The sequence below is a fragment of the Ictidomys tridecemlineatus genome, chromosome 10 (assembly GCF_052094955.1).
Source record: "Ictidomys tridecemlineatus isolate mIctTri1 chromosome 10, mIctTri1.hap1, whole genome shotgun sequence".
In the NCBI taxonomy this organism is placed as follows: domain Eukaryota; kingdom Metazoa; phylum Chordata; class Mammalia; order Rodentia; family Sciuridae; genus Ictidomys; species Ictidomys tridecemlineatus.
Genome location: NC_135486.1, coordinates 64695979 through 64840157, shown reverse-complemented (window position 1 = coordinate 64840157; position 144179 = coordinate 64695979). Strand labels below are relative to the sequence as shown.

The following is a 144179-nucleotide window of genomic DNA, read 5'->3' as shown; positions in this document are numbered from 1 at the left end:
ATACATGATAAACAAGAATGACAGGGATGGCAAAGAAATTCATAATCAGTATTTATAGCTGAAGATTGCAACTGCTCTCTCTTTGGATGGCTATTTTATTCTATTTTTATAGAATAAAAAGAAATTTAAGGGCTGGGGATGTGGCTCAAGCAGTAGCGCGCTCGCCTGGCATGCGTGAGGCCCGGGTTTGATCCTCAGCACCACATACAAAACAAAGATGTTGTGTCCGCCGATAACTAAAAAATATATATATATATATAAATTCTCTCTCTTTCTCTCACTCTCTCTCACTCTCTCTTTAAAAAAAAAAGAAATTTAATATGAATATTACTTAAACAACATTGTCAACCAACATGACCTAATTGATGTTTTTGAAATACTGTAGATACTATTTTTAAGAACATAGAAAACATTTACCAATATAAGGCATATTTTAGACGATCAAGTTTTGTAAATGCAAAAGGATTCAAGTCTTACAAAATGCATGCAGTGACAAATAAATTAAATGATGAATTAATGACAAGAAAATAACAGAAATTTAAAACATTTGTATGCAAAATCACATGAATTTAAGTAGTATCTGACTTACAAGGAAATTGAAAGGGGAAAAGTGCTTTAATATGAAATAAAACAAAAATATATGAAAATTTGTGGGATGCAAGCACTACTGTTAAGAAGCATTTAGCAATGAATATGTGTATTTTCAAAGAAAAGTATCAAATCTATGATCTCACAGATCTGACCTTTTATCTATGACACAAGAAAACACAAATGAAACTTTAAAGTTGAGAATAGGAAATAATAAGAATCAGAGTAGAAATCAGTTATAACGAAGCAGAAAAATAAAATAGAAAAAAATTACAAAAACAAAATTGGTTCTTTGAGGAAATCAGTAAATTAATAAATTTCTAATCTGATTTATCAGGAGAAAAAGGAAACAGAAATAACCAATATCAGGAAGCAGAGACTTTATATCACTATATAACTACTGTGTTTTAAAGGATAATAATAGAGTGTTCTGTTCATACAGATATTTTAAGAATAATAATAAAGCACCATGATTAAATTTATGTCATGAAACTTAAAAATATGGCTTACATGGAAAAATCCCTTGCAGGACACAACTTGCAAGACCTGTATTAAAGAAGAAATAGATGCCATGAATAGCCAGGTATTTATTTAAGAATTTGAGTCTTTAGGTTAACAATGTCCAGAAAGGAAAAATGTAGGGCCGAGGTGAGTTCTCTCCAAAACTTCAAGAAGAAATAATAAAACTTGAACACAAATTCCTCCAGAAAATAAAAGGAAGGGAAAGTAATTAATCTTTCTATGATGCTAACATCATCCTGATGCAAAAACTTGACAAAGACATTAAAACACTTGGAAACTACTGGTGGACACTCTTCATGAGCATACATGGAGGGATCTACATAGGAGTTGAGCAAGTGGAACCATCACTATGTGATGATACTAATGATAGAACACAGCCAGGTTCATTTGTGGGGACATAATTTCTGAGCACTTTCTTTCACACTGTGGCAGAGTTGAATAGTTTAACAAAGAAATACGCAGCTTGCAAAGTACATTTCTACACAATCTTTTTTTTTAATTTAAATATTTTATTTGTTAGTTGTAGTTGGACACAATACCTTTATTTTATTTATTTGTTTTTATGTGATGCTAAGGATCAAACCCAGGGTCTCGAATGTGCTAGGCAAGCGCTCTACTGCTGAGCCACAACCCCAGCCCATGATCTTATTTTTTAAAATTCTATGGGAAAAAATCTGAAAATCTTTGAATGAGCCAGATATAATAAATGAGTTTATGTTGATACTGTATGCAATTTTGATGTGAAAAGTAATGATATTTTATGTATTAGAAGTAGAAAATTAGGAATTGAAAATTTAAACATAGTATGGAAATATGAAAAAGGAATAACTTCAGGGATTTTTTTCTATTAATAAAAAGAACATTTTATCCAAAAAAAAGGAATAACTGATAAAAAGGTGGGAAAGACCTGTTGACTCAACAAATCACTGCTGTGACATATTATGAAGACCTGAATGAATAGAGAGAGCATATTCATGCTTGGGAGCACCCAGTGGTATTAAGACGCCAACCCTCTCTAAATTGATACAGAGCATTGAATTGCTCACTGCATTGCATTTGCATTGAATGTAAACTCAATGAAGTTCCAGCAGGTGTGTTTTTTTGTCAAAATTCCAAAATTAACTGTAAAACTATTGTGCATATGAAGAGAAACTTTAAAAGTCAAAGCATCTTTGAAAAAGAAGGACAAAGTTGTAGAAAATGATAGTTCAACTGTCTTTGGTTTGTTGTGAAGATTAAATTAATGACTACATTCGGAGGACATTGGCTGCAACGTGGTACACTGTTAGTACCACTGGCATCTACTACAGCCGTAGGCAACAGAAACAAAACCAGAGCCAAGTCTGCAGGGCCTTCAAAGTGCACCAGGGAAATCCCAGCTGCAAATGGTGGAGACAGGCAAAGCAATTGGCTATCTTCTTGGATGAAGTCAGCAGAGCGGGCTAAGAGGAAGACTAGGGTTGAACACCCTAATGTGAGGGAAATACGTTAAATTGTGGGATCCTCTCTGAAATCCTTTATAAAAATGAGAAAAAATAAAATTTATATGTCATTTTAGTATTATCTTCAAACTACCTTATCCCTCTGTGGCCAATACTTGTGGATGAGGAAGGAGGGGTCATTGAGAGTGTCCACGACTGACCATAACAGAAACAGTTTTCAGGGAAAAATGGACAATTAAACAATTGTCTAAAGTTCACTGGTTTAGGGAGAAGTCTTGAAATAAATATTTAGAATTTTATACAAACTGAACACACAAAGGGGTGAAGAGTGGGGAAAATACCAAAAGAAACACTGAAGGTCAGCCAGTGTTCAAACTACAGGGAGTGACAGGCCATAGGCAAAGAGAAAGGAAAGGGAATACTTTTTTGTAATTTTATTTATAAGGAGAGAGTAAAGTTTCTAATTTTACCAGAAAGTCAATTTGGTCATATCCTACCATAGGATCTAATAGGGTAGGTCATATCCTATTACCACTTGGGCTATAAGACTAACACAATTTTTCAGCATTCTATTTTACATGAAAGGAACTATTTTTAGACACCTATGGATGCATATGATAAATTGCATAGAAAAAGAAGGTATGGAATGCTCAATGTTTTTTTCAGGGCATCTGTGGATGTTCTAGGGACTATGTTTTTTGAGACATGAACTTTACCCTTGAAATGCTTGGGGTTAGCAAGTTTGTCTCCAGAGATCATACTCCAGTCTTCTTAGCATATTGGCAAAGACAGCAGAAATTCAGTCAATAAAATATGCATGTTGTTTTGTGAGAGTTATGTCTACATTGTGAGCTGAGAAAATATGAAGGAGGTTGTGTAATATTGATATAAAGAGCAGCCTCAAATAGGTCTTGAAAGAGCAATTCTGTAAAATTAGAGCTGTCAGATTAAATGAATTTTCCAAGAAATGAAAAAAATGTTGCACATGAAACATGAACTAGCAAATCTCAGCAATATCTTTTACAGAGTAATAGAGCTATCAATTCACATTGGTGACATAGTGTCATGCAACGTAAGTAAAACAGACATGGCCATATATTTGATGCACAATCCAAGAGAGAAAATTCTCATTTCTATGTAATTCGTATATCTGGATATAGTATTCATCTTTTTATATTTATTTTCACATCACCAGAATATCTAGAACATTTTACTCATCTGGGATTTCAAATAGGTTATAACACATTTTGATTTGTGGATAGGTGTCCAGGTTTAGTATTTTTGTAACATAATCTCATTCTCTTTGACTTTGGAAAATATCTAGTCCTGTTTCAAGTATTTTTCAAAGCACATTATTTTTTCTAGAGTGGAAAAGGATAATAGTGAATCAACATCAATATGTCAGAGTAATGACCTAACAGTTTTAATATGCAAAATTTGATTAAAAATGCTAGTTCATTGGTTTCCAGGAAGACTCTAGGTCCAACCCCAGCGTGGCTTCTCATAATGCATCATGCTCCTCTTCCCCCTGAACAACCTAAACTTTGAGCATAAACATGTTATCAAATCTGGTTCTTGGAAACAATTTTCCATCAAGCACCCACTGATGCATATTTAACTCAAGTTGCTATCTCTTCCAAGGTACTTAGAGTTTTGCTCTTCATACAAAATTAAAACCCTGTAGGAAATAACCTTGAAGAATGAATGAAGACCTGGAGGACGATTATTTTATTGTGACTTTGTAAAGACAAATCTACTTGTTAGGATTTCCTAGTTTCCTTGGAGCATCTACCCGCTGGCCCTAGCTTCCCTGTTGGCACTGTATACTATTCAAGACAATTTTCAGTTATCCTGTCTATGACAGCAAAGAAAAAAATCCAAACCACTTGCAAGGATAAACAAGCTGAAATCTGTTATATAGAAAATTGGATAAAAGATGTTAAAATTGGATAAAAGATGTTAAAATTACAGGAAAGAGATATAACCAAACATCTAAACCTATCATATTGGCAAGGTTTTAATAATTCTTAAATCATAGTTAACATTTTTGCATTCCTTTTTCACTTTAAATTTATTTTTACTGGTTCTTCTGCTAGTTATACATAGCTTTAGGAGTCATTTTTACAAATAACAAAGAAATGCAGAAGCCAGATTTCAGGGTAAGGTGTGTTGGGGGGTAATTATTGTGCTTTCAATCTCCTTTCAACAGCCTGATCTGTAATTGTTCTTCCTTCATTTCTAGCTCATATTTTCTTGTCTATGATGCAGAACAAACACTAGGGGGAGAATATTTGTTTTGATTCTTGCTCCTTTTGTTGCAGTTATTCTTCACTGATTTGTGACTAATCCAAGATTGCTGCCCCATCTCAAAAAAGACCTTCCAGTTCTAGTTTTCTACATTTTTCTGGTCAGTAATAAACTTCTAAATTCCATTCTTCACAAAGACCTGAAGTTGTTGGTTAGGTTTTGTTCTGGTCTGCACTCAGTTAATAGACACCCACTGAGATTAACTTTGGAAATGAAATATCTAATTTCAGGAGAAGAAAAAATCAAAGGGAACCAAAACAGAGAAAGTTATTAACCAGGGAACCAAACCTGAGGCTTAATATCTGCTGTTACAGACTTTCAGCTTAACTTGAAAGTGAAAATAAAAATAAATAAATAAACTCTTACAAAAAGGAATTTAGAGTTTTTCCTGTTTATCTCCCTGACTGCCTGCAAATATGAGCTGTTCCACAGAGTGGGAATTAATCAGTCACCAGAGCATAAACTTAATCTCTTGGCAGCCAAATAGGAACAAGGGAATGCAATGATGTCTCTTCACATGAAAATTTCTTCAGCTGAGCAATGGACCAAAGGCATTCAAAGAAATGAATACAAATTTTCTTCCCATTATCAGGGGAGGCTGCTTCTCTACCACTCTTAAGCACTGAATCTAAATTGACTTTTCACAATTGCCCATATGACACATTGTCCAATTTCCTTGCCATTTGGCAATGTGTCTAAAGACCTATTTAGTAGCTTTATCCTTTTGGGTTCTATTCAGTTTCACACATTTATTAGGTATCTTGAAACATATCTTCCACAGACAAAGGGGTACTAGTACATTTGTAATATAAATGTTTTCATGAGGTAAATTCACTAAATACATGCAGACCTCACAAATTATTACATAAGCAATTCAACAAAGAACAAGAGCTAATATTATAGTTATTACATAATACATATTGTAATATTATTATCATAAATACTTAAAGTTAATAAGGATAAAAGATGTTAAAATTCTAGGAAAGAGATATAACAAAACATTTAAACCTATCAGATTGGCAAGGTTTTAATAATTCTTAAATCATAGTTAACATTTTTGCATTCCTTTTTAATTTATTTTTACTGATTCTTCTTCTAGTTATACATAGCTTTAGGAGTCATTTTGACATCATCATAAAAGCATGGAATACAATTTTCTATAATTCAGTCCCTAGTACTTCACCTGTCCCTCCCCTCCTCCTTCCCCCAGTTCCCTTCCCCTCTGCTTGAATGTTCTTTCTGTTGTTCACTTTTGGTTATTTGTTTTTAGTTAGCATCCTGGGGATATATGTGATGATAAGACTCACTGTGGTATATTCATATATGCCCACAGGAAAGTAGGAAAGTTAGGTCAGACTCATTCCACTGTTCCACTTAAAGGTTTATAGAAACAGCACTGTCACATAACATGGCAGAATGAAAATCAGTGCACAATTTCTAGTTTTAAATAGCAATCATAAGATGACTGTCAAAGGGTATTACTAACACAAATTTCAGCATATCCATCCAGTACATTAAGCAGCTCTTGAATCAGGATAGGACCTCAACCTGAAGCACAGGTGTGGGTGGGTGTTTTATAACAACACAATCAACATTTCTAGCCATGTAAGGACACTACTGAAAAGTTCTTTATATAGGTATTAAAACTAAGCACCATATAACGTCACAGATTCATCCCATCATGGAGTTCCATAACTCTGCTCCTCTTAGCTCAATTTCAAAAGTCTGCAGTGAGGATGACAATGCCTGTGTTGTTAAAGTTGTGATCTGTCACGAGGACTTTTTGGGTGCTGTAATTGTACCCTGCCTCCCCCATGAAGCACTGTGAGGACCCCTCCAGAGCTGAAAGTATTGCACCTGCACTCTCTGATGCATATATCCCTTCTGGCGGGGGGGGGGGGGCAACTGGTGAGTTTGCATCTAGCTGCTGGCTTCTGGAGCTTCATGAGCGCCTGTGTGTGTGTGTGTGTGTGTGTGTGTGTGTGTGTGTGTGTGCGCGCACGCCTATGTGCGCCCCTCTCCCCACATGCTGTTAGGGAGAACATGGCCCATCTTCATACTATTATTTTGCTTAGGTGCTTTTAGGACATTGCAAATTTAGGACACCTCTGAGGTATCCAGAAAAAGCATAAATAAAACCCCTCTATGTTGGCTTTAAAAGCAAACAGCCCTGTTTCTAAAATTAGAACCAAGGGTAGGAGAGTCTGAAGTCACATTTGACAGAACACTTTATACATGACATCTTCTCTCCATATAGCAGGTTACCCTTAAAATTCATCAAAGATGTGTGGTTTGCACATGGAATTGGTCAGTGTTATCTAGAGGCCTTTTAACAGCATGCTACACACAATGGGGAATCAAGCTGGACTTTGCATTTTAGGGACAACTTACTTTGGGACTTCTGTAGGATGACAGAAGTTCTAGCACAGGAACTTTGAGAAGATGTGACACCAATCCTTTTAAATTGTCATGAAGTCTATCAAAGAATAGAAGAAAACAATCAATTCTCTTAAATGACAGGTACCTGTCAAACTAGCTCATGTGACGAGAACACAAGTGCCATCACAGCTGTATCTGTCACACTGTATGATCAATTTTCCAAATAAATGATTAGTGAAAAACTTATCAATCCCAGGGATTGCAAAGTAACAGATTCACACCACTTGAGTCATGTGGGAAACTGGGGGAGCTAGAGCCAGTGTTTGAGCCAGGTGTCCTTGAAAGTAGGTTTTCATGCCATTTCAGTTGGTTTTAATATTATTCCTTAATCTGATAAACTAGAAATGATATTCTGAGCTCAGAGAAACAAGCAGGAGTGAAACTATAAAGTTTTCTTTGTAGGTCTTTGTGATTACTTCTTCTGAGTTCCTGAAAGAAGCATGAAGTGGGCTCAGGTTCCCTGAGGAGGTCACTCAGCCTCTCTGGCCTTACCTATCCCCTCTGTGAAGGGAAGGTATACACTGAGAGATGGGCAAGGTCCCTTCCAGCAGAGCCATCCTGTAATTATCAAAATGTGCACCTGTTACAGACACACAAGCAACCAACAGGCATGAGAATGTAACTCAAAAGAGAAAATGCTTTGGCCTGTTCAGAAGACTAATGAAAAGTTCTAAAAGCTTCTTTTTAAAGATGGGTTATGGTAAATCATGGAGGTTTTGATGCCAAAAACTATAGTTTCTTTGAATTTTAGCTGGAGGTACAGCCATAGTGTGGTATTCCCACAAATACCATAATATAGTCAAATGAGTATTTTTCCCAAGAAAATTACATATATTAAATGTAAGGAAATCCAACCAAGACAATATCAACCCTTCAATATGTACTCCCTTATACATCCATGAAAGAAAAAAATTATACTAAGTCATTGAGGCAAATGGACTCATATCTACAAATACATAGTGCCAAGAGTTAGAGTTCAGTGTGTAAGGCTGCACTCTAATGGCTTTGATTACACATTCCACCCAGTTCTCAACACAACCCTGGCAGACAGTGGGAGGATTTTAAGGATGACAAATTTTAAAAACTTCTTGTTTTAAACATCAAAGAATACTCAACTATTAAGCTTTGATCTGAATTCAGGCTTCCCTGGTTCTTCAGCCTAGTATACAACCCATATTCTCTACAGCCTCGCTTAATGTAAAAAGAAAAAAAGAAAAGGAAAGAAGAAGCAACTGATAATTTCTTCAATAATTATCTAATCTAAGAATTATCATGTATGAAAAAATGTGCAAATTAATTATTTTAATACATTAAACATGTAAAATGGGCTATAATACAAACAAAACATCTTTGTAGAATATTATAAAATTTTCAAATAAGAAAAAATGGAATCCCTCTAAGCTAATTAATTTCTATATCAGAAACACATAAAAATTAATAAATATATACACACATAACAGCAGATAAAAAGCTACAAACAGTACTGAAATGATAGAATGATTATCAAAGATTCTCTTACCCACTCCAAACCCTGAGATCTAATTTTTTTAACAATCATAGTGACAACAGAGAAAAATAGAATATTATCTAATATTTTTTATAAATCTGTCATTCATATTATAGAGTGAGACAGTAAACAAACAAAAACCAAAAAAAAAAAAACCCACAAAATCATAGACCAAGAGTATCAGAACACTGATCTTACAGGATAAAAAAAGATATCACACTATGGAAAAAAAGTATATATTCCAGACATGCTAAGGTCATTTAAAAATTATATTCAATTATATGCACATGAATAATACCAAGGAAATATTAGTCAGTGTTTTGATTAGCTAGCACTTCCTTTTCAAATACTGCATTAGGAAAAACAGGGTGATTAAGGATGACTTTTCTTTTTCTTTTTTTTTGGGGGGGGTTACCTTTTTTTTTTAATTGTTGGTTGTTCAAAACATTACATAGTTCTTGATATATCATATTTAACACTTTGATTCAAGTGGGTTATGAACTCCCATTTTTACCCTGTATACAGATTGCAGAATCACATCAGTTACACTTCCATTGATTTACATATTGCCATACTTATGTCTGTTGTATTCTGCTGCCTTTCCTATCCTCTACTATCCCCCCTCCCCTCCCCTTCCCTCCCTTCTTCTCTCTCTACCCCATCTACTGTAGTTCATTTCTCCCCCTTTTATTAATTTTCCTTTTCCCCTCACTTCCTCTTGTATGTAATTTTGTATAACCCTGAGGGTCTCCTTCCATTTCCATGCAATTTTCCTTCTCTCTCCCTTTCCCTCCCACCTCTCATCCCTGTTTAATGTTAATCTTCTTCTCATGCTCTTCATCCCTACTCTGTTCTTAGTTACTCTCCTTATATCAAAGAAGACATTTGGCATTTGATTTTTAGGGATTGGCTAGCTTCACTTAGCATAATCTGCTCTAATGCCATCCATTTCCCTCCAAATTCTATGATTTTGTCATTTTTTAATGCAGAGTAATACTCCATTGTGTAAAAATGCTACATATTTTTAATCCATTCCTCTGTTGAAGGGCATCTAGATTGCTTCCACAGTCTTGCTATTGTGAATTGTGCTGCTATCAACATCTATGTAGCAGTGTCCCTGTAACATGCTCTTTTTAGGTCTTTAGGAAATAGACCCAGAAGGGGAATAGCTGGGTCAAATGGTGATTCCATTCCCAGCTTTCCAAGAAATTTCCATACTGCTTTCCAAATTGGCTGCACCAATTTGCAGTCCCACCAACATTGTACAAGTGTACCCTTTTCCCCACATCCTCGCCAGCACTTGTTGTTGTTTGACTTCATAATGGCTGCCAATCTTACTGGAGTGAGATGGTATCTTAGGGTGATTTTGATTTGCATTTCTCTGACTGCTAGAGATGGTGAGCATTTTTTCATGTACTTGTTGATTGATTGTATGTCCTCTGAGAAGAGTCTGTTCAGGTCCTTGGCCCATTTGTTGATTGGGTTACTTGTTATCTTATTGTCTAATTTTTTGAGTTCCTTGTATACTCCGAATATTAGGGATCTATCTGAAGTGTGAGGAGTAAAGATTTGTTCCCAGGATGTAGGCTCCCTATTTACCTCTCTTGTTGTTTCTTTTGCTGAGAAAAAAAACTTTTTAGTTTGAGTAAGTCCCATTTGTTGATTCTAGTTATTAACTCTTGTGCTATGGGTGTCCTATTGAGGAATTTGGAGCCCTACCCCACAGTATGTAGATCAGAGCCAACTTTTTCTTCTATAAGACGCCGTGTCTTTGATTTGATATCAAGCTCCTTGATCCATTTTGAGTTAACTTTTGTGCATGGCCAGAGAAAGGGATTCAGTTTCATTTTGTTGCCTATGGATTTCCAGTTTTCTCAGCACCATTTGTTGAAGATGCTATCCTTCCTCCATTGCATGCTTTTAGCCCCTTTATCAAATATAAGATAGTTGTAGTTTTGTGGATTGGTTTCTGTGTCTTCTATTCTGTACCATTGGTCCACCCGCCTGTTTTGGTACCAGTACCATGCTGTTTTTGTTACTATTGCTCTGTAGTATACTTTGAAGTCTGGTATCGCTATACCACCTGATTCACACTTCCTGCTTAGCATTGTTTTTGCTATTCTGGGTCTTTTATTTTTTCATATGAATTTCATGATTGCTTTCTCTATTTCTACAAGAAATGCTATTGGGATTTTGATTGGCATTGCATTAAACCTATAGAGAACTTTTGGTAATATCACCATTTTGATGATGTTAGTTCTGCCTATCCATGAACAGGGTATATTTTTCCATCTTCTAAGATCTTCTTCTATTTCTCCCTTTAGGGTTCTGTAGTTTTCATTGTATATGTCTTTCACCTCTTTTGTTAGGTTGATTCCCAAGTATTTTATTTTATTTTTTTAGGATATTGTGAATGGAGTTGTTGTCCTCATTTCCATTTCAGAGGATTTGTCCCTGATATACAGGAATGCCTTTGATTTATGCATGTTGATTTTATATCCTGCCACTTTGCTGAATTCATTTATTAGCTCTAATAGTTTTTTTGTAGACCCTTTTGGGTCTGCTATGTATAGAATCATGTCATTTGCAAATAGTGATAATTTAAGTTCTTCTTTTTCTATTTTTATGCCTTTAATTTCTTTCGTCTGTCTAATTGCTCTGGCCAGTGTTTCGAGAACTATGTTGAACAGAAGTGGTGAGAGAGGGCATCCCTGTCTTGTTCCAGATTTTAGAGGGAATGCCTTCAATTTTTCTCCATTCATAATGATGCTAGCCTGAGGCTTAGCATAAATTGCTTTTACAATGTTGAGGTATGTTTCTGTTATCCCTAGTTTTTCTAGAGTTTTGAACATAAAGGGATGCTGTACTTTGTCGAATGCTTTTTCAGCATCTATCGAGATGATCATATGTTCTTATTTTTAAGTCTATTGATGTGGTGAATCACATTTATTGATTTCTGTATATTGAACCAGCCTTGCATCCCAGGGATGAATCCTACTTGATCATGGTGCACAATATTTTTGATATGTTTTTGAATCCGATTCGCCAAAATTTTATTGCGGATTTTTGCGTCTAGGTTCATTAGAGATATTGGTCTGTAGTTTTCTTTCTTTGAAGTGTCTTTGGTTTCGGAATCAGGGTGATGTTGACCTTGTAGAATGAATTTGGAAGTTATTCCTCTTTTTCTATTTCCTGAAATAGCTTGAAAAGTATTGGTATTAGTTCCTCTGCTATATACCCATCCGGTCCTGGGCTTTTCTTAGTTGGTAGTCTTTTGATGGTTTCTTCTATTGTCTCAATTGATATTGGTCTGTTTAGGTTGTCTATATCCTCCTGACTCAATCTGGGCAGATCATATGACTTAAGAAATTTTTCGATGCCTTCACTATCTTCTATTTTATTGGAGTATAAGGATTCAAAATAATTTCTGATTATCTTCTGTATTTCTGAAGTATCTGTTGTGATATTGCCTTTTTCATCCCATATGCTAGTAATTTGAGTTCTCTCTCTTCTTCTCTTCGTTAGCATGGCTAAGGGTCTGTCGATTTTATTTATTTTTTCAAAGAACCAAGTTTTAGTTTTGTCAATTTTTTCAATTGTTTCTTTTGTTTAATTTCATTAATTTCAGCTCTGATTTTAATTATTTCTTGCCTTCTACTTCTTTTGTTGTTGTTTTGCTCTTCTTTTTCTAGGATTTTGAGATGAAGTATGAGATCATTTATTTGTTGTTTTTTTTTTCTTTTTCTAAGGAATAAACTCCAAGCAATGAATTTTCCTCTTAGAACTGCTTTCAATGTGTCCCATAGATTCTGATATGTTGTGTCTGTGTTTTCATTTATCTCTAAGAATTTTTTAATTTCCTCCCTAATGTCTTATATAACCCATTGATCATTCAGTAACCTATTGTTAATCCTCCAAGTGATGCATGATTTTTCCTTCCTTCTTTTATCGTTGATTTTCAGTTTCATTCCATTATGATCAGATAAGATGCATGGTATTATCTCTACTCCTTTATATTGTCTAAGAGTTGCCCTGTGACATAATATATGATCTATTTTTGAGAAGGATCCATGTGCTGCTGAGAAAAAAGTGTAACTGCTTGATCTTGGGTGGTATATTTTATATATGTCAATTAAGTCTAGGTTATTAATTGTGTTATTGAGTTCTATAGTTTCCTTATTCAACTTTTGTTTGGAAGATCTGTCCAGTGGTGAGAGAGGTGTGTTGAAGTCTCGCATGATTATTGTATGGTGGTCTATTAGACTCTTGAACTTGAGAAGAGTTTGCTTGATGAACATAGCTGCACCATTGTTTGGGACATATATATTTATGATTGTTATGTCTTGTTGGTGTATGGTTCCCTTGAGCAGTATGTAGTGTCCCTCTTTATCCCTTTTGATTAACTTTGGCTTGAAATTTATTTTATTTGATATGAGTATGGACACTCCTGCTTGTTTTCAAAGTCCATATGAGTGATATGATTTTTCCCAACCTTTCACCTTCAGTCTATGTATGTCTTTTCCTATCAAATGCGTCTCCTGTAGGCAGCATATTGTTGGGTCTTGTTTTGTGATCCATTCTACTAGCCTATGTCTCTTAATTGGTGAGTTTAAGCCATTAACATTTAGGTTTATTATTGAGATATGGGTTGTTCTTCCAGCCATATTTGTTTATTTATGTTACTAACCATGGTTTGTTTTCCTCTTTGATTATTTTCCCCCCCTTTACTGTCCTACCTCCAACTGTTGGTTTTCATTGTTATTTTCCATTTCCTCTTCCTGTAATGTTTTGCTGAGGATGTTTTGAAGAGATGGTTTTCTAGCTGCAAATTCTTTTAACTTTCATTTATCATAGAAGGTTTTAATTTCATCTTCCATCCTGAAGCTTAATTTCGCTGGATACACGAATCTTGGTTGGAACCCATTTTCTTTCAGTGTTTGAAATATGTTATTCTAAGATCTTCTAGCTTTCAGAGTCTGTGTTGAAAGATCACCTGTTATCCTGATTGGTTTACTCCTAAATGTAATCTGCTTCCTTTCTCTTGTAGCTTTTAAAATTCTCTCCTTATTCTGTATGTTGGACATCTTCATTATAATGTGTCTAGGTGTGGATCTCTTATGATTTTGCACATTCGGCGTCCTGTAGGCTTCTAGGATTTGGGATTCTGTCTCATTCTTCAAGTCTGGGAAGTTTTCTCATATTATTTCATTGAAAAAATTGCTCATTCCTTTGGTTTGGACCTGGATACCTTCCTGTATTCCAATGACTCTTAAGTTTGGTCTCTTTATGTTATCCCATATTTCTTGGATGTTCTGCTTATGGTTTCTTAACAGTCTCGCTGAGCTGTCTATGTTCTTTTCAAGTTGAAATACTTTGTCTTCATTGTCTGATGTTCTATCTTCTAAGTGTTCTACTCTGCTGGTAGTATTCTCAATTGAGTTTTTAAGTTGGTTTATTGCTTCTTGCATTTCTAGGATTTCTGTTTGTTTGTTTTTTATAACCTCTATCTCCCTGTATAGTTGATCTTTTGCTTCTTGGATTTGTTTATATAATTCATTGTCGAAGTGATCTTTCATTGTCTGATTTTGCTGTCTAATGTCTTCCTTGAGACTCCAGATCATCTGAAGCATGTATATCCTGAATTCTTTATCTGACATTCCATCTGCTGCAGCTATTACCTCTTTTAAAGTTGAGTTGACCTGCATTGCTTGTGGTCCTTTCTTTCCTTGTCTTTTCATACTGCTTGAGTCTCTTTCTGCTTGGTGAAACTGTTGTGTTTTTGAAATTTTCCCCCTATATATTTATATTGCTCTTGTATAGTTGGCTCTGCTCTGCCCCTATTCCCAATGGGGTGACGTGTCTGCCGTGCCGGCAGGCCGCTGGGCCTGATCCGCCAGTCAGTCATAGGCCTGCCTACCTTGTGGGTGCAGGTGGCGGTTCTGCTCTGCCCCTACTCCAATTGGGGTGTTGTGACTACCACACCAGCAGGCCACTGGGCCTGATCCGCCAGTCGGTCATAGGCCTGCCTACCTTGTGGGCGCAGGTGGTGTTTCTGCTCTGCCCCTACTCCAATTGGGGTGTCGTGACTACCACGCCAGCAGGCCGCTGGGCCTGATCCGCCAGTTGGTCACAGGTCTGCCTACCTTGCATGCGTGGGTGGTGGCTCTGCTCTGCCCCTACTCCAATTGGGGTGACGTGACTACCTCGCCGTTGGGTTGCTGGGCCTGTTCTGTGACTTTTATTTTTCTATGGAAAATTTGTCTTCTAATAGAAGGCATTATGTGTCAGCTCAATTTCAGACTTTAAATTTTGAAAATATTTAGTCATCAATGTTCATTAATGATCTTGAAGGACTTGAGAGGCATTTAGAGTTACATGCCAAAGGCCAGTAACAGAATTAAAAATTACTCTGTTTGAGGGCTGGGGATGTGGCTCAAGCGGTAGTGTGCTTACCTGGCATGTGCGGGGCGCTGGGTTCAATCCTCAGCACCACATAAAAATAGAATAAAGATATTGTGTCCACCTCAAACTAAAAAATAAATATTAAAAAATTACTCTGTTTGAATCTCATACTTATATTTGGAAAGAAGGGGAGAGAACTGAAAGTATACTTGAAGATTTATTTTGTATAATTTAAATTGTGAACTCCTATCTCAGCATAATATTTAGCAAGACCTATATGAAGGCCTAGTACAATCACAAAGCTTACAAAGCCCATTTTTATAGTGGTTGCTTATCTTTAAAGAGCATTCAAAATCTATTCCAGGTCATTTAGAAATAAACATGAATTTGCTGAAGACATTTACCTCCAGAGTTATAATGGACACACAAGGATTTTGCATCAGAAGACTAGGACTCATTTGGGTTAATTAGTTCAGTCCTGTTTTTCTTTGTTTACATCAGTCTTCTTTCTTGCTTGAGGTGCAGACAGTCTTTCTCTGTCTATGTGTCTGTCCTCAACATTAGCCTTGAGTCTCAAATTTGAACTAACTTTAATCATCAGTTCCTGAGGACTATTACATTCATATTAGTCAGAGACTCCAAAGAAACAGAACCATAAGAGGTTACCAATATGACTACTTATTCCTGCAGAATTTGCGTTCGAGTCAGTAGATGGCATACCACCCAATGTGGGCAGCGCCAACCAATCCTGTGAGTGTCCAAGTGGAATACAGGTGGAAAATGATGAATTCATCTCCCATTAGATCTGAGACATCTATGTTCCCCTGCCCTGGACAACTGTGCTCCTAGATCCCAAGCCATAGGTTTCAGACCTAGACTTATACTAGCAGCTGCTTGGTCCTCAGGCTCTTGGCCTCACCAAATTATACCATTGGTGGTTCCCCATCCTGCAGACAGCAGATTGTGGGACTCTCAGCCTCCATGATGGTATGAGCCAATTTCCACTAACTCTCCTGAGACACGCCTATTGGTTCTGCTTCCTGTGGAAACCTGACCAGCACAGGTGTTAAACTGAAAGGGCTCATAGTAGGCAAACTCCATCTTTATAATTCTTTTTATTTGTTCTCCTATTCTTCACTAATATTTCTTTTCCTTTTCTCCCAGCTTTATTCCTTTTACTGTCAGAGATACAAGACACAGTAGAGGAAAATGAAGTAGAATTGCAGAACTCTGAGATAGAACAATGCCATATCAAAATCACCTTGAGCTCTATTTCTGAGTAATGAAAGATACTTTATTCCTGAGGAGATAAAGATAACTCACATACACTAAGAAAAAAAATCAGAAATAAACGTAACTTATAAGGATATGAGATCGTTATATAATATACTTTCTTTACTGTAGTATACTTTAGCAATTTTAAGATTACAAAATAAGTCAAATATTATTTTGACACAATCTAGAAACAGGTATATTTCTTTTCAATTCTCCTTTATAAATCAACTAATATAATACTGAAAACCATGGAGGTTATTACTATGTCCATTTCTTTTGCCTCTCAATATAGATTCTGAAATCCTCCAGGGGAAAATGGTAACATAATACCATTTCCTGAGAGAGAAATGAGAGAGAAAGTTGAACTTGGTGGAATTGTTTTTTTTTTTTCAGAAAAATAAATTTTGCTCTAAGGTTTGATGTTAAGACAAAATAAATATATTATAGTCGTGAACAATTCTTCCACTCTACCACTTTGCTTAGAGGATCAATGCACATAAATCAATCAGGATGGTTTGTCCCAATAGCTCTGTTGAGATTTTTTAATATCATAGTTAACAAAAGTTTTCACACATACCTAAGTAATCAAAAGTCAAAGGACAATAATTCTGGTGTCAGGAGATGAGATTTAGCTCCTCACAACTGCCCTATAACCTTGTCTCTGCTACATTATTTCCTTGGCCCATGGCTTCCCCTGTAAAACAGGTCCAATGTGGTATCAGTCACACAGATTTGTTGTAAATAGTAAATGAGATTATCTATGTAACATGCTCAATGTGATATTTGTTGCCTATTAGGTCAATCTTAGCTATTATTTCCTCTTCAGACAAATTACTTTTAATTCACCATTTCCTTCCTTCCTGAGAGTGTTTAATGTTTTAAATTTTTCTTGATGAATTATATTTATGCCTAATAGTGAGATTTGTTGTGACTTATTTACGTGTTCACATAACATGGTTTGGTCAATCTCATGACATTGCCATTATGACCCCACCACTTCTGCAAGTATCTATCGCATCCCTTCAGCACTCACCCCGCCCCTCTAATGTTTCCTGAGGCGTCAGCAGGGTAGGAGATGACAGAGGCTGTCTCTCTCCTGGAGCTTCCTTTGCGGCAGCCGAAGGGTGGAGAGTGAGAACTGAAGGTGGAGATGAAGCACAGAAGGGGAAGAGGGTGGGTGTGCAGGTGGGGTGAAGCGTTTGGTAAGGCAGACGTGTGAACACAGGATCCGTGTCTGGACAAAGCGTGGGAGGGACTCACAGATGCAGAAGAGTGCTAGGGAGGCTGGCAGCCAGGCAGGGCTGGAGCAGAGGTGGGGAGACTTTCAGGAAACCTGGCCACTCTAGGTTGGTAAGCAGGAGGCGGGCGTTGGCTTGGAGCAGAGTGCTGAGGGCCAGGATGGGACAGGTGCTCAGACTCTCCTGGCAGACAGAGACAATGCTCTCCCAGGAGTCAAGGTCTGCACAAGGACAGCAGATGAGAGGCGAAGGCTTTCATTGGGTTTCGGATGTTTCTGAAAGGCTTCACCGTGCCTGCACTGCTCCTCTGCATTAGTCACTCCCCTCTTCACAGAATCTTCAAAGAAGCATTAGTCCTGGCTTTTCCTGCTGCTTCCCACCCTCTTCTTGTCACACTCCCTGCGACAGAGGCTTTCTCTTCTCTTCTTCAGGCTTTTGCACCTTCAGAGGTGACCTTGGGCCAGCACCATGGTCTGTAAGTCAGTTCCCAAGCAGAGCACCTTCAGGCACCAGAAGAACACCAGCAGAAAGCAAGTACCCACCTCTGGGCACGGCCTCATGGCCTCCATGCCCCTGGGCATCACAGCTGGTTACAACACATGACCCCTCTTCTCCACCCTGCCCCATTACCTCAGAGGGAATTTTAGCACAACAGAAAGGAGAAGAGGTTTCAGGATGTTACATTTTAAGCTGTATCACCAAATATGTTTCAAAGTTATGTTTATCAAAGGATAAATATGAAAAGTCTAAGCCAAACAGAAGCACACATCACAGCCTTGAGAATGCATCTGCTGGCTTCCTTGAGCCTTTGGTCTTTGTACTTGCTGAATGAAGCCCTCTCAGAGGGAGTTTGTGCTCCATCAATGTGTTTTTGTAAATGAAAGTAGCTTTCTTAAGTGATATTTTAAATGGCTCATAAGCCATCATATCATGGAGCCCTGTCCTAAACTTGAATGTTTTGTTCTCTTAAATGCTGATATCTAATGTTTCCTAGAAGTGCTTCTTTAGTGACAGTGTTTAAAAGCTGCTTGAATGTTCTAGTTATAATTTATTAGACCGAAGAAACTTAGGCTGATGATGAAACCCATTGTTAGATCGTTGACAGTTTTAAAAATCCAATTACTTGAAAAAGCATAAATTATTAAAATCGATACACACCTGAGATTTTTATTTGATATGGGTTTCATTTAGCCTAGACTAGGTTCAGAGAGTGAGGCCTACCTCACATAGTTGATCCTGCCCTGGGGGTTGTGGAAGAGGAATTGCAGAGGCAGGAATGCCCCCCACCCACACTGGGTGTGTTGACCTGAAAGGGAGGACCCTGGTGGGCACAGGGCCCCATGGCTGCTGCCACCATTGCTCTGTCTCGCACAGTGGTTAAGGGAGCCCAGCAACTGTCAGCAAGAGCAGCAGGGGATGAGAAAGGCAGCGCTGGGGACAGATGGACAGAAAATGTCCTATGCTCACTATTTCATCTCTGACATAGCCAGGTCTCCAAAAGGTGCAATTGTGTTTCATGTTATAGAGAACTCTTCTTGACACAGGATAAAATCCTATTACTTCTTCTTTATAATTTCTTCTTGACCTTCCAACACCCCTCCCACTGCTAAAAGTAGAAAACCTGTACCCCCTCTAGCACACTGCACACAAAGGACCTATATAGCCCACCGAAGTGTATCACATCAGCAAAATCACAGTTTCTAGAGCACAGGTAAACAGTGGTTCCTCCATCCTTTAGACATCCCTGTATGCAAAACATGGAGCTCAGTCATTGGGCTGGTAGGAAATGCTAGGAAGCTGAAGAACACTTGGGTGCAGGAAAACCTTACCACATGTGGAAAACCCCAGAAGCCATGGGCTGGCTTCTTCCTACAGATGCCTAGGGCAGTGGCTGCAGATTACAGTCCCCTGGTATACAGCAATGTGATTTACTGGTGCAAGTTACTCAGGCACAATGTCTTGAGAAATATGTTGGCTTGGAGCTCTGTAAGTGAGCATCTCACTGGGACCAAATCGGGGTTTTGGCAGAACTGTGTTCTCTTCTGGAGACTCTAAGAGGAAATCCATTCCTGTGTCTTATCCAGCTCCTACAAATAATCTTTTTCCTTTGTTCCAAGCCCCAATCGTTCCTTATTTTATTTATCTGTTTAGTTTGGGGCTATAATGGGGATGGAAGGAACCCAGGGTCTCTCAAATGTCAAGAACGCTCCACCACCAACCTGTGTTCCCAGCCCTATTTATCCCTTTTCAAAACCAACAATGATGGGTGGGCAGAATCCTTCTCTCCAGACCATGCCCCTATCATCACGTCTCTCTCTGATGCAGCCGGGAAACATTTTCTGTTTTGGAGAACTCATGTGCTTATACTGATTCAAGAGAATCTCCCCCAATTCAAGACCATTAGTCACATTTTCCAAGTCATTTCTAACACTTTAAGGTAATATTCAAAGCTTCCAGGAAGTAGGTGTGAGGGAACATTCATCCATTCATCGACCTACCATGTCTGGGAGTTCTGAAAATGCACTTACCTGGATTATTCTCCACAGTTCCTAACTTATTTGATACAGTGTTAGAACCAGGAGTCAGATTTTATTCAAGTTTTCCATTTGGTTATAAACTGCAGAGTTTTAAGTCACTGTAGATTCTAATATCAGCTCTCACACTTCAATGTACCAAGCAAGAGTGGCCTAAACATCTTTTTAGAAATGAAGATTTTGATTCCATATTTTGGTATTTAAAATGTGGTCCTTGGACCAACGTCAGCTGAGAGCTTGTGAGAATTGAAGAAACCCAGGCCCCTCTTCAGATTCACTGGACCAGACTTTGCATTCTAACTCCTTCAGGTGGAGTGTAGGAAAACTGAAGTTTTAGAAGCAACACCTTAGATTTCAGGTACCACTTAGTATAAGAGACATCTGAATGTGAATGGAGCCAATTTAAATAATCTGGTTTTATGTTATCCTCACAATATTTATAAACAGTGTTATTTTTTAGGGTATACTAGAAGTTTGGCTACCGGATTCATCTTTTTCGGTTAGAAATGTGCCCTATCTTGATGGCAGAGTTACAAAATATTAAAATTTATTAATTGGGTAAATCTCTATCCAATCATAGAGACTTCTGACATAGACTAGATATGGAAGCAAACCCGATGGACAAGCCACAGATGCTCCTTTTCTTAGCTCTCTGGGTTTCCTCCCACTGCCGTGGACTCCATCTCTCATGACCATTCAATCTCCACACTCAATGATAGACACATCAGTGAAAATGCTCCTACCTGGTCTGGGAGACCTTGTAGTCATGAATGTCATTGTCTTCATCTCTCCTTCCCATCTGCTTGCATATAATTTTCTTAAAAGAACACTCCTGACATAAGGGTCTTTTAGGAAACAGTTTTAAAATTAGCAATTTCCATAAGGCTGATATCCTTCCTTCAGGAGAAAGGATTTGGAGTCACTTTGAAAGCAGAAGTTCTCCAGGGTTTGCAGGCATCAGAGAACCCTAGAGAGTTTGATAATGCGCAGACTTTTAGGAAGCAATTGCAGAGTTTCAGATTCAATTGGCAGGAATTTGTACTTTACAAAGAATTTTGTATCTTACTTCCATATATGGATTATTATCCAATCCTTCCCTAAAAGTACTTAATTAATGATTTCCTACCACAACAGTTTCACTAGCATAAAAGAAAAGGAAACCTAGATTTCAGCTAGATTTTAGCACGTTATGTATTATTAACTGTTAGATTTGTTTAAGCAACTACTAGCAGTACAATTAACTGAGTATTTTGCAATGGGGCAGATAAGGCAGGAATTGGTCAAATGGGCTAAAAATATTGATTCAATCAGGCCCTCAGTACAGTACATCTATATCCAAAACATTATCGTGTTAATACAAAGTCAGTGCAAAGTGATAAGTGGGATATTGGACACAACTCCACATACTAAATTTCTGAATGCATTTCATGGTTGAGGCATGACTCAGTTTGGACTAGCTACATTTCAAAGCCTCAGAAATAACACATGGATATTGGTACCATATTAGTGCATATCTGTAAGCAATTTTCATGTCTAACTTGTCATTAGTGATCTCTTTTGTAATTATGCTGATTAACATGTATTAACTGTGGATATTAATGAGATTCAATGTGATGTAGATTTCCATACATGCATATAGTGTGCATTGATCATGTCAATATTCTGTTACCCATTCTTCCTCTGCCTCACTGAGACATGTGTCTTTCCCAACCTCTAGAAATCATGAATCTGAATTGAGGTTGACTATTTTTAGCTTCCACATGTGAGAGAGAACATTTGATACTTCTCCTCTTTATGTCGGATTTATTTCACTTAACGTAATGTTCTTCATTTCCACCCATTTTGCTGCAAATGATGAGTATTTCATTTTTCTTCATGTCTGAATAATATTCCACTGGGTGTATTCACCATCTTTTCTTTACCCAGTAATCTATGGATGGGCACACAGGCTGATACCATGTTTTGTAGGAGGTTTAAACAGGGAGATCTTGAAACCCAGAATGTCCTCCTTTAGCTATTGATGAGAAGAAACATGTTCAAGTGCTCCTCTTGCTTCTCACTACAATTTCAAACTTATGCTTCCTTGTTTGTACTTCCAGTACTTTAATTAATCATCCTATACACTCCCTTGAATAACACCAAGTTGTAGTCAACAGAGCAATGATTCCTGCCCTGTTGCCTATCCCCCAAAATAGGGAATGGAAATTTTAGTAATGCATTATGAAAGAGCAATTAGAATCTTGTTATTAGTTAATTACAGTTTTACCTGCCAATGAAGCCTTATACATCATTAGTGAAGCCTCACTAATACATCATTAGCAAATTGATGTGCTATTTATATTTAGGACTGCACCTACAAAAATAAAGCATTCCAAGGGCTCTTGGGGCCTCTGTTCTCTAAAGATCTCCAGTAGCAACCAATATCACTTTTGAAGAGGAGGAGACTTGCTCTGCATTTCTGCACCGTCCAGCATGGTAGCCACTGGGTATGTGAGGCCTTTGAGCCCTAAAAATGTAGCCAGTTAGAATGAAGGGTGTTTTTTAAAAAACAATGTCATCCACTATAATTAAGGCTGTAAAATTAATACAAGTGTAGACTTAAACAGCCACATGTAGCTGTTAGCTAAATATTAACACAGCACTAGATGGGATAGTCAGACCTGGAGTACCTCTGCTGATCCAAAGTCTACAATCCCTGGTGGGTGGGTGGAAGGCCCAGGCGGAGCTGTAGAAGCCTACCTGTCACTCACTACACTTTTATTTAGTGGGGAAAGTAAACCCTGTCAATTAACAAAGTAAGACAGTTCTGAATACATTTGGGTTAATTTAAGAAAACTCCTTTGCAAAAATTATGCCTTTTTCCTTTGAAGGTGTTTGGGATTTGAACATCAACCCTACATAATTCATCTCTATTCCATCCTCAAATGTGAATAGCACTTTTTCCATCACCTTTTCTTATCATCAAACTCAGTACCTTACTACCCTGTATGTTCAACCTCATTAAGATTCATCTGCTCTCTCTAAATGGTTAATCTCATGCTGTGGTCACTTTCATTAAGTGACTGCTGAAGATTCATCTGTTCGACTTACCAATAGCCTTAGCACCACCCACTCTCAATATTTTTAGACTTCTGTTTTATAAATTTGGAAAAAGAGAGAGAGAGAGAGAGAGAGAGAGAGAGAGAGAGAGAGAGAGAGAGAGAGAGAGAGAGAGAGAGAAGTCCTGGATCACTCTGCTCCTGGGCTCCCCAACTTCACTGAATAATATGAAGAAAAGAGCATTCATTTTCCATTCACCCATTTGTTCACTCACCACTCATTCATTTAAAACTCATTCATTTATTCAGTTTTTTGCTAAATATTCACAAGGCCCAGGCACTGCTTCAGGGTGAAGGAAAGGAAATGTGAGTGGAGGAAACCAATTCTGACCATAACAGAGCCTACATTCTGGTGGCAAGGATGGAAATTCACACACACACACACACACACACACACACACACACACACACACACAGGCTTAATACATGTGTGCCTATTGAGAATAATGGAAAGAATAAGTGGAAGAAGAAGCAATGATGTTTCTTCCTTGCCAGGGATTAGACCTAGGACCTGACACACGCTAAACATCTGCTCTACCAGCAAGTTATACCCCAAGCTCAAGGTTTACCCAAGAGTTATACTACCAGGATTTCTATCTTTCAGAATTTTAAATTTTAGAGATTTTTTATTTCTTCTAGTTTTCACATTCAGGATTATGACATTCAGGATCATGTTTTTCAGGATTATGGTGTAAACCCACTTTGTGAGGTTTGAATGAGATCATGTAATTATGTTGCTTAGAATAGTACACAGCAAACTGCAAACTCCAAAAAATGTTAGCTGTTAAGTTGATTTTATTAGTAGTGATAGGAATAAATGCTCTCTTACCCAATCTACGGGATTCCAACTATCAGATCCTTCTTGTAATTCTCTAGGATGAGCATCTCTTTAGCTGTCGGCTCTTACTATGGTTGGAGCAGTTTCAGGCACTCTACAATCATCCTTTCTTTTCTATCCTCAAATAAGTAGCACCTACAATTCATTTTAAAAGCATCATCTCCACCCCTCCATTTCCAGGGACACAAGGAGATTGGGTAGATAGGTAGATCATGGTGGATAAGGAAGAGTCAGAGATGGCAATGAGGCAGCAGGAAGCCAGGACACTGTCAAATACAGAATTAGGCCCCTGGATAGGTTGGCATCAGGCTTGAAAATGAGTTCTGAATTGAGAAGGGATGAAAATCTAAATGTTACTTGATAATAAAGTGGGAAAACCATGTGTGTGTGTGACCATATGTGTGAACACACACATGCCAAGTAATTCTACAGCATCAAGATGTTTCTGTTTTGAGCTGAAAAGGAGGTATATTTTTTTTAAATCTCTGTATACACTAAAATAGCTATTTTATTGGTTATAGTTATAATACTGGTAGAAACAAAAGAAAACTCTAAATTTTAACTTTAAAAATGAATATCTTACACAACAAGAACTTTGCTCAATTTTAGGAATAAAAATACTAATTTTAGAGTTATATTTTAGTTGAAAACTATCATTCTGTGACTAATTAATGGCATCTTAATAAATATATTCAATAATACTTGCTATTTTACACATAAATATTCTCCCAACTTTTATTTTACTAGTTATAAGATTTTTGTCTTGATTCAAATACATAAATAGGGTATCTTTCATTTCGAATTCAAAATAGCCTTAGAATAGCATATTCTCTCTTAGTGTATGGTAATACTAGAGTGACTTGTAATTAACATAAATATCATCAGTATGCAAATATGCATTAACAACAGCTTTGTGTATAAAATGTCAATCAATATTGGGTCATTTCATTATCAGGATGTCAGGGAGATTGCTATTTCACTGAAGAAATACTTCATCTGATTTTATGCAGACACCCATGCAAATATTGCATTAAATACAATTATCTTCTCCCCAATAGGAGACAAACAAAAATCTATGTCTGACTAAAATTAATGGTGATGTATTGAAAAAAAAAGGTTACATATAACAACTCTGGTTTAACAGTGATTAAACTATCAGGTTCTTTTATGCCTCTTTCTTAAAAATAGTTACCGTAGGTTTTCTGCTATCCTCACTTAGCTCTCATTATGACAGCCATTTTTTAAAAATTCACCTAATTGTTATGTGTCTTTATTGTGATGAATAAAATTTAAATGAACTCTGATAATTTTGACCATAAAATATTACAGTATCTGTAATAGTTTCATCATCTTCTCATCTCAGGCTTGTACAATAACTATTTTGTAGGTTTATAAAATGAATTCATAAACTTTCTCACACAACTGTCTCCTCAAATAGAATAATATTAATGAGTTCTGAAGAATAGTGAAAGAGAGAAAGTATAAGGAAAAAAAAATCTCAAAACCTGTACTCTCCTTCAAACTTTGAATGAGTTTTACTTTGCATGAACAGATTATTTCTGGGAGAGTGACAATGGGGGTCTGCAATTTGAGGGAGTTATCATGATTCCAAGATGGGTATGCTTTTATTTGTGCATTGAGGATAGAAAAACACTGGAGTTTAATTATTACTGAATGGGGCTGGGGATGTGGCTCAAACAGTAGTGCGATCGCCTGGCATGCGTGCGGCCCAGGTTTGATCCTCAGCATCACATACAAAGATGTTGTGTCCACTGAAAACTAAAAAATAAATATTAAAAATTCTCTCTCTCTCTCTCTCTCTCTCTCTCTCTCTCTCTCTCTCTCTCTCTCTCTCTCTCTCAAAAAAATAATTATTACTGAATGACAAGCCGACATTTCATTTATTCACATTAAGAGTTGTAACTTCAAAGAGTAATAGAATACTCATGTCAGCTACTCAGCAGACTTTCTGCATATTAGAAAAATCTATTTGGGAAACCAAATTAATTTAAGTAAAATTCTTATTTAATACAGAGGAGGAATAATGGGACTTGACTTCAGTGTTCTTAAGGGATGGTCAATCTTTTCCATAAAGCTTTGTCAAACAGCAAAGTCCAAAAAAAAAAAAACTATGCTGAATATAAATACATCGCTGAATATTTTAACTTATTAGTAATCACCGCTCTTTTTGTCTTCTCAATGTTACTTCACATTGCACATGTTAAAATTAAATCGATCTTAACATTTTAAAATAATATTACTTTGTATCTATTATTCTCTGTACTAATCCTCTTAAATTTGATTGTTTTCAGCTACATTTATGACTCACCACTTTTAATTTGTTGTTTCATTGGAAGAAATCTGTTAAGAGTTATTTTCCATCCACACAACTCATCATTGACCCCAAATTGTTCAATTTCAGGACAAAGCACTTCAGGCCTGCCTCTGACCTCGGACTCACTGTCAAGGTCCCTGCCATTTCAAAAGTGAGACTTATCCTAATCCAAGAAGGTGCCCACCAAAAGACTCCAGGAAGACTTAACACATGCAGTGATGGGATGGGGGACAGCAAAATATTTCCTCAGAACTGAATCAAAAGTATATCCTGGATATGGGCCCTTCTTGTAATCTCAGAAAGAACAAACAATTTTATCTAAATTAACTCATTAAAAAGATATAGGAACATCAACTTGCTGAACATTCTTCAAAAATATTCATTTGATTTAGCCTATAAGTTTACTGCACTCAGTAATTACAACTCAGTCTAATAATTATAGCCATAATTTTAGAGCAGGTACTTTAGGTACCTGAATGGCAGAGGGCTGTACCATGTTGGACAAGGTCATGAAGCTGGTGACATAGGCCAGATTGTGGCCTGATTCTGAGACAACAGCATTGGCAGAGTGGATTTTTCCTGACTCCTCTTTGGTTATGTTTTTAATTCATCTTCTGACATAAGTCATAGCGTGAGTTATTGTTATGGTAAAATAAAACTCCAAATAACTTCACAAATTACTTTTCATGCTATAATTGAATTTCAGAAACATGCAAACAATTTTTCAGTGACACTGTAGCCAGCAATCTGGAGGAAAGAGCGGGTGGTTTGGCTTCCTATCCTGGGTCTCCATCCCTTTTCCCCACTTACTGGCTGTGTGTCATTGTACCAAAAAATGTACTGTCCTGGAAGCCCTGATTCCTGACTTGACCACAGGTGTCAGATGGCATACCTGTACGACTTGGGCTGGGCCGAACACATCATGGCTCCTACTTTTTAATAGTGTTTTCTTCTCCCCAGTAATATGGCTCATGACAAGAATGATGACCATGTGTGCCAGTATTTTACAATGACTAGTTATAAATACCTACCCACGTGAGGAGCAGCACTGGGAAACAGTCCACCTCTGAGAATTCTGGGATGAACACAATGGAAAAATTCCAAGACTTGGGAAGTTAATGAGGCCAAGAATAACTACATTTTAGATGTGTTAATATTAAATTGTATATTTTATTAACAAGATGACTGGTCCCTTTATGCCTTTGCTACTAGGATCAGAAAATCGGAAATTACAAGTTTTCTTTTCTACCTGGGTGGTGAAAAATCAAAGGTAGAAATATTAAAACTTCTCATATCATTATTTAATCCTTAGTACCAGGATAGTTAGGCCTAATACTTATACCTTAAGGGACACAAATCCTGTCTTCCAATGTAAGTTTCCAAACTACCTAAAATAGAAGTGAAGATGTTTAGATCTATATTAAGGTATCATACAACTATTTTACCAATATGGTTATCTTTTAAAATTCAAACACAAAAAAGCACAACTAATCAACTATAATTTATATATCTCTTCCTACTTACTAATTTCATTGCAATTTCCATCAATGCCACTTATTATCCTAAATTTTATTATTTCCCTAAGCCCTTTCTACACACTCATTCTCCCTTAGAGCTGAACAATTATGTGAAAAACCTCAAATGTGGAAACTTTCCTTACTTTATTGCAATAAATAAGTTGCCAAGGGAGTAATTTGGGTCTATTCAATGTAAAACACATTTCTATATTTTGGAAAATTGGTTTATGTGACTGAACTTAGAATGAAACAAGGCTCAGAGAAACCATGACCCATCATTCAAGATCCACCTCTCACATAAACCTATTAAAGAAGACACCATTTTTACTTCTATTCTAGTTACTAGGCTCCACTTAATAACCCAGTTTTTCCAGTGATCAAACCTGACAAAAATGAATGCTACTTATCAGTGGGTTATCCCATGGTTAACACCATAGTTTTCCCAATTAAATCTCCTCAACCCAAATTCCATACAATCATCAGCTGGAAAATATTTCACTGCTGTGAATGTGACTCATATCCTTCATTCAGTGCCTATTCCAAAAACTTCACAGTAAAAGCCTGGCTTTGCCCTCACATAGAAGGACACACCTTTACCTGCCACCTGTGTGGTTTCTCAACAACCTTGCCTTCACACCATCCTTAAAGGAAGGAGCTCAGTCATGCCCAGCTTTCTCCAGAATCACAAGGGTGTGACAGTACAATGACAATGTCCTTCCCTGAGAAGAGTCAGTTGACACTCAATTCACCCAAATATTCACAGAACAGTTCGTGAAAGAGGGATGCACCATTGTCATGCCCATAGTCCCCACTGTCTATGGTAACTTCCTGCACATCATTTAGTCAGTCAAGAACAGCTCCATCCTTGACAGCATCAAGATAAAACCTGGCCCTGTCAGAACCTGCAAAGTTAAGCCCAACACCTTCAGGTTGTTGTTTAGGTTTGGAACCAACATAGTCCTCATTTACGAATTTTAATTAAGTCCAGATCTGCTGTCACCTTCAAATTGGGTCACTTTAAATGGGACTCCGATAACAAAATATCTAGAATATTTCCAAATGCAGTAAGTCACTAAATCCCATTAGCACCCTTCAGACTCTCCTGCATTTTAGAGCCCTCAGCAGTTTTCTCTCATGCATCTTGGAATCTCTGGCATACACATGTTGGCCACGAGTCAGGACCAGCACAACAACTGGCACAGAAACATCATACGCTGTGGTTTGTTGACGTGTCCTCCAGCAGCCAGGTAGTGCGGTTGTTCTTCATCCTGTGGCACCAATGAGAGGAGTGGGGACCTTCAAAGGTGGGGGCCCTGAAGAGTTTTGCAGTCACATGAGAGCGTGCTCTTAAAAGGATATGGGCCCCTCCTCTTCCTCATCTTCCCTTCCTAGCTGTCCTGAGGTGAACAGATTGCTGTATCAAGAACTCCTGCTATGATGTGCTGCCTCACCAAAGGCCCACAGTAACAGGGCCCGCCAGTCATGCATTGAAACCTCCAAACCTGTTAGGTAGGAGATTGTGCAAGGGGAAGGGACCGCCCCTGGGGCTCTCAGGTTCACCCAGGGCCCTCACAATACTCTGTGTGAAGCCCCTTCCTATGAGGGGAAGCTGGATTGTGGTGTGGTTAAAATGAGAAAGTCAGATGACCACAAGAGGAATGCCAGACCACGAAGGGAAACCCCATTACTGTGAGCCTTAGGCCCAGTAGCCTATTGTGCCTTGGCATGCCAAGGCCGCACCCCACAGATCCAACAGCACTTTAGAAAGATGCTTGTTGAAATGAAGATTACACATACATGAAAGAGCCTCCGGTGTATCCCACCTACAGAAGAAAGTGACTTCCCATGTTTAATCCCTTACTAGATGCAATTGGGAAGGTCACCCCATTCCTGGACACATTGGCCAGGAGAGCCCCTGCGGATCAATTGAATGAACATAAAAGATTATTGAACTCAGAGTCGCCATTACATGTGACGGAATCACAAGGGGCTTACTGCTATCCATCCCTAACTAGGATGTCACCAACTGCTATAGCTTGGATCTTGAGTGCCCCCAGATACCCATGTCGCTGGGGAGGGGGATGCTGTTGGAGGAGGTAGAATCTTTAAGAGTTAGAGCCTCATGTGTTGTTTTAGGTCACTAGAAAAGAGCCCTTGAAGGGGATGGGACCCCAGCCCCTTCCTTGCTCTCTCTTTGCTGCTTGGACCATGAGGTGGTGGCTCCTCCATAGGCCCCCACACAATGTGCTGTGACTAGAAGCTCTAGAGCCTAGAGCTAAAATTAACCTGTACTCTATAAAGTGAGGGCAGAACATTAACACATAAAAGTAGGATCATTCTCCTGGATCAGCATAGACAGACACACTTCAAGCAGTCACCTTAACAGTAGAAAATGTCAGGGTTGATCTGGGGGTGTAATCAGTGGTAGAGCACCCCCTGCCCAGCCTGTGCAAGGCAGAGTTCAATCCCCAGTACTGAAAAACTAAAGCTCTGGTCCCATCTTCACCAGATGGGCCACCGCCAACTTTCTAGCTGACTACTCTGACCGATAGCAATAACTCTGTGCTCAAAGTCATCATCTTTGCCATGAAGAAGTCTGGGAACATCATCAGGGGGACTAAAAGCATAAACCAGACCCTTGTGTGTCTCTGCACATATGAAAGCTGCTAGACCTCTCCGGGTATTCTGTGTTCCTTTTAAGCTCCATACTTTAAGCTTACAGTGACCAAGGCACTCATTTCCATGGTGAAAATCCTCCAGGCACAGCCTGGGCTCCTGAGCCAGGCTTCCACAGACCTCTGATCTCCCACACGAGCTCTGACTATTGGCCTCCTAGAGCACCCGATGTTTTACATGAGTTCAAATACAACAAGTGAAGAACTGTGCACCTCAGCCTGCACTCAAACTCTGGGGGAACGTTAGCAGGATCAGTCCATCTTTGATGTTTGACTTCTGTAGGCCTCAGACTCCATCCACCCTTCTCCCTTCTTACCCTACGCCTGAGCTCCCTCTCTGCACTGGGGAGGCTGAAACTGTGAGGAAAAAAAATCTCCTGTGTTAGGTGGAACCACACCTCACCCTCAATGACAGTAAAAACTGTCATTCTACCCTCCCTTCACTGGGCCCTCTTTCCACCCCTGGGATGGCTGTCCTGCACTGCCCCCAATCCTGAGCACACGAGTAACCTGTACATACTCTTAGGCATATGCAGGGGTTGTCACCCCAACACTCAGGCTGATTTTGAATTCACAGGTATTAATCTTGCCTTCTGTGGGTCAATTGCAAGACAACTTATTATTTGGAAGATAATTACACTGTAAGTTCCAAAAGATTAGAGGCTTTGCTCATTTTTATTTGGTCCTGTATCTCTGGGACATGGAGCAATGCTGAAATATACTAAACATCAAACTCATTTGCTAAATGAATGTATGAATCTGCACCGAAGCCTCCCAATATTCCTTCTTCCATATCACAAAGCCATCTGTGATTGACACACCATCAGAAAAGATTAGACAAGAGACTCAGAAACTGAGCTGGAGGTAATTTTTTCATTTACATCAAGAAAATAAGTTTCTGTCTACCCATTTCTATCAATAGCTATAAAGGGGAATGTATTGAACTCATAGAAAAAGGAAGGAGAGAAGACAGGAGCAATAATGTCTAAGGATACCTCAGAAATATCTGCTATCTATAGTTATTGAAAATTATTCATTAACACAAAGCCACCTGATCTCACAAGCTGTTATGTTAATGTCTTAACACTGGCTAAATTATGAATACCGTCTGATTATTGCTGATTATATGTAGGATAATATAAGATGAAAACTAATTATAGGAGGGTATTTTAAGATGATTATTTTTTTGAAAGATAACATTGCCAGCACAGATACAGTTTACCATATCTATGCAAAACCGATTTGCACATTCAAATAACAAATTAAAATTGAAGCATGAAACAGAAAGCATTAAAATCTATGGTGTGAGTCCACTAAAGAGAAATATTTAAGTGAAAAGAAAGGGGGATCAAAAATAACTTTCTGTCTTACAGGTAAAGGAAAAGCCTCTTAACTGAGGTAATGCAAAGAGAGCTATATAGGATTCCTGCTTCACGGATTTTCAGATTAGCATGTGTTGCAACTCTTGCCTGATCCTGAGATGCCCCTAGCCCTTGTGGTCAGACTGCTACTCACACTGTGTTTTCTCCTTTCCAACACATGCACCTTTGATTTTTCCAATTATAAGCCGGGGAAAGAAAAAAAAGCTGCATAGCCAAGGCTACTCAATGAGAGTCCTGGATGTCAAGGGTGAAAATCACGTTGTGGAGGGTGGTCTGTTTTACTTATCTATTGGAGTGCAACCAGCCATGCCAAAATTTGCTGATGTTAGCAATTAGGGCTGGGCTTAGTGAGGCCATTCTTGGGCTCTTCTCACCTGCAATCCTACTGCTGCTGGGAGATGTTATTTCTGGCTAGTGAGGGGGTGCCTCTGTTTTCTTTGTGGTCTCTCATCTTGTAGCAAGGAACACCAATCATTGAGGAGCTGTGGTAGGTCAGTATTCTGAGAGGAGACCAGTGCACAGGCTTCATTTATTTATATATCATTATCCTTAGGGATACAGCCAAGCCTGAAGCCAACAAAGAAAAAATAACTACACACAGGCATAGAAAAGGAGAATTGGGATTTCCTGGAGGCCAGAGAGGAATAATCTACCACATGATCCTAGCTCTGCACAAACAGGGATAGAAGCAGAAACAAATGAACTCTTATAAGTAATCTAGGGGCTGGGTATCACTCAGAGATAAAGCACTTGCCTGGCATGCATGCAGTCCTGGGTGTGATCCCTAGAACTCTAAAAAATAAAAACTAAAAGATGAAGTGAGACAAAAGGAACTCACTTTGACTAAGAAATGCCTCTTAGAAACTCATAAAAATCCTCCCAAATTCAATCATGTGTCTTGCCTTAAGAAATAGACCCCAAATTAAAACACAGAAACAGTTTGTTTTTGAGGTAAGACTATTAAAAAATCCTACTCCTCATGAAGTCCATGAATATAATGCATATAACTCAGAGAGTAGACCAAAAGACAACCAAGGAACAAAAACATTTCTTACTTATGGGAACAAAACACACTTGGTGATGATAAGACACGTGTTCTTACATTCTAGTCAACCCTAAAATGAACTTTCTTTACCTGCATGTATTTCTTATTAAAATTTAAATGTCATGCAACACTAACTCTGTTTATGACTTTCTCACCTTTGAGACCTCTGTAAGTCGCAATATTTATCTTGATATCCACATACAAATTAAGACACTTTGTTCACCTCAAAACTCTCATTTTCCTCTGGTATTAAAGTTTTAATTTAGTACAGTGACTACTTTAATTCTATTGTACTTAACCTCACTAGAATTCATTAACCTCAAAAAAGCCAATGTGTAATTGTGATTTGCTATTTCTTGTTCCTTTTTTAAGTGGTTTTCTCTGTGAATTCTGGTCTGATGGGAGGCAACTAAGGATCTTACTAATTATTTGAGATCAAACAAAATTAAATGCATTTGTCTGTTTTTACATGCTCCCATTAATCATAAATTAACAGGTTTCCATACATCTAAATACTCTCCTACAGAGGCGTACTGCACCAGATAAGGGTCAGAGGACTGAAGCTGGCTGCTCTCATAATAGACAGTCACCCTCTGATACCTCAGTGAGGCTCAGATTTGGACTAAGAAAAATGCTCACTAGATCTTTACCAGAAGAATCGTATGACAAGTGATTCAGGGGTGGAATGGAATCTGTTTTCCTGGTGTGAAAGGCACTCACATTACCAGTAAGGACTAGAGTAATGTCCTTCTGGGTCAGGGAGAGAATTCACATATGTCTTTTGAGCCAGTGGGGTCTTATGAAAGAAGGCCCAAATTTGAGGGAGAGAAGTGTCTATTAATCCACAGCATTTGATATAATCCTTATTTCCCAAAGGCCTATACTGGGATGAAGAACAAGTGGAGAAGATGTTTCAGATTTGCTAGTTCTGCATTCCACACAACGGGCTCTCAGTGCCATGGGGTGACGAGTTGCCTGCTCTGCTGGCTGGCACTTGTGTGCTCACATGCATACACATATGAGCACATGGGTGCAGACCATAGAGACTTGGGTCTCAGGCTTCTCTATTCTAAGAGGGTTCACTCTCCACTCAACTCATGGGGTATAGAACTGTGAGTAACTACCAATTCTTCACCTGCAATTGACAGAGAAGGTTCTGGTAGGTTCTGGAATTCAAAGAAGTCAGGGTGGAAATAAGGGAGCTGATTTCAAGTCACATCAAATGAGGTATTAATTTTAGAAGCCTCATCCTATTGATTCTTCATACATATCTAGTGAAAATTTTCAATAACTTGATTTTAAGTTCTTTCAGGAATAAAATATGTTTTAGAAAGTTTATTTTCAATCATGCTAAATTTATTTCCTTAAGTAGTTATTCTCATTATGATGTAGATTTCAAATTATCAATTCCTAAAATGGAACACCTGGCAAAATTATTTTAGATGGGGATTTAGAAAAATAGTTATTTCTTACTAGGTTGTTTTTATTATCTTTCTGAACTGAAGGTTGGTGTTGTCTTTGCAAGAAACAAATAGATCTTGAAATTATTCTGATCTTTGTAGATTTGTTTCTTAAGAGAGATCTCAGTTATAAAGTCTTAAGTTTGAAATGGTATTTGTTTTAAATGGATGCTTTCCTGTCAATACATGACACTTTTAATTATAACTAGAAAGTATTAATTTTATCTTATTTGCTTATTTATTTTTGTGGTGCTGGGAATTGAACCTGGGCTTTATGTATGCTAGATAATTGCTCTACCACTGAATTACACCTCCAGCCCTGGAAATTATTAAAATGTCTGAAACACTAGATATTTGAAAGAATGTAGCAAGTTTTCTAGATATCTTATTGATAATTTTTAAAAAAGAAAACACTTAAACATTGATGTTACTGCAGAGTAGTACATCTTATGTGACAGCCAGGGAAATTAAAGTCGATTAAATTCCACAGTATGGACTTTGGAATTATCCTTCTCCACTATTGAATTCCACTGTGGTGAAACAGCCTTGAAAAATACTTGTATTGATTTATAGGGTTTTTTTGGTAAACATATTTGCCAACCTTCAGACACTTAGCTTTTAGTTCACCATTGATTTATTCGTACCCACTTCTCCTTCTTTATTGCCTCTGTTTGCAAAGAGACTCTGAATAGATGTAATAACAAATATCTTGGAAAAGATAGAAAGCAATGAACAGATGATAGAAGACTAACAGGTGGACAGACAGACCGACAGTTAGTCAAAGGCTCTTTACTGTCTCCCTTCTCTCTACCCTGTATGCACGCAGCATTTGGGATTTGCCGAAAGCTTATCTCAGACCAGTGTGGTAGCCAAAGTAAGTACAGGGTTGACCAGATTCCAAGATCTTTAGAACAATCATCTCGGGACTGCAAATACACCTGCAGGGGCATTTTCTCAGGCCATGAGACAACTCATGTTTATTATGCCTAGAATTATTCCAAGATCTAGAACACCATCAAAGGATGACCCTGTCTTAGGGTTAACTATTGAAGGACCAGAGCCTCTAGTCATACATGTAGCACTGAATTCATTATAGTGCAATGTTTTCCTCCTGATAAAACAAACTGCATCAAATGGCTGGCATTTTGGAACCTTCCAGCATATTAGAATATTGAACAATTCAAATTAGATTTCTTAGCCTGACATAAGGGTAATTAGGATTTGGGCAATTGGGAATATCAAAATTAAAAGCAATGCAGAAAAGATTATAAACACACCCATAACTCTTATATCTCAATGCAAATTTAACTTAGAGTCAACTGTTAGATTTTGCCTACACCTAATTGTGCTCAGAAACAATAGCCTATTCTTTTCCTTTAATTCTTTATTTAAACCTCCACTGTCTCACTTCCTAAGTAAGCAGTTTTAAGCAAACAGTATTTATCTTTGGAGGTCAAGGGATATACAACATGTTAATGACAGAAGTTAACTTTTCCCCGAAATAATTTTATAAAATCACACTTTAATTAATAAGGATGTGTTTTTCTTTAAATAGTATCCATGTGACATTTTAGACATTCTTAAAATATCTTTGTCAAGTTAAGTAATGCATTTCATAGTATTATTTTAATTTTTTGCATCTGAGGGTACAGCAAGATTAAACCATGTTTCATAGTCATATCAAAGGTTATTTCCATTTGTAACATATCTCTCTGTGTTTATGTGGAATTTGCTGCTGGGAGAGGTTTATTTTTCTGTTACTAATTTGAAAAGGAATTTATAATGTAAGTCTATTATTCCAGAAATTTTCATTGTTTATAAATCTCTATCCTTCACCTTACTTATATTTGAGATGTGCTGAGAAAATCCTCATCTACTAGAAATTAGGTTTTCTGCACAACAATCTATATGTTCTCTCATTAATTTCCATTGATACAATTTGGGTATACAGACACATTATTAATTCTGATTTAGGGTCTATTTCCCTGCTCCCGGGACCTTTTCCCTACGAACTTCTGTGATATAAACACTTGAGAGAAATTAAAGAACAGAGGAGCAGGCAGACATTGTCTTTTGGGGAAAATCAGAATGTACTTTTCTGTACACTATCATCCCTGAAACTGGACTTGGGCTTTGTGTGTGTGAGACAAGTGCGGAGAATGTATTTCTGGAGCTTCTGCAAATCCCATGTAATAGTGACTTTTAGGGTTTTTTGTTTTGCTTTGTTTTCTTCTCTAGGGCTCTTTCAGACACTATTTTAAACACACACACACACACACACACACACACACACACATAACAATAAAGACCAAGGTAGGGGGTTTCTGACCCTGCTTTGTGAGTATCTTGATGGTCTTAAGAGGCCTTAAAAATCCTTAGAGCCCTATGCCATGTATCTTAAAATTTAATGTGACTGAAGACTGTATATTACTATTAAAATAAAGTCTCAAATCCTAAACAATGAACTTCTATCAAGTTATGCAGTTAGTTGGGAAAATAGTAAACAATATGGAAGGCAACAGATCACCAGGAAGGTCCTATGGGCATGTCTGCCAGTCAATCCCTCAGCCCTGCTGTCTTCCTAAGGAGCTGATGCGTAGCATGAAAGGAGAATTTGTGACTGCATTAAGCCCTGTGAGCACAAGCCCAGAACTGCTGCAGCACTGTAACTACATGTCGGCTTCTTATAATATTCATAAATTGTACATTTATTCCCTGAGATAACTTCTCGCAGTCTCTCTGCACAGTCCCCGAAGTCCATTACTTCCCCACTGATTTTAAACATTTCACATCTACTGTATCAGACTGTGATCTGGAGTTGAGCTACTGTTGAACAGCATTAGGAATTCTTTCAGGGGTGTCCGGATCCCTTTCAAATATTTCCAGATGATGCAAAGGAAAAGACGTATGTGTGTGGCTTTTTTTATCGCCTGGGGTTTAGACCAGGCTGCAAGTAAGCTGTAGCCACATGGCTGCCCTAGCCAACAGCCCCTGCAGCAGTGCTGTCCCACATGACTGATTGCTCTATCTGCCCTGAGTCAACTGGAAGGGCCATCTCAGGGCTCTGCCCTGTGCCCACTGCCCTCCTGGGAGAAAGGTGAGGTGAGATGTCCTCTTCTTCACTGGTGCCACACACAGATGCCACATGGCTCCTCCTCGCTCAGCTCAAGACATTCCGGGGTGCAGTGAATTAATAAGATTATCCCGAATTGCCCTTCATTGGCTTCTGGTGCAATTCTCCTTCCTGTACAGGAAATTATAAATTATGGACTCACTTCCCACAAAAACATCCATCTGTACTGTATCTTGCAAAAGAATCTTGATAAAATTTCCCTCAATCACATTGTTACCCTAAAATACTGTTGCCGTTGTGAGTGTATACAAATAGCTTTATTTTTATATATAAATGAAATTTAGAGTTATTTTCTGATTTAGATTTTTTTTTTTTTGGTACAGGTGATTGAACTCAGGGGCACTCGACCACTGAGCCACATCCCCAGGCCTATTTTGTATTTTATTTAGAGACAAGGTCTCCATGAGTTGTTTATTGCCACTTTGCTTTTCCTGAGGCTGGTTTTGAACTCGCCATCCTTGTGCCTCAGCCTCTGGAGCCACTGGGATTACAGGCATGCGCCACCACACCTGGCTGATTTAGATAGTTAAGTATTTAAGAGATATTTGTTGTGGAATGACCTGTCCTCTTTGCTGTGCACGTGGTGAAACCCTAACCCCGAGTCCAACAGGATGTGACTGTACTTGGAGGGATTAAAATGATGTCATCAGCAAGACCCTAAACCACTGTGACTAGTGTCATCATCAGAAGAGGAAATCAAGATAGGGACACACACAGAAGAAAGGCCACAGTAAAGACGCCAGGGGAAGACTGATCTGTAGAGTGAGAGAGGCCTAGAAAGAACTTACACCTGCCCATGCCTCTGTCTCCCTCTTCCAGCTCTAGAATCCTGAGACAATGAATTCCTCTGCAACCCGCCCCACCTGCGGTGCTGTGTGCACTGTGCTTCAGGTTTTGCTCCTTTACCTATTTTTGCCATTTATTATTCCTTCTAAAAAGCGATTTTCCTTTATTCTCTCTTTCCAGAACAAGGGGACTCATCATCAGATCTGATGGCTGCCAACACTGCTATGGCATCTAGGTTCAGCCCCTGGGTAAGGGCTTTTGAGAGTCTCGAGAAATGGACTTCTCATCTCTAGTGGTGTTGTTCCTAATCATGCAGTGGGCATGGCCTCTAGGGAAAACCTACCATGCACAAGAATGCCAGTGAATGTTCAGCGTGTTCATAGCTTGCATCATGATCAAAAGCAAATATATGATTGCTAATTTAAAAATGGGGTCCCTGGAAACTCTAAACCGTGTTTAAAAATTGCACTCGCAGTTCCATAGCTAAGACGCAAGCTGTTTTGTGGCCATCTTCCACTTACCCACAAACCTCCACTGAGAGCATCTCCCTGGCTCTTCTAATACCAGTGCATAGATTTGATCCTCTCAGCCAATGTCCTTCCTGAAACCCTGAAGTCTCCAACGTGCTGTTACAGTGTGCTTCCTGTTTTTGGCTTTTCTACAATAATTCACTGTTGCAATTACAAAATGAAAGATGCTAACTGCCACAGACTTTCCATGCCAATCCTTCTACTATTGATCTGTGGCCTTAAGCTACCTTGAATTTCAGTACCCTTGAGTGGTGTGTAAAAGTGGCAATGTCTGACTTGGAAAGCAAAACTCTGTATTGTGCTTTCTTTTGGTGTTGGCACAGATACCATGTTGGTGACCAGAGAGGAGTCAGGGAGCAACAGAGAAGTGATTTCCAAGACTCTCAGGTCAGTTTTCTGTAGCAATGAAATGACAGGTGACAATAGAGCATGTGTCACCATTGTGTCCCAGCTGTGATTCTCATATTCAGCCTAAAGATTAATATTCCAACTCTTTGCAGCTTGACTGGATATTTCTCTTAGATTTTGACGATCACTGACAAAAAGCTCTGATCATAGGTTAATGTACTTTGAAAGTATTTTTTTCAAAGCTTCCCTTGACATTTAGTGGAAAACATGGCCTCACTGATTTATTTGTCCCCAAGTCTGTCCTAATGCCATGCACCCAGTAGAAACTCAATATTTGTTAAATAAATGAATTCAAAAGAGACTTGATTATGGACTACAAATGAAACAGCACTTTAAATAAGATACATTAATTTAAATTTTTTGAAAATCAATAGTGGCATTTTGCATTGGTATTAAAAGTTTAAAAATGAAGTATGAGGTCATACTGCTCTTACAATCACTGTGATTAATAGATCATCAAAACTGAAGACATAGTCACTTCCTGTTAGGATATACAATGACAGGACCTTGCATGATAGAAGAAAATTCTAGAAAGAAAAAATTATTTTTTTTAAAAAATATTTCCTCTGATAACCTATTCTTATTTTCTGGGTTTGTTAGAAACAATAGTACCCATCTATGTTCTTGGGGAACTGTGAAGCTGTTTTCTATTCCATGTCATGTTCTTCCTGATGAATGGCATTTGCATCTTCACAGGCTGATTCCTTGAAGGAACTTTAATATTATTGTTACCATGATTTTTAAACACAAGCAAATGGCATTCAATGTATTTCAAAGATCATATGTTGTCTTCTGCAACACTGAAGCTTTTAATTATAAATATAAAATTCCTACTCTACTTAAAAGAAAAATTATATTTAAAGACCTAATGAAACAATTACAATTAAAAAGACCTTAAAGATATTTCTTTTACATTTAAAGAAGGTTTGGTTGTGAGGTTTTTGATTATATTTATTCATCCAAAATCTTGATACTATTAAGTCCTCCTGCATTGAATTATACTGAATTATGCTAAAGAATTTATCATCACTTTTTTATCTAAAACCACTAATTACTCAGTATTGCATTTAGGAGAAATTAAAATAGAGCCATAGATATAGATAGGAGTAAAGAAAATATTTTGCAGGCTAAGAAATTATTGACTGTATAAAATCCTTCTAACGTTTTGTACATATTTAGGTCTCAGACATAGTCACATTAGAAAAATATGAAAATCATGCTTTAAGATACTCTAGTACTTCCATTGTGAAGGGCAGAATTATAATGATATAAATGATATTATGTGAAGATAATGCAATTCACAAGGAACTTCCCCAAGGTAATTTTTATAATCATTCAAGAAACTTTAAAAATAGCCATATTGAGAAAGAAAAAAAATGAGCTTTTTTAAATGAACATTGTCTCCAAATTTTTAAAGGTCAAGATGAAAACCATTTATAATACTAAAAAATACAAAATTTAAGTTTAATTTTAATAAAGGGTAGTGGAACAATAAATATATTTACTTTATATTCTTTTTGGTATAGATGCATCTTCTATACAAATTACAATCACATTTCTCTTCATCAAGTCCTCCAAATTCTTGTGGAGAAAGATTACTCTCAGTGAGATCAGTAATCAGATCAGAAATAACAGATAATAGTACTTTAAACCTATTCCATTTCAAAAAATGGAACACAAAAGGGTAAAGAAAGACACAAATCATCCCACAAATAAAAAAATACTTAGATGTAGGGTTTAAATTGACTTTTTTATTATACCAAATTCTCTATGTGATACATTTTCATGAAGATAAAACAAACAAAAATTCCTCTTTGATGGAGTCTTCTTTTTCTTTCCTTTATAATATTTCATCCATTTTTCACAGGCTTGTTAACTGTTCAACCACTGCCATTGTCTAGGGATCACTGGGGTGATCTGAACGCATGAAGACCACACAAGCCTAGATCTCTCTATCATTCTGCTTGGGACAAGCACTCCAGAGCAGTTTAGCTGTGTGTGCTTTCTCTCCTGATTCTGTTTCACTTTTTCCTTGTCCCTTCATTCCTTCTGGAATATCTCTCCAATTATGGAGATGTATCAAAACACTGTGGGGATGATCACGTTTCTCATCACCAAGTCCTCCAAATTCTTGTGGAGATAGATTGCTCTCAGTGAGATCGGTCACCTGCAGGCAAAGTTGGGGCATGTAGTTTGGCATCTCAGTAGGAAACAAATGACACATTTTAAAAGGCTTAATGAAAATGACTCGGTGAAAGTGCTGTGTGGAGTGGTGCAAGGGTCAAGGGAGGTATTCTGGGGTGGCAAAGTACCCAGGGAAAAACAATACAACTGTGCTGGCCCTCTGCCTGAAGGGACAGGGGCCCCTGTGAACGTGGGCTATAGGGGACTATCCAGCTAGAGCTGTAGCCCCAAACAGATGCAGGCACATCAAAATGCAATGAGGGAGGAAAGGAAGGGTGAGGACCTTACTCTGTGCTGACTTCCACTCTCCCATCTTCAGGTACTACCTCATATTGGTGGAACCCAACTGTTCCAGAGGACAGTTTCCAAGTCAGCCTCATAGGGCAAATTCCAGGGCAACAAAATGGCAAAACAATGAGTCTGAGAACAAAGACAGAAGAAACAACAGAATTGTGTCCACCAGCATCTCTTGTGACCCTGGGTTGATTTCAACTAGATGAAGTTGTGTACCTAATGTAGGAGAGGGTTTCATCGTTATCATTGGTAAGGGATGTCAACTCAAGTTTACTCACCCAGGAAAATAAATTTTCACTATCATCAAATTGTTCTTATCAAATAGATCAAGGAAAAGGAGATGAGAAATGAATTTGGAGAGTGGAGAGAGAATAACTAGCATGAAGTATGTTGAAAATACCAAGGAGGAAGCCATGGAATTGGAGAGGGGTAGCAAGTCTAAAAGGATTCAGATGGAAATCCTCAGGCAAAGCCAGGAAGAAAAATTGGAATGTCCAAAGATGAATGGAGAAAGATAATCCAAATCAACCAGGAGTGGGATGGAGGGGAGTTCGGGACTTCATCAGAACCTGAGAGTCGAGGATACAGAATACTCAGGGAAGCAGCCTCCATCTCTACTCCAGAGACACAGCTGTGGGGCAGGTTTTCTGTGCATGGCCTCCACGTCCTCCTCACTCTGCAGTTTCCAAGGGAATGGGATCCCACGTTCTCCTGGAAGCCCAGATCTGGTGTTGATCCTACAGAGAACCACTTTGCTCCCACCCAGCAGAACCATGTTTTATAAAACAAAACAAATAAACAAAACGGCATGCCTTTATCTACATATCACTACTTTCTCAAATGCTGTTAAGAACTCTCTTGTGTTGGCCAGAACCTTGAATCCTCTGGTGAGCTCTTGGTCTCATTCAGTGGATCCAATAGGCAGAGCTTGTTGGGCCACAGTTTGCTCTCTGGGGTTCATGGGCTGATTCAGATAGAAAAGTTGATTGGGAGGGTCTAAGACAAACTGGAAAACAAAACCGTGGCTCCAGTGAAACAGTCAGGACTTGCATGCAGTCACCTCAAATGCCTTCTTCTCAGCGGTCCTTCCCTCATCCTCCCTGGCTGGTGGTTTCCCTCACCATCCTCCTATGCAATCTGCTTAGGAGCTTCAGAGGTAATTTTCATTGTGGTTTTTTTTTTCATGGTTTTGTATGACATGAGATTGTGTCCTTTCATCTTAAGGTGAATGCTTGCGAGTCTGGAATTGTTTCTTGTATGAACTGTGTGTATCTGAGGGACAGGCACAGAGTGCTCTTCACGAGTATTCACAGAATGAATGGGTTTGGGCAAGAAGAACATGGCCCAGCTGATGAGGTAAACTTAACCATTTCTAATCCCAGAAGACAATCACTATAAATATGCAATGGAGTATCAGTGCCTAACGGCAAATAACTCAGACATGTCCTTGCCTGGAAACCAAAAATGAGTTAATGATGGGTTCTGGCTGCCAAGAACATCAAAACCAAATTGCAATAACAACTTGCAAGAGGAAAGAAAATGCATAAAAATCAGTTTTTGACCCTCCTAATGGAAGTAAGATGTCCAGACTAAATGAGAGAACAAAAACAACTTGTCTAAGGACAATAATGTTTTCAATGAGACTTGCTTTAAAAAGGAACCAAAAGAATTGAGGGGAGTACAAGTGACAGGCAGTGAAAGACGCACACAGCTGGGAAGACATGAGTGTGTTTGTAGGGCTGGAACTTGGAGGGACACGTTCCTAGTGAATTATGTGAAAGGCTGTTGTGTCAAATGTATCCTCAGTTCTTCTGTAACGCTTTAGAGTTTGGGACTTGATCTGTCAGCAGAGGCTACAGGGAGGCAGATTGGCACTAAACATAAAGAATAATTTTACAATGGTTTCAACTCCCCATGAATAGAAAAAAAAAATCCTTAGGAATGAACACGTTTCATACTGGGGTAGATCAAAAACATTCAGAGGGGAAGCGTTCCCAGAGGGAACAAGAACACATGGGCAATACCCTCATTCCAGGTAGGGTTTCTGGGTACTGCATAAGGCTGGCTGCTGGCTTTCTAGTTGGTACTGTTAACTCTCTAGTTCTATTTATTTATTTATTTTTGCCCTGGGGACAACCTCAAAGGATATAAACTCGTTCACATATTTTCTTCATATGAAATTGTTGAATTGTAAATACTTATGATGACAGGAGTAGTCATTTGGGACTATTTCCCCCATAAAGAATGACTTATAGCATCATCTCACTTCTCAAAGAAAAATGCCCAATATTTCAGTTCATCAACAGGCAGATTAGCATTACCCTGGGAACAGAATAATTCATTACTATGTCAGTGGGACCCTAGTTTTAAACAAATGAATACCATGTATTAGAATATAATGGCTATGAGATTGATTAAATGGAACATGTTTCCATAGAGCTTCAAATGTGTGAAACTTTAAGATCTATATTTCCATGTGTAAATGCAAAGATTTTCCAAATTCACTAGAAAATCACCTGGGAATGCTGTTAAAATCTACTTCTGTATTTTAGCCCCAGAAATTCTAATATGTGTCCTGTGGAACCTGAGACAGTGCCTGCAAACTGTACACTCTGGGAGAATCCCTCATGAGTCAGGACCCTGCTGCTCCTTGGAAACAATTATCCAGAAAGAACAGCCCCACACAGAAGAAAGAAGAGTAGGAAGTCCAGGGCAGGAACACAACACAAGTGGAAATTTTGCTACTGTAAATTTCTGAATTTCTCCTACTCATGAAAAAAAAAATGCTAACAAGGCCTAATGCTCATTATTTACCTATTCCACACAAGAAATTCAGAATTGAAAGTGTGTAGTGACTAAAAAGACATTTCTGAATAGAATCATTATTTAATGCATCACCTTATTTCTTGTCTCCTTCTTTTAAAAGCATTAGTTATTAAAATCAAACCAATGGTCCTCCCTACAAAGCCCGTTTCAAATATCCTTTGATGTTAAGAAAAAAAAAAAAACAGTTCAAGTTCTAGCTTATTTCCCCAAAGTAATTCTCATTTTAATTCAGATCTGTATAATGAAACAACAACAAAAAAAAACTTTCCAAAAATGTCATCTCTCTGATGCCTTATTTTATTTCCCTTGAAAATGTTTGTGTTGGTTTAGATAATTCTGGTCTTGCTTAAAAGAAAATTGAATTTGTGCATTAGATGAAAACTCTGATGAGATATAATACAGCAGGAATTAACTGAAGAAATAACAGCCACATGTTGGGAGCTGACATTATCACCTGGAATTGAAAACCAATCCTTTGAACAGTGCTAAAAAAGCCACTTTATCTTGACAATGCTTCAAACTTCTTCATGAAGAGTCAGAAAGAAACAAAATAATGAGGACATACTAAAAGAAGGCTGTGACAGCTCAGCACCTGTTTTGCTTAACACATTCAGAATGAAATGGAAACTATTTTTAATTAAAGAATTATCTGGATTCTAGAATTGACACATCTTACTTTGAAAGCTGTCCTGGCCATCAGTGTTTGTGTGCATGTATGCACATATAAGCATATGTAACAGGTCTAAAACCCTTCTTACCATGAGAGTTAATTCAGTAACCTACACTTCAGTTTGTTAAATATACGTGTGTGTGTGTGTGTGTGTGTGTGTATATATATATATATATATTAGTAATTTAGTGTGTAAATTATAAAGGTGTGAATTATATATGTTTAAATCCTATATGTAACATATAATATATATATAATATATATAGTATCTATAATATCTATAACATATAATTTACATTTGCAACAGGTGATAAGGTTTTTCTGGGAACTACGGTCCTTGGGTTGATGGTGCAGCCCTTCAGCCTGTAAATCACATATGTAAATATATAATTTATAAAGTATACATATAACATATGCATAAACAATTTAGAAACTAAATTTAGTTTTACAAATGTATAAATTACATATATATGTTATATAGAGAGATATACAGGAAAATATATACATATTTATATATATATAGGTATAGATATATCTGTGTGTGTGTGTGTGTTTGTGTGGAGAGACGAGAGAGAGAGAGAGAGAGAGAGAGAGAGAGAGAGAGAGAGAGAGAGAGAGAGAGAGAGATTTTTAATAAGTAGTGGTCAGCTTCCATCAAGTGGCAGGTGAAAGGAGGCAAGGAAGATTGCTTCAAGATCCCCCTTACTGAAGCATCAGCTTGCTCTTCTGAGAAACTGTCACTTGGGATTGCTTTTTTTTCTTGACAAGTGAACCTGCTGCCTTCTGGCTGGCTTCTCCCTCTTCTGAGCAGAGGCGGGCTTCTTGTCTGTGTGCAGGAATGCTCCTGTGAATACCCAGACAGCACTGTGCTACGTCATGCCCCAGGTCCTCTGTCCTCTTCAGTAGGCTCTGTCCCTGTCTCTGGCATCATGCCTTCTAACCTTTCCCTATCCTGAATAGAAGCAGCCCTATTGTAGCTCATGATCTTATTACTTGGGCAGAAATGAGCAGTCTAGAGATAAGTACTTGAAGGAAATGCTTTCTGACATTTAGAATTGGCCTGTGGAGCACTGGGTTGGTGTGTCTGCTCTCCTTTTGCAAAGCTCAGAGCTGCATGTGGAAACCTTTCCACCCTATGGGCCCAGGATCACAGAAAGCAGGTCTGCTCATCATTACCTAGAATGCACTGTACTCTCAGAGTTAGGGTTGGGGTAGGGAAGAAGGATAGGTAAGGGGCAGGAAAGTCCTGGACATCACCAAAGTCTGCTGAGATTGGTTCCTTAGGAAGTGGTGTGTGCTTAGTATGGACCATTTGTATGAGGCTTGTTCCTGGATTCATGGGGGCACTCAACAGGCATGGTTCCAGTGCAGGTCCTGCCTCTGGTCTCTGGTGCTTCCACACTTCCTACCTGTCCAGCTCCTCTGTTGAAGGCCTTCTGGACAAAAGTCACATTAAAAACACTAACACTGGCTTTGCTGCCCCAGCCTGTACGTTTGTTCTTGGAAGTCCTGTACAGGTGATGAGGTTTTCTGGGAACCATGGTCCTTGGGTTGATGTTGCAGCCTTCAGCCTGTTTCCACAGCCAGCTTCCAATGCTGCCACTCCTGGCTGCACACTGCTGTCACAGATAATTCCTCCACCAATTGGTATTTCCCTCAGCTGCGAGGAAATGAGTTCTACCCTTTGAACCCTTCCATACTAGTCTTGAGGTGAGGAAATGGGATTCAAAACACCTTCTAATGTGCAGCCAGCCTCTGTGAACATCCTTGACCTTCTATTAGGCTTCATACAAGTGCTGCTGAAGACAATCAAAACTCCTCTGATTCCTGCTGCTCTTCTCCCACATTACCTTCCAGAAGCCACCCATGCTCCCCTGCTCCCAGGCCACCTCCACTGTCAAAGCCAGCTATGGCTGGCTGTCTTCTTCACATTGCTATACTTGAACTTGCCTCTCCTTCTTGCTTCCATGAGTCTCTGGGATCACACAGGGTCCACATGGCTAATCCAGGATGATCTCCTGTCTGGATGTCATGAGTGGCCACCTCAGCTCCATCTGCAATCTCAGTTCCCTTTCACCATATGACAGGATGTGCTCAGGGTCCAGCAATCAGGACGGGGCACCTGGAAGGTGCTCATGCTCTGCCTGCGACAGCCTCTCACTTGTGAATCCTCATTCAAAACATCTGCTGCATTTTGGAACGTGAGAACTCAAAAGTTTGTACCAGGGCTGAGACTAAAACTGAGGCTATTGAATCCCACTTTATATCTTGTTAAACACAGGTGCCTACATGTGACTTATGAATATTAAAATATAGTTCCAATGTTTACACCATTTCCTCCTCCCAAAGAAATTGGAGGAATAATTTCTTATTAGAGGGCTAATCCTTTCTGCTACATTTCTTTGATCTTTGAGCAATTTTATTTCATCTGCTAATCCTTCTTTAATATCTGCCATCAATGTGTGTTTTTTACCATGATTTATGCTGAAATTAACTATGGATTAGTCTTGGTATCTCTCTGATTCAGTGTTAAAAGTTAAAAATTAACCTAAAATGCTCATTAACTAATTTTTGCACTTTCCTAATTCCTTATCTCTTATTTAGTCATTGACAGGATCATGCCAAAGACTGGTGGAACTTATGCCCCTCCCACAGTAAAATGCTGATAATGTTAAGAAAATCATTGTTTCCGTAACTATGGTGGAAATCTGAAGGGGGGAACACTTGACAGAGATCCACTTGGCCTGGACTTTGGGACCAAAGAGATAAGCTTATTGATATTTAAAAACCTTATTTTATTATTTGTTGAATTGTCTTGCAACCAAGTAATGTCCATTTTGATAGGTGAATCTATAAAAGCTGGTGAGACCTCAGTTGACATTACACTCTAGTGAGCAGTTCTGTGTAGCCCTGTTGGATTTCGTAGAGCAAACTGGAGAGGTCCTTTTCCAACAGTGGCCTCCTGACATGGCTTAGACACTGATAAGTCAGATAGAACGGTGATTGTAAATCCCAGACACCCTCACACCCACCTGTAAGCTCCACATCACCCCTATGAGCTACATTTTGGGCCACCTTTTCGAAAAGCAGAAGAAGGCCTACTGGGTTTAATAAAACTTTGCTTAGAGGATTTGTAACTTTTTCAATCTGAGATTTTTTTGCTACTTCATATTTAGTTTCACTCCTACTTTTGTAAAAGAAAAAAAAAGTTGGTATCTGTTGGCATTGACCGCTTTAAGTGGTGGTCAAGGTGCTGAAGGAATTTTAAAACCATGGAGACACCCTTATATCTTCATGGAGTTTAACCGGTAATGAGGGAGAGGAACGACTTCAACAGGAAATTAGAATGGAATAAACAGCAAGGAGATGTAAAGAAATCTTCACACATTTGGTAATGTATATTAAATAATCCAAATTAGCCATACTAATTTCTGTTTGGCCATTGAAATTCCTCGGCCACACAGAAGTTGTTGAGCTGCATAAGACATGAAATGTAGAACAGATGTATGATCAATACCCAGTCACTTCCAGATTTCTACCTTGGCAAATCATGCACACTTCATGAAGATACACATCCTAGCCCATCAGAGTACTCTGTTGAGAAATTTCAATAAAATGGGATGTCTTTGACACTCAAAATCCATCTTTTTTCTCAGGATCTCCTGGACAGATATTTCTGTGAGCAAACAGCCATGGACGGAGGAAGGGTCGGATATGTGCAGGAAGCACGGGAGGTGATGAGGCCTCAATCCACGAGGACATTTCTCCTGCACCTGCTTTCCACTCCCTGGTTCTGCAGGTATTACCCACTTTGTCTCTTCTCTCTTTGCTTTGGTCTGCTTGTGCACATTTTTAATTAATCATCCGTGTTAGAGTTTGAAAGACCACCTGTATGTCCTCACTATGCCTAAGTCATGCACAAGTCTGAATTTTTCTACAAATTAATTTTGGTTTCTTATAACCAGGTATTGTTTTAGATCAGTGAAAGATGTGCCATTCAACATTTAAACTGAACTAATAGTGGTTTTCATTTACTTTACAAAATATATAAGGCTAGGGTTTATTCTTTTTCCTATTTCACAGGAATCTGGAACACACATGGGAACTCTAAAATGCTATTCAAGAATAACGGTCCAGTGATATTCTAAACTATGGGTTAATTCACTAACATAGCCACTATCTTTTGCTCATCTTTCAAAGGCAAGTCCAGTTTTACTTTTGAGCCCCGTAGATGAGGTTGAAATAAGTTTGTCTAGGAATGATTGAATTTTTCTAATAATACTACCTTATATAAGATACAAACCTAGTCATCGTGCCATAAAATTCTGGCAAAGCAAGCCAAGGCTGATTTGTTCTTGGAGATTTCATAGGCACAAGGTCCCTGGGATCATGGCTGATCCCTATAAGCCCTGGACAAGGCCTTATCTCAGCCTGCACCATATACTGATTAAGTCACTATTGAACTACAAATTAAGCCAGAGAGGTGAAGAACATGATCCCTGCAGGGAGGAAGGGAAAAGGGTTTGTCCCTCTGAGAATCAACAAGCATTGAAATTTCAGACCAGGAAGAAATTCGTTCTAGATGGTGTAATGTAGGAAGATATCTCATGATAGGTTTTCTTGTTTGCCTCCATAGAGGGATGCATTTCATAGAAAACAGATTAGGTTTCTTCTTGCAGGAATATATAAGAAAAAATTAAAGATGATTCACTCAACAACAAGAAATCACAGATTAAACAAAGAGAATATATGTTCCTTGGAACCCATTGAAGACTTACAGTATAAAGAAGTTTATAGGAACTAAATTCCAGAACAATGAGAGTGTCCCAAGTGAGTCAGTGGCAAAGTGTCCTTCCATACCTGGGCTCAGTGCTAAAACTGGGGAGGAGAGGTCACAAAAGTTGGATGTGAGCCATTTCTTAGAAAGGGAGGGATAAGAGACAACTTTGAGAAACTCGTGGGCCAGCAAATCAAATATGAACCTGTAAGAGTCTCCATCACAAAATGATCCACTCTCCCAAATAATTTTGTTACATGGGGTTTGTACTGAGGAAGCAGAGGGCAGGTGTGGGGTTATAAAAGAGAGCCATGACCTCACAGCCTCATGGTACCATGTATCCCAATCTCAAGCCCTTTCAGTCTAGTGATGACAAATTCTCTGAGCCCTGAACTCTCACCATCTCAGAACCAATGTCTATGAGTCATCAAGAATTCTAAATTCAGAGTAAATAAGTCCAACCTGCATCCACAATTCAGGCTATTTTAAGTCCAGTTGCTATCAAGGATTTCAGCACAGGGGCAGCAGGGGTGCTTGGTGGCTGGTGTCAAAAAAGATACTGGTTGGCTCAGACTAGTGAATTCCACACTCCTTGTCTCCTGGAAGAGACAGAGGAGCTAGGTCTATGTCTCTCTCTCTTCTGATGATAATGATGATTGGTAGGTAGATAGATAGATGCACAGGGTTTCACATCAGGTCAGTGTTCTATGTTTTTAACACATTTTCCAGAACCAAATTTTAAAAATGAGGAATGCATTTTGTTTTTTAAAAATATGATTTTATTAAGAGAAAATTTGTGAATAGAAACCTAGAGATAACTTAGCTATTGAAAGATTCAGAAATGAACAATCTTCATGAATATGTTAAAGAATCTCAGAATAAAGATGAATATATTGCCTAATAAGATGAGAAATTAGAGATTTAGAAGGTACAAAAATAGCAGATTCTAGAACTAAAAACTGAAATATCAGAAATAAAACTAAAACCATCATTAGAATTTTTTTTTTGAGTGCTGATCCCCAGCCCTTATTAGATATTCTTAACAATAGATTGAACATAACAAAGAAAAGTTTTGGTTAATGTAAAGAGGAAATCAATAGTAATGATGGAAAATTAGAGAAAGTAAAAAGACTACAGAGAATTGAAGACTTGTGGGCAACAGGAAACAGACCCAGGGAGGGAAGAACAGAGGTGAAGAGAAACAGATGTCACAATCAAAACCAGCACCCATGATCCAGGTGACTCATTGAAATCTATGCAGGATAAATAAGCAAACAGGTGTGTCTGAGCCCATGCTTGAATACCAGCGGAAAAGTAAAACAGCCTTAAGAGTCAGACACAGGGAAAAGAAAGATTGATAAAAGGCAGAACTCACCAGAAGGAGTGGAGGATGGATGGCAGGGAAAATGTCTGTGCAGAATGGAAAATTGAAACAGGAGTTGCAAGCCTAGATTTCTGTATTTCTATGCAAGCACATGTGTGTGTGTGCACATGTGTATATGCACATGTGTGTGTGTCCATATACACATATGCACACACACACACATGTGTGTGTGTGATCTTCAAAAAATAAAAACATCTCTCCTGGAGCAAAGCTTAGTGGGATGTTTTCCAGGAGACTCATTCTACAAACACATGAACTCTTCAGGTGAGGGGAAGTGATATCAGTTCAGCCCAGGTGGGGGTAAAGATGGAATTCTATGTACCACATATTATCTAAATCTTTTTAAACATCTATTAGAGTTGCCCCTTGACATCCACAGGGGATTCGTTCTAAGTCTCCCAGGCATACCAAAATCTGCATGTGTTCAACTCTTGTGTGAAATTGCATGGTATGTTCATGTGACCTGTGCAAGAAGTTCTTCTATATACTTTAAATTACTTATAACACCTGTAAGTAATTATAGCGCCTTATAAGTAATTTCAAGTAGGTTGCTCTCCAGATTACTTGTAATCTCTACTACAAAGTGAATGCGATGTAAATAGTCTTCATATTGTTTAGGGAATAATGACAAGAAAGTCCGAATACATTCAGTTCGTACAATTTGTCCCAACTGCTTTAAGTTTGAGGTTGGTTGAAGGCATGGATGCAAAACCTCTGCTTATGGAGGGCCAGCTGTACTTAAAGAAAAATGCTGTGGCAATATATGGTAGCATATTATGTGGATGAATAACTTAACTCAGAACAAAAGCTCAATAGACAAGAGGAGAAATTAAAAATTGCATATCATTGTTTGTGAAGTAGCAAGGTAGTATTTGAAGGTAAATAGTAATATATCAAAAATGCATCTTCTTATCACCCTTTAAACAAACAATAATAAATAGCTCAAAGAAGTAGTATATTTAAAATATGAATAGTGGAGATAAAAATGTAATACTGAACTGAAAACAAACAGTGGGTGCTTGAAAGTGGGGCAGCTCTCTGGCTGTGCAGTCTGTGGACAATCAGAGCCAGGCAGACTCATGGAGATATGGAGACACTCGCCAAAGCTTGGAGAATATAAATGAGTGGTTTTCAGGAAGTAAACACAAGGGGTGGTGTTTGGAGAAAGAATCCCAGGAATTTGTGTTGGGTGCCCTTAATTTTTTGGTAGGCATAGGGCTCTGCATGTGTAATGCCAATTCCATGAGGCTGGGAAAATGGATTGGAAGATGGATTCTAGACAGCTCGCCATCCTCACCAAGTGCAGGGAAAATCAAATTGTACTCAGCCACTGGAGAGTCCTGTGTCCTCATGCAAACCATCAAATGGAGGACCCTGAAATAAAGGCTGCTCTAACCCCACACCAGCAAAACTTAAAAACATACCTGGAGCAGTGAGCCCTGGTGTATGCTTACAATCCCAACAACTCAGGAGGCTGAGGTAGGAGACTCACAACTTGGAGGACAGTCTCAGCAGTTTAGCAAGGCCCTAAGCTAAAACTTAGTCAGATCTTGTCTCAAAATAAAATTAAAAGGGCTAAGGATGTGCTCATGGTTATGTGTCCCTGGATTCAATTCCCAGTACCAAGTAGTAATAATAATATTAATAAAATAAAAACTGATCTCGAAAGGATCATGCTAGTCCATATGCACTTTACTTGTGTGCTAGAAAGATATCCACCAAGTCCTATTACACAGCTCTATCCAGACCCTCCACAGATTCGCATCAAGAGAACAGCATCCAACAAAATGTACTAAACTTGCCAAGGAAAAATAAGTAATTCAGAACCAGAAGAAAAGCCAATCACTAGAAAACAACCCATAAATTATAAGTACCATGAAACTAGCAGAAAAAAAAAATTAGCAAAGGTTTGTAGCTCAGTGGCAAAGAGCTTACATGCACACAACTATCACCAGTTTTGCAGAACAAACAAACAAAAACACATTTGGATAATAAAAAGAGACATGAAGGACATAATTGAATGGAATTTCTAGTTATAATCATTAACTATGTAAGATTAAATACAAATTAACATTGCAAAAGAAAAGTTCAGCAAAATTGAAGCCCTAATATTATGAATTATTTAAAGTGAAGCAAAGAGAAAAGACTAAATAATATTAACTAATTTATACTCAAGGTCTATGGGGAAAATATTAAATCATTTACCTTGTGTTAATTGAAGTTTTAAAAATAGAGGAGTTAGGAGGTTGAGGCAGGAGGACCATAAGTTCAAGACTGGCCTCCATAACTTAGCCAAGGTCTTCAGCAACTTAGAAAGACCTGGTCTCAAAATAAAAAAATAAAATAAAAATGGGCTGGGAATGCAACTCAATGGTAAAGTACCCCAGGGTTCAATCCCACTGCCAAATAAAACAAAACAGAAGTACTGAAGTGATAGAAAGAACAATAAAAAATGTTTTTGAATGAATAACGTCCAATATTCAATATTCAATTGGATGATAATTACATACCCAGAGATTCAAGATTTTTGACAACCAAGTAATTATAATACACACACACACACACACACACACACACACACACACACACACCACATGGCAACTCTTAATTGCTGAGAAAGTGGAATAAAGAGAAAAAAATTTAAAGATGGAAAAAGTATATGTGTATGTACATGTACACATACATATATTTATATATGTCCATATCATCATTTTATTTATTTATTTTTTTATTGGTTGTTCAAAACATTACAAAGCTCTTGACATATCATATTTCATACATTAGATTCAAGTGGGTTATGAACTCCCATTTTTACCCCAAATACAGAAAGCAGAATCACATCAGTTACACATCCACATTTTTACATAATGCCATATTAGTAACTGTTGTATTCTGCTACCTTTCCTATCCTCTACTATCCCCCCTCCCCTCCCCTTCCCTCCCATCTTCTGTCTCTACCCCATCTACTGTAATTAATTTCTCTCCTTGTTTTTTTTCCCATTCCCCTCACAACCTCTTATATGTAATTTTGTATAACAATGAGGGTCTCCTTCCATTTCCATGCAATTTCCCTTTTCTCTCCCTTTCCCTCCCACCTCATGTCTCTGTTTAATGTCAATCTTTCCTCCTGCTCTTCCTTCCTGCTCTGTTCTTAGTTTCTCTCATTATATCAAAGAAGACATTTGGCATTTGTTTTTTTTTTAGGGATTGGCTAGCTTCACTTAGCATAATCTGCTCCAATACCATCCATTTCCCTGCAAATTCCATGATTTTGTCATTTTTAGTGCTGCGTAATACTCCATTGTGTATAAATGCCACTTTTTTTTATCCATTCATCTATTGAAGGGCATCTAGGTTGGTTCCACAAGCAAGCATTAGCTGTACATGTTTGTACATATCATATCTTCTAAATTAAAAATTTAACTTTATATTTATCCATATTTTGTTTGTTTTCATGATGACTCCTCAGGAGGCAGAAGCAGCTAGTGTAGACCACTTGTTAGTGAGCATGCTTGGATTTACTTTATTCTTCTTTAAAGGAATTTTAAGACCTCAAAGCGTAAGGGTAATACATATGCTCTATTTTAATTATGTGTTATATATGGTTAGTACATCTATCAAAAGTGCTGTTCTGGTTAAGAATCAAATGGCAAAGAAAAGCAGGAAAAGACAGGAAAGTAGAAAAAGACTAAATATTCCCTAAAACTAATTTTTAGAAATTTACTCGATGGATAATTGAAGTTTTAGAGATTAAGGGAGAACATGGATGGAAAGGAGAGGCCACTATTCATGAGCCCTTTTTGGGGGGAAAATATGAAAGGTCATAACTATGTTTGTTGAAACATTTTGTGCTGTTTTTCTACCACAATTTTGGATTCTTTCCTTCTTGAAAAGTATATTTTTCCTTTGCTGATTTCATTTTTGTGAACATCCATTTGCTCAGCTGCGATCCTGGGACACTACTGAGAAGCAGAAATGGTAAGTGGAAGTGGTGAGCAGGAGGAGTTTTAAGATATTTCTATCCACAGGAGCACAATGTTTCCAGTAAAAATCAACAAGAAACTATAGCATTGCAGCACAAAGCTATTTTGATTTTGATTCCAGGACCAAAAAAAAAAAAAAAAAAACAAAAAAAACCTGAAAACAATGCTATGATTCTAGAGTAGGGTTTGAAGGCAGAGTGATGATATAAAATTCAGCTGAGCTGTTACATAGAATAGACACTGGCCAGCATACCAGGTGAAAATTTAGTCCATCCATGTGAGACAGCATTACTAATAGGCACGAGATCTGTCTCTATGAATCCCAAAGTCCATTTTGGTTGTGTTTTGCAAAAGCAAGTAGTAGGCGTCCTGTGGCCTGTGGGACTATTGGATTCATTTTCTTGGATTCCCCCTTGTTAACCATGTTTTTTTTTTCTATGAATAATGATGACACGTGGGCAACAATACAGTTGAACAATAAATTCCTGATGTGTGCCATTCAGAATTGTTCATAAGAAGATCACAGAATTCAGCTGGAAAGTGAACCAGGTTATCAGCCACTGCTTCCTTCTTTCCAGTGTTGGAGAGAGAGTTCACTTCATCGTCTCCTCGGGGCGTCCTAGAGAAGCAAAACCCCAACCGCCATCCTGCAAATACACAGCAAGGCTGTTGTGTATGTGCAAACTGTTATACATACAGGCCAAGGGGACCCTGTGACGAAAGTGTGACTCTTGAACCTAACTGCGGAAGAGCAAATAGAGCGTGGTTTGCAGCATGCTATTAAATACTAAGAGGCTCTGAACAGGCAGGACTACTTTGACATCAGTGGCCAGAAGAGGCTTAAGAACAGGAAAATGCTAAAATAAGGAAAAGACACGGTAGAGTCGCAGAACTAAATGGTTTCCTTAACTACACCATCCTAGAAATCCAGTGTGGAATATTTATTAGGTCTTACTAATTTTACATGTTTACTAGATTATTATTTGTTAACTACGCTTTGATAAATTGTCGTTTCCAATAGCAACTGTCATCCGCATTTTTACTGGAGTAGAGTCATTTTATTGCTTTTCACTTCTGGGAAGCATGGGCCATAATCAGGTTTCTTCACAGGTAAAGATGAGGAGACTTAAAGCACACAAATAGCTTGAGGCAAAATCTTAGAAGATAAAGCAGAGGCATTTTACAGAAGATGGGAATAATCAGGGCTGACTAGCCAGAGCGGGGTCACACTTTCATCACAGGGTCCCCTTGGCCTGGTGTATCTGCAACAGTTTGCATGATAAAAGCCACATATGGCTCTTGTTCTTGAGTACAGATGTCTCTCAATGTTTTTGCTTTATTTCCAGTTCTAGCTACAGACAATATGATACCGCCCATTACCAGTGAGGAGTTCTGCTTCCCCACATGTTGAAGTTTGAACGTTAGAGAAGCACGCCAAGGCAAGCATATAAAACAGGGTTTATTTAAAAAGGGGTAACATAGACTTCTCCTGGGAGGGAAAGGGGGCCATAGCTGGTATCCTGGTATTCCAAGAAGTAAGGTTTTCTGCCCTTTTTATATGTCCCAGGCTTCCTTTATTCTCCTACCTTTTCCCCATTATCTTTCTCTTTCCTGCTGTACAACACTTCCCTGCACCTGTGAATTCACTGCTTCGTCCACAGCTGGTTAGGAAGACTCCACCGGACCTTGCTTCCTATTGATACTTTTGTCCCTGGAACCCACATGTCTAACAGTGAAATCGTACCCTATACTGACCATTGAAACCTTCAAAAAACCACGAGCAGCACTGTTGTTCTCGATGCACAGAGGTCTCCCAAACCTTTACTGGGAAGGATACCCTGATAATATAAGGATAATGTAAGGATACCCTGATAATATAAGGATAATGTAAGGATACCCTGATAATATAAGGATAATGTAAGGATACTCTGATAATATAAGGATACCTGTAAATGAAGTCACTGGCTTCATTTACAAGGCTTCTGCATTGAGGCTGTGTTTATCTTATGGAGTTTACTTCTCACCAAGAGATTATTCACTGTTCAGATTTAGTTCTATTTAGCACAGTGGTGCACAACTGTAATCCCAGTGGCTCAGGAGGCTGAGGCAGGAGGATTAAGAGTTCAAATCCAGCCTCAGCAATTTAGCAAGGACCTAGGTAACATAACAAAACATTGACTCAAAATAAAATAAATAAAGTAAAATAAATAAAATAAAAAGGGTTGAGGATGTGGCTCAGTGATTAAGTGCCTCTGAGTTCAATTCCCAGTACCAAAAAATAATAAAATAACAAGATTTGGTCCTGATGTCCATCTTGTCTGTCAGCACAAAGCATGCTTACTGATCAGATCTTACTCTCGGGGTCCCCACAGGGAAAACTGGTTCAACAACAGGGGGGCTCTTCCAGCAAGGGGACCCTGTGATGAAAGTGTGACCCCGCTCTGGCTAGTCAGCTCTGGTTCTTCCCATCATCTGCAAAATGCCTCTGCTTTATCTCCTATGATTTTGCCACAAGCGCATTGTGTGCTTTAAGTCTCCTCATCTTTACCTATGAAGAAACCTTGATTATGGCCCATGCTTCCCAGAAGTGAAAAGCAATAAAATGACTCTACTCCAGTAGATGCTGATGACGGTTGCTATGGAAACAACAATTTATCAAAGCACTTTTATCACCTCTTTCCTCCGCCTTCCTGTTCTTTCCTTTCACTTGTGCCCATCTTCCTTCCCCTTGTCCTTCCTTCTAGATTTATTTTTACTGTTATCATTTTATAAATATGGAAAATAGCCCCAGAAAACCTTAGCAGTTTAAATAACTTGCAATCAAGGAAAATGATAGCTGGCAATATAGCTGTATTTTAACACCCACTTGATCTCACTACTATTAGTCAAAATCGCCTTATTTATATAATTTTACAAAGTGTTACACGATTATGATGAAAATACACTTTACAATATGATTAGGTATTTCATTGACCCGATCAAGTTTATTAAATACGCATAGCAAATAAACTTCTGATTTAACTTAAATAATTTACAATTTTGGATACCAAATAAATATCAGCTGCTCTTGCTATCAGTGTGGTCCTGAATAATCTCCCTTGGTGGCGTGACAGTCCAGACCATAAATATGCTTCTGCAAATTCTTTCTTTTTCTTTTTCCACAGCTGTTGGCTGAAAATGGAGCATTCTCTCTTAAGATTTTGACTAAATATGTAGAGCATGAAGAAGCAATATAGAAAAATTGTAGGAATTAAAAAGGCAGAAAGGGGAAAATAACTAGTATTCTCTCCTTAAAATGTAACACCTACCATCCCTTCAGGTAGCAGATAATGTGCTAGGAAGTCCCCCAAGTCAGAGCAGGAAAGAGGAAACTTTTTGAGGCACTTGTGATTTCCAAAGATTCAAGCATATCCTATTTTCCCCACCTGCAAAATCCAGGCAATAGAAAATCGTTTTTTGTGTAGCAAATGGTTGCAAAAACCTGTACTTTTAAATTTCAGTATAATTTAGTGCTTTTAGTGCTATTATAACTTCTAATAGAACAAGGTGACTGCTGGGTAAAGATGTGTGTGCACAGAGACACCAAGGACTGCACTTCCCTAGAGCTAACAAACATGCATTCTAGCTACGTAGCTCGCTAGATATAGATGTAGCCATAGGTGTGGAAGGATGAAAAGACAGCCAAGTTTATTTGTTTAAAATTATGATGAGTAGCAGGAAATAATTAAGAAATGGAAAAAGACTTATTTCAAAATAGTCAAAGGAAAAGACAATACGTGAGTCATTCTACACAGCTCTTCTTCTCACCCTAATTTTCAGAATCCCTATTGGAAAGAACACAATTCCAGGGAATCATGAATAATAACATAAAAATGGAGGAAAATAAATCAGGGGATTTTCTGACCCTATCTCAGTCTTAAAAATGAGTAAAATCAAAAGAGAATGGAATGAATCTGACATAATTTTCCCATGTGTATATGTGAAAATAACACAGTGAATCCACCATCATGATCATTCATGAGACTAGGACTCTATCTAGAGTAAGATATATTTCATGCTTGATAATTATATCAAAATGGATTCTGCCATCATATATAATTAAAGGAAGCAATAATTTTTTAAAAATGAGTAAAACTACATCAAACTCATCAAACTTGGGGTTTCATAAAGATTCATATATAATGATATATGAAATTGTTTAAGTCAAATCTACCAATGTACAAGAACGAGGACACTGAGACTCATTTAGTTTACTACTAGTTGACTTAATATTGGAACATAGATCAAAGAAGTTTGCTTTCCTAACATTTTTTAAAAAATTATTTCAACAGATACACACAAAAAACAATAAATTTAAAATTTATTCATATTATTGCACGGAAGAGGGAAGGAGACCCACATTGTTATACAAAAATATGTATAAGAGGATGTGAGTCGAAGGGGAGGAAACAAAATAAGAGAGAGTGAGAGAAATGAGTTATGGTAGATGGGGTAGAGGGAGGGGAGGGAAGGGGAGGGAAGGGGAGGGCAGGGGGGATAGGAAGGGGATAGAAAGGGCAACAGAATACAACAGACACTAGTTTGGCAGAATGTATAAACGTGGCTGTATAATCAATGTGACCCTGCAATCTGTACACATGGGAATAATAACAATTCATATCCCATTTGAAACCAATGTATGATATATGATATGTCAAGATCATTGTAATGTTTTGAGCAACTAATAAATTTCTGATGTTTAAAAAAAAACTCTTAAGAAAAAAAAGAATTTGATATATGAGAATTTATTATCTCTGATAACAAGCATCTTTAGAACCTAATAGGAAACATTTTTAGTAGGGAAATGTTGAAAGCATTCCTTTTCAATATCAGAAATAGGAAAAAGATATGCCCTATTATCTCATCTTTTCTGTATTTTAATATAGTACAGTGCTAAAGACAAAAGTATTAAAATGTATGATGATTGGAAACAGACAGTAGAGATGGTTACTGATAATATTATTGGGTACATAAAACATTTCAAATTGAATTTTAATATATCAGGAACTTTCTGTTACAAAATGCAATTATTAAAAAAAAAATCACTACTTGCAAATCTAAAAATCAACCCCAAATGACCTGGAAATAAACCCATTAAAATCAAGGGGAATGTTTATTGAAAAAAACGTTTTAAAGCTTTAATATATATTATGACTATGTTCTCTAAATGTTAATTCTCAACAAATAGGCTATAGATAATCAACAAATTTCAAGATAAGAAAACAAAATCGAAACTACCCATTTTATTACAAAGCTTGAACATCTGATTTTCAAACATGAAAAACAGGTTCAGTAGAACACACCAGTAATACTAGGGACTCAGGAGACTGAGGCAGGACAGTTCCAAGTACAAAGCCAGCCTCAGCAACTTGACAAGGCCCTAAATAACTTAGTGAGATCCTGTTTCAAAGTTAAAAAAAAAATTAAAAGGGCTGGGGATGTGGCTCAGTGGTTAAGTGCCCAATCCCTAGTACCAAAAACCAACCAACAAACATGAAAACACAGAGCTTAGGATAGTCCAGAAAGAGGTTTAAAAATGATAATAATGAAGGGATTTTCTTTATCAAATATCAAGTTTCATAAACCTGGGATATGTAAGGTATATGCTAATGTAACAAAATTGACACATGAACAAACTGAGATGTCAGAGTTATCATATTGTCATATACGTGTCCCTCCTTGGCCAGCTCTGACACTGCAGATGAATGACAGTCTACTTATGGATGTTTCTGGAAGAAGAGGCTGTTAGGAAAAAGTAATAACATGAGATGCCCACCTTGCAGTTAACACAAAGTAAATTCTCAGTGGTTTAGAAGTGTAAAACACAGAAGAAAAAACCATAACACAGTGTTGCAACATATACAAAGTCCTGCTTTCTTTACTGTCTTTCTCAGGCCCCTAAAGTCTCTCCCAAATCCTGCCTCCTGGGGGCACTGCAGGGGGAAATTCTTAGACCTGTTCCTATCTTCATTCGCTCCATTGGTTATTTCACCTGGTGTCAAGGACTTGAATGAAAACTCCCCAGTACATATTTTCAGTTCTGCATTCTCCCGAGAACTGGGGACTGCTATGAACATCTAATGGCTAGCTCAAACTTATAGGTCAACAGCAAGATTCTCGATCTCTACCCACTCCCCACCACAGTGCCCCCACCACAAGTTGCCATGTTGCCACTGGAGAGTGGAAACTCCATCTCTTCAGTTTCTCAGGACAGCTCTGTGGTCTCCTTGCCCTCCTCTACCTCTCACACAGCAGCCAATCACAAGGGCAGGGCACCACCACTTCAATATATTGTTCCCCTGGGCAGAACATTTATGTCCAACCTCAGTCAACAAATGGACATTCACAGGCTGGATAGTGCCTAGCCCAGTGGACCCTGTGTGTTCACTCTTGAACAGAGCCCACCACAAACCCTGCCACACCTTCAATAGACACATCCCTGAGACATAAGCCCCAGATAGCCAAGGTCCATCTCCAAATGAGCTTGTATAATTCATGCAGTCTGATGAAATACTTTTATCTATGTCTGAAATTTTGCTATTTACTGTACTACCATCAAATCAAATTTACTAGTATCAATAGCCTGTGTGTAGAAGTGCTATGTACAAAAGAAAGCAAAAATAAAATTCATTCGGTATAGTAAATAAATGCTAGCAAGTTCTTGGTACTGAAACACATACTAAATATGAATAGGTTAATTATAAAAATGCATAAAACATATAAACCAATCAAAACCCATAACCAGGAAGTAGGCTATCTATCTAACTCATTCACTAATGGAATTTTTACAATGTAATAACAGTATGAAAAATGCAAATCATGAATTGCTTTATGCCTATTTGACTTGTAAAGTTAAAAGAGCTACTTCCCACTATTTGTCTTAATTCAAATGAAAATACATTTGACGCTTTTTTGTGAAAGGTCATGCTTTGCATTTTCAATCCCATATATGTTTATTCCTGACTTCTTCTGTTTTGGCTGCAATTACAGTTATTTGTATGCTTAATATAAAAACAAGTGAGGTTAAATTTATTAGTTTAATTAGCTGAGCATAGCTGGAGAGGAAGCTGCAGGTCACAGGAGCAGGTCTGAGGGCTCATCAGAGTGCTCAGATGATGTTCCTCTGGATGCTGAGGTGGACAAGGTGAGGAGGTGGACCAGCACCCTTCCTCATCCTTTGTCTCAGCCCACCGACTCGTCTCCCAGACCTGGGGACACGTGGGTCATGTCTCCTTGCCTGCTCCTCACTCTGTTGCTGACATCTATTCCTTTCTTCCTTTTCCTTTTCTCTCTTAACCCTGAATTTACTCTTTTAAATTAGCAGCTATTTAAAGTAGACATTTTTGTACATAACTGATTACTGTTCACAGCAGCCTAAGTGATATTAGGGGTAAATCAGGAATTGGCAAATGGAGTTTATTCTATAAAAGGGCATCCTATTTTACAGAAATGGACACCAAAATAAAAAGTAACTACTGGGCATTTCCTACTGACCCATCCATTTGCTTACCATGTCTTTTTCCAGAAATAAGATGACTTTGTACATAGGAGAAATTAATCCTGTCTTCACCAAGTGGGACCCTTAATTCTGCCTCAAACCTGTACCTCAGAGAAATTCCCAGGTAGGGTCACATGTCTTAGTGAGCACATTTGTATATTTAGAAAATCCGATTTGAGATAAACTGTACACTGGTTAGCTTCTCAAACTATTATAATAAGGGGAGAAAACAGAAGAGTCTAATAAAAATAAATTTTTTATGTAAACTTACCAGAAAAAAAGGATTAGATCAACCAAGAGAAAAGTGTGTGTGTGTGTGTGTGTGTGTGTGTGTGTGTGTCTCGCACACACTTTATATCATCAGAAGACTAATATAGTCCTGATAGCAAAAGACTTCATATATGGTGTTTGTACATTCTCTCGTGGAAACTCAGATGTCCAAATTCAGTGGATTTCTCAGCAAAGCTGTCACCAAATCATAACATGAGTCACTACCCCTTGTGTGATCTGTCAGCTTGTTTCATTCTCAGACACTGTATTAGAAATGTATTCCCAAATCCAGAGGCTTCAGGAACTAGCTTTCACATTGTCTAAGAACAAGGGGCTAAATCTTGTGAGAGGCCCGAAGGAAGTGACACTGTCTTCATGTATGTGCCACACATAGCAAATGTCATCAGCAACCAAAAGAAGTTTTAGCAATGTTTTTTTTTGCATAAAATAATACCATAAACCTAAGGATAGCTCAGCAGTGACTTCTGGCATCTTCTCCCTGTGGTCATTTCCTATCGATTTTTGGTTGTTATCCATTTGGTTTCTAACTGGACAGGGGCAGGCTGTCTCTGAGGAGGCGGAATGTTGGGAACGCAACCAGGACGCCCTGCAGGGAGAGAAGATGATCGATCTGTGACTGGGCTGAGCCCTGTCCCTGCCTAGCACCCCACAGCCATATCTCCAGCAGCCTCTGATACCAGGTAAGAGGAGAGGAGCAGCAACCATTCTGAACATGGAGGAATGCTAAAGTGGAAAGTCAATGGCAGTTGTAAAGAAAGAGATTGAAGCTCTAAAACTAAACAGCATCTTGAAACTGTAAACACCTTTCCAAGAAGTCAGAGTCCAAAAGAAGCCTAAAATGTAATCATAAATCAAGAAGAATATTTTTAATAAAAAAGTAAAAAATGCATAAAAAGAAGCAAAATTAATCAGACAACAGAGTGAAAATGATCAATATCATTCAATTTACATAATTATGAAAATTCAGGGGAAATATATAGTTTTAAAATAGCAATGGAAAACATAAAGCTGGTAGTCTGATTAGGTAAAAAGCACTGCTTACACATAGGACAGGAGGGTGGTCAGTGAAAGATAGGCTTGACAAAAGCAAGGCCCTGGGTTCCACCCCTGCAGCAGAAAAACAAAGTAAAATCCACACAAAAATGGGGACATTGAATAAGCAGTGATGTGCGCCCTGGTGGAGACTCGCCAGGTGCAGAAAACAGGGCAAAATGATGGTGCTGCTTATCCACATCTGGTTACTTATGAAAAATCCCAGGGTGGCCACACTATCCAGGTGGCCTTGCCCATGCTAGCCACCAGCAGTCACACCTGGAATGTGTGCTTGTACACACACAGAAACAAGGAAACTGGTCCTCAATGCACTGACCTGGAGCAAGCCATAGCAGAACAATGAGTAGAGGCTGTTACCAAGGCTCCCATGTCTGGCCAGGCTTCTGCCCCTCACTCTGGTCTCTCACCACACTCAGTTATTTCCATTCTTGAGCATCCTTCTGCTACAGAGCCTTTCAGCAAGTGGATGCTGGTCCCTGTGCTTGAAGCATTCTCCTTCACCTCTCTCTTCACCCAGCAGTTTGTTTTCATATTTCGGAGTCTAGCACAGAACCAAGGGTCACCTTCTGCCAAATCCCTATACATGGTACACAGGCGTGCATGCGCGCGCACACACACACACACACACACACACACACACACACACACTCAGGATCATTCTGGAAGGCAGCTCTCAGGGGAGAGCCCAGCACCCAGAAGGAGGAATCCTTCCTGCCTCACCCTGCCTGGGTCCCAGTGAGACCCCCACCCCAGCGCTCTGCTTGCTGTAGTGGGAGAAGTAGGAGTTGTTTCCTGAGGCTTGTGCTCATGTGAAGGCTAAGTCTGTCCCTGTCCTCTCTGTGCTCTGGCTGAAGCAAGTAGAGGCAGAATCCAACCCTCCACATCTGAGGCCCATTCTGATCAGACACATGCATTGTGGGATTTTAGAGACTGGAGGTCTCAAAATATGACAAATTGCACACTCTTCAGGGTTCAAAAACTCTCAGATGACTAGATTTTGGAAAATTAAAACAAATGCATTGTTCACTGCATTGACAGGATGACAAAGGGAGAAAAATCCCTAAGTGTCTCCAAAAGGTCATGTTTGAAGGCATGTCCCCAGAGTGGTCCTAATGGGAGGTGGTAGAAATGTTGGGAGGTGAGGTCTTGGGGGAAGTCTCTAGGTCGATGGGAGTTTGCCCTTGAAGGGGAGTGAGAACCAGGCTCCTTCCACTTGGTCTCTTCTATTCCCCAGCGAGCAATGTGGCTCTTCCACTCTGTGCTCCTGCCATGAGGTACCACTGCCTCACTACAGACCCAAGCAGCAGGTCCAGTGATCCTGGAACTGCAGCCTCCCAAACCGTGAGCCAACATAAACCTTTTCTCTTTATAAGCTGATTATCTCAGGTGTTTGTTATAATTACAGAAAACTGATCTTTGGTCCCCTATACACATTCTCTCTCACGCACACACATCTCAAAGAAAAAAATGAAACATGGACGAGAAGTGAAATAAGGAGAGCTTGTCCTTGTCCTCTCTCTCCTTCTAACTCCACAAACAAATTTTCCATGGGCTTTTGGCTTTGTGGACTCTCTGCATTCTATCTCTGCCTTCTGTATCATTCATATGTGCTCTTACCTTTGGTCACTCCTTTGTTCTTCCTCATGAAGTTTAATGATATTCTTTTCATGTCACTTCTAGTTAGTCACTTGGCCATCAATCATCAAGCCCCTCATATGATGATCAATTAGACTGTTGTTTCAAAATGCTCGTGTTCACCCTGACCACACAGTGGTGAACAAAAGTGGTCTTCACCACTTGACCCTAGGTTCAGCTCTGTGCCTCACTTTGGAGGAAGGTGTGCTAGCAGATGAGGTACATCCAGAGCCCCCAGTGCCTGTGCTCAGAAGGACTTGCTCTCACCTACCCTCAACCTCTACAGGAGACACATTTCTCATGGCAACATAGATCTCGTCAGATCCCAAGACAAATGCTCACAAAGTGAGCTGACCCAGCTGACCACAGACTGGCAGCAGAAAATACGAGAGCCACCCCAGCTAACCTGCAGACCCATGCAAATGAGGGCATATTTTGTGCTACTGAGATTGATGGGATTTTGTTATAAACCAATGGTGATCCACACACTTGTTTTCCAAAGTTAGGGAATCAAGTCAGTAAGTTTCTTTGAATGGTTCTTTCAACAACAGTGAAGATGTTTGGGTATCTATGGTCTTGCAGAAACAGGGAATGCAGATCACTTTTAAAACCAAATTGGAGGTTGACCAAGTGTGCAGGGACAAGGGAAAACAGAACAATGAACAGCAGCAATCACTAAAGTTGCACCAAGTTTGGAAAACTCCCCATTATGTGAATGCACATTAGTCATTGCACAAACAAACACAGAATAAACACATGGCTAAAATGACTGTTCAGGCAGAGGCACTTCTACTTAATATAGGTTAAGAAAATATTTGGCTCTTATTGTTGCTTTTATCCCCAAATAATGGCCCCACAGAGCAATAAAATATCAATGGCACTGCACATCATTCTTAATGCATTCTACATGAAATGAAAAATCCCATTGCAGGTCACCTGCACAGTACAACCTTGTCCCCTGGTAAGGGTAGCCCTGGAGGAAGAGTGCCCCTCAGCCGCTCCTGCTAAGGACAGCGAGAGTCTCCTTTTTCAATTAAATAGCAAGAACCCGACCTCAAGAAAAATCTGCTTAATGGAAAGTTTGTTTACAAGGAAATTGCTTTTTGATTGACATAAGTAGAGTGTATATATCTTGAAAAAGTTGTGATGCAATTTATCTTCATGTTAAATGTGGTCATCTGGCTCAGGCTTTCTTTTTAAATTACCAACTAGAAGTGTGAATCCATTCATTTAATTATACCAAACAATTATATCATAGTGGAAAAATATTGAGCAGTAGAAAGTAACACTGATTGTAAATTCTTATTTCTGCTAGAGACTTGCTTTGTTTTAGGAAAAAATCATATATATATATATATATATATATATATATCATATATCATATATATTTCCCATGCTTTTGTCAACTTCAAAGTAAAATAAAGCATACTCAAGTCTCATGTCATAGAGCTTGTCAATATCCTATATAATTTTTTTTAAATAAGGTTAACCTAATAATTATTCTACGTATTCTTACTTGATAATATTTTTAGATGATGCTTTCCTTTTTAAAAACAAAAATATAAATGATATACTAAATTTCAGGTAAGTCTGTGTGCCACAATAAAATGAAAATGTGTATAAAGAAAAATCATAACTGCAGGCTTCATCATTATTAGGATAAAAGCTACCCAGAGCTGCTTGAGCAGCAGTTTTACATTTGATTAATTGTGTGGATTCTCTCAGTATTGTCATCTAATTATATTTCTTCATCATGGTTATACAAAATCAATCTCATTGGTGCCGATTCTCTGACTTCTACTGGGCAGCATGATGCTCTCCTTCCTGATGGAGAAAGACATTAAAGGACTTATCTGCTCCCACCACCTCTGCTCTCCTTCTCCCCTTTGAGGATTTTGCCTGTTGGGATAAAGAAAAACTCAGAGTCTGTGAAGATCTGTGTGTGTGCGGACCACCTTCAAGTCACTCCTGTGACTTTGAATGTGAGAACTGCTCTCAGGGTCACAAAAGGCCATCTCTGGTCAGTGCTGCATTGAGCCAGCATTTTGGACAGATTGGTGATGGTGTGAAGAGAGCAAAGCTGACCACAGCTTCAGGGCAGCTGCATCCTCACCAAGCACCAACTTAGATATGTGCTGTGACCACACACCAGCCATGTGCTCACTTCACCTGTGATTTCAATGATGACTCATCCGACTATAGCACTAAAAGTGAAATGAGGTAGGATTCAGTAGTTGGAAAACATCTACTTTAATTACCGATTTTAATTTAAGTAAATGCAACTTTGTACAGCATGGAACTTTTAAGTAAGATGCTTTAGTGCTTTGTCACAGTACAGAATCCCCTTGGCATGCACATGGTATGTGAGGCAAATTCTGAGTATGATTTCCAAATCCTCAGTCTACTCACTCTTATTATACTGTAATGTGTAGGTAATTGATAGAAAGAAAATAATTTGATGTTGTAGATTGACAAATATTATAAAATACATTCGTATGGGGTCTATATGTTCAAATAATGGCAAAACTGAAGTAGCGACCCCAGGTGCTGTCTGGTGCGTCTAACTAGGTTTTTGTCTAACGTTATCAGATAATGGTTGAAAATCGATGCCAAAAGCACCAAGTGGTGAGCGCCTTACACGCAATGCATCTTTTAAGAGGAAATTTCTCTGAAATTATTCTATTAAAGCTCACAGCTGCTTTCTGTTTCAGTTATAATAACGTGGCCCATCTGCCCAACTTGGCATTGGCCCCAATCTCTGTTATGCTCAGGGCAGCCTCTGAAACCTCAGCAACACCAACTGCCCACCCAGGGAAGTCTGCACCAGGAGAGCGAGCGGGACGTAGTGGTAGGTGGCCCTTGCTTATCTCTGACCAGCTGCCGGAAGCCATTTACGCACAGCAAAAGCTGAACTGAGATCTGGCAAAAAAAAAAAAAAAAGAAACCCAAATTTGTAGATGTAGAAATCATTTTGCAAGATGTTCATGAGCCCTGAATATTCACTTAAGTCATTTTATCGTCAATTTCTTATGGCTGACAGGCCACACCAAGATTTGATGTTCTCAGGGACAGAGACTTGCCCAAAGCAGCTTATTTTTTGTCCCGGGAAGTTTTCCACTCAGTCTCTTGCTTGTTTCACAAGACTTACACTTATTTATTTGAAATCCAATGACGCATGAGAATATCTCTGTCTCTCTCAAAAACACTTCACCGATAGTCCAAGATTCCTAAAGTATCAAATATTCTTTCACTTGAATCATAAGGAGAAATTATGCTTCTTGTTCATGTTCTGACAAGGCTTCCTGAATGCTGAATTTCCTTGGGACCATTGTTCCCAGCATACACTACTAAGGGAACTATACTAAAGACTACTTCATGGATAGTCTTTTTTGGGGGGTATTTTTTGGGGGACATATATTTGCTGATTAAATAAAATAATAAATGTAACATTTAGAGGTTAGAAGAATATCTGCACATAGGAAGAATATACTCTTGTTTCTAGTCAAGGTATGTGTACCTGCTAAACCATTATTATATACATTGTGCTTTTGATGCTTAATTATTTTCTAAATCATCTAAGTGTTTCTAACCCTTGTTCAGTTTGCTCATACTCCTTCCATTGCTTCATTCTAAATCACTCACTCATTTTGTATAATCCTACTCCAATCAGGTCCTCCTTGCTCTGTTCCTGAGATGAAATGAAATGCCGCACTCTCTGTGGCTGTAAACCACAGGATCCCTGCAGAAGACGCCTCGGGAGTGAATCCAGCTAGTAACATACCTGCAAGAGGTAGACAGGTGCAGAGGTTGATAGAGCCCCAGAGTAGTACTGCAAAGCAACCAAGGGGAGGCTTAGAGCTACATTCCAAGAGAGATGTGGAAATCAGAGAGCTGAGGGGTGAAGCATGGTGTGCAGAGAGAAGTCTGCATGGGCAGCAGCCATGCAGTGTCCCAGGTGTGTTGAGGCTCTCTGAACATCAGCAGCCTTCCCTATCCACATCCTACAGGGCCCAGGGTCCATCAGTGACACTCCTGCTTACTTCTCCCTGAGAAATGCAACCGCTGTGACATGGTTTTGCTTAATATTTTTAAACACATGATTTTGTGCACAAACACACATACTTCATTACTTGAGTTTCAAAAAACCTATTAGGGTTTAAAATTATCTAATTATTGAATTTTTTTCAAAATTGGAAGACAGATATAGAGCTATATACACAGAATATTTTACATACATATGTATATATTCTAAAGCACTAATTAGAAAGAAGCTTTTATACAGTGCGGATTGAGATTTATCCTCAGTTTCACTCCTTTTTTACCTGTCTACACACTATTCCAATTTGGGGAATAGCATAATTTAGTCTATATTAAACTAAAAATAAATGCCTGAGAAAACATTTGATTTTTTAATGGAATAGCTAACATACTGACTTTTAAAATCTCAAATAACTCATGCCCATGTATACCAACCATCACTATTTTGATTATGTAGGTTTTTGTACTTACTTTATGAAGTAGTTACATATGATATTCTGTGTTCCTGGGACAAAAATCCCTCTGATAATCAACTATGCTTTTAATTAAATGAAGTCTTTAAGAAGATACAGTAACTAAAATGCCACATTTTATACAGGAGGAAAAAATAGTTTTTTTTTTAAAAAAAAAAAAACAATTTTCACACCTTATAATCTGTCCTGAGAGCTCAACACTCTGACAATTCCTATCCAGGTCCTCAAATAAAGATTTAAATAAAGCTTCAAACCTGAGAACCCAATGCCCAGCTGCTTCTGAATAGGATGTCCCAATATGTGGGCTAACGGTGAGAGTACTGCGGTAGGTACGTCAATGGAGCTGATTGACATTGCATTATGTATGGGGTCAAATGTTTGTCTGCATTTTCTCGATGCCTTTTTACCAAGAGGGGAACATTCATAGTCTCTGTTTTGTAGATGAGGAGACAAATCAGGAGAAAGTCAAGCACTGAGCAGTGGAACTGGCTCCTGAGTGGACCAGGCACCAAGCGTGAGCATCTCCTTGGTGCGCCCACTACAAGAAAGGGAAAGCAGCAGGAGACAGGAGATGGCTTTGAGGCTGAGCGCGTGGTAAGCATCAGAGACCTCTGCACTGTCTTCTGTCTACCAGCCTCCTCCGTGGCCATGTGACTTAATACCTCCTCCCTTAGTGTAAACCGCCCCAGCAATTCAGATTTTACAGTTTCAGGTCAGACCTGAGACCTAGGCCTTGGGGATACTTTTGGGTTATAAGTAGGAACAGCCCCTACCTGCAGGATGTCCATGTGAACACAGCCTTCTCCACCTGGACGTGCACATGGAACATGCTCACTCATCTTTACAATACCAGCTGTCTTGCAAAGCCTGTGGTCAGTGCCCTAGCACTGTGAGAGGACCACCCAAGCTTGCTTCAGAAAGCACTCAAAAGTACCATCTACCTCTTGACTATTCCCTGCTGAAGACAAATCTATATACTAAGAATTCAAACACTGTTCTCAAATACCCCCGTTGGGCCAAAAATCACTGGGTTTTTCTTAATAGGTAAATTTCTCTGCTTTATCTATTCATGAACTCAGACATCTTGACTTCCTAGTGTTTGTTCATTATTGTGAAAGCAACACAGAATCAATTATGTAAACTCATCTGCTAATTCAATTGTTTTATTACTACATCAGACTGTCTTGATTTCACTTTGCTCCAGAGAAGAGCACAAATTAGTACATCATTATGTAATTACACATTTACCTCATAATAAAAGCATAGATGTAAAGGAGAAAAAAATTTAAATATCACCACATCACTTACATATTTTGAATGAGAAATGAACTAGTTGCTGGGGCACTGAATGTGCAAAACAGGAAATTGCTTTCATTTCAACATTAGTTTTTGTTTTAATTTGAATTTAGAATAGGCTCATTTGGAAAATATAATTACTATTATTCCCATAAAACTTGCTATTTTTAGCTAGTTGGATCACTCTTCAGGAGTTGTTACAAAGATGGGCTTACCCTAAATATTCTACAGTATGATATAATACATTTTTAGAAAAGGGTAAAGAAATATTTATATATATATATATATATATATATATATATATATATATAATTTTGCTGAAAATTTACCCATGTTACAAAAATATTTAAAGCAGATATTTTATTTCTTATTTTTTCAACAACACATGCAATTATAAAAATTACACACACACACACGCATGCACACACATACATGCATGCACACACTCACACACCTCTCATACTCCCAAAGTAGCTAGAAAGTGAGAAGTCTCAGGAACCAGAAATGTTGAGATGTCCCTGGGCAGTTGAGATCAAAAGAGATTAACTCAAGAAATGGAATCCAACCCAGTTTCCTTTAGGAACACCCTGCAGGACACCCTGCCTTGTTTTTCCAGAAGATAAAGGAAAACCATTTATTATGAGTTTAGTGTGCCTTTTACTTCATGGCTTCTTCTGTAATCTGCCTGAATTTTGTATATTTGAATACATGCATAAATACATAAGCAATATATTTGAATACTGGCAATTAATTTTCATGTAGTTTGGTATTATAGCAATTTTACTCAGAGGCAAATAACCTGAGTCATTTGGATTATTTTTCCCCAAACAATAGATCTTAGGCAATTTAATTTGTCCTTTCTAATGTAAAGGTGTCATTTATTTGTTATCACAGTGAAGGATGATCCCTAGTTCTACTTTGAAAGATACTCAGTTATGACCCGGCAGAATGAACTACACTGTGAACTAGAGAAGTAAATAAAAGGAGACTTCTGAGCACAACTCTAACCTGGCTATCAGATACTGGATTTGCTGATCCTCAGGCAGATGGATAAAGGCCTCTTATTGCAAATCACATTCCTGGCTTCATCAGTGCATCTAACAGGTCATGTACACCAACCAGTACAGGAGCGTGCTGCTGGGTCACTCAGAAATAATGCGTTGTCCATAACCCATCAATACTGATTTGACTTGAGTCCTGGAGCATTGTCTTACCATCTTGATCTTTTAACCAGAATTGGGGTCAGTGTTGGTGTACCAAAGTTACTACGCACATACACACACAACCAACCGCAACTTTTCCAATCAAGAGATATTGCTCTTTTGTTATTATAGAAACTTGTAAATTCCTCTCCAGAAATAAATCCAGGATTCAAAATAGAATAGATTCTTCCCAAGAAATCCTGTGCCAAGGATGTACAATCTCGGTTTCAATAATCTATGGCTATATTTGCTCACTCAATCCTCTTGGAAGAAAATAATGATCCAAAGGAGGCAGACACTCATTGGAGCTCTAAATTTGAAGAAGATGTGCATTTATCAGCTAAATCAAGGAAGAGGTGGCCTACTGCCTTCCAATAATTGAGAGTGTTGCAGGTTGGGCTGGCCCTTAGGTCCCATGCTTTGCTCCACTGTAGTGGCTCATATGTCTCCTTATGAGTCCTTCTGCATACTGTGTCTGATGGCAGCAGCAGTCAGCATGAGAGGCTTTCTTTGCAGAGCAAAACTGGCCTAGGGGAGGGAAGAGACAGAAGCAGAAAATAATTCTCTGCCCAGACCAATGACTGGGTTCCCTATAGAGACCACGACACAGTTGTCTTAGCTCATGCACTAGGGAAAATTTAACAAAATTTAAAATTCTGCACCGTAATGAGCAATTCATGCCATCTTACATCCCTTAAGGGGATTTTCTGTTTGCCTACACTGGGAAGTTGAAGTGCTTGTCTTTCCTTACTTACATCCTCTTAATAATCAAATTCTATTATTCTGCCTCCTGAATATTTATTACCAATCAATTCACCAGTATGTTATACCAGGCATCGTATAAAACCCTGGAACCCAAAGCAACTGGATAAAGCCATTGTCCTCTGCCTTCAAGAAGATCGCTAGAGAACTTACTGTCTAGGCTAGCATCCTCTTCTTCCAAGAGGGGTCTTGTGGGCCAAGGGGGCAATAGTGTTGGACTGTTTGCACAAACTATGACCCTGCTCCTTAGGGCCAAGAAGAGGGTTAAAGGCTGGACTCCTAACCTTTCTTTGAACAGTATATTCTACCGTAATATGGTAGTTAGAATCCCTATCCTCTTTGGATATCCAGTGCCTCACTTCAACCTGATTTTAACATATCCTTTGTCTTTCATCAAATGAAGTCAACTTAAAGCTTGGACTATTCAAGTATTTCCATCTCCCTAGGAGTCAATACTTAATTGACATTTTATCCATGCTCAATTAACTTTTGTTGAATCAAAATATGCAAAATTCAATAAATACTCTATATTAAGAGCCAGCAAAATATGGCTCACAGGCCAAGTCCATCCCACCACATGTTTTTGAATAGTTTTATTGTTATGTAACATGGTATATGTGATTTATTTATTGTCTATGGTTCCAATAGTGCTAAAGTAGCAGAGTTCAATGACTGCCACAGAGACATATCAACTTTGAAGCCTGGAATATTTACTGTATGACCTTTATTAGAAAAAGTGTGATGATCCCCACACTAAGTCATTGTCTCCATATAAATATTCCAATGATGTTTTGTAGTTGGAAGATTCCCTGGGTTCCTACACACTGAGGTAATGATGGCCTGTCACATATGTGAGCTGAGATGACACTAAAGTTCTTTTCAGTAGAATGAAGTATTAGTAAGCAACAAAGGCAGAATTAGATTATTTCTTCTGACAGGATGAAAATAATGAAAGAGTAAAAATAAAACAATAGGGGATTTTGTTCACTATTCTTTCATAGCTAAATATGTATTATATATTATATAAACTAATAAATATACACCAAATATGTCACCTAAATGATATTTCTTTATTTTGTTTAATTTTATTTCATTACATCATGAGGTCTTATTGTATTTGCCAGGCTGGCCTCAAATTCCTAGGCTCAAGTTACACTCTATCTTCAGTCTCCCTAGTAGCTGGAGCTACCAGCAGGTGCTGCTGTGTCTATCTAACTTTGTTCTTTATTTAGCATTTAATGATGATAGTAACAAGTATGTGTACACTGCTGGTTGACTTAATATCTCAAATATATTTTGCCTAAAACATATTTAATGCTACCAGAGGAATTTATTTTTATCAATGTTGTGATGAATGTCAGTTTTCAGCTTCATAAGTCACATCCAAATTTCAAACTCATTACTATTAAGTGATATTAGTTTACTGTAAATTCAAATTCTTTATCTCTAGATACTTACTTATCTTTACCAGAAAGGTTTTAAATGCCTGCAAATCTTTCTCCTATATTGCACTGCTAAAATTATTCCTAAATTATGATAAAAATACAGAACTACTATTTTTAGCTAGCACTCAATATGTTACTGTGGCCAGTGTTGTCTCTAGGGGTCTCATTAGAAAAGGCAAGAATACTCTGTAAAGAAGTTCAAATTTAAAAATTTTAAAAAAAACACCTGTTACTCTCTATAGAAGTGTGCACTTCATAGAAAATAAAAGCAAACACAAATTTTTGTATTTTTACAATATTCTGTAGAATTCTGGACCCCATAATATTCATGGTTCATTTTTAACATGTGCATATTTTTTAAAAAGTTACTCCACTGCAGTATCCTTGGGGAGTCTAAGGCAAAGGATTTCAAAGTGTTCCCTCAGGAGCCTGAGGGTTCCTCCTGGGTGCGTCAGGGTCTCACAGGTTATAAACAAAGAAGCCCAGGTTGGAAGGGGCTCAACCTCTTTCTCTGGCTTCAACCAGACTTTTTTGCATTCTGGTCCCAGGTGTTGGGACTCTATATGTAATTTTGTTTGGAAAAAGCAATTTTCCTGATAAAAAATATTGTCATGTAATATTAAGGGATTTGTTAACTATTCTCTCAGATCTGTGCAAACCTTTTGATTGTGATAAACCTGTTGGCCAGACTGCCACAATCTCAGACAAACACCAACCTGATCTCTCCTAGGACCACATAAATGGGAAGACAATCTTGATGGGATATTTTCAAGTTATTGTCTCTGTGTAAATATCCAAATTTTGGTTCAATGCAGTGTGTAAAGTGAGCTGGTAAGTGTGTATGATCACACACACATACACACACACACACACACATACACGCATGCACACACACACACACACACCTCTCATACTCCCAAAGTAGCTAGAAAGTGAGAAGTCTCAGGAACCAGAAATGTTGAGATGTCCCTGGGCAGTTGAGATCAAAAGAGATTAACTCAAGAAATGGAATCCAACCCAGTTTCCTTTAGGAACACCCTGCAGGACACATGGGGTGCTGGCAAGAGTGTTTGAGGTGCAAGCAGAAGTGGAGAGCCAGGGAGAGCAGGGGCAGGGGAGGCATAGAGGCCAGGGGTGTTAGGGTCTGTAAACAAGTCAAGATGGTGCCTGGCATTTTGCCAGAGGGAGTGGTTTGAGAAGTAATGCCAGTGAGCCAGCAAGATAGAGATTCCTTAATGACTGACTGCTGTGTCTAGATTATGTCAATTAAGTTAAGCTGTGTGTAATCATTAAGATGATTCCTTATTGGTTGACTGCCATATCTAGTTTATGTTAATTAAGAATAAATTGTGTAATTAGTTATGTGTATATACACCTACTATCCTACAATAAACGGCTCCCACTCCTGCTGTATCAACCTTCACAAGTTGTTCGTCATCCCCTGGTTAGTTTGCTGCAGCCAGACTGTGGCAGATGGTGGCCTGTACAGGGAGCCCTGGGATACTCAGGGGTAAGTGACAGGAAAAGCTGCCCATCCCTAGAAAGATAGGACGGGAGCAAATCTGCTCATCCCGAGATAGGGTGAAAGGAAAAATGGCCATTTTGAGAAAATGGAGAAGATTGATACAGCATGTTTGTGTCTTGTTTTGTCTTGGTGTGTTGTATTGTCTTTGTGAAGAAAATATGGAAGGGGTGTTAAGTAAATTACTAAGGGAAGGAGGCACCCCAGTGGGACCAAGAATAATTAGGGCATGTGTTGATAAAAGCCCAGGAACTCTAGTCAGAAAGAAAAAGAAAGTTCAGAGGAAGAAGGATTATCAGGGAAAAAGTTGCAGCAAAAGGCTACTACTAAATAACTTTTCGTCACCAGAGGTGCATGAATTGGTGTGGCAGCTGCCGCCTGTTCTAGCCGGTCACGGCGCAGCAAGGACTTTCCTAGCTGCGGCAGCCGGCCCTTCCCTTACCCAGGAGCCGAACGCCACTGCTGTGAGCCTACATCCAGACCTGACCTTGACCTGGAGGCATGGTCTCGCAGGGCAGGCTCTTGCTCCCTGTGCCAGGTGGCAGTTTGAGTCCAGGACACTCCCTGGGACTCTCCCTGGGAGTCTGGGACACTCCCCATCTGGAGCTGCCCGAGAACGCTGCAGCCATAGCTGGGTGGAGGATCATTAAAGGTCCTGACCCAGTGATTGTCTGGAGTCCGGGGTCTGTTTGTGTGTTTCCATGGGGAGAACAGCAGCTGATTTGGATTCCAGAGAGAGAGGAGCTAAAGCGATTTCTACAGACCAAAAAGATCCTTACATCTACCATAATGTTTCTCCCACACCTGGAGGTTAATGAGTAATGAGTGCCATTAAGGCCTGTTTTAAATGTAAAAAACCTTGAGATAATGTACTAAATTGTTCAGAAGGTTGTTTTCTTAGTGGAATGCTATAAGATTTTCTTTAGTATCATTGCCAGAGTTCCTGCCTTCGTCCCAGTGCCCGTGAGGACAAGGGTGGAGAGATTTCCAGTGTTGCTGAGAACCGGACGAGACTTTGGATCAAGCTAGCTGCCTGCACAACTTACCTGGACTGTGAACTTACCTGGACTGTGATTTAATTACCTGGACTGTGAACTTACCTGGACTGTGAGTTAATCTATTGAGACACTGCTTTACCTGGACTGAGACAACAAACTGTAATCTATAACAAATTGTAAATCAGTATCTTTGCTAAGGGTGTCATTGCTGGTATAATTTTTCCAAGGGCTTTGTACTTGGAGCCATCAATTGGCTTGGTATCTTGGCATTTTGTATCCTCTTCCCTTCTGCTTGTAGCAGGTTATTTATGGTGTTTGTGTAAAAACCACTATGGTAGTCATTCACAAGTGTGGCTGAGTGTGTTGAGCTGGTAGTCAATGACGGGTAAGATCCAATTACAATGGTACCAACCTAAGACAGGAGGCTGACGATTTGAGGTCAGACCATCCAATGATGGGTAAAGACCATATGTAGTATTGGACAACCTAAAACAGGCACCACGGTCCCTTAAGCCATATACTTGTTATTTAAATTAAACAAAAGGGGGAGATGTTAGGGTCTGAAAACAAGTCAAGATGACGCCTAGCATTTTGCCAGAGGGAGTGGTTTGAGAAGTAATGCCAGTGAGCCAGTAAGATAGAGATTCCTTAATGACTGATTGCTGTGTCTAGATTATGTCAATTAAGTTAAGCTGTGTGTAATCATTAAGATGATTCCTTATTGGTTCACTGCTATATCTAGTTTATGTTAATTAAGAACAAGCTGTGTAATTAGTTATGTATATATACCCCTACTGTCCTACAATAAACAGCTCCCACTCCTGCCTTATCAACCTTCACAAGTTGCTCCTCATCCCCCGGTTAGTTTGCTGCAGCCGGACTGCAATCAGCTGGGCAGCAGAGGGCCACACCAGCAACCTACTATCCACATGGCCTGCACCCTATACCTTGGGTAGGTTGTCGGGGAGATTTCTCACCACAGCCATTAATGGGGGTGGTGAGTGCCTGAGCTTGAGGCAGAGAGCTAGGAAAGTCCTGGTAACTCCCCGGGGGAAGGATCAGGGTCTGGCTACCAACAAGCAGTTAAGTGAAATGCACTGGAACTTGCTTTGAATCTCACTGAAATCAGGATGGAACAGAAGCATCAAAAATGCACATGGCACCTTCCTGAATTGCCCAAGTCCCTCAATTAATTTTGAAGAACAATATCCACATAAACAAGAATAACCAAATGCTGTTGTGAGGTACACCCCGAAAATCAACAGGTAGGGGATGCCATGTTCTAGGAAATATTAGAGCAGGCTGGACAGGACTGTAGCACACGTATCCACAAAAAGGATACTAAGATTTCATGAAAATGAAAAGACCTTAAAATATAGACAGGTGGGTCAAGTACAAAAAAGCAAAGGGCACAGTAACAACCAGAGAGACAGGGTAACTGCTGGTACCCCAAACAACAAAGTGCAAATATGAATAGCACAAGGGCAACCGGCAGTGAGAGACTAGACATCAGAGGAAGTCTTTGAGTTATGGGGCTTTCCAGAAGAAACAGTGAATGGAGGAGGGGTACTGTGAGGAAAGCATACAAATCCAGAAATCCTCAGAAGACTCTCTGCTGAGTACTTAGTAAGCACTTTGTCCCTATATTATTGATAGAATTCATTTTTCTCTAAAACAGTATATATTGCTTAATAAGACATACCGAACACTGCAATATGTGAAATATATATATATATTTAATCCCAATTTGAATATACTATTAAAACAATATAATATAATCAGAGATGTTTAAACATTGAGTAGATAACTGCTTATATTAAACAGATTAAAATTATACTGTGAAATTGGTATTTTATTTATCATTTAAAATCCCTATCTTGTGGAGAGGTTTACTGAAATATTTATGGATGAAATTACATGCTGTCTGAGATTTCAAAATTCATTTTTGGGAAATGGGGTAAGGGTGGGATGTAAGTGAAAAATAGTCAGGAATCAGCAATTACTGAAGTGGGTAGAAGGTATATTAGCATTTATTATATTTACTAGTCTTTATACATTTTGAGATGCTTGAAAATCTACTTAATAAAAAGTAAAAACCAAAAGTAGTTTTCAATTATTAAAATAATTGACAAATCCTATCTAGGATTGTTAATATTTCATAAGATGACTGTGGAAGAAATCTAGCATATAATACTGCTAAGAAATAATTTTTCTAAAACAAAAATACTTAACTTTCAAATTACTGACATGGGCTGATATATATTTGTGATGTTAAAGTCACCCAATCTGTGGTATTTTATTGTGGCAGTCCTAGAAAACTAATAAAATTACAATAGTTTTTTTTAATGATTAGAATAAAAAATACTCCATGTTTGTATAAATATGTCAAAATAGACTCTACTGTCCTGTGTAACTGAAGAGAACAAATAAAAAATTCATATTTGTTTAAAAATACCAAAACATCAGTCATAAAACTTAAAATTAACAACATAAAAATTTCTGTCAAGAAAGGAAAACTTAAAAAAATTGTAGGAACAAAGTATTAAATTTTATATTAAATTTAAACTAAACAATAATAAATGTTCTATTATAAAAAAAGTTGTTAAAACACCTATAGTGCTAACAAGAGTACTAAAATTAACTGTGGTATATTTATGGAATTAATTTTAAGTAAATATTCAAAATCATATTGCTCATATATACATAAAATGCATCTAATATTAGAAATATTATTAAATTTACAATAAGCCAATTGTGAAAATAGGAATTTTAAGATATTTTATAATGAAAAACAATTTAGTACTAAAAGTTACTACAGATATTCCTATTTGTAAATGAGTTATTTCATTTACAAAATATCATTAATATTGATCGGGGTTTTAGCCCTTGTCTCCTCCTCCTGACCAGCAGGAGAAGTGGGAAAAGCATGCCCCAACCAAGAGGAGCCAAGAAAGGTAAAGGTCGACTGGCTGCCCACACCCAGCCCTCCCTCCTGGGAGGACAATCAGACACACCAGGGAGAACAGTCAAAGCAGGATCTCCTTTAATAAGGAAGTACACACAGCTTATATACTGCACAGGAGCCAATCAGAATAAAGGTCAGAGGGGTGGAGCAAATTCAGGTGTACACCCATCCCATAGTCTGTAAGGGAAGGCACAAGGTATCTACCAGGGCCGAAGAGTCCTGGACCTATCCTGAGGTGGTCCGCCTCCTCTGTTACTGCCCACAGCACCGCCTCCTGGCTGATTGCCTGGAGCTGTCCCAGCCACATGTGCAGCCTCAAGAACAGGAAGCAGGCAGCCACGCCCTACAAATATGATTATGTTTATACTTTGTTTACTGACCCTGCACCTAATAGAAGAAAACTAGGCCCAAATCCTTACCATGTCAGTCTAGGATCTGACTTCCTTAAAACAAGTTTCCTAAAGCTCAAGAAGTAAAATCAAGAATTAATAAATGGGCTGGCTTCAAATTAAAAAGCTTTTTCTCAACAAAAGAAACAAAGTGAGGAGAGAGCCTACAGATTGGGAGGAAATCTTGACCATATCTACCTCTGATAAAGCATTAATCTCTAGGATATATAAAGAACTCAAAATACTTAACACCAAAAAAAAAAAACACAAATATCCCTATCAATAAATGGTCTAAGGAACTAAAGACTTTAACAGAAGAAGAAATACAACTGATCAACAAATATATGAATAATTGTTCAACATCTCTAGCAATTAGAGAAAAACAAATCAAAACTACTTTAGGATTTCATCTCTCTCCTGACAGAATGGCAATCATTAAGAAATGTTGGCGAGGATGTGGGGAAAAAGGTACACTCATTCATTGTTGGTGGGACTGCAAATTGGTGCAACCACTATGGAAAGCAGTATGGAGATTCCTCAGGGAATGGAACTACCATTTGACCCAGCTATCCCACTCCTTGGTTTATACCCAAAGGACTTAAAAACAGCATACTACAAGAGACACAGCCACATCAATGTTTATAGCAGCACAATTCACAATAGCTGAACTATGGAACCAACCTAGGTGTCCCTCAGCTTTAAAGAAGAGTAAAATTATGGAATTTTCCAGTAATTTGTTGGAGTTGGAGAATATTGTGCTAAATGAAATAAGCCGATGCCACAAATCCAAAGGCTGAATGCTTTCTCTAATATGCGGATGCTAATTCACAATAAGACAGGGGCACTAGGGAAGAATAGTGTTACCTTAGATTAGGTAGAGGAAAGTGAAGGGGGGAGGATGTTGGAATAGGAAAGACAGTAGAAGGAAACAGACATTATTACTGTATGTATATATGTGATTGCATAACCAATATGATTCTGCAACAGTACACTCAGAAAAATGAGAAATTATATCCCATCTATGTATGATATATCAAAGTGCATAAATGCCTTCTACTGTCATGTATAATTAATTACAATTAAAAAAAAACTTAAAAAGAAAAAAAGGTTAATTTAAAAAAAGGAATCAATTAAATACACGTCAGAATGTTTAAGTTGAAAAATTCCTTACAGTTACTTTTTTTTTTGGAATATTTTCAAATCCCAAATTAGCATAAGCAAAAACATATGGGTGGAAATTCCAGATTCCAAATTCTTAACCAGACATAAGGTTAAAACAAAATAACTAAATAAGACACCAATACCGAGCAAGCAAGCAAAATATAAGATGTACACCTAGAGATGGCCCTGTTATTCATCTCTACATAAAGAGACTCCAGGGGATCTCAAAGGGTGGTCTACTTTTATAAATTCAGATCTAAACAAAAATGTCTCAAACTTGTCCTTAAATAACTCATTGCTTTTACTCTTATCACCAGATTATCTTTTATATTATATATTCATATTTTTAAAAAATACAGCATCCAATTCATGTATTTGCACAAAATAATTGTTTTAAGGACATACATACACATATATGTGTACATATAAGCACATAATTTTTTCCTGGTGACTCTTTTCTCATGCTGCCATCAATCCGTGTTACCCAGGAAAGCCATTGTCTCTGCTTTCTGAAACTTAAGGCATAAGCGTGTCCTGTTATGTGTACAGAACAAATGGCGTCACCTTGTCCAAAATAGTGAACCTCTTAGCTCACAAGAGGTTCATCACTCAACTTTCTACCCTCATTATTGTTTCATGTGTTTATAAAAACCAAAAGACCCAGATAACAACAGGGAATTCCTTCACTGCAGTAGGTGAGTCACAGGCAATGGGGTGACAATGTGGTAGGTTGGCAACCAATATGCCAGTTGCATAGCACAAGATATCAGTGGGGATCAAAGTAGTTGATATTGAGGGTATTGTTATCATGGAGAGTAGCCGGGCACTAGGCTGACCTCCTGGCCTGAGAAACTGTTTGGAAGAGCAAGGATGGAAAAGCAGGGTTTAGTGTGGCTCCTGTATTTAGGGGGAGGATGGTTAGTGAGTGGCACCATATATAAGATCACAGGTGGAGGAGGAAGTGTAGGGTGATGGAAGGAAGCTGTGCTTCTGCTGAAGGCAAAACTGAGCCAGTGCTGGGCTCTGTGTGGGCACTTCAAAGGGATTGAAGAAACCTACTCTATTATGTATGTGCATGTGGGCTCTCGCTCTCTTGCTTGCGCGCTCTCTCTCTCTCTCTCTCTCCTCCTCACTTCACAACATAAATGAAAACATACATTATACAGTGAGAAAATAACTAAAGAAATAAGGAAAAGCATAAATAACAATTTTTAAAATGTGCCCTTAGAAAGATTCAATCTCTTTCTCCAAGAGGATATTTAGAGAAGCTGAGACTACCAGGAGGAAGATCAGAGGATGTGTTTTAAAGGTTGTTTCCTCCCCCTCATTTCCTACCATCCTAAATCATTAAATTCTGGGTTAAATTAATTTGTATTTATGGCTTTCCACAGACTATAATCAGCATCAACATTTTCATCACCGAATCCTACAATTTAAAGTGACTTCTAAAACCCATACATCATGTTCTATGTTAGTTTGAGAAAATTCCCATTTCCTCACATGGGAAGAGGAAGAATTTCTCAGTAAAAATGTAGTAGGGTAAATGTGTTTATTATTTTCCCCATTTTCTTACTAATTAGCAGTTCCATGGTTTCAGGTTGAAAGTTGTGCCTTTCATAGTGAAAACTTCTGGAATTCCTGATTGACATACAGACAGTGAAGACCTGTGTGTCCTGCCAATGCTGTCTCACTGGAATTCACAAGTTACAGGGCCATTACTTCTGCTTTACTGGATTTTCAAAGTTCTACCACAGGTTACTGTCACATGCAGGAAATACAGCATCTGAGACAGGGACAGAAAGAACCTCCCTTCTGCTTCCTTTCTAAACTTCTTCTTTTTCTCTGGTCATTTTTATACAGCTAGCACTTAGTACCCAGAACCAATAGGACATCAATAAATGAGGGTTGATTTGAATTTGGATGGATTAAACTGATTTACTTGGAGACATGAAAAACCCATGGTTCTATTTGACCATGGCATGTGTAGAATATTGCTCTATACAGTTGACGTATTAAGGGGAGGCTATGTTTAGTGAGGAATTTATAAGGCAGTGTACTCTGGAGTGACAGTGAACTGATTTTGAATCCCAGCTCCGCACTCTCATGGCTTTTGGCCTCGCTTCTCTCACATGTTAATGCCCTTGACATTGTGCAGGTATGAGCTCTTCTTCTGAGACTCTGCTTATAAAAACTATTCTTCAGACTAAAACTGATTTACTTGGAGAAATTAGGAGGCTGGTTGAAATTTGGCTTCAAAATTATTAAAAACATAATGACTCTGGTAGAAGCTGCACTGTCTGTTATTTTGCAAGTGCAAAAGTCAATTTCAAATATCACTTTGGACTAATTGTTGTTCTGTCACTGTATTCTTTTTAACAATTGTTCTCAACTTGACCAGTCAAAACCAGAAAAAGCAAGCATCCTAACTTATAATGAATGTAAATTTATGAAAATGGGTTGCACCAAGTTAGAAAAGTATAACAGATCCTACATGAGCCTGAACTCTGAGCAGTAGAGAACAGTAGTTCATTGGGTTCTGATGGGCTGCCTAGCAGGGTCCCATGGTCAAGGCAGGCAGCTCTGGGATCGCACTATGGAGCTAGTCTGGAGAGTGGCTGAGATGGGATTATATCCCCAGCTCTGTTTGAGGAAGAGTGGAGGTCTTTTCATGGTGCACATGAAATTAGGTGAGTGGTGATACTGCCTTCATATAAAAGGAGAACCACTCTGTCATTATAGGAAGTATCATGAGACTGAGCCCCAAGGGTGTCAAGATCAAGCCTTATCTAGTTTGAAATTTAACTTGTCTCTAATATCATTCTATTCCATTTTCTTCAAGTTTGTAGGAAAATATCAGTCTTCAAAATCTGATTTTTATCGACCAATAATAATTGTGTCTCTTTATGTGTGATATTTTGATACATTTATGCATTGCGTAATGATCAACTCAGGACACTGAGGTGATTCGTCCTTTCAAACATTTAGTTTTACTTTATGAGGACGACCCAGGAACAAACACACACAGCTGAATGATTCTTGACGAAGGTGCCAAAGACACACATGGGCAAGGGTGCTCTCTCAACTGATCAGTGGTGCTGGGAAAACTGGGTGTGCACATGTCAAAGGATGAGACAAGGCCCTGTCTCTCATCATATCCCCAAGCCAACTCAACTAGGTTAAGGACTCAAATTCAAAACCAAACACCATAAAGATGTCATAAAACCAGAGAGGAGACCTAAGCTCTGCAGTGGTTAATATTTATCCTCAGGTTAGACAGGGACCAAAAGGGAGGGGTGTACTTTCCTCCTTAGCTCTTCTCTACCCAATTCTCTCCCCTCCAGTAGTGGGAATACAGGAGAGGCTGAAGACCTCAAGACAACCAAGGGAGCTGTGAGATGGGTGGGCCACAAGGCTTCTTACCCTTGGCACTCAGGACATGACAGTTTGACTCTCCTTGAGGAAGGAGACTCTCAGATGATAAATGTGAGGGAAAGTCAAAATAAGGACCTTCCATTCCACTGTGAACTCCCTGACTTCTCAAAGACATCATCTGAATTTCTGATCATAAATGTGATCAATATACTTGTCAACATGGACAGATAGTTTACTGCAATTCTTAAGCACACTGTTTTCTGCCACTGTCTGCTTCCTCAAATGTAGAATGAGGGTGCAGAGCGGCCAGGTTTCTTAGCATTGTTTTTGAGAATGGTTTTTGGAGTTCCACTAAATATGCAATAGAAGTTGTTTAACAAAACGATGAATCAGCTATTTCCTTCTAAAGAACTAGCTGACATTTTTGCCTGAAAATTTTGTGTCACGATCTCTAAAAACAATTACAAAAATGTACTTTAAAAAGCATGTCAGTTCAATTTGAAGAAAGACTCATTTGTAATTGAAGAAACATCCATGGTAATATTCTTAGTCACCACCAATTTGGGAAATTTGGAAACTTCTCTAAAAGTGTCATCTACAGCTTGTAAATGATTTGCTTTATAATGTATGTGGAATCAAGATGTCATTCCCCCCCATATCTGTCTGCTGTCCCTTAATTTAGTAAAGATCTATAGAGGTATTAATTAATAATAATGAAAATCAATCCCTTCGAAACTTGACCTTTTCATCTTTGGGGGCTGGGGATGTTGCTCAGTGACAGAAGCACTTGTTTTTCATGTGTAAGGACCTGGGTTTGATTTCCAGTCCCACAAACAAAACAAAACAGAAAAAAAACTTATATTTAGAAATTCTTAAATAGGCGAATCTCAGTTTCTATTTACATTATTCCCATCTTTCCAGAGTTTATGTACAATTGGACATATTTAAAATTCACATACCTCCAATACCATGGCCACCCAGAAATTGTGCCAAGGGTTTCATACCCAGTAGGAAACACATTTATGAATTGTATGCTATCGATGTGTATTTATGGGTATGAATCTTCAAATGGCACCCATTCCCAAAGTTATTTGTTTAACTCTCCAAAATTAAATTCTAATGTTTAATCAACTAAACCTGCCACCTTAAGGACTCTCACATATTTAGTTTGTACCCAGTGCTGAGTTTCAGTGAGACAAGCACACTTTGGGTTCAACTTCACTGTCCTCATTCTTCTGCATCCTGGCTTTCACTCAAACAGCAAGGCAGAGCAAAAGTTAAAGAAATTTGGAAGAAGAATCCTATGTAATAGGAAATTATTCTGATGAGACATTGCAAATATTCAGTTTTGCATTTTTATTATTTTTCTATTGTTTATTACCAGAAACATTTGCTAGAATATAGAAAAGTTGGCTCAGAAAAATCATTGCTGCTCCCAATTATGCATAGTGACATCATAATTGGGAGCTTGGGGAGGATTGATAATGTCACAAATGGGAGATTACCACTTTTGAAGAGTTAAAAAATGAAAAACAGAATGAATACACTTACTAACTTGGGAGCTTGGGGAGGATTGATAATGTCACAAATGGGAGATTACCACTTTTGAAGAGTTAAAAAATGAAAAACAGAATGAATACACTTACTAACTTGACACTCAGATACGCGCATGCACACACATGCACATCTGGGAAAGAAGAAAACCAGATGATAGAAACTCAAAATTTCAGTAAAATAATTGTTCAAAGATATACTGTTAGTAGTACTAGAGGAGCAAAGCATTATAGAATACAGTATTCTTAAGTATAATTTAAGATATTTAAATATTTATTGATTGATCATGATGTGCTATAATAATCCACTCCAATACTGTATGTAACACAGAAACAGATTGTTTTTAAAAGATAACGTTGATGTCTCAAAGTAAAGGCTTTAAAGGAAAAGGGATAATTTTTCTGGGGGAAACACACATTTTTTTACATGACATATTTATTCTTATACCCTCCCCCCTTTTTCCAGTACTTTTCTTATTTTTTATTTTGAGAAAGGGTCTCCTCTAGGTTGCCCAAATTGGGCTCAAACTTGTGATCTTTCTGCCTCAGCCTCAAAGTTGCTGGATTTAAAGAGGTAATTACAACACTTGGCTTACATACATTCTTAATTGCATGATATTTTGGAAATCTGAAGAACTTATTTCAGTCAACACCTATAAAACAGGACTTCCTTGTTAGTCTAGCATTGTATAGAAGCCCCGAAGTGATCTGTGTCACTATCTTCTCTGCTTTATTTCCACTTGGTGGCCAGCCTGTAGTAAGTAATCAACCAACATTTCATGAATGAAAAATGAATATGTTGTAAGTGCTGAGTGTATGCATGGAGTATCTTAACTCATAATTCTTCCACCAAGAGTTTAACTTTAAATTATGCATATTTCATGGTTATTACATTCCAGAAAGGAATTTTAAAATCCAGTGAGTTTTATGTCAACACTATTAATCTATGTATTTGAGAAATGAGATTTATCTACATAAATAAACTATAGAGGAAGGAAGAAAGAAACTAAAAAAGAAAGGATAAATATACACTGTTTAAAGAATTCTAGTAAGATGACTGGCTCTCCAGAAGCTGCCTGAAAGCTCTGTGTCTATCTTGCCTATTTTTCTTTTCTTTCCCACTCTCTCCACAGGGAACCAGATTCCTAGATTTTGACTTAATTATTCCCTTTATTCTCTTTATGGCCACTTATACTGTATCCTTAAATAATATATTGTTATATATGCCTGTATTCTTTATCAAAATGGAATCATCTTGGATTTTAGTAAGTTTTAGACATAAATAACAAGATTTATATATATATATATATATATATATATATATATATATATATATATTTCACTCCTTATCATTGCTATATAAAATCCCCTGGTATCATTTTAATAATAGTATATGTTCTACTTCAGCAAACCTTTGCTTTGTTTACGGGAATTTTTCTATTATAAATAATGCTATAATTTTGCCAGTACATATGGTGCTAGAACACAAGAGTTCACCAATGGTAAATTGTGAGGAGTGGAACTGCTGGCACAATCATATGTGGATGTGCCACTTCACTAGAATCAGAACCGTTTTCTGTGGTGCTGTGTTTAGTTTTCATGACTCCATTGTATGAGCATATCCCCTGCTTGGCATCAGTGTCAGTACATAAAGGACGTCCACTTGTTTTACAATTGATTTGTGTAGAATAGTACCTCACTGAGGTTTTAATTTTTCTTCCAATTATGTTTTTGGCTGTTATTTAATTTTTTTATGTGGTATTGAGGATGGAGCCCAGAGCCTCACACATGCTAGGTAGGTGCTGTACCACTGAGCCACATGTCAGCCCTGGGTTTTGATTCTTACTGGAGTTTTTTGAAGTTCCTGGACACTAAACATGGGGAGCATTATATTACAAAAATATCCCAGGGAGTATTTTGTCCTGCTGAGCTTCTTATATCCTTTTAATAGGCAGAAATTCTTAATGCAATGAAATCAACTGATTTTAAATTTTGGTTTTATAATTTTGTGCTTATACTTTATACATTTAAGCCATAAAACAACATGGAATTGACATAGGAATGCGGTGACTTTTTTCCATGTGAATAACCAAATGTCACACCACCACTGGCCACTCCTGTTGTTACCCCACCAATGCTCATGCAATGACTCCACATCTGCACCTACTGCTTCTGGATTTGCTCTCCTATTACATCAGTAAATTATCTCTGTAAATTTATAACCATGATACTACAGTGATATAAAGGGGATTTAAAGAAGATGATGCTAATGTAGCAAAACTTCTATTTGTAATAGAAGAAAATTTAAAATAAATTTACTATATAGTGACATTATTTTTTATTTGTAACACGTGTACATGCAGACACACGTCTTCCAAGATAAACATCTTAATATGTTGCTATACAATTTGTTTTTATCAATTGAAAATCCATCTTGAAGAGCTTTCTGTTTTAAGACCTACAAGGCGTTTGCCTTTTTCTGATGAGCTGTAGAGTTTTTCACACTATGTACTTTTTGTAATTTATTCAACTGCACATTTGTACACGGAATTTTGTTGGGAGATCTTTTATGATTAGGACACAGTGAGCATCTTTGTATGGGCTCTCTGTGCACAAATTAATGTTCACAAAGGATTCCTAAAATCAGAATTGGCAAATCAAAAAGCACATGCATTTTTGTCCTGATAGCAAGTTCTAGTTGTGTTCTAAAAATGTTAGCAATTCATAGTCACTCACAAATCATAACTCCCTTCCTATTTTTTTCAGTTTGGATCTTCCCATCTTGAGTTCCTGTCAACATTTACCTAGATGTATTGTAGGTGATCAGTTTTCTGTTATATTCTGCAAACGTGTCTTTCTAAACTGTCATTTGTCTAATCTGTTGATATTCTGTGATGCACTGTGCTGTCTCACATTAGACATTTGTGTCACCTGGATGGGACTGCTGGTCAGAAAGGAAAAAGAGAAGCCAAATAAAGTGACAGGTGAGATGGATTCAAGCACAGAAAAACTGAAGATTTTACCTTTTCAGAGCAATTAAAGGTACTCCCTAAGAAGTTATATATTGTGGTTTATTATATGTTAACTGAATATTTGAAGAAAAGCATTATAGGCATGGACACATGCACACCAAAAATGGAAAATATAAAGAGATCCAAATTCTCTAGATGTGAAAGAACACATGACATATGGGAGACTCCAAAAACTTCTAGAGAGTGGCTGCTAGAGAGACTGCAAAGGAGAAGTGGTAAGGATGTTGGCAGGTCATCTGGGGTAAGATAATCCTGTGGTGAAGAGAAGTGGAGGAACAGGTCATCAGCAGGTGAAGGATAGGGAGAGGACTTTGCATTTTCTTTCCAAAGAAAACTCAGAGCCATCAGAGTGCTATAAGAAAGTGCTAAGATCATCAGATGTGCCAAGGTTTCCTTGGCAGCACAGTGACCAGCTGAATGATGAGAGGAAACTGAATGCAGAGGTCCACTGACAGTGATAGTAGGGACAGAGAGAAGCAGATGTATTCTGGAGCTAGTTAGGACATATAATCAAAAGGCGTTGACGTGGAAAGGGTGATGGCTGAGTATTTTATGAAACTCTGATTTTACTAATAGGGAAAATTCACATCATGTATTGAACTAGAGAACAATGGAAAAGCTGCAGCTTTCAGAGCAAAGAAGGTTCTGAAGAGAATAGTGTCAACTGCTGCCAAAAAGTTCAGGAAAGTTAAGGGTTTCAGAAGGGGGTCAGTAGCTGGAATTAATCAGCATGTGCTGTGGGCATGTATTGAAATAGCAAACCAAACCTCATTCATATGGACGATCAATATATGCTAATATTTTTTTTAAAACTTTAAACAGAAAAGATTCAGTAGATCATGACAATGTTTTTTTTCCTAGCAACAGTGGTGAGAACAATTAACTAGAGTTCTTCAGTTCCTGAAACTTTGCAAGTCTTGAGTTTTATTACCAAAAGCCTCAAGATCTTCATAACTGTTAATGTAGCTCTGATTTCCAGATCCTGTAAATAGCTGATCCGCTTAATCTGAAGTCTGTAGCTTGGGCCGTGCTTGTTTCAGTCCCTCCTAATTTCAAAGTTATTTTCACTTTACTCCAAAATGTATAATTTTTTTTTGGAAATGGTCCAAAGCAGTTATATAGTTAAAAAAAAATGTGTTCCTCTCTATAGGGAGGAACATCTGCTTTTCCCACCATGTGACTTCTAGCACAAATCAAAGACTCAACTTGCTTCAGGCTTTTGAAGAGAGAATGCAGAAGCCTGACCCCTTTCCATAGGGCCCAGTCGTCAGGAAACACTTGCAAAACTGGGTGATCTACTGGGCATGGAGCTCTGGTCACAGTTCCTGGGAGAGTAAGAGGCAATGACCACCTGGCTCTAGGAATCATTTCAATGGTATATGAATTTCAAATATGTTAAATATAAATAATAACTGGAGAAAATATGAAAAACAAAATTAGAACCTAGATTCACCTATTTAAGAATTACAGAAGAAGGGGGTTTACTTTCTTCTTTCTGGAGAAATAGTTCAATATCTAAGGTGGTGTGTAACTTTCACTATTTTATGGATTGTTCACCCAGGGTTCCAAGCGGAGAACAAACCTGGCGATAGTGATTTCTGATGCCAAGTCCTAGCACATATATAGATTGTATCATGTGTATATTATAGATTATGTTTTCATGCAAGTTTCCAAATTGCTCAGGCAAGACATGCCTGAGAACTTTCCTCCCTGAATTACAAAGGAATCCTTCTTACAGTTGAGCTACAGGCTTGGACTTATGTCACTTTCTTTCTTTGTCAGAGTCTATGTCTGACAATTAATGCAAAAAACGTAGACAATGGTTTCTTTGTAATTTACATAATCACATCCATTACAACAGTGTGTCAGAATAGGTCTGTGTATTAGTACAGCTAACTGGCAAGTTTAAACAATTAGCTAGTTGCTATTTTAAAACAAAGGCCTGCTCCCCATATTAGGATTTCTAGAAATGCATCTTTCATTCATCAACTCCTCATTTCCTAGGGTTTAATCTCTACCCAAAAGTGCCTCAAATATTTCCAAGCATTTGGGTGAGGGAAGAAGCACCCAATGTGATAGACCATCCTACATGAATTTATGGGACCTAATTGCTTCTTTGATCCACAAATCAACAAACTTTTTTTTATGTAAAAAAACTATTCTAGTATTCAAACATTATGGCATCACTAATATCATGAAAAATGTCAATATGTGCACAAAAATCTGGGTCTGACTCCAATATTCCATGAATAGTATAGAATCTAACTTTGGCTATGGAAGTCTTGCCTTGCCTGTTTTTTTTTTTCCCTGTCAATTTTCCGGGAGCTGTTATTAATGGAGCTATCGTTCCAAGAGCTACCATCTCATCTCATACAGTGGTTAAGCAGCAATAGAGTTACAGGTCATGTCTTATTTCTAAACTCCCATGAGCATCCTTGTTTGCTTTCATTCAACTTGAAGGTTCCACTGATGCTGTCGCCACTCTCTGCTCTTGACCTCCACGGTAGGCTCTCCTGGTGCACTCCATTCTTACTCTTACTGGCCTGGTTCCTGTGTTAGTTCCCTGGTACTGCCCTTGCTCACAACATCAAGTTTCCCCTGGGAGCAGTCTGCCCATTTCTCTGCCTTCAGTCTTTAAATGATGTCATCATCCCTGTGAACTACAACACCATCAACTTGCTAATGACTCCCATAGTTTTATCTCTACCATAAATCACTTAAGTGAGCTCCAGGCTCCTAAATCCAACCATGGCCTCTGCATCTCCAGTTGATTATGTAAAAAGATACTTCACCTCTATAATGTCCAAAGGGAACTTTTTGATTTTCATTCCTAAACCCACACCTCAGTCCCTATTATCTCTGCCATTGGATTCATCATCCAACTATCTTGGGCTAGTGTGCTTGTGTTCTTCCTTTCCCTTACTCTCAGCCTAAGAACATTTTGGCAAAACCCATTCCTCTGATCTTCAGTAGATATTTTCAGAACTCTCCCTTTACACCATTCCCACTGCCAGGCAGCTGATAACAGAGGCTAATTCTCTCATGCCTAGATTAATGCAGCAGGCTTCTCCTCCCTCAGCTCCCAGCTATTATCTGGGACCCCTTCAACCTACTCCACTGCAGAAGTGAAATCCCCTGTATCAGATTTAGGTCAGTGAGAGGGAACTATCAGGTAAGCTGAAGTGACTTTTTTTCTATTCTTAAAATTTCACAGATCCTTTTTACTCCACTTTTAAGTTGACAGCAAACAGTCTTATAATGTGGGCACACCTTTGAGATGTGTTCATTGATTTACTTCCACAAATACAATGCAAAATGCACAGCTCCAAGAAAAACCTCTGGTTTTTTTTCTATTTAATCCTCAGTGCCAAATAGTTCTCAGTATATATTAGGTACTAAAATATCTGTGAAAGATTACAAAATGAAAGGGGGATGGTAAAGGGAGAAGGGAAGTAGCAAATACTTGATCTCAGAACTACCAAAAGAACACTCATTTATGATAAGGATTTATCCCATACAAATCAATAATACACAACATGGGATATTGCTAAAGATGTTTATCTTATTTGAATTTACATGCTAAAAAACAAGGACTAAATCACCACTAAAAACAAGGACTAAATCACCACTAAAAGTATATTAATTAGTTTCATAAAGCAAATTGGTAAACATGAATTAAAGGCATACAGGCAAAGAACATTTAATTCAGAAATATATGCTTGTGTTATAAGTTTAAGTGAAAGAGTCAAATTGAGACTACTAGAAATGTGATTTGAAGTGCTAAATACATTTTGCCTGCATTATACAGGTTATGGAAAATGGCATGGAAAATTTATCTTTAAATATTTACACGTGGAAGGATATTATAAAATAGTATTGGCAAGAGTTTTTCCTTCTTATACTTTATGATTTTCTAAATTTTTAACACTGTAGTATGTTCTCTGGTAAGTATTATGCTATAAGATCCATAAATATAACTAAAGATGAAAAGCCTAGAGTTCTGGACAGGGCATCTGTGAGATGAATTTAACGTTTTGCCATCTAATATTTCATCTGCTTAGTTACCTGTTGTAATTCATGTTTTAACAAAATAAGTTTGATTGTACAGTAAAATTAATACACAGACATTCATTCTAACAGATGTAATCTTCAGTGTACAAAGAGTAGGTAACATACCCATTTGGAGAAAATAATAAATAATGTAGCTGGAGCTGGTCTCTAGGAAAGTTCAAATCTAGCTTAGTGCTTGGCCTTAGGCTACAATAGTCTCCTATAAAACGTGAGTCTCTGTGACAGGTGAATGCCGAGGATTGATGGTACAAATGCATGGGCACCTGTCAAGTCTGTCTCCAAAAAAAACGTTGGAGAAGTGGCCAAGCTTCCCCCTCAAACTTCTAGACTGACAGAATTCAGTGATATGGACTGAATACCATAGGCACTTATGGGATGACTGACCACTGTCGTGCCTGGCTGGTGTAAACATAAACCAGCATGCAATTATTGGGAAATAACCTGAAAGTGTACATTAATGTCTATAAACTACTCATCCCACCAGTTTGAAATATTCCACAGGAAAATGGAATGTGTGTTCAGAGGCATTTGTGTGTATTCATTGTAGAAATATTACTCGTGTTAAAAAATCAAAAGAACATGCAATAGAGAGATTATTAAATAAATTATAGCATAACCATAGTCCTTATGGTAGAAACTGGTAGATAATAATCAATTCTGCATCATCCTTCTCTTAATCACTTGCCTATATTTCTATTTCCCTGGTAAATTAGGGTACCATATAACTGAGTTATAGCCAGTTCAAGGGGGATTGAAATAGGGATGAACTTGGCTCATGGAAATTCCCATGTTTTGTCCTCCCTGTGATTTGTCCATAGGTCTCATGGAAGACACCTCCTGGCCAACCCTAAGAGTGGCAAAGCCACACTATGGAGAAAATTCAGATGTTGAAATAAAATCTTGAATAGATCATTTATAAGAGATTGGATTTTCTGTGACAAGAAATAAGCTTTTATTTATTTAAGCTACTAACATTTGGGGGTTAGAGCTGTTGATACTATTTTCCCACAAATATACTTAGGAAAGATAAACTGTCATTTTGGTGAATAATGTCAATGTACATATATTGACAACGAAATACACTTATACTATTATACTGTAAAATGAAATTATTAAGTCTTAGAGAAGTATGTTCACTTTGCTACCCATGAAAGATATGTAGGTGTATATATCTATATGCTAATATTTGTAAACAACCATGCATATGTGCAGGTAAAAAAAAAAAACATACTCTAGAGTGTGTCAAAAGAGATTCCCCATTAGGTAATGACTAACTTTAATTTTCAAGTTCAAAGTGGAAGTTCATAAGCACATATTTGATAAAAAAAACTTGAATCATAGTTCAAATAATTTTGAACTAAGTTATTTTTGTGTTTATTTCATACTATTTAGGCTATTTTCATTCTATTTGTGTGATAAGTTTAAGGGTAAAATGATGATTCAAATGTATCTGGATACATTCTAGAGAAAAGAAAAGACTGCATTGCAAACAAATCTATGAGGTTATAAATGATTGAGAACTAAGACAAAGAACCCTAACCCAAGATCAGATCCTACTTAAAAAAAAAAACAATTAGAAGCAGCTCAACTTAATATTCCTCATGACCACACTGTTGTGACTACCTTTCTAAACATTCAGAAAATATACATATATGTTGTAAAGCACACACATGGAGTTTTGAAGATTTTTGCCTCCTGCTTTGGACAGTGAGATATTTTAGAGGTCAGTCTCTCATAACCACATAGGAATTGGGTCATGAGCAGATTGCACTGCTTTAGTGGAAGATGCATCCGTCATCACTCAGTAACTGCTTTAAGTAAATGAGTAAATTCAAAATGATGACCTTATTTGGCAAAACAAACTTGTCATCCTTTCCCTCTTAATGTACAAATAAATTATCTATTTGTGGGAAAACACTTGAATAATGCATACATATGTATCCTCCATGTCCATTCATTATTCATTCACTCTGCAGATGTTTTTTAAGCTCTGAATGAGCCAGGCAGAGATCTGACTTCTAGGACAGTGGCAGTGGCCAAGAGAGAGGATGTCTGAAGGGTGAAATCACACTGTGAGGGCACAGTTGGCAGAGAGCACATGCTCACACTTTTACAATCAGAAAAAAAAATTCTATTTAAGAGTTTGTTTAATTGTATGGTGTGGTAGAACAAAATAATTTTAAAAATCAGCAAATGGAAATGCAAAGCACTTCATGAGGCTGAACTGTGACTCTTGTTAGTTAGTGTGTCCCCCTGCTGCTCCATACCTGAGCCCCCAGGAACAGCTGGGAGAATAAGGAAAGGTTGTATTTTTATGTAATCTGTACTAAAAGCTTATGTCAATCTTTCATTTGATGTTGTAGGAGTGCAAGGAAACATCTCCTTTGCCTTCTGAAGGTTCATTGAATATCCTGGTGATAGAGGAAGTAGGGAAAAGACCCTCATTACATGAAGGAGTGCAGTCAGCCTGATGAGATTCAGAGCTGATGCTCCTCTTCTCCACCAGTGAGGGGGAGATATAGGATAGAGTCAGTTTCTAGAGAAATAGCAAATCAATAGTAGGGAACTTAAGGGGCTTGAGAAACACATGCTGGCCTGTGACGAAGCCCATTGGGCCTACACAGCAGGCAATGATTGTGAATGATTCTCTTTGGAACACTGAATGGGACCAAAATGAAAGGCAGAGGTGGTGATAGAAGTCAGTGCAGGTGCGTTTGGCCGACCACAGTCTTTCTCCCTGTGACAAGAGTTTAGCTCATGAAGACTCAGGGACTGAGCTAGCAGTAATGTTTTCTTTCTTCCTGGGCCCAGACTTTAAGAAGACAAGGAGATATCAGAAGTTCCTTCTGGCACCTGCTGCTCTTTAAATTCCTTTGAATTAAAATAAACAGTGCCCCAGGATGCAATATTTTGAGGAGACAGTCCCTGGATTTCAATGTATGATTAAAAAAAAAAAAAACACAGTGTCTTCTGTCCTCCTTATATTCAACTGTAATTGTACTGAGGAATGGAGAAGGTGTGTTAATGTGCACCTGTGAATTAGCCATTAATACTCTGTTGTTGGCAAGATAAAAAAGAAAAAGAATTTTAATCATGGTAAACAAGGTATTAAGTTTCAATATAATTTGTACTTCCAAAGGAAATTCACTGCAATTTATTTTTAATTAATATGCCATTTTTAGCAAGTATTGCCCCTAAAGAATTAAGTGCAGCACTTCTCTCTTAAATTTAATTAAATAATTCTACTATTTTTGAAAGCCCCAGTTTTATGCTAGATTCTAAGACCCAGGCACAGTCTATAATTTCCTAACTATGGAGTTATAAGTGCAATTTTCTTAACCTATTTTTTCTTTAGTGCCTATTTTAATCAGTTTTTTGTTTGTTTATTTACATCCAATTTTAAATTGTACACTGTACAGACTTCACATTCAATGCAGAATAAAATAGGTAATAGGAATTATGACTCTTGAGATAGATAAAAATGCATATGGGCATTTAAAAGCACATACATATACAACACATTTTAACTCACAACTAATCCATGTTCTCTTTCGAGTCCAGTGTGCATTGTATAAAATGAATATTATATTGTTAAACATTTTTTTCTCAAATCATCTTTTTTTTCCACATACAGATAATTGGATGGTTAAAATATCCTTAAAATAGATTTATAAATAATACAGTTTAAGCATTTGTTTTTGAAATCTTTCAGGACAATAGAATATTCATTGCAAAAAAAAAAAGATGAATTCTGCAAGTTTTGAAAGAGAAGACTTGTGCTTTTGTTTTCTCCCCATCCAGTTGCATGTATGATTTCAGGAATCTGGCCTGGAGATGTCTCCAAGAAAGACATGCCTCATGTCTTGCAATGACACCCACATTCCTGAGGGTAGAATGTCTCAGTAGACTCCTTAGGAGATGCTCTATGTCTGCTTCCCACCAAACTCCCTGACTGCTGATTTGCTAACACATTTTCTCATCCCATGAAGACAGAAGTAGACCCAAACACATCTCCCTGCAGAGCTCTCAAAAGTTCAGCAAAATGAGGCTCTCCTGCAGGGCTCCACCCCAGGGTTGTGAGGCAGGAAGTCCGGGTGCTTTTGCAACTGTACTTTGAGAAATCATTCTTCTAAACAGAGGGCCACAAAAGGAGCTTCCATCTTCAGAGCAAGTTTTATCTGGCAGCACAAAGCTACTTTTTCTTGACTACTTCATTGTCTCATTTCCTATATTTGAAGTGACCCAAATAGATGAATGTGCTCATAGGGAGGAAGACTTTCCTGGTTCTTCCTTAGTGTCAATGAAGTCAATTGATCAATGTAAATTGCATCAGACATGTGTGATTTATGAATGGACTCTGATGCCTCTAATCCAGCAGAAAGCCCAACATAATTCAAACTTCAGATTGAAGGTTAATTATCATAAGTTTCTTGGCCTTTTATAACTCCTGACAGAGTCAATATTTTAATTCTCATGTCAATCAATTATATATTTTTTTCTGACATGATTTACATGATTTGGAGGTTTGGTAGACCTGATAGATTATTCTTTCCTTTTTTTATAATATTAGTATATATCTGATAATTTTATCAAAGAAGACAAATGAATCATATCTAAGACATAAAAAGAAAAATTAAAATTTTGCTATTAGCACGAATTTCAGAAAAATTAATAATTATTTAATAAGTGGTCAAAATTTTAACATGTGAGTTAAAATTAACCTTGCTATTCAATAATGAATTTTTTTCTGTAATCTTTGAGTACTGGGTCTATTTGACATTTATTATGGGTTCTACAGATAATTTTAAATAAAGTCTCTGGATGACACTAAGAAGCTTGAAAATTTTGGCAAAGAAAGATAAAGAAACATGAAATGTTTATAATTTGAGAAAAATATAGTCAAAACCAATAACTAAACAAAATAATAATTGATATTTCATATAATATAAACTTTTAAAAATGAAGAAGGGCATATATCTTAATGCTTTTCATGTCACTTTTATGTTTATAATCCATTTTATATTCCTGTATACTAGCAGTCAATTCAATTCTCTGTTTATTTGTGACTCATTGTCTATAGAAGCACTTTCCAACAGTAATAAAATGCAAAATATGTATTTGATGGAATATATTCTATTAACCATACAAAGGAAAGGAAGACATGAAATTGATTTTACTTACATAGTATTAACTCAATATATTAAAAATGTGTTTTGTAAAAATAATCAATAGAGAGTCTTACTGGGGTATTTTATCATCCTTATTTCCTCTATGACTTTTAAACCCATCATTTATTTGGTATTTAGCTCAGATCTCAATTTGGACTCAAGTGCTCCACAGCAACATTTGGCTAGTAGCTGCCATAATAGGCAAGGCAGTTAAGTCCAGGAATTCATTTTAAGAATATTTCACACACTACGTATTATGTATTTCTCTTTATTCTCATATTATACACGAACTAGAATCTTCCAACAATAACCAAAAATTTATCCTTGTCTAACTCCTATTTTAAAAGTCAATGGTTTCCCCCTACACATTGCTTTTCTTGAAAGTATGTTTTTTAAAGTGTCCTTGAAATAAAATTTGTTTATTTAGAAATATTTATGTAATAATTTATGTAATTTTTTTGGATTTTTGAGGAGTTTAGGAACTAGTGTGTTTCCAGTGGGTGTTTTCATATAAAAAAAATAAAAATATCTGGCAATATAATAAAATGATATGATAGTAATGCTGTTCATAAAAACAGATGGAATAAGACTTTAGGAGGTGTCAGGAGAAGCTACCAAGGAGACATTTCAGATGGATCTAGAAGGCACAATTAAGCATATGTACACAAAAGACCGAAAAATACGTTATGGGTCATGCAGAGTAATAATTCTAGCAAGACCTGGTGTGCAATCACCAGAGGCCATTCTGCATCATTCTATCCCATTTAGTCCTCAAGATAACCTTTCCCAGGGCAAGTAGGATGGTGATCTCCCTGTGAAGAGAAAGGTCTTCCAGTGAATAGCTGAGGTAATATAAGTAACAGCCCAGAGCACATAGCTAGTAAACCCAGCCAGGAGGTGTCCAGCCAGAATCACTCCAGAAATTAGTCCCCACACTCCTGTGGGATCATCACCATGGCTTCCAGAACCAGAAATGGCCACTACTGACTTGCTGTGTCTTCTGTCACTGCATGCCTCTCAGTGAATCTGAAGCCAGCTGTGTCCTGCAGCAGTCCTTTGAGTCAATGGCCTGTTACAAAAAGACCTGTGGAGGGACAGCTGCCATGGCAATCTGGAAGAGAGGTGCATTTGCTATCAACGTGTTGTAAGTGGCATAGCCACTGAAGTGAAGGAGGCTCGTGTGCATGGTGGGTGCAGAGGGAAAGAGGGAGGGGGCACGACCTCAAAGAGGTTAGGAGATGAGGGACACTCAGTGGGCACAGAACCGGTGTCAGAAGTGCAGAAAGATAAATGAAAATGGGCAGAATCACACAGGGCAATCATTGGCAACACTGGGGAGGGCTTGTGCAAATGCCATCATGGAAATGGGGCTTGATTGCCCATGTGACGTTCTGGGTGAGGTCATCTCCTGAGTTGATGGCTGCGGTGGCAGGGGCACAGATGGAAAAACAACACAGGGTTGAAAACTCTCTTTATGATGACATAAAACATGCTCACTACGTGTTATGGCTCAGATCTGGAATGGGCCCCAAACCTCCTGTGTTGAAATATTGTCCCCAGTGCAGCAATGTCCAGAGATTGGGCTTTTAGGAAATAATTATGAGGGCTGTAAACACATCAGTGGATTAATCCATTTGATGGATTAATAACTTGAATGGAGTGCTGGGAGACAGGCCTAGTAGTAGGTTGTAGGTGACCTGGGGCATGCCCTATAAGGGTTTATCTGCCCCACCCCTACCCCCTGCTGCCATGAGCTGAGCAGCCTTCCTTCACCTTGCTCTTCCGCCATGATGTTCTGCCTCCTCAGGCCTGAGTACTGAAGCCATTGACCATGAACTGAAACCCTTCTGCCTCCTTTAAGTTGATTGTGTCAAGTTTTTCGGTCACAGCAATTAAAAGGTAACTAACACACTAAGAAAGAAAAGAGAATTGCAGTCAAAGCTCAGATGCAGACTGGAGTTGTCTGATTTTCTCCTCGGGTCTCTTTTGCAGGGTGCCTGTGTCATTGAAACCATGAGGCAAGGAAGTTGATAATAGTGACATGAGACTAGTTGGATCATGGAACATATCATTCAGAGGGGGAAGTGAAATTGGGAGGGCTCCTTTGATGGAAAATGCACGATTGGCTGATGAGGGGGAAAACTCTTTCAACCCTTTTGGTGAGCAGGTGAGCAAATCGCCCCCTTGACCTTCCTTTGCCAGCAAAATCTGTGGCAGAGGTCTAGGGGGAAAGGGAACAGGGAGAGAACAACATCACTAAGTTCCCAACATGGAAAGACTCACAGAAAAAGAAAAACAAATGAAGGCTTTTTACAAGTTAATGTAGAAAGTGATCTAAAATGAACTTTTCTCAACACTATTATGATGATGTTTTCTTTCAAAAGAAAATCATCTGTGTCTGGTTAGTGGAGAATGGTTTTGAATATGGGCACCTAAGAATTCCTTGCTGATATTTATGTCAAAGTTTGTGCCTTTTTGGAAGAAGTTGTCAGATTTCCTTAGCAAACCCCAACATATGCTCAAAAGATCAATTATTTTTGTTTATCTCTATTACTAATTCCATTTGCTTAGTAAGAGAGGATGTAAAATTAATAGCTCATAACTTTCTCAAAGGCAATGTATGAAATTTATCAGCTGTTCATTTCCAGTCCTTGATGACTCTACTTTGGTTGAGCTGATATGGCTTCATAAGTTTTAATGGACTGATGCACTTCTATTTACAGTCCTGACATTAACTGCAATGGCAATTTTGCATAAATCCACCAAAAGTCTGAGCTTCTCAAACATGTTCAGCATTTAATTAGTACTGTATAAGTCATTTGCTCGTTTTTCATGGGGCAAATTTACATGAAACGTATTTAATCGGAGAGCTGCTCATAGATGAACACACTCTATGTTTCTCCCCCCACCAAAAAAAAAATTTTAAGACATGAAAATACCATTAGGAAAAACAGACTATGAAAACAGAAACTCTTTGAATAAATTTTGTTGTATAATTTTTAGCTTCCAGGCAGGAATATATGCACCCAAGTATCCATTTCCACATGCATGCATGAAATCTAATCACATTATCTAGTAATTGAAGGATAATGCAGTCGGGGAGCATGAGAACATTCTGAGGCACTCAGTAGGATCTAAGGTCCTTGTGAACTCAAACATTGAGGAATGCTCACTAAATATTTATGATGTGAATTTTCTCATGCAGCAGATTTGATCCACTGTGCTGATTTTGTTAATTCCTGCATTCTTACTTTTTATCTTTTAAGTATTTAGTATTTTGATGTTAGCAAGTTGGGTGGGGAAACATGGACAACCAGGATCTAAATGGGAAATCATGAAATGGATAAATTATCTACATGTGAAATAAAGCCCTGTATGTAAAATTCAGAATGTGTGCACTCTGAGATAATAGGAATAGGTTTTTCCCAAGTATGTGATCTGGGTTAGACTCTTCCAGAAGACCCTGCAAGACAGAAATGACAAGTGGTTTGGCTGAAGGGGAAGGATTGCCACAAAGGGAGTTGTAAGGAGCCATTTGCCACTTGCAGCCACTGGAGATCTGAGGCCCTGGGAATTCTGGGAAACAGGTTCTAAGGTTTGAATGTGTCTCTTTCAAAATCCAAGTGCTGAAACCTAACAGCCAATGGGATGATGTAAAGCAGTGTGGCCTTAATAGGTGAGCAGGCCGTGAAGCCTCCCCACTTGCAATGAGATTAAGGCCCTTATTTAAAAGGTTGATGCAGCATTTGGTTCTCTTAATCTTCCATCCTCGGCCCTTTGAGGACAAGTAGACACTGACAGTCAAGAGGAACTGGCCCTCCCAGAGGCTGAAACGTTTATCTTAGACTTCTCAGCTTTCATAACTATGAGAAATGATTCTCTGTTCTTTATAATTTCCCAGTGTCAGGTACTTTGTTATAGCAGCACACATAGAGTGAGACCAGCTGCCTTGGGTAGATCCGTAATGAATTATAAGGAACCCAGGGTTTCTATCCTCTAGGTCCCTTTCTTTTTTTAGTTGAAGACCACTACCAGAATTAAATCTCTTGTACTTAAAGTTTAGCCTGTGAATAGGACCAACATGCTTCCTTTAATCAGAAAAAGAAAAAAAAAGGAGTCTTTACTCTTGAGTCACAGGTGAGTACTAAGGAGCCATCTGTTCATGGCCCATGCTGAGTCCCCTCTGTTCTCACAGTCCTCCTATACAGGCTGGTCCCAGTTCCTTTAAATAGTGCCTTGCAAAAGGAGGGCTTGTCATTTCCAGGGATGTGATTGATGCAGACATCCCTGCTTCCCAGCTACGCAGAGTTCCTTCCCCACTGCCCACACCTGTCCTCCTGTTTTAGTCAGCTTTGCATTGCTGTGACCAATAGACCTGACTGGAACAACCTAGAGGAATTGTTCTTTTGGCTCATGGTTTCAGAGGCTCAGTCCATGGTTGGCCAACTCTGGAACTCTGGGCCCAAGTGAGAGAGAACATCATGGCAGAAGGGCCTTGTGAAGGAAAGCTGCTCTACTCACGACAACAGAAAGAGAGCTCCTCCCCCTGGGGACACATGGAAAACCCCAAAGGCCTGCCCCGGTGACCTGCTTCCTCCAGCCGCACCCTACCTTCCTACAGAGACCACTCCGCAAAGCAATCCTTTGAAATCATTAATCCATCAGTGGGTTTATCCACTAATTAGGTTGTAGCTCTCATGATTTCGACATACCCCCCTCTGAATATCCCTGCATTATCTCACTCATAAGCTCCTGGGGGACACCTCATATCCAAATCTCAACAGTGTGCAAAGCCTGCTTCCCATTCATAGGCTCTAACCTGCCCCAGAGATGTTCCGTTCATGGGCACAACACTCAAGCAAGCATTGGTTGAAGGCCTCCCCCACCCAGGTCCTTCTGTCTGTAGGGTGTTCAGTTGCCCCACAGGGGTGAATGTGCTCTGGACCCTAATAGGAAAACAAAAGTCCAACCACTTTGCGCCCACTTCAACATGACCATCCATTCCCTCTTCCCTGCTTTCTTTGTCTCCAGCCTCCCACACTTGATTGGGTAGCCCTGATTAGCTAGCCAGGGCAGTTACCAGGGATCAAGAGGCTGTGCGTATTCCTGTCTCAAAGCCATCTCTCTTTTTCATCTAGCAGATGACCATGAGCCCTATTCCAGTCTTTGTGCACTATGGGAGAATTTCCCTTTTTATTTTATCTCTGAGACACCTCTGAATGTGCTCTCACCAACCTACTGAACTTGACCATCTTGAAGTAGGCTTACTCCTCAGCTGACACCCAGTTGTGGAAATTCTGTGAAAGGACTTGGATGTGAGCAAAGGAGGACATGTCTGGGCAGTGGGGTAGGTGACACCTGTTGCACCACCTGCCTTTGTGTTCTCCTGAACCAGTCCCAATGGGATGTTTCCATCCTGGGATGGACTGTTGCTGAGCCTGCCCTGTGCTAGTCACCTGCAGATCTGACTCTGCCATGGTCAAGACAAACAAATCTGTTTGTCACTTTCAAGCCTGTGATCAAATGCTGCTGTGCTTTGCCACAAAGCCAGGAGCTATTATTGAAGAGTGAACAGTCCTGGGACCCTGCATCCATCGGGGGCTCTGTACCAGGGCTCCTCTGAGTCCACAGAACATCCTTATTTACCAGGTACCTGGAGCAACCCAATCTGCCCATCCTCATGGTCCTAGCACCTGGGCTGCTGCTCTCCAGCCTGAGCTGCTGAAGAGCTCTCTTTGGACAAGGCTCACTTAAAGCAGCATTCCCAAGCATTCCATGAGTACTTCCTCTCAAACCCAAAGAGGCACTCCAATCTCCCACACCTCTCAAGGTGCACTTGGCTTCCATTCTTGTCTTGATTCCTAGTACAATAAACATACCCCTATGCTTCTGAATGGTGGTGCTGCTTTCCTGGAATTGTAAAATATCCACTGACCCTTGGAAGCTCAATCCCATGCATCCTTCTAATTCTCAGCACTAACTGTGCTCCCCACCCTGGAGGATTCCTCAGTGCTTATGAAGTGGGCATCTCTGGGTCTCTGGGGAAAATTGTTATCTAAAGGCTTCTCTGATATTAATTAATGCATCTATGCCAGTATGCCTCTGTCTCTGGGCACCTTTCCCCCTCCCTCCGGGCTCTGAGGCACCACCAGCACTTAACACCACATTTTTCTGGACTATCTCCTTCCTCAGTTTTCAGGGACCACCCTAGCTGTGTTGTACCAATGCCTCCAGACCTCCTTTCTGGAAAAAAAAATTCTGTGTCATGAGAATGTATGCCTACTCCAACAAACTCACTTGCCAAGTCCTGTGCTTTATCTCTACCCCTGGACCAACACTCTCCAGATCCATTCCCAGAACCATAGCTCCTGCATTTAGACACTGCAGTTATTTAGGTAATTTTTTTCTCCTATAGCAGGGATAGTATTTCTACTCTTAGATCATGCTGAGCCCTGAACTTGGTTTTTGGTCTAGATGAAATGGAGAGAAGTGGTGGTATTGGAGGAGAAGGGTATCTGACTCAGATGAAACTGCATGGTCCTCAGGTAACTGGAGCTATTCTCCACTAGACAGAGAAGGAGAACACCCAGAAATTGTGAAATAATATGGGCATAAAACATTGTTAAGCACATGTGTGCTGACAGGTCATGTGCTGTGCTATAAACCTTCTTAGTACAAAGACTTGCTCCAGATACTTTACAGGTATGTTTCTCATACAGAAAATAAGTGGGATGACACACTAGCAATCTTCAAAGCTCAACTACTAACAAAGAACCAATGTACCTTATTTCTAACTGCCTATAATTGAATGCTAATATTTTAGGCTCCTTTGAATCTATTACATGGTCATTACAATATATGAAAGTTAACTCTACAACTAGTAACTACATTTTTTTGTAACACCACCCAAAAAAGGTGTTTCAAGTTTGTAGAGAAACTACATCCTTACTAAACTAAATTAAATAAATTAAATTTATTTAATTCTTTCCATTAGATCCAGAAGCTATATTTTGGAGATACTAGAAATGTATTATTAATTGACTTGACAGAAAACAAAATCACAAAAGATGAAGTGATTCTTGAGTTATCTTCCAGAAGATGCTGCTTTTGCCTGATTAATTTTTTTTTATTATTTAACATTAAAATTTTGAGAACTTACAGTTTTCAAGTAGACTTCATTAGACAGAAATTAAGTGAAGAGTCCTTACATAAACCTTAAGAATATTTTTTGTTTCTACATTTGTTTTTTTCCTGATATAAATTACTCTGATGCTTATGTTTCTGTCAAAATTTTAACTCATCCTCAGGGAAGAAAAAGAGGTGCTTAATAAACTGTAAATTCAAGGATGATATATTTTACTGTGAACAAATCTGAGTTTAGAAACAGAGCTTCCAGCTTATTAAAATTACATGTGCAATAAAAACTACATCTCAAATGCTCTAGGGTATTATTCAAATGTTTTTATAAAAGCAACATATCTCACTTGGCCAGAACTATGTACTTGTTGGCATGCATTTGATAACCCGTGTGTTTCTGCTTGTTCACAAGGATTTGACCCGCCTATAGATCTCACTTGGAGTAATCCTGCTGCTGCTGACAGGTGAAAGAGAGGAGAATTCACACATTTATCATTCGCTGTGCCTTTCCTGACACCCGCAACACGCCTGACAATTCCAATACTCAAAAACAATTACAGTGAGAAACTATTCGGGGAAAGTCTCTTAGGTGTGAATCCTAGGAGACAGAATGGCTTGAGAGGATGCATTAGAAGGAGATCAGAACACAGTAGTGCAGGAGATAAGAGGGGCAACTGTCAGTGAGCTCTGTGCCAGGCCTGGGAAGATGTGCAACCAATCAGTTTAAGCAAGACACATAAGATCGATTAAGTTTGAAATAGTAAAATTTCTTATATCTGAAAATTTTGTATAAAAATCAACAAATTGAGAGAGTAACAAATGCCTCTCTGAAGTAGTTGGACTATATTGGATCCATTAACACAAGCGACAGTTCTGCTTGATGGATGAGCTGGCCTGCAACTCAACAAAACTGATCCTTCACATTGAGCCCTCCAGAACTCTGATTTTATCATCAGCCATGTGAGACAATATTCTAATCATTTAGTGAAATATCAGAGTGAAAGAGTTTGCAAATCATAAATCTTCCAAGCAAAAAGCTTGTTTTTATATTCCTGAGTTTTGTGATACAAATGGCCTTAAATGATGAAGTGGCTCTTTTATTTTGGAAGCAATTCTATAATGCATAACACACAGTGTTTATCAATTTCTAGATTTGTAGAAAGCTTTATACTTTTACTCATGGGTAACCATCAACATATTAAAAAAAATTCACCATTTTAAAACTTGAAAAAAATATACTATCCTTATGTCTGTTAAGATTTATGGAATATTTGTGATTCAAGGAATCAAAGTCATTGTTTATGGAATATTGTGAAATAATCCACTCATAATTCAAAAGCCTGAACAGGATGTTTTATCTGTGTATTTGTTTTCCTAATACAAACACAATCAACTATACCCATGCTCAAAAATTATGTTTATTTTCTATCAACCTCTATGCTCCAATCAAATAAGATCTACTAAAATTTATTTAAAACAATTAAACCAAACTATCAGAATCGATACTATTTACAGTCTATTAGATATAAATACCCAAGGACCTAACAGGTCTTGCTAAATTCTTTTGTTCTCTATGGGTGAAATAAAGTGTTTAGGTATGTAGCTAACATAAAAAAAGAATTTGTTCTGGAGGGCTATATTTGTATAAATTAGCCACTCCTAGTCATTAGCTAATGCACCAGGAAAATAGAACATGATTATGGAGCCAGTATGTATTTTTAAGCAATAAGAATAAAAGGACCTTGTTATTATTAATTTATTAGTTATAACAATAAATCAAACCACAAAACATAATATAGGAGAATAAGATCAAAATCAAAACACAAATGTACTTCCTGTCCTGTTCCCATATGATTTATACTTGAATGTCTCGTTCATGGATGCATCCTGGTCCTCTCCCATCCTTCCCAAATGATCTATTAGCATTGGCTACTTTTCTATGCCTTATTTTTATAGTAACAGTTCCATACTAGTAAAGCCTCCTTTGATCTTATTTTTCATACTCAGGGGATTTTGCCTGAACTTACATATAAATATTTTTCTAATTAAAATTTTTTGACAATACTTCAGAAAATATAGAAAATGAAGTAAAATTCATTTGAATGTTAGATGGGTATGTTTTCAAACAGTTTTCTATTGGGTTGTATACTTGAATCCTATCACAACTTATTAAAATAGGAGGATAACTTCCCTTATATGTAATGGCATATATGTAAAAATAAGCCATTTTGGATGCTATGTAGTTTGTAACACGTAGGCACGGATGTGTCAGGAGCATGTTAAACCCTACCCACACTCCTGGATATTCAGGTTGTTTGGACATGGGGTCTATGTCCACGTTTTCTTCTCCTGTGACAGGAAACACTGCCCTGGACACCTTTGTGCCACCAGTCCCCTTCATGTGCACTTGTCTGAGCCTCTGATAGGATCTCTGGGTCCAGGACTCTGCACATTTCCTACTTGAAGCAAGAATGCCTAATGTGGCTCTGAACTCAACATTGCCACCAAGAGTCCCTAAGCACTGGGGACTGTGCTATGCAGATTCTTGCAGTGACTTGGAATTGCTAGTGCTTGAAATTGTTAATTCACTTTTTGAGTTTTACATGGTGTTTTATTGTGTCTCAATTTACATTTTCTTGATTTTTAGTGCTGAAACGCTTGCTCATTTATCATTTCTTTGTTCTCTTCTTTGAATATCTGATCATATTTTTAATCTATTTTTCACTTGCATTGTCATTTTTGCACTGATTTTGCAAGTTTTGTCAACTGGTTACTAAACATATGATAAATACTTATGTTGCAAATATTTTTATATTTTGCCCTTTGTATTAAGGTAACTTTGATAAACAATTTTCTCATTTTAATGGGATAGTATTCATTCATTGTTTCCTGTCTTATTTGTGTTTTTTACATTTTATTTTTAAAATCAATTAGTCCTTTATATCATACAGAAATATTCCTATTCTTTTTGTAATATTTTAAGAAAATTCCACTTATGTGCTTAATATTTTTTCTACCTGCATTTGGTTTAGAATAGTCACTTTGCCAAGTGGACAGGCTAACCTTTGTGACCCATTCACACCTTTCTTGCCCTTTAGCACACGTTGCCACCTGAGCCAAACATCAAGTTGCTTCACATATAAGTCAGCATTTTTTCTAATTTTTATATCAAAATGGTAGTCCCTTGAAATTACATTGCATTTTAAAATTTTCTGATGGCTTCAGAGGCTTCCTTTAAATGCTTCTGATCACCTTTTGTGTTCTGTTATTTCACTAAGATATTTCTCCTTGTGGATTCTTTTCTATTTGTCCAGTTTGGGATTTTGTTATTTGTTTATTTTTGCTTCTAAATGGTAACACTTAAACCATTTTCTGAAAAATGTTGCTATTTCTCTCCTGTCTGTAATCCTCTTCTGGTCTGATTATATACATGTTTACTCAGTAAGCCCCTAACTTCAATTTATGTCTTTAAGAAAATAAGCTTAAATATTTATAACCCATATCTGAACATTTCAACACCAGGAGTGCTTTGGCGTTGGTATTGTTGGTGCTCACTCCTGCTTTGGGGCAGCTTTTCTTCATGTGTAATAATCTTCGCCTCTGATAAGCTTAGCTTCCTTATACAATTATTTATGGAGTATTTTAAGACCTACAACAAATTCTCTGGACACTTGCAGAGGATTTAATTTGTTTCTGATGGATATCTAAGGCCACTGGACATCAGTTACACACCTTTGGCTTAAGAGGTTCCTAGCATCTCACAGGTGAGATTTCATTCTGGGTGCAGCTGGGTGCCAAAGTACCTTTCCTTCCTGTTTCTTGTAAGGAGGGCTGAGCTGTGTTTCCTCCTGGTCCTAAAGAAGATGCAGTGCTCAAGTTTGCAGCTGGGGAGAGAAGGGTCTCCCAACACACCCCCAGGGAGGACAAGCCTGAGATTTGCCTTCAGCAGCCCTGGCCTTAAGTGTACCCTGAAAACTCCAGAGACTAGTCTGGAAAATTCTCAATACCTACCCGGGGTTCTAAATCATGGCTGGGTTCCCTGTGGCTCTTCCATTGTGTCAGTCTGTTTGCTTGTTCTGTGCTTTCAAGAACATTTATGTACATCTCCTCCTTCATGGTCAATGGTCTGCAAGATAGTTGGTGGACACTTGGTCTACGTGGCATTAAAGAGAGCCTTCCTGGAAGCCCATGACTTACTGAAGGAGCAAAAGAGCCAGCAGAACCTAAGTGGTGGCCTTCCCACTCCTAAGGCCAACTTCCCAGTCCCCACAGCTCCCGACCTGGGAATGTGACATCCACAGTGCTCCCAGAGAAGAACTTGGCACACAGGAGTTTATTTGTAAATTCATATTCCAAACTTAGAACAGGGACTTCTGCAGGTGCAGTGCACATAGCTGTATCCCATTTTAAAAGGCAGGAGAGAGGATTTGCCCCAGTGTTCCCATAGAGGCAGAGGTGTATGTATCTAGAAAGCTTCATGATTTACATTCTCTCTGAAAAAATCATACATACAATTTAAAAGATTTATCTAAACTTGTATTTTATTATTTTTTTCAGTGATTTTAATGAGGTATAACTGATGGGGAAAATGTACAAATATAACGTATATAATTTGATACATACCCTCCTGATGCCATCAACACAGCCAAGATACGAGTTTCCTTGTGCCTCTTGACTGGTTGGCTTTATGTGTTTGTTTAGCGTGAACACTTCATATGAGACTTATCCTCTTAACAAAATTTCAGGCTCACAACACAGAACAAGAACTGTGTTGTACAGTGATCCTTTTAAATTACACAATTTTAATCTGAAAATATAATTCTCATAGTATTTAGAGTAAGATACCTCTAGAAGTGTCACTGGCTAATATTCATGTTCATGTTAGTGTCAATATACATACGATTCCAAAGGAAGGATAGCCTGAATTTATTGAGCAAGCTAAAAAGAAAGTAAAATTTCCCAGAATATTTTTTTTTAAATCACCTGGGAAATAAGCATGCCAACCACAAGGAAGCAGGATAAAGTAAAAATGCCTCTCTCAAGCAAGAGGACAAATGAATTTTCATGCAGTGAGAAACATCAAAGTATGTGCTCTCAACCAAAAATATACTGTAGAGCAATTTAATAATTAGATATATAATATCTTGAGCTGGACTAGGAAAGAAGTTACGTTGCAAACGAGCATGTGATTAGCTATTCAAAAACCATCGAGTATTTTCTATCATCTGCCTGACTCCTTGAGAGTGGAAATGAGGCTCTCCCAGGGAATGGCTTGTCTTGGAATCATTACACAATGTGGTCTTAGTGCTAAATTGGAAGGTCATGAACACTCTCAGAAAAATGTCTCAGAAAACATTCTGCAAAGTTTCTGCTTTTTGAAAAGTGATAGAGCTTTGGGGGCAATATAGGTAGAGAAAATTTAATTTTAAAAAAAAGCAATTTAAGATTTTTGTTGTTGTTTTTAGGCAAATGTACTCAGTGTATTTAGTTATTTCAGGATTTCAATTTCTGTTTTCCTCCTTATGTAAGAGCCTCTTTGTATTATAACTTCCAAATTCTTATTTAGCAATTCCCTTAGCAGGTATAGTTAATAACACTGAGTCACTATCCAATTATTTTATCTCTTCCAGGATTTATCTATTAAGTCTAATCATGCCATACCTAACAGGGAACACATAATGTGGGCAAGCCATCTATTCAAAGTTACACGTTTTGTAATCAGAAATTTGCTAGGTCCTTGTGTTTAGCAATAATTAATATTTGTAGAATACAACAGTTACTAATTGGGCATTATGTAAAATTGTGGATGTGTAACCGACGTGATTCTGTAATCTGCATTTGGGGTAAAATTGGGAGTTCATAACCCACTTCAATCTAATGTATTACAAGAGCTTTGTAATGTTGTGAACAACCAATAAAAAAATTTTTTTAAAAAATAAATAAAAAAATAAAAAAATGAAGAAACAAACAAAAATAATAATAATAATAAAAAAGATACTGTGTCCTTCTATAACTAAAAAGAATTAAAAAGTCAGAAAAGAACAAGTGTTTTGGGGTTGGGTTTGTGGCTCAGTGGTAGAGTGCTTACGTAATATGTGAGGCACTGTGTTCAATCCTGAGGACCACATAAAATAATAATAATAATAATAATAATAATAATAATAATATTTGTTTTGTGGGTGAATATAATTGAAGGTGATATTATTAGGGTTCTGTGAAACTTAGAAAGTTTTCAAAACTGCATGTGATGAAAAATATTGACAAACTGATATTAGTATTCATGATGTCATAATAGAAACATTAGTAAATTTTATACTATGATATTGATATTTGGCTTCTTTAATATGTCTAAATTCATAATCATTGGATGTATAGTCAGTGATAGACTTTCTAGAGGCTGATAATAGGACTTAGAAAACAGAACTTCATATTTAAGCAAGACAAATGTTTTTGCAGTTTTATTACATAGGTGTTTAAAGGGCCTGAGTTTAAGGGAATTTAAATCTGCACTGTGAATTTCCAGTGGAGGGGCATAACCTATTCTTATTACCAAACTTCTTTTATACAGAAAAAAAGCTTGTATCCCTTAAGCTTACATGGACTACATTTTGAAAAACAAAATATCTTACATTTCATTAAGTAGCTTCTTCCAAGACAGACTCTGTTTCTTAGTGACTAATCTCCAATTAAACTTAAATGAACATCTTGATTTCAAATCTTTCTGTTCACCACCCTTGATCCTTCCACATCCCACATCTCTGCCTGTCTTTTCTCACTGAGACCTCCACTGCAGGAACCCGAGGACCATGTGCTCATCTGCACATCCCTCAGCCCTCTCTTCCTTCTCTACCCAAGATAGACTCATCAGCCATCATTCCAAGCCTCCATCTCTGTTGTATTTGCTATCGGCCACCTCAGCTGAGCAGCTGCAATTCATGAACAGGCCAAACAAGGCACTGCTTTACCAATGGGTCTCACCCGGGCCAAGTCCACAATTCTCAAGTGCATACATGAGATTATGCCACCGAAGGCCATGCCACAGATTTTGCATCTCATTAATTATTACTTGGGCAATTTTTACACCATTTTTCAATCTCTAAATAGGGATAATAAAAACAGACTTTGGATCAGGCATGTAGTTAAGGGATAAGGAACTTACCTCGAATGTATGAGGCCCTGCATTTGATCCCCTCCACCACAGAGGGAAAATGGAATTTGCTACAAAGCTTTGTTTGAAGAGTTGAATTTCCTAATCAATGTAAATCATTAATAAGTGTGCTATAGCTATTGTTAATCATAGATAAATTGATCTGAACAGACGAGTAAGGAGCAAGGAAATTGAATCCATAAGAAAAATCTTTCATCTAGGAAAAGCCAGTTTCCAGAGAATTTCCCTGCTGGATTTTATCAGATATTCAAAGAATAATTAACACTAATTCCTCTCAAACTTTCCAAAGAATAGAGGACAGGAAATGCTTCCAAACTTATTTTAAGAGACTAGGATCAGTCTGATGCCAAAGCAGGACAAGGACACCACAAGAAAAGGTCACAGCACTTGTCCCCACCGCCTCCCTATTCTTTCCTTCACTCTGTCTTGCAACAATTTCCCATACATTGTAATTTGTAGTTCAGGATCATAAACATGTATACAAAAGGTGTCACAAGCTTAAGTACTTTAGCTTTTGCATTTTGCATGGCTTGCCTTCCTATTAATTTCATAGGGGATTTTCCTTTAATCTGAGAAGGGTTTTGCTCTGGTTGGAAAGGATTTGATCACCGTCACTGAAATAAAGCCTGGCTTATTTTCTCTGAAATTAGTGGAGGGAATAATTAGAACTGTGGTGAGTCCTGTGTATTCCAGTTCATAACCTGTCATTCTTTTTCCCAGAGTTTTACCCTCTTCCCTGCAGGACTTAATTTCACATTGAAAACTATGTTCAGGATGTGCATTTCAGCTTAGTGGAGGAACAGAGGAGGAGGAGCTTTTGATTTTCAGTAGGTGGACTCCAGTCTAGCCTTCAGACTAAATACTCAAAGGATTAATATTACAGTGTAATTTTGACCAGTGCTACTCTTATTTCAGCACTTGCCCCAAATCACTGTGCATCTTCATATTTGATATTGATATTCTATATATCTTCACAAATAGATTTATAAGAATAGACAATTCCTATAATATACTTTGACAGAGAAGTAGACAGAATTTGAGCCTTTGCTCAGGAATTGATTATAGATATCCCAGAACATCCCCCAAACATTTCCTCTATGTCCCTAACTGACATGAAGTCGCATTTCCGTCCATAGTCTCAAAGCTTTCATAGTCCGTAATCGCATACCCAAAGTGAGCATGGCATTTGACTTTCAACAAACTCTGCTCTGACCTGAATGCTTTGGATACTTTAAAGATCACACTCCGTCGTGATGGAGCATGCTGTCCATCTCCCCCAGTGGATCTGAACTCTCCCTGCATGACACCGTCTTCCACCTATCCAGGGTTTCCTTGTTCCTGCTAAGAGCCATCCCTTTCTTGAGCACTTTTTCTTTCTCTTAATAATAGTTTCAATGTCATTTCAAAACAGTGACAGCTCACAGGAGTGGTAAGGAAGTCAGGGACAACCTGGAGTGAGAGTCCAAGCTGATGCACAAAGGTCCTCTGCCTGGTGACTTTTGATTTAAATCTTTGTAGAAGGAAAAGTACCAGTTTCTGTGGATGTTGATCTTCTGGATTGTTCCCAAGTAATGAAGACCAAAAGTTTTAAGTCCACAAAACTTATATAGCACGTATGTTATCAGGTTAAAACATGCCAAAAGCCACCGCAGGGCTGGGTGTGGCACCCTTATGATGCCATCTACAGGGTCCCCACTCATCCTTGTTCTCTTCACATCTCTTCTGCTGACTCCCAACACTGCTGCTTACGGCTGCCTAGAGTCTCCAAAGTATGGGCTGGCTCACCTGAGGGCACAAGTCATCCAGACTTTGGTTGACTACAACAAACTACTGACAGTGTTCCTACACTGTTCTTTGCCATTCTGGAGTTGATATGAGCCAACTTATTTGCTAAACCACTCCAGAGGACCTAGTGTGGTAGTGTGAGTCAATTTCCCTATTCTCAAATTTCTTAATGTAATTCAGAAATATCTTGGAGTTCTAAGGAATATTTTATATGGTTCATGGCCCTGTCAGTTAGAGATAATGATTTGAATATTCTCTTCAAGAAAGTATATGTGTATATGAATTTGGTTTTCAAGTCTTCCAATCGGTTTAAATATTTTCAAAAAAAAGGTATCTTCAGTGTAACTAGAGTCTCACGATGTTAAGACTAGGCATCCAGGCACCTGAGGTGGCTCATGCCAGTAATCCTAGTAACTCAGAGGCTGAGGCAGGAGAATGGCAAGTTTGAAGCCAGCTTAATGGACCACCTGGACAACCTTCTCTCAAAATAAAGAATAAAAGGGCCAGGAGTGTAGCTTCATGGTGGAGTGCCCTGGATTCAATACCTAGTATTGATAAATGAATAAATAATAAATAATGCTGGGAGGTTTCTGAAGACTTGGTGCTGCCTGACCACATTGTGATTGCCCCTCTCGATCACTTCCTCCAACTCAAGCCGGCCTTTGGGCCGTTCACTGTCCCAGGGGGAAAGTTGTTCAAATTCTAGGGTGCTTTCCACCCAGCTGCAAGATGGGCATTCAGCTAGGAGCAAGCAGTGGTGGCAAGGGTCCTGGTGTCTGTTGCTCCTCTCAGGCACGTGGACTCACTCCTGATATATGAGCCAGGATGAACCTGATGTGGCTCCAGACTGTTCTCTGGGTTCTAGGTGTAGTTCAGAAATATCCTGGAGTTGTGAGGAATATTGTCCCTCATCAATTTTTCCAATGAACATTAATCAGAATTTAACACTGGGAAAAAGTTTATAGCCTTAGCCAAGTTGCCACCATATGAAAGAATATATACAGTCCTGAATTCTCAGTGTTGTGTGCATATGTGCACACGCATCTGTAAAGTGATATATATTTGCACTAGCCAATGCCAAAGACCCATGTATGATTCCATTTGTGCGATGACTAGACCACCTCCATAGTGTGAGATGTACATAGGCTCAAATTAGCATTCAGTTTCACTATGATTCTAACACTGGGCGACAATAAAGTCTTTAATATTTGATTAGTTGGTGGGAAGGAAATATGAAGAAAAACAGTATGATGTGGTTTAGAGACAGATAATTTAGGCTAGTGTTCTAAGTTAATCCTTTTATTAACCATGTGACATGGATTTTGTCACTTAAGCAATTTAACCCACAATCTACACACTGGGATAACATTATCTATCCCATGGCTTCACAGGATTAAGCAAAATAAGAGGAAAAAACGCATATTAAAGGGTTTGCAAAATTATAGAGCTGCATGGATACTCATTAAGTATTTATTCATTCATTCAATAATATGAATGCTTTGTTTTCCTTTCTCCCTTGGAAGTTCAGGGGGTGATGAGTTGGATAATAAATGAAAATGGCTGCTGACAACTTGGGAAAGGAGTTTACTAGGGGAGAGGAAGAATTCTTATGAGGATCATGATTATTATAAGTGTTATTGGGTGAAAGGATGCCAAATTTGCTATAAAAATAATTATATGGTAACTAAATAGGCACAAAGTTGGTAAATCAGTTTAAAGCCAAAATAAAGGTGCAGGGCATTAACCATACTACATCACCATATTTCTACTTGAGGGTTCCCTGTGGCTGTCACCTTGATTGGATGAAAGATGCTCAGACAGCTGGTGAAGCTGGATAAGTCTGTGAGGTGTTTCTAGAAGAAATTGGCTTTTTAATCAGTGGACTGAGTGGGAAAATTCACTTTCAATGTGAGTAGGCACCATCCAATCAGCTGAAGGCCCAGAGAGAACAAAAAGGCAGAGGAGAGTTGTATTGACCTGCTTTGTCTTTTGGAGCCAGAACACCATGTCCTACCCTTGGACATCAGAACCCCCAGTGTTCTGGGAGTTGCACCAGTCGCCTGCTTGGTTCTTTGGCCTGCCGAGGTTAAATGGACCATGCTACTAGCTTCCCAAGCTCTTCAGTTTATGAACAGCCATTTGTGATTTGAGATTTTTTCAACCTTCATAATCACATGAGTCAATACCCCTAATAAATCCCTTCCTCTTCATTTTCATCCATCCATCCATCCATCCATCCATCCATCTGGTTCTATCTCTCTGATGACCCTAAGGTATATATTAAAATTGGATAATGAGATAACTGTTACATATCAGAAAATTGTCTGAATATATTAAGCAAAATGTTGTTGTAGAGAAAAAAAAGATTTTGGATAAGATCAGGTTTTATATTAAAAATTAAATAAAGAATGTTCTCATACATTTATGGCTATAGTTCTGTACATTCACAATCCAATTGCATTTCTCTGACATAGAAATGAAATAATGGAGGCAGATAAAATTCAGAGAATGAAATAGCTGATTGAAATGATAAACTCAAATGAAGAAACTTCTACATAGTTATAATGAAACTCAGCATTCTTTATCCAGAAAGATTTTAAAATGGCAACATGTACAGACCTTCTTCTTGTCATTATTCCTGAGACAGTACAGTATACAAATATACAGTATATTTACACAGCGTGAACATTGAATTGGAAATGGTTTAAATTATGTGGGAGGATATGCCTAGGTTACATGCAAACATTTTCATTTTATATAAGGAACCTGAGAATCCTTGGGTTTTGATATGCAGTAGAGTCCTAAAACTAATCCTTCACACATTCTGAGAGACATCTGTGTATGGTTATTTTTATAATAAACATGAAATAAGGATATTAAAATATAGAAATTAAGTTCACCAAAGATTTAATAGTTTTGATATATATCTTTAGTTTTTAAGAATTTTACCTAAAAGTCAGCTACAAAGGCTTCTGTTGGTACCAATCATAAATATGATAATGGTATTAATGAAATGAGAGACAGTCCACAGAGCACAACTGGGGTCATTCCATCACAAAGGGAACAAAGCAGATGGTCTTGTCTTTTGTACAACCATAAAACTGCCTCGTGCACCTCTAAAGAGATTTAGTTTTATAACAAGTTCAGCATTCATTATACTTCTACCTAGAGAAATCAGTCTTAAAAGTTTATATTTCAAGTTGGACCTCTGAAAATGAAGGGCCTTTCTAGGGTAAAATTTTAGTGCCAACTCTTGCAGTTTGAATGCTGGGTCATTGCTAGGGGCTATAACAAAGAGGCAAAAGCAAGGGCAAGGCAGTTCTTGGAAAGATGGACTTTTAAGTTAGGAATATATGCAGTTATAGCTTAAATATGAGAGGTCTTCAGTAAAAATTTCTGCTGTAAAATTAGAAAACTGCATATTCAAGATCAACTTATTGATTAATTTATTTATTCATTCACTCCATATAATCTTTGAATTCCTCCTCTAAAATCCTGTTTTTTATCCATTATTGTAACTTGTTCAATGCAAGTAAATCCAAAGAAAAAGTGGGAAATTTAACCAACAAATGGAGAAAATAGTGTGAACAAACAGTACTTTATCAGATGAAAATGATAAAGATAAATACAAACTAAGCAGAGAACAAAGATGATGTGACTTGACTGAGATTCCACAATAAGGTCTCTCCAAATTCAGGCAGAAATACAGATTTTCCCAAGAGGAAATACATAATCCAGAAAAGCCTGCCAGTGTCCCTCTGATTAGACTGGTAATGAGGAAGACAGGCAGATCCTGGAACTTGAGAGGGCCTGTCTGTGCAGACTGTTCAACACAGGAGCCACAAGCTCAGAATGGCAGTAGTCTGAGGAGAGACCTTAGTGGAAGGGCGGTGAGAGCAGTGGCCAGACAAAGGACCCCTGGGTGGGAGCCAGGCTGGCAGCTTACACCTGGAAGGAAGAGGGCTGACTGAAGCACAGAACCAAAGTCAACCAGAGGGTCTTCAGTCTCCAAGGGGCAGGTCACTCCCAGCCTGGTCCCCCATTGAGAACTAAGCAAAGACCTGGCATCCTTCAAAGATAAGAGTTACGAAGAAAGGAACCCCAGAAGAAAGTGTGCAGACCTTCAATCCACAATGGAGGAAATTTTCCCAGCAAACAGTTTTTCATAATTTCCAATCCATACTGACCAAATCAGGAAAAAAAAAATTAAAAAAAAAAAAAAATATATATATATATATATATATAGAGAGAGAGAGAGAGAGAGAGATGCAGACAGAAGGCCATAGAGAAGAAATTATAAAACAATTCAAGGAGAGAAAAATAATTCCTGAGAAAGCTCAGGAAATAATATTGAAAGGCAAAATGAAAGCACTACAGAAAGGACAAAGCAACAAAATAGAAGGGACATAGTGTAGATGGGATCTAGAAAGCTAGCACAGACACAGAGAGGAAATGGGAAAATCAAAAAGGAATTAGAAAAAGATACATTGACAAGGGAGCTCTGTCTCTCTTCCATATATAAGATACAGAGAGGGCAGCGAGAAACGCAGTGCGTAGGGCTTTACGCTCCAGCACTGAGGATGGAGGTGAAGCCCTGGGCTCTGGAGGTGTCTCAGATACAGAAGGAACAGCCTCCACAAACAGGTGGGTGTTCTGTGAGGGTGAAGGTGACGGCAGTGAGGAGCTAGAATGACCCAAGAGCATGAGGGGGAGTGAGTAGTCATACCATTCATGAAGGAAATAAGACTTGAAGAAAGAAAATTATTTTGTGGGATTATTAAAGTTGAGATAAAGCTATGCAAACTGATGTTGGGTATTTTAAAATTAGGAACAACAACAACAAAAAAAACTAGGGGTCAGAAGAAATCTAAGATACAGGGAGCAAAGAAGAAACCATCTGACTCCTTTGGCTCTGATCCACGCAATGAAGATGGTTTGATTCATTTTCATTTTACTGTATCAACTTTCTCTTGACTTGTTTTGAACTTTATTAATAGAGACAGCCCTGGGCTGGGGCTGGGGCTCAGTAGTAGAGCACTTGCCTAGCATGTATGAGGCACTGGGTTTAATTCTCAACACCACATATAAATAAATTAATAAATAAAGGTCCACCATCAATTTTAAAAGATATACTTAAAAAAGAATTAGAGACAACTCCAACTGGTTCAGCTGACATCTAGCAGGGACCACGGCTAATAGCACAGGGCAATGCTATCTGTAATATAAGAGGCAAGCAGATTAAGAAGTCTTGCAGATTCAGGTGGGAGGGCACTCCAGAATTTTTTAGAAAGTATTTATGATTTATAAAAACTAATATAACTATTCTCTTAACCTTTCTTTTACAAAACCAGAGTTTGTATTTTTATTTGGAATACTCAGGTACTTGTCCCCAAATAGTTTGCTAACAGATTGTCACTTTATCTCAGTCTATCCTCAAAATTAAAATTGTGATGGAGTAGCAGTCTTTGGTTAACAAAAGCAGTTTGATGACTTTAAATGAAAGCTGTCCTTCATTTTGCTGTGCATCGTTTCCACACTTTATGGGGAACCATCCTCAGTAAGTAGCTCTTGGTCTGGTTGGATCATGACCAGCAGACTGAGGCACAGCTCATCCATGGGGACAAAAGCATACCACAACTTTTTGACAAAGTATTTACTATAAACCACACTGAGGTGGAGGACGATGGAGGCAGACAGTGCAGGGTCAGGGTCAAGCAAGGTTTGGACACCCTCTCCCTAGGCTCTGCCTTCCCAAGTGCTAGTGGTTCACTGATGATGACTCACATCTCTGGACTGTCTCAGGATTCTGGACCTCACAGGCAGTGAAAGGTCATAACCAACCAGGAGAGATGCAGGGAGAAGCCAACTGCTGTGATACCCTTGGCAAACTTTCCTCACATGCAAATCACAAAATAACAAACAAATGTGAATTTGTTTATGATTAAAAAAAACTGATTTTAGCAAGAGCAAAGGAATGAGTCAGAGGAAATACTGCATTTGCCAGAAGTTTTACTGCTTGCTACTTCCTGTCCCTTCACTTCTTCCTGAAAACGGTACCTGTACTTTGTTTTGATGACAATCTTCTGTCCACCTTTTAATCCATGGCACACAGATTGATGGATTTATGATAATACAGAATAAGGCACTTTATGGAAATTCTAATCCTTAACCAAATTAACTGGCTCAGAGGTATAAGTTCTCCAAATTGATCTGATAAACTATCAGAAAAATATATTCAAATATTGATGAATGTTACTCCTAATTGATTTTGACAATACCATTTTCAACTTTAAAAATTTCATAGAATGGAATTGCCTTTCACCAGGACAAAATTTGCTTTATATTAGGAAAATAGCATTATCTTCATATTCAACTTAAATCTGAGTTTGTGCTTTATTAAATACAACAAATTTGCCTATAGAGAAATAAACTGTAGCCATATTTCCAGAAACAGAAAAAAAAAGAGAAAAAGCCATATTTCAATTTTTCTTTAATTTCTCTTGTGATTACTGATTTAACTTGAAAACTTGGTTTTTTAAATTAAAAGTCTACTTATTAATATTGAAGGAAGACCAATAGAGGAGCATGAAGGGAAGAGAAAGGAGAAATACTGGGGAACAATCTTGACTAAATTATATAGTTAGATCATGTGCATATGTAACTATGTAACAACAAAGCTACCATTATGTATAATTATAATGCACCAATAAAAAATAAAACATTCAATACAAACAAAACCTCAAATTTCTATTTTTCATAAGTTAAGATTTTGCCCTTACATATTTCAATGTATTTTTTTCTAAGCTGAAGAAAGGTTAAATCACCAATGCACAAGCAACTGTTTGAAATGCAAAGATAATTTCCAGAGAGATAATTTTAGACTTTCAAGGAGATGAACCTGTGTCCTTTATTCCTATGTAAACAAAGGCTACTGGAAGAAAGTGAGGAAAGGTGTTTTTGTTCTTTTTACCAAGCCCTATATCTTCATACATTCACATTTACACATGTACCCACCCTGTGTGTGTGTGTGCGCGCACATACACACGCATATTGGCCCACAGAATTCACCGAAGTAATTCCCTTAGCAGTGAGTTGGTGGCAGAATGATAAACCTGCTGCTGGTTAAACAATCAGAAAAGATCCCAGGTGGGTCACGACATAAAAATTCAAATCTATATTATGTTTTCAACCTAAGTCAAATTGATGTTCAAGGAAATGTGAAATTTTCATGCCAATATTTATGATCTTTCATCTTGTGCTGAGAGTTTTTGGTATATTTGATAGGAGCCATATTTAAACACAGAGACCCTGTCTCCCAACCACCTGACATCTTAGCAGCTGAGCACTCATCAGCAAGACTTTAACAGGCAAAGGACAGACCAACACAAACCCAATCTGCAGGGGGCTTCTTGTCCTGCCCCAGGCTTCACCTCAAAGGAGGCTGGTCCAACCCCAGGTAAAGTACATTGTTAAAGGCTGTGATGTGAAGGAGGGAGTACATCTGTACCCCTGGTGCAGTCTGTAAGGATGATGGTGAAAAAGGAAATGGTTTGGAGCCACATGGGGAGCAGCAGTACCACCAGGGCTGTCGGGGTGGGGGGGCAGGTGGGAAGCAGGTCCTTGGGTGAGTCGAGTGTAATGGAGTTGGCATGGAAGGGAGGCACAAAGAGAAGTCATCATGAGACTGGTTACTTGGACACATGCCAGAGACTGGTGCCCAGAATGGATAACGACTGGGTCAAAGTCCTGGCTCTTAGGTACATGGAGGAAGCCAAGAGCCATATCACCAAGGCCAGGAGAGCTCCCAGGACTCTCTCCCAAGACCACAAATGCTCCCCAGGACTCTCTCCCAAGACCTCAAGTGTTCCCCAGGACTCTCTCCCAAGACCTCAAGTGTTCCCCAGGACTCTCTCCCAAGGCCAGGAGAGCTCCCAGGACTCTCTCCCAAGACCAGAGGTATTCCCCAGGACTCTCTCCCAAGGCCAGGAGAGCTCCCAGGACTAACACCCAAGACCTTGAGTTCTCCCAGGACTTTCACCCATAGCTGTGAGTGCTTCTAAGGATTCTCTTCCTCTCTCCCTGCTGTTTCCCATCTTTACCTGTGCACCAGCAGCCCCCTCACACTGTTAATGTTGGCCACCATGGTGGGAAATCTGAGACTTCACAGGTCACACACGCTCTATCACATCAGAAAGGAATTTCTAGCGGCCCCGGGCTGCCTGCTCACAAGTCCCTTCCAGGACACCAAATTGATGAGAGTGAAGGTTTCATGGGATTTTCCTTCGCCTGTTTCCCTGGCCATTAAACTCCACCAACATCACTCGGGGTGTCTGAAGGGTGAAGATCAGCACTTAAATATGAATGAGACATTTAAGGAGAAAGTTTGCTCTCTTCCCTATCTTAGGTGAAATTAGCCCCAAGTAAAGTTCTAATTCCCTATCTTAGGCGAAATTAGTCCCAAGTAAAGTGATGCCCCAGAAAGTATCAGTTTACACTGTCAAAAATGGATATCTGCTTGATCTAAAAGGAATAAAATACTCAGAAACATGCCTACTACTGAATGAGAGAAGCGGTTCCTAATGCCACCTTCAGCTGGAGAACCTTACTCCTGCTTACTAAAGCCCTCACTCAATACAGGAATTGCAGCTTTTGTAAATGACATTTCAGCAAGCACAGAATATGCACCAAAGTCGGAGACATATTTAAAGTTTTGGAAGTATTGAAAGCCATTTAAAGTTATGTTTTTGATATTCCCTTCTATTTTTGTCAGTAATCAATGTTTGAGAGTATTTTCACCATTTACATTAATTCTACAAAGGGGAAAAAATTCATGCAAGGTCTACCTCACAAAAATTCAAACACTGGTTTTTGCAAAATGGGGAAGTCTTGAAGTATTTAATGTGGAAATGGTTTTTTAAACAACTCAGCATGAAATTGACTTAGGAGGTCTTTTTGGTCTTGGTGACTGAGTTTGTTCAACAAGTCGTCATCCTAAAGTGCCCCATCTTTCTTGTACTCCCTGGACCCCCTGCCTGAGATGAAAAGAAATGAACACTCAACACCTAACCCCATGGTCTAACAATGTTTTATCCAAGCAATTTTGTTTACCCAGTTATAATTGACCATTTCACACTTCAATATGCTTCCTCTGGAGCAGAGAGTATTCAACAATAAAACACAGTGAACAGCCCTGTCAGAAATGTTTTTAGAACTAAATCTACTGACAGCTGCACGGTGCACGTGAGTTAATGCCGAGTCTCCCACTTGCACAGGGTTCAGTCCGAAGCATTTCTGTCATGGGCAGATGAGTAATGATGGCACATTCCCCCATCCTACAGTGCCGCACAAAAGAAACCAGCCCCACTGCCTCTTCTGCATTGCTTTTCCATTTTCCCAATGTCTTGTGGGAGATAAAAAGAAAAACTTAAGTCTCCATGCCTAGAAAAGGAACCTGGTTTTGTAGCTACTAACAGCATTTATACTAGGCCAAGTCTAGGGAAAGCATCCACAGCCTTGAGATTTAGGTAGTGAGCATGAGCTTTTCCCAAGCCTGAGCTCAGAATGGGAGAAGGTTGGGAGATGGCAGTGTTGGCTACAGAAGGAAATGTGGGGGCAAGAAAGGAGAAGGGAGTCAGGCCAGGTGGCGAACATCGGTCATCCTGTGAAGAGACAGACAGATGTGAATGGTGAGAACATGAGGTCAGGAAATTAATTCCATAAAATGGACCCACATACTTTTTTTTTTTTCCAAGACAAAATTCACCTGTAGCCCTGCCTGGCCTAAGTGGATAGGATACATCACATTCCTCAGCAAACAACCTATTCACTGCAGGAGAAATGCAGGCCCCAAATAATGTTGGTAAGAGAAACCAAAGTGACACTGATGCTGAACTCAGAGATAAGGATAGTTCCTCCTAACCATAAATCTGTATGGATGTATGGTTAAGAATCCAGTTAGAACCAGTCAGCTCGGGCCAAGGTGACCTAGAGTTGCCATGACAGTGGGGACTTGAGAGTCTGGTGTCACCTTGCCGTCAGTCAAAAGTCAAGAGGTGAACCTGAGCAGAACTCTCTGGAAACTTCTCTGGGATCCCCAAGAGGCACACTGTCTCTCTCATTTTTGAGAGGACTGACTCTCTTCCTTGAGAATGTCCCCTTTCCTCTTTCTTAGCCCTTCAATAAATTCATTCCTATTACTCTGAGCATCATGTCTGAAATCTTCCTGACTTGACTATAAAAAAATTAGGGTTTGAAGAGGAGGTCTTTGCATTGCCTCAGCTTCACAGTTTCTCAGAAGGCCCCAGATTTGTAACAATTCCAGTGACTTGGGAGGCTGAGGCAGGAGGATCACAAATTTGAGGCCTACCTCAGGCACTTAAACCCTGTCTCAAATTAAAACAAAAATGGTAAGGGATATGGCTCAGTGGTAAAGTGCCCCTGCATTCAGTCCCTGGTATAAAAAGAAGGAAGGAAGGAAGGGTGGGGGGAAGAGTAGGGAAAGAAAGAAGGAAATCAGTATCTACTCCTGTCTGAATACCTACCACCTCTCCTCCAAAAGAACTATCCCCAAGGGCATAGTTAAGTGATTCTTTTCTTTAAAAATGTATATATTTGTTATGAAATAATTAAAGTATAAAATATGAATAAGAAGTTGTTTCAAAACAGGAAATGGGAAGGAAAAGAATATTTATTACCTACTGATAGGGAAGAGGGACTCTCAAGAATCTCTTGAAACAATTAGCAGGAAAGGATTTGGGGGATGGGCCTCTCCAGGGACCAGAGAGGGAGGTCCTCGGGAGTGGGGCCACAGTGCTCCAGGCAGATGATCCTCCACTTGTCCGACAGCAGGAGAGGGATGGCAGGAGGAGGAGCAAAACTGGGCCTCTGCTGTTTTCTTGAGACACACAGCAGTGGAGCCAAGAGGAATTTTCCTGCTGGTAGAATGAAGTCTTGGGACAATGTCAGGAGAACAGAGGGATTCCAGGAAGAACAGACAAATAGCTTATATAACAAGATATAGAGCTTAGGGGGAAAACAAGACCAGCATGATAAATGTTCCTCACATATTCACCATCCACTCCCTGGCTGACAGGTGACACTAGGATAATATCAGTTTCTACATAGTCAAAGTGTGTGCTTACACACACACACACACACACCAAAAAAAAGAACATGTATCACCACACTTGTATGGTTTTCCCCACTTTCAATCTTGCAGAAGTAGGGTAATAGCATATGTAAACTAAAGTAAATGTTACTTTCTTTTGAAAATCGTCCATACTTATGAAAGATATGGCTCTGTTTTATTCATTTCCCTGGTTCAGTCTTCCTATGGTAAATATAACGCAGTTTATTTATGGATTTTTCACAGATGAAAACTAGACTGCTAAATAATTCCTTTAACCACCAGCAGGGATGTTACAGACATGATGGGCGCCTCTCCTGGCAGACCCATGTGATTTCTATTTTGTGACGTTAGGGAATGATTACAGCACCACGTGGGGAAAACAAGGTTACTCTTCTTGGCAGGATATACAATGGTTTCTGTGTCGACACAATCTATCAATACTGATCACACATTTCACTGAAAACCAATATGTAAAAATTACTAATTTATTTGGTCTTAATTTCCAATTTTTTTGATCATTAATGAAGTTGAACAGGTTTTCATATGTTTACTGAATATTCTTGGTAAGTTTCTCATAGATTGCATGTTTATATTTTTGCCCATTTATTAGTTTGTGGTAGCTTTAAAACATATTCTGGAGACAAAAATTTTGTCTGCATTACAAATATCTGCACTTCCTATAGCATCTTAATAGTATTTTTTTTTAAATCAACAGTAAAACTAACATTGTTTTATAGTTCTACTTTGGGAGACTTTTAAAGAAAAATTTTCCTTAATTAAAATTTAAAAATGCAATGTCCTTAATTTTCTTCTAAAATTTACACAATGTGTCTCACTCATCCTTGCCTTGGATCTGTACCTGAGAAAGGTATTTTTGATGCACTGGTATGAAAAAAATGTCATACCCCTCTCATTGGGTGGATACTGTCACTTCCTGGCTGGGAGCTACCTCCTTTGCCCTGCGAGCCACATACCATCAGCCTGGTGATCTCTTCTGAGGCTCTGTCTCATTCACTCCCCCTCCATACTGAAGAGGAGGGGTTTCAGCCTAGAATGAAGACCTCCATTCCAGGTGTCACTGGTCACTCTCCCTTGTCCTCTACTGTGCAAGAGAGTTGGGAGAAGCATTCTTGGCTGGCATTGGTAAACAACCATTATTTCAAATTCAGTGTTCAGTTTTCAACCCAGCTCTGCCCATATGTAAGACAGCAGCTTCACCTTCAAGAAGAAATCAGAATCCAGCCAGGGTAGATAAATACTCTGCAATTCTTCATTTCAAATTGATTGACAAATTTCCTGGGAGTTCGAACAGAATCTTGATAGTGGTACGAATGGAGAAAGATATCCCAGAACTTTTAAATTTCTACAGTTAAAAGTATCTAAGATAATTTGGGAAATAAAAGTAACAATAAAAACTTTTAATTCCAGATACTGAATACTTATTAATCAGCAATTATCAGTATGTGTAATTATAGATAGGTAAATAGAATAGAAAGAAAACCTCAGGGAAAATCAAAAGTGCATATTAAGATTCTATTATTATTAAAGTACAAAATTTTATTATGTAAAATTTGAAATTATATATACAAAAAAGGACCAATTAACCAACTATTGAATAGAAAAATATTTGCAAAATTAATTTCAATGAAGTATATTCCATGTAGTTATTTTACATAAAATTCATACTGCTATATGAAATAAGAACTATCTAATAAAATATATATAAAACAATATAATAATTATTTCATATAACCATTGCAAATTCTGAATATTGGATACATACTCCTATTATATGAATTTATTATGTATAATTATATAAAATTGATTTTGTATAGGCATTTACTTTTATTATAAAATATAATTTATTTAAGATTATAAATGTTATTTATTAAATCTTTAATGTTAGCTTTAAAACTAGATATTCTTTTAAACAAAAGTGTTTCCCTGCGGTCTTCGAACCTCAAGGGAGGGGCCATGGGAAGCTGGCTGTGAAGCCAGTTTGTCAGAAGTTCTAGAGACCTTCTCTTGGGACTGGCATCTGAGTGGGGACAGAGCCCTTGAGCTATGGGGTCTGGTGCCATCTCTAAGTTGAGGTGTCAGAACTGGACTGCACTGGAGGACACCCCACTGATGTCCACTGCAGAACTAAGTGCTCTCTATGTGGGGAAGCAACACCACATACTTGGTGTCAAAAACATTGAACGACAGTGTGAGTCAGAAAAGCATATTTTTATATATCTCTCTAAAAGCACACAATTTATTCTCTTTCTCTGTAGAGGGGATGGTTGGGAAAGAGATGGCTTGGTCTAAAAATCATCCAAAAATGCTAATGATGGCACACTGATGACACATGGTGGCAGGCAGGTCTTTTTCTATGGAATGCTTTCAGCAGGATGTACCTGGTCCATCTAGGTTAATAGGATATTCAAAGGAGATGATCCTTATCCAAAGAGCTTTCCTTGTACAAATGAAGCCCCTATGCATCTATTAGACCCTTTCATATTAATTTTGAAATAAAACAATTGCTAATGAAAGAAGAAGGTGGACCTGTGCTGTTTGTCTTGGGCTTCCTCATGTTTTTGCTTTGTCTTACACATGCTAGTATTTCCACCTTTCTTAGTAAAATTTGATCCTGGTCATATCTATGATTCTTATCATTCTGACTTGATACTTGGAGTTGCTTCCTGGTAAAACTTTTAAAGACGACAAAGATAGAGCATAAGAAGGAAATGCTCTGTTCAGCAATGATCTGGAAATGCAAGACAGCTAGATATCTTTTACATAGGTGGAGTCGAAACACATTAGTGATAATTTGCCATGATGCTATAGTTCCCATACAATTGACAGAAATTCTACATTGTTCCTCACTGAATCCCTTTCTATTTTTATTCTGTCTACAATACTTAAGTCTGTCTTAGATAAAATTAGTGTAGAGAGAAGAAAAGTATCTCATCTAGTCCAAAAAGCAATGTGGAAAGAGATTTTCTTTCACTCACATGGTTCATATGAGACAAACTGTGAAGGGGACACCTCTTCTAACCTCACTTCCATATACATTTTGGTAAAGAGAAACAAGGAAGAGCAGCACTGGCAGTGTGTGGGCGTGCTGTGCAACTCTGGAAAAGCTACCCAGGTTTAAGATCTTTTAGCGAATGACATATTCCTGAGGCAACATACACTATTTATTCAGAGAGATTTGGCCCAGGTAAAAGTTCTTCTAAGTCCTAGTTAAGCTTTCAACCAAAGAATTGTCTTATTTTTCTTCTTCTGAAAAGTTGGATAATGTATTTTAACAAGGCTGAGCAAGTAAGCACTGAAAATAAGAATTTGTTAAAAATAAGTTCTAAATAGACATCTTTGGGAAACACATTATTGAGGATGATGCATCTATACAAATTTTAAATAATTTTTACCAGTATACACACTGACTCTCTCACACACACATTTAACAGAGAAAGTGATGTCTGCTTGCTAAACATCACTATAGAGTTTCTCACGTGAGTTGTACTGCTTTTTTTTATGTGACTTTAAGTTTCACTTTTTCTCTCCCCAACTGGAAAATGTAGTTTCCTGTTTTCTTTGAATTTAGACAATCCAATAAAACACTTGGCCACTGGACATATTAATCAATGTGCCTGCAAATCTTTACATCTCTGTACATTGAATCAGCCTTTGTACCTAGAAGACAGTTTCACTTATAATAAACACCTATTGAACAACTAACACAAGTCTCAGTTTGGGAAAACCATGTAGAATGAGCTTATTTATTTAGATATTTTATTTATTCATGTTGAATTTATGACAATAGATAAATTTTAAGATATTTTTAAGAAAATGAGGGTTTTTTCCCTCTATCTTGACATCATTAAATGCTTCACAAATGAAAGGAATTGGGAATGTGGCCCAGGGATTAGGAACCCTGGATTCAAACCCTGATATCAAAAAAATAAAATTAAAAAATTAAATGCTTCACAAATATAGCTAAAAATAGACATTTAGGGTTCCACACTTTGCATATAGTTTGAAACGTGAACTCTTGAACACTGTAGGATTGATATGTTTATTGCTCAGCAAATAATTCGTGTGTTGAAATGCATTAATGACTTCAGCAATGTATTATTGCAAGTAAATTTTTGTGTTGAAATTATCTTTTTTAAAAGCCAAAAAAATCAAAGTTTAAAAATAGCTTTCTTCACACAAAAATGAATTCTGCACTTAGTATTTAATAATAAAAATCAACACATTTCAGTCTGAGATTGAAAGAACCTCGCCATGGATGCTAATCTTATAATTATTATCCTTTCCTTCTGAACCTGCATGAACATAGAAACACGGGAGAGATCCTTCAATTTATAAAGCAGAGAGTGATTTGAAAAAATATGCTAAAACATATATCTTGAGCATTTAGTTTCCCTTAAAACCAATGATGCAAAAATATTTTTATATATTCCTAATACAAGCAAATTTTAATCTCATTGTTGGGTGTTTTGAGCATTTCACATATTGAATTTACATCTGATTTCTTTATTGGTTGTATGCCTATCTGTCAGATTCTGAATCTTGCCTCCATCTCTGTGGACCTGAAATTAATCTGATTATTTTATCTGGGCACACAGTGCTGTGGCTGAGTGGTTTAATCTGTGTCCCTGGGAACACAACCAAATTCATCTCCACTGAAATCTTGACTCCTCTGTGACTTAGCCTTGCATCTGGGTTTCCATCTGTCAGACATTTCACTGGGTTGTCTTTATACTTTTCTAGGAGTCCATTTGAAAAGAGTAAAAAATAAATTCAAAAGGAGAGTGGATGCAGCAGCTCCTGCCCATCCACTGCAATCACAATATGGAACCTCAAGATGGCAGCCATCCCCACTGCTGAATGAACAGAGTGAGGTGAGAAGTATTGTCCTTCAATCAGGGGACTAGCTTGCATTGAGTGTTAGGGAGGCTTTTTCCCATTTTCTTCCATTCTGTAGACAAAGCCTGACTTTCAATCTTAATGCATTTCTGTAATTCTCATATGTCTGAAACTGTCTCATGAAGGGTCTAATAAGAAATCTCTCCTTTGTTCTCTCAAAAGTGTGATACTAAAGTATCATAGCCTCTAAGTTCATCTCAATCAATTTGAGGACCCTTTATATCACTCAGGAGAGCAATGTGAGGATATGCTCCAGCTACTGTGAATGTGCACAACTTTAATTTTTAAATAATAATAAAGCAGGAATTATAATACTATTGATGCTAACTTTATGATTTGAAGCCCATGAGGGAAATACTGCATTTGGTGTTATGTTCACAGCAATGCCTAATGTTACATTTGATTTAATATGCAGTTTTTATGCTGCCTAAATCATCTGTTAATGATGCAAAAGTAGATTTATTTATTTATCAATGTGTTGTTTGTGCCTTAAACTTTAAACCCAAAAAGCTAGGGAGGTCATCACATATTTTTCATCTGGAAAATAACTTCAGTAAATGCTTTCATTTATTTATTCACAGCAAAAGCAAACATCCCTATACGTTCATCTATGTACTTATGATTCTTTAGCTATTAACACTTCTTATTTGTAGTTTGGGAACATTGTGCCTTCCATTCTTGTGTTAATTTCCACATGTATCAGAAATTAAAAAGAAATTGACAAAAGTAAAGGGACATAGTTTATCATGAAAAATGGGAAGCATTTGTGTCTCCCAAGCTCTCTGAAAGAGCGTAGAAAGTAACTTAAAATTTTGCATCAAGTTTAACCTCTTTGTTCCTCCTCCTCTTTCTCTTTCTCCTCTTCTCCTTCCTTCTCCTCCACTTACTACTATTTTAAAGGACTTCTGGTAGAAAAAAGATGAAAATTAAGGTAAGATCCACTCTTGGGGAACCCAAGCCAGGTTATTGAAAGAGGACTTTTTAAAGAACGTAAGTAGGGAGATCTTTTAGACTAGAAGACTAAAAATCATCTTCTGAGATTTGCAACTTGGTTAGTAGGCTCTGGGATTTAGTGAAGGTTGATGTCAAAGGAAGTTGTATCTTGTCAAAGAAAAACACTGCGCCTAATTCCTCTGGCATTGCACAAGCTATTGGAAGGTAAAAGACCCTTGGGAACGGTGGGTCAAGTATGCTAAAAAGAAGCTGAGGCAGCCATGAATCCACTCTAAAGCTGAACCAATTCTTCCCTCCAGGTCTCAAAAGCCATCGTGGAGAGGCTCCCAGTTGCCTGACTCAAGGAAGCAGACAATTCTAGACGGCAAGTTGTCAGAATGGACTTTTAAATGATGTGAGATTATCTCCTGGAACAAGAAAAAGGGCAAAACACCTCTGGCTTGTCAGCCTGGATACTTAATCCCAGCTCCAACATTCTCTAACAATGTGGGGCCTTGGAGAGTCTACAAGAACCCACAGATTTCAATTCTCTATTCAGTAAAAAAATGACACAAAATCATCTCCAGTAATTTTTCAGCTATAACTTTGCAAGAATAAGATGGTTCAGAATTATCTCCTAATACAAGGAACACATTCGAAAGTGCTCCTGTTGCTGGGGATGGACCTTTATAATAGCCCCAGGAATAGGAGGCTCTTGCTTCCTCCTGGACCTCTGGTGACATCCTCTCTGTAGGCAACTTTCTGAACTTCATTTTCAAAGTTATGAATTCAGGGGCACATGATAGATCTCCCCCCATTAGACTGCAGGTTTTTCATGTTCTTAGAAATTTATTGGAGACCTTAGCAGTGTGAAAGAAGGACAGTGCACAAGAGTACTTTTAAGTCTTCTGGAAACTCTGACTCTTTCATCTCCTCTTCCCACTTTCAGTAGAGAGACTCAAACTTGTTGATATTTAATTTGCTATTAAATGTGAAGAAGCAATCCAGAAGATTTATGTCAAATGCCAAGACTTTAAAAAGTGCTTAATTTTAAAATTGCCCTGCAGTTGCTCAGACCTGACTTGTCAGTTAACAGAGAAGGAAAAGAAGCAGAAGCATGGTCCCCAGGAGGGAATATGTACTTGTTTTTGAAATACTTCTGTTTTCTTGGATAATAAAATTGGTTGACTTTATAGCTTTTTGATCCCCATGAAAACACTAGCAAATTGGCAGGCGTACAATTATCAGAGCTCCAACCAGAACTAGAACCTTTGGGCAGGTCTCAGGGAGAGCTCCTTTCTGTGGCTCACCTGGCTACCTGGAAAACATACCTGTCACCTGTGTGGTAATCTGATTGCATGCATGCACCCTTGAAAGGAACACAGTTGACAGTGCAGTCTCCCTCGTAATGGTGAGTTCTGTGCAGTGCATGTTGCTGTAGACGTTGAGCTCCAGGCTGCCCCAGGCATAGCACAGGGCTCTAGAAATTCAGTGTGAAACCTCTGAAGTCTGTACTTAGAACTCTGTTTGGAGAAATCAGCTCAAGGGTTTTGCTTCTAACTTTTTCATCAGAGATGACATGAGATGTTTTCTGGCAGCCCAGGCTTTATCATCTGACGTGTGATGCATTTTCCAACATTCCCTTGAAAAATCAAATCCCCCTTTACCCCCTTTTACCAACTACAAAGTGTTGGAATGTTAAATGGATTTGTTTGCCAACACCACACTGCATTCTAGAATAAAGAGTTCCAAGAGTTACAGAAGACATGTTATCAAGTTTCTAGAAACTTCAAAGCATAAAAACTGGTGGCACATGAAAGAGTGATTCTCTCCTTAAGTGATACAAAGCAAGCTTTCCAACTTAGCAACAAGTAGGCCATTATAAATGAATAAGCTATGGGATGTAGCTCTACCTTCAGCCTGCAATAAGGGTCACAGGACAATGCCCCATTATGATGAATTAGCACAGAATAGAGAATAAAAAAGCATAGCCTATGCTTTCCCCGAAGCTGGCTAGCTGGAAGTATTCCTCTGCTTAGAAAAACTATGCTCGATAATCAGTTGAGTACAAAGCAATATGGTTAAATCATGCTGCTGTAGTCATCTAAATTAACACCATCCAGAAAGACATGTTTTGAACTAGTCTACAGCTTTGGAAAACAGTACCTAGAAGCAGGGAGTATTGGGTAGTTTGAAAATGGATCAGAAGGGAAATGGAATTTGAAGACAGAAAATAAAAGTCACTTCTTTTTTTAGATAGAGTATCTAAAACCCCTGACTTAGCTTAATTTCTTGTTGGGCTTGAGTTATATTAATCTAACAGTCCATCACTCAGGGATCATGTAGAATGATCATTATGTGATGTGCTCTCTGCTCAGTAATGAGAAGACTTTAGGGTGGTGTCTAGAGTTGAAAGCTTCTGCCATGTAATTGGAATATGGAGGACAGAGTCAAGCAAAAAGTGAGAAAATACAATCAACGTGGACAGACAGTACCTAGGTAAGGGAAGAGAGGGAGGGGAGCAGATAATCAGAGAGATATGATAACAAAGTATGGAAATGAAAACAAATAGTGGGGAAGAGAAAATTCAGTTCAATTTCATCCATACTTCTGAGGTACAGTGTATATGGCAGAATATGAACTAGGGTCTGGTGATGCCAAAATTAATTCCAGTTTATCCCTAGAAAAACAAATACAAAGGAAAGGGAGAATTGGTCATATTTAGGATTCTGTGAGCATTTTTGCATCCATGACGAATCAATATTGGGTGGTAAGAAGAAAGAGATGGGAAACTCAAACTCCAACAGGTGCATGACGTTTTAAATGCCCATTGTGATCACAGACAGGTACAATCAATTGGCCCAGAAATACATTACTATTGGGCCCTAGAATGACTCTAAATTGGCAATGGCGAGGTGGTTCTCTAATCAAGGCCCCATAAATATTCAGCGCTCACTTGGTCTGTCACACTGACCATATGGCAATTCAAATGAGGCTGTAAGGACGCCAGGGCAGCACGCGCTCCTTGTCATGTGTCCTCTTTCAGCGCTTGGTGCCAGCTCTGATTCTATGGAGCAGAAACCAAAGTCAAGAGTCAAAAATTATATCCAAAATATTTCTTCTTCATGCTACCACTACAAAGCTCTTGGATGGTTGGCATACTGTGAAGTTACGTGATTCTGCGGCAGGGAAGCGGAAAATGAATGCACAAGCCACAGTCCAGTCAAAAATCGCTTCTCACAGATGGCTGAACCCTGGAGGGGTGCTAACTCTTCCCCTGTGTGTGGGAGGGATGCTCTTCAGCTCTGTCCCTCAGTGCTTCCCCTGTGGCAACCCTGGATGACACAATCCAGAATTGTAGCATTTATAACCAGGTGCTGCAGCAGCATGCCACCAAGACCCAGCATCTGGAAAGACAAGCTCCCAGCACTGAGAGAGCCACTCTGGGAGATGGAAGGCCAATTGGTACCCAGAAGGAGCAAACACAGGGACCCTGATCAGGGACATGACGTTTCTGGGGAACAACATTTAGACTCCATGAAATGGTTAAACACACACATGTGCTTAAATAATAAAAAATAACACAGCAATGTCATGCTGAGCATCATCATGCTGAAACCATGGGTTACTGGGTAAAGGGAGTTTAAATGGTATTTAGTGTTAAGTGGACCGAGAATAATGTTAAAGCACAGTTTTCCAACGAAATTGTTTGTGCCTGTCAACACTTTCTTTAAAATCAGTAATGAAATAACCAGAGGGTAGATTAAGGACTGCATTTAAAAGCATTTGAAGAACAGAGACCTGTAGAGTCCTTTGTGAAAGGGATGTCTAAATAAGATTGCCAAAGTAGTTAGAAGACTGGTTGACAGGCAGGAAATCACAGTATCTTAACAGTTTTGCAGATTTAATTAGAATCTCAGAGGGTAAATTGGCTGAAGGTGGTTGGCCACATTAGTCCTGGTAGCACATTTCAGACTGAAGTGGAGGTGGGGGATGAGTAAACCTTGGTGGGACACACACCCTGCCACTGTCATCTCATCTTGTTCCTTGTCTTGGATACGTTTTGTTTCATGGGGAAAACCCTCTTGGCTGTATTTATTTTTTTCTTCCATCCTACCTGCTCTTGACTATGCATACTTAGCCTCAGTCTCAGTTAAATTTACACAACTGGACCCTAAGAGTGATGACAATCTTGGAGGAAATCCTGCCTCCCCCTTTATTACACTTGTGAAAGTTATGGCAAGAGAAGCCTAGCATTTCACCCTGGCCACACAGCCTTTCCAAAGCAGGGGTAGAACTGGACCCAATGGTCCTGACTTCTCTTGAAGGCTCTTCCCAACACACTTTGCTGTTCCTCTATATAAACATTTTACAACGCTTTTCTTGAGCTTTAGTCATTTTGTATAGGATGAAGGGGAAAGACCTTTCCAATGGAGTTCCCAGTGGCTCCTGCATTTGGTTTATTTATGTCCTTTTTAGGCTAAATCTTAGCTGAGTTTTAAACACCAAGGGCAAGGGTGAGGCAGGTAAATCTGCCATTCTCATCTCACCAGTTATGTGGCTAGTGATGAAATCATATGCAGCCAGGATTAACATTCTGGATCCTAAAAATCCTGTGTTCCAAGCACAACACAGCTAGAAACAAATGAGTGAAGGCAGGGCATCATAAAACTCCTAGGACCATGGGATCCTGAGGAGGAAAATCAAGAATCAATGACTACTATGCCTGTGAGTTTATCATGGTGAGCATTCCCAGGATCTGACCCTGAGCCTTTAAGGAAGAAAAATCAAGACCTTCACTTTCTAATATGTACTTTCAAATCTGAAATGTTTCTGGCTCTGCATTTTAGCATGTTTTCTCAGTTGAAATTATTAAATGGATTATTTTCCCCAAGTTTTACCCTGTGGTAGAGCTTTAAAACCTTATATTAAATCAGTTCTAAGCTAAAATATTTTTCTCATGCAGAATGGAAGTTCATACATACTGACCAAGTAGTAATGAGATCAGGCAAAAATATCAAAGCATCTTCTAAACTTAAAAATAAAATTGGCATTCAGCATCTCAATACTCTATGTTCTGTTTTGTTTTGGTGTGAAGTAGACTTGCATAACATTTAAACCCATCTTACTCTGTTGAATAAGCCATGTGAATATAAATGATTACTAAAATTGTTCTTTTTAAATAACAATGTAATTGAAGGAAAATGGAAAATTCTAGAGTAATGAAACTTGAGAAAATAATTGGGTAGAGTACAGAAAGTAGCTATAAGTAAGTCTAAATCTCACTTTCCTCTTCTGAATTGTTAGTAATCATTCATGCATAGAAATTTAATTTTCCTTTGCTATTTCCTTCTTATCAGCTAATAAAAGATATGTAAAGTGAATGAACAGATGTCATTAACTTTCTATAAATGATACAGTGTAAAAATCTACAACTAATTATTTGAGTTAAGGTCATCTGTACCATTTTAAACAACCAGCCTGAGTACTAAGTGAACATAAACACATGCTTTTTAGAATTTATGAGAGTCACGGGGCAATCATGCAGTTACTGCTCATGGGCAAACCAGGGAAGTATATCTGAAGCAATGGAACATTCCTGTCTTGGGTTTATGATCCTAGTGAGAAATATAACATCCAGCAGTCATCAGCTATAATGGCTATTCCCATTCCAGTACATTTATTTAAAACCACACTTTGTACATTGCTTTGAATGGGCGTATCCATTTTTAGAATGAAATCCATGTGCAATCTAAAAATAATCAAACTTAGAAGCATAAATTGGTATTTTGAATTGCTATAAACATTGTTATCCATTTATCACACTATAGGATGCTGATTTCCATTCTTTGGGTTAATACTAAGGAGTGAGATAGCTGGGTCATATGGGTGATTTCAGGCTGGTCTTTTGAGGAATTTCCATACAGCTTTTCAGAGTGGTTGTACTCATTAGAGTCCCACCAACAATTTATGAGTATATCTTTTTCCCATATCCTTGCCAGCACTTATTATCACTTGTATTATTAATGATTGTTATAGCTGAAGAGATAAAATCAGTGTAGTTTGATTTTCATTTCCCTGATTGCTAAGGATGTTGAATATTTTTTTCACATATTTGTTAGCCATTTGTATTTCTTTTGATAAATGTCTGTTAAGATCATTTGCCTATGTTAGGCTTCTTGGTTGCTGTTGTTTGTGTTCTTTATGTAGTCTGCATATTAATCCCCTGCTAAAAGAGTAGTTGACAAAGATTTTCTCCTATTCTGTAGGCTCTCTTCATGTACTAATTGTTTCCTTTTTTGTGCAGAAGCTTTTTAATTTGACACCATCTTATGTCTTGATTCTTGGTTTTATGTCTTGAGTTAAAAAGTCCAGCTCTCTCTGAACTGACATTCTAGTAGGAATATAACTTATGGCAGTGATAAATGCCAACAAAATGAAAATAAGAAGTTACCCACCAGGAGGGAGGATATTTGTTTTATGTGGTTTCCTCATTGGTAGAGTATAATTGTGAAAAAATAATATGTAAACAGAAGATCAATTTTGTGAAGGGATGAGCTAAAAGATGCTCTAGGGTAGAGTTTTCAGGCAGCAAGAACAGCACACCCAGGGGCCCTGAAGCAGGAAAGAGTAATGGGAACCAATTGGAAGCCATTGCGGGGAAGGGCAGGAGCTGCCAGGGTGGTGCAGGTAGACTAAGAAGCCTGAGATTTAAGAAGGGACAATTTCAGGTAGACTCTGAAGCTATGAAAACTTTTTTTTTCCAAATATGCTAGTAAGCCATTGGAGAATTTTGAAGAGCAAATCATGTGGTCTGATTTGCATTTTTAAAATTCCATTCATGCTGCTCTGTGTAAAATTAAGTGTTCCAGGAAAGAAAAGAAGAATGAACACAAATCAGCATTAGTACTAGGTGAGAATGATGGTAGATTCTTCAAGAGTTTTGCCACTGGAGGTAATGCAATGCAGCTGGATGAAGGACTCAGTTTGAAGGCATAGTTCATGGGAATTGCTGATAGATTTAAAATTGGGTGATCAAGAAAGCTAAAGGAAAAGCAACACCTAAAATTTTGGTTTGGCTACCCAGATTACTGCTGGTGGCATTTAATGAGATGGGGATGACTATGGAGTCAGGGTGAAATAGATAAGCAGAGTTCTGAGCTTAATATGTGAAGTGTGCGATGTTACTAGACTGCAAGTGGAGATGCTGAGCAGGCAATGTTCTGGGCCACACAATAGAACTTGGAGTGATGGTGAAGCAACCACTGAGAACAGATCTTGTGCCAACTCCCTTGTTCGCCTCACCTGCCCCTGTCTTAGACAATAGTCAGATGAACTAGGTCTTCGGGCTTTCATTACTGTGAGTTTGGTGATCAGCAAGAGGGCCTCAGGGAGGCTACCCTCTCTAACCATTCATTGTGTAATGTGTCAGGAACTGCACGTGGGCAAATTAATCAGTGACAGGAAGAGCCCAAGGCAATCATGATCATTTTTCTTGAGATTTACAAATTTCAAAAGCATCTCATGAATAGGAAATTAGGATCAGATGGGCATCATCTGGTCTACCTGATGTGCAAAAGTGCCTAGCAGTATGGGAATACATATTAACCACCTAAATAAACCATTCCTAAATTAGATTCCTAGCAAGTTGGACTTTGTGTCAAGAGTCGTCTATCTTCTTGGCCAGCTGGGTTTTCAAATAAAGTCACCTTCATTGAGCCAACACCTTTCCCTCATCTTAACCAGCCTGTGCAGCAGTAAAGAACACTTGGATTTGGCAACAGCAATGACCCAAAGAGCAACCATTGGCCCTTTGTGGTTATTAAGTACTTCAAACATGGGTCCTGGATGAGTGGGGAACTTAATCTTAGTCACTGTTTAATTGTAACTCATATAAATAAAATTAGATATTGTAGCTTGTGGTTACCACATTGCATTTAGAATTTAGAGGAAAGACAGAGGGGGACAGCAAAGCAAAGCTAGGTGACTTGGGAAAGTAGGAAGACAGACACTGGTATTTTTCCAAAGGGCAGTAGAGAAATGTTGAAGAAATTAAGAAACTATTAGTGTATTAGTTAGCCAGAGATGAGCAGAAATAGAAGGAAAAAGTATGTCTTGGGGGTGAGATGGGAGAGGGGAGCCACTGTGAAAATGGTCCCTAACTGGGAACTGACCACAGGTGACATCTCTCCACATTACAGAAGGAAGCCTAATGCTACATGTCATAATCCCAATTCCCAAGGTCACAAGTTGCTTTAAGTTTTAGTTGACAGTTACATGATCTTCTGACAGTGGTGCTAGGCCAAAAAAGGAAGAAAACGACTAAAGAGTGAAGGCGCATTCTCAGTGCAGGTGAGTGACTTCTCCCAAATGAGCAGCAACTATACAAAACACAGGGTCCAAGGAGGTGTGGTGACCTGCACTCCAGGAATCCCTGCCACAGCAGCCCTGCCCCTATCCTAACAAAAGGAAAAAGCCTATGTTCATAATTTTAGGGCATTTTGGTCTCTTGAGAGCTGCCCACCCTTCTCCAAGGTGAATCTCACCCTCTCTTGCCTTTCCCTTCCCTTGTAACAAGTCTGTCCTCACTGCCCTCTGTCTCTGCCTCATTGCATACTTCAGTATCTGCACCCTTCACTGGGGTAACTGTCTGTTCTTGGAAAAGTTTCCCCAAGAACTAAAAACAAGATCACAATGCTCCATAGTCAATTTTCAACCAGCATTAAGGCCACCAGAAGTGTGGGGAGAACAAGGGCAAAAGAAAATGGTTGGGAGACAGTATCTCCCCTCCTCTGCAGTTCCCTTTCTATGGTTCCAGTGGCCTTCAGACAGTCAGATAAATAACCACAAACTTCAAATTGTGCAACTGGCTTCTTCACAATGGGTTCAGCATCAGAACACAGGTGTTGTGAAAACCACTACTAAATCAAAGCCAGAATAAAAGAGACAAATATCATAGTCCTTGAACATGGAGACTTAGGCAAGTCTATTACCACTGGCTGTCAATCTACAAATATGATGAGATGGACACAAGAATCATTGCAAAGTTGAGAAGGAGGCTGCTGAGATGGGGAAGGTCCTCCACATAAACTGCAAGCTAAGAGTGGGCATGGTGTCACCATCAACAGTCCCCCATGGAGATTTCAGACCAGCAAATATTATGTGGCTGTCAAGGATGCACCAGAGCACACAAGCTTCATCAGAAGCATGAATACAGACACATCTCAGGCTGCCCGTGCTGTTCTGACTCACACTGCTGGTGTTGGTGAATTTGAGTTTGGTATCTCTAGGAATAGGTAGACGTCTGAGCATGCCCTCTGGATCCACACTAATTATGGAACAACTGATGGTAGACTTTAATGAAACCCACTTCACTAAAAGCTCCCTACACTCAGGAAAGATACTAGGAAATAGTTAAGGAAGTCAGTACCCACATTAAGAAAATTGGCTACAACCCCTACATAGTAGCATATATGCCAATTTCTGGTTGAAATGGTGACAATCTGCTGAAGCTAAGAGCTAATGAGCCTTCATTCAAGGGATAGAAAGTCATCTACAAAGGTGGCAATGCCAATGGAAATTGAAGCTCTGGTTTGCATCCTATGACCAACTTGTCCAATTGAGAAGCCCCTGGATGTGCTCTCCAAGATGTCTACCAAATTGGTGCTATTGGCACTGTCCCCGTGGGCCAAGTGGAAACTGCTGTCCTTGATCCCAGCATGCTGATCACCTTTGATCCAGTCAATGTCACAACTGAAGTAAAGCCTGTTGAAATGCACAGTGGAGCTTTGAGTGAAGTTCTTCCTGAGGACAGTGTGGTCTTCAATGTCAAGAATGTGCTGTCAAAGATGTCTGCCATGGTGACATTGCTGGTGACAGCAAAAATGGCACACCAGTTGGAGCAGCTGGCTTCGCAGTTAGGTGATTATCTGGAACCATGCGGGCCAAATCAGAGCTGGCTGTGCTTCTGTACTGGATTGTCACACAGCTTACATTGCTGGCAGGTTTACTGAGCTGAAGGGAAAGACTGATCACCTTTCTGGTAAGATGCTGGAAAATGGCCAGTAAGTTTGAAATCTGGTGATGCTGCCATCTTGGATATGGTTCCTGCCAAGTCCATATGCATTGAGAGCTTTTCTCCTCTCCTCTGTGTTGACTGATGTTTGTGACATGAGATAAATGGTTGCTGTGTCATCAAAGCTGTGGATAATAAGGCTGAAGAATTGGCATGGTCACCAAGTCTGTTCAGAAAACTCAGAGGGTTAAATGAATATTACTTCTAATACCTACCATCCCAGTATTAAGCCATTTTGTCTCATCATCCCAGGTGTGGAACACCTAAAAAATTTAAATATAGTATATAATATGTAACATAACCCATAATATATAATGTAGGATTTTAGATATTTATATTATTTATTATATAACTATGTAATAAGAATATAATTATATAACAAAATATAACCTCAGATTATTATTTCCAACCTATTTTAATGTACCTTATCAATTTTGTTGAAATGTTCAGAATTGAAAACTTGGGACTTAACCAGGTAACCAGCAGTGGAAGATTGGTCTCATAGCTATTTGCCTCAATTGACCATTTAAGTGTAGTAGTAAAATACTGGTTAATGAGAACAGGGCATTGTGCAATCTTGAGGAAAAAACAAGGACACTATTTTGTGGGCTGTTTGTTTTTGAGTATGGCAGTTTTAAGTTTTTAGTTGTTAAAATCAGCACTTTTTAATGGAAGCAACCTGACTAGAACAATCTTTCACAGCATTCTGAAGCCTATAACCATTTGTGAGGACATTTTTAACATGAAGGCTGTCCTGAACAAGACAAGAAAATCTTGCACCCTCTGGTCTGTCCTGCCCAGGATGTAAGCCAGCCTCTGTCCAGCATGTCCAAGCTGTGCCCGTTGCCCATGGGTAGTACCTCATGATGTGGGTTATCGGATCAGAGGTCAGGACAGCACAGTGCTGTGACACTGAGACCTGCTGCTGGCAATTCAGATCAGCGGAAAAGAAGCTGTAAAGAGCTGCTTCCAAGTGAAAGATAAAGGCTCCCAACTTAAGGAAGCAAAAATAAACTCACTCTTTTAGGTTGCTGAGATCTGTGGTAGGAATCAACCTTCTATCCTAGGCCACAGCAAGTGGCTAGGTGGGATCACATGTTGGGAGAACCCCAGCCCATGGGAACCCCAGTCCGCACACTCTTCCAAAGCCAATATTCACATGATAGTGCCTTTCCAGTGGAGATGTTTGTCATCATGTTATGTGATTTCAGCATATTACCAGGGACCATGCTATCCCCAGAATATTCTTGATTTTTTTACCCCTCATCTTCTTCCTGCTCTATCTTCTCCCACTAACTGTGCTCTTATGCTACTCTTCCAGGACTGGTCCCAGGACCTTCTTTCAGCAAGTGCCCTATTTCCATGAATGTGTTAGGCTGTTTTCCCTCAGAAGCAAGACTGAGGTGTAAAAACAATGCATAAGACCACGATGCTCCCCAGATTAAAGCCTCCTTGGAATGGAGATGCATTTCCAGCCCAGAAGGCCCATGCAAC

General features: G+C 38.4%; 1 pseudogene; it reads left to right on the top strand.

Moving 5' to 3' along the window:
• The first annotated feature begins 46772 nt into the window (after positions 1–46772).
• Positions 46773–142880, top strand: LOC101955941 (elongation factor 1-alpha 1 pseudogene; annotated as a pseudogene).
• Positions 142881–144179: the final 1299 nt, after the last annotated feature.